The sequence below is a fragment of the Dasypus novemcinctus genome, chromosome 15, assembly GCF_030445035.2.
Source record: "Dasypus novemcinctus isolate mDasNov1 chromosome 15, mDasNov1.1.hap2, whole genome shotgun sequence".
NCBI lineage: Eukaryota > Metazoa > Chordata > Mammalia > Cingulata > Dasypodidae > Dasypus > Dasypus novemcinctus.
In genome coordinates, this window is record NC_080687.1 from 100,181,661 (window position 1) to 100,325,839 (window position 144,179).

Consider the following 144,179-nt stretch of genomic DNA (forward strand, 5'->3'; position numbering starts at 1 on the left):
ATCATGTGTCAATATCACAGTGGAGGTTTGGGTTTTTTTGATGGGGCAGGTTGAGTGAGGAAGGCTGGTGTTGACTTTTGAGGAGATGGAGTGTAACATTTTGGTTGAGGTATAACAAACATACAGAAAAGTGCCCAAATCATAAGCATAAAGTTTGGTGAACATTTACAGTGTGAACATACCATATTACTGTACTCAGATCAAGAAGCAAAGCATTTCCAGAATCCTTCCAGTCACTACCCTACTGAGGGTAACTGAATCCTAGCTTAATCCTGACTTGGAGCACGATAATTAGCTGGACCAGTTTTTTAAATTTATTAGCTGAATTACACAGTATCTACTCTTGAGTCTGGTTCTTTCACTCAACATTATGTTAGTGATATTCAACCACGTTGTAGTTGTAATTCATGCGATCTAATTGCTACAGAGTATTCCATTGCATAATATAGTACAATCATCCCTTCCACTGTCAGTGGGCATTTGGGGAACTTCCTGGTTTTTGCAATTACACATAGTGCTCATATGAACATTCTTTTGTACGTCATCTGATGAGCATATGTTCGTATTTCTGTTTAATATGTAGCTAGGGTTGGAATTACTGGGTCACAGGTTATGCATATGTTCATCCTAAGTAGCCAAATGGTTTTCCAAAGTGATTGTCCCAGTGCATGAAATATTCATTGCTCTGCTTCGCTGCCTACCCTTGGTATTTGTAGCAGGAGCTGTTGATGCCCAGCCATTTCCCCTCAAGCCTTTCCATATCATTGCACACCAGCATTTTTAACGCTTAACCTGAGGGCCCCCAGGGAATCCCATGCTCCCACTCCTAAGAGGGAAGAAGTGTAGGGGATTAACAAGCCCTGAGCAGAGTCCAGTCGGTGACGGGTGAGAAGTGGTTTATCCATACCCTGAGTCTCTTGCCCTCCAGATAGGCTAATTAGGCACATGTTCTACCCTTGCTCTTGGAGATGCAGTGGAATGAAGCTTCAGTTGGATGACAGTGACAAACGGCTTGATCATTCATCCTGTGTCTGCTGCCTTTCTTGTCTCCCTTGTCCACTCCCCTACTGGTGTTTTAAATTCTTGTCTCAAGATATGCTTTCTATGGAAATCCAAAGTAAGAGAGTCTGTTCTTTTTCATTTTGGTAATGGTGGGGAGTGATTCGGGGAGAAATATGTCTAAAAACACCCCTAAGAGGAGTCACAATGAAAACAGGGTTTCAGAAACATTGACTTAGATATAGGAACCATCTCAAATTTATTTTTGTGTATGTTATAAGGCAGGGTTCCAGTTTCACCTTTTGTGTATGTTTATCTAGTTGTAGCAACACCGCCTGTGGAAGGCTTTTCTTTCCTGCTTGAGTTTCCTTTATTGTACAGACAGTATAGACCGGGCTCTTTTCTGTTCCATTGGCTCCTTTGTCTAGTTTTAAGCAAATACCACACTATCTTGGTTATTCTTACTCCATAGTTAAGCTTTAAGTCCATAGCATAATCTCCCAACCTTTTTCTTCTTTTTTGAGATTGGCTTGGCTATTCTTGGTCATCTGCATTTCCATGTTAATGCTAGAGTAAGGCTTTTGATTTCTGCCAGGACCTTTACTGATGTTATGGGTTGAATTGTGCCTCCCCCACCCCCCAAAAAAAGACATGTTTATGCCCTAAACCCTGATCATATGAATGTGACCTTATTTGGAGATGGGTCTCTGAACAAAGATGTTATTAGTTATGATGAGGAGAAACTGGATTAGGATGGGCCCGAATCCAAGATGGCAGTTGTCCATGAGCCTGTGAGCACCATGTGGGGAGAGGGGAAACAGACAAGGGCAAAGGGGACTGTCATGTGAAGATGGAGACAAGAAAGAAGGCTGCATCAACAGACAGGTCTCCAAGCAAGGAACAGCGGGGATGGCCAGCAAACTCTAGAACCAGGAAGAGGCCAGAAAGGACTCCAGGGGGCATGGCCCCACCAGCGCCTTGACTTCAGGCTTCTGGCCCCTGGGCTGTGAGGCAATACATTTCTCTTGTTCTAAGCCACCAAATAGTGGTGATTTGCTCTAGCAGCCCTGGGAAACTCAGGCAGACAGGAGGGAAAGAGATCAGAACAAGGGCCTGTCATTTTAAATGTTTAAGACAAAGTAAGGAATGTTAAATGTATCCTAGGGAAGCGGACTTGGCCCAATGGATAGGGCATTGGGAGGTCCACAGTTCAAACCCTGGGCCTCCTTGACCCATGTGGAGCTGGCCCACATGCAGTGCTGATGCACACAAGGAGTACCGTGCCATGCAGGGGTGTCCCCTGCATAGGGGAGCCCCATGAGCAAGGAGTGCACCCTGTAAGGAGAGCTGCCCAGTGCGAAAGAAAGTGCAGCCTGCCCAGGAATGGTGCCTCACACATGGAGAGCTGAAACAACAAGATAACACAACAAAAACGAGACACAGATTCCGGGTGCCACTGATGAGAATGCAAGCAGACACAGAAGAACACACAGTGAATGGACACAGAGAGCAGACAACTGAGGTGGGTAGAGGAAGGGGAGAGAAATAAAAAAATAAATCTAAAAATAAAATAAAAATAAATAAATGTATCCTAAGTGCAGTGGGTATCACAAGGAAATATTATTTACCTTAAAGCATAACTCAAAAATTGAGAGCCACTCAATAATATTAAATTGAATTGCTGGGATTGTTTGCAGAGTTTATGAAAATGTTATTCCATAAAATACCTAAATAATATTTGGTGTTAATGAAGATCATTGGCCCTTTGATTAAGAAATGGTGAAAAGCAAGCTAATTGTAAATGTTTTTCTTACATCCATATTGTTTTTCAGTGGCAAGACACTATCCAGAAGTTCAGAAATACATCATTTTGGCAGGGAAAAACTTGCTGAACTCTGGAAAGTAGGAGTACTATAAGTAGATACAATCAAAAAGAGTTTGGAACCTAGAGAAGAGAAATTAATTTTCTATAAATATGTTTTCCCAACTGTGCTTCTTATATATTCATTCACAGGTCTCTTAATTACTGTACTATCAATTTGCTTCACTAGATGGAGTTATGAAACATAATAATTACAAATGCCTTCCAAAAGGAAAAATAATCTTTGATATTTTAAGAAAATGATTTATTTGTACAAAAACAAAAACAAAAAAAACCACAAAAAACAAAAATGACTAAGCTTGTAAAATGTCATCCTAAAAGAGATGATATTCCAGGTAAGCAATTGTAATCTCCTGGGAGAAATTTTTCTAGCAATTGATTATGAGTAATTTACTAGTTAATATTTCCATCAATGAACAGCATGAGTGGGTTCTTTCACTTACTCTCTCTTTTGTTCATTTCTCATTCATTTACATGTGCCCAACACTGTTAGGCATTAGGGATATAAAAATAAGGAAGATAATGTCGCTTTAATTTGTTCCTGGATATTTTACTCTTCTGATGGCATTGTGATTGTATATTTTCTTAAATTCCTCTTAAGGTTGTCCATTATACTCTGTAGAAACACAGGCACAAACAAAAAATAAGGAAGACAGGGAAACGGACTTTGGCCCAGTGGTTAGGGCGTCCGTCTACCACATGGGAGGTCCGCGGTTCAAACCCCGGGCCTCCTTGACCCGTGTGGAGCTGGCCATGCACAGTGCTGATGCGCACAAGGAGTGCCGTGCCACACAAGGGTGTCCCCCGTGTGGGGGAGCCCCCATGCGCAAGGAGTGCGCCAGTGAGGAGAGCCGCCCAGCGTGAAAAGAAAGAGCAGCCTGCCCAGGAATGGCGCCGCCCACACTTCCCCTGCTGCTGACGACAACAGAAGCGGACAAAGAAACAAGACGCAGCAAATAGACACCAAGAACAGACAACCGGGGGAGGGGGGGAATTAAATAAATAAATAAATCTTTAAAAAAAAAAATAAGGAAGACACACTCCCAGTCACCGAGGAGCTCACAGCCTCAGTCAAGTAGGGAGAAAAATATATAAACTAACAATATGAATACATTTTGGCAGAACTGCGGAATGCTAAATGTAAGGTTCAGTGGTGGCACCAAGAAAGAAATGACTAGCTTTTATTGCATAGGAGGGATGGTTGGGATGAGTTTTAGAGATAAGTTCTTCAGAGACAATGAAGAATGGGGAGAAGAGGGTAGCAATAGTCCAGACAAAACCTGGTGATGGCCTGAATCAAATTAGTACCTGCAGGGATAGACAGGAGGAGATACGATGCATACGATGTGGAGGAGGTAGAATAGGCTGACTGAATGGCTAAAGACATGGGGGGACAAGGAGGAGGGAGACATTTCTTAGGTAGTTTGAAACATGTCCAGTTGAGATCAGGGTAAACATCCCACATGAATCTACTCATATATTAAATTGTGAACTGCTTCCCCACCCTTGCCCTTCTCTTGGGATCTCACCCCATTCTCTGTTTTCTCTGGCAGGTGAACTTGTTCTCTCTGCCAAATGAGTCAGTCTCAGTCTAGATTTGTGCTGACATGTATTAAATTTCCTGTGAAAGTAAGGAACTATTACATCATCTCTCCTTCTTGCTCTCACTCTTGCTCACTTACACACACACATACATGCCATGGACAAGTACATAGAGACAAATATAGTGTCATTTGTAAAAAATAACAAAACAAAAATATATGGAATGGATATTAATGCTGCAGAAAAACAATCTTGCACTCTTAATTCAATGCAGAGAACTATGCAGTGATTACCATTAAGTGTTCTTAAATCCTGGAATGGGGTGTGGGTCTTACTGCAGGTATTTAAATCATTTTACATAGTCCCCTACTTGTAGAAGTTTTCATAAATTCCTGCCAGCAAATAGTAGTAGAGCTGACTAGATAATTTTCTAAGTTGCTTTTTAATTCTATTATTTTATGCCAAAGCTTAGAAATCTAGAATTTTTAAGTTTTGTTTTCAGACTTCCCTTTTTTATTGTTCTTTTTTATTTTATTTTTTCTCTCTTTATTTTTTTTAAATGTTACATTCAAAAAATATAAGAGGTCCCCATATACCCATCACCCCCTTCACGCCACTCCTCCCACATCAACAACCTCTTTCATCATCATGAGACATTCATTGCATTTGGCGAATACATTTTGGAGCACAGCTGCATCACATGGATAATGGTTTACATTGTAGTTTACACTCTCCCCCAGTCCACCCAGTGGGCCATGGCAGGACATACAGTGTCCAGCATCTGTCCCTGCAGTACCACCCAGGGCAACTCCAAGTCCTGAAAATGCCCCCACATCATATCTCTTCTTCCCTCTCCCTGCCCTCAGCAGCTACTGTGGCCACTTTCTCCACATCTATCCTACTATTTCTTCCATTACTAATCACAGTAGTTCTATAGTAGAATATCAGTAAGTGCACTCTAGTCCATACTCTATTCCTCCATTCTGTGGACCCTGGGATGGTGATGTCCACTCCACCTCTATATCAAGAGGGGGCTTAGATTCCACATGGATGATGGATGCTATTCTCCTACTTGCAGTTGTAGGCACTCTTGCTGGATGACCTTCTTCACTTCCCTGTTAGCTGGCCAGGGTAAGTCCAATAAACCAGAGGGTAGGAGTTGCAAGTCTGCTGAGGCTCAGAGCCTGGCTGTCACATGGACAGTCCAGAATTTCAGATCTCCTGAGTATACACCAACCACAGGTCCAGTAAAAGTGACAGAAGAGGTATGTGTAGATAGGTCATTTCTGAGTCCAACTCCATCACACTCAGGAACACAAACTCCAAAGTAGGGCCAACTGAGATGACACTGAACTCCAGAGCCATCTGCCAAGACCATAGAACCTGTGGGTCTCTGTAGCCCTCAGGAGAACCAGTACCTGGGGTTGTATCTATGTCGACTGTCTCTGGGACCCTGCTTAGGCGTGCGTAAGTGCAACCCCTCTGATGACCTCCCTACTCTTTTTTAAGAGACTCATAAACATATAAGCTCATTTGTCCTTTCCATTTCCCCCTTTTATTCAAGGTCAAAAAGCAGTTTTTAACACCTGATATTACATGTAGGCTGAGGTATTCTATTGGTCTGAGTTTTGAACCTTGTACTCAAGGTCTCTTTCTAGTTACATCATCAGCTGCTGTTTGGTAGGAATTCCTTGGCACCAGGGAGGCTTATCCCTGGGAGTCATGCCTCACACTGGGGGGAAGGTAATGCATCTACATGACTTAGAGAGTGGCCACATTTGAGCAACATGGAGGCTTTTAGGAGATAAAAGGCACCCTGCAGCTCTAGGCTTAGTTCATATTTCAGACTCACAGGCTCATAAGCATAGTCATCAGTATCAAGGGCTCATAATGTGTAACAGAAGATAACTAAAATTTAGAAAATTGTAGTCTAAAATATAAACCATAATGTAAACCCAAATGGAACCATGTTTGAAAGCTATGTTTCAATATCTGTACATCAGCTGCAGCAAATATAATATGAACATGCAAAAAGATCATTGCTGGGGAAGGGACAAAGTGTTTGATGTTGGATATGTAGGAGTACCCTATATTGTATATGTGAATGACTGTGATCTAAAACTTTTGTGAAAGCAAACTTAATAATTAGAAAAAAAAGAAAGGATGTAGACACTGAGGAAGAAATGAAAGAAATTGTCTTGCCACTGTACATACAGGGCAACACCAATTGCAGTGATGAAACACAAAATGTCAAAAACAAACCTTTTTCATTTTTTCATTTTTGATACCCCAATTAATTTTTTCTTTATTTAATTTTTCTAAATTAGTATGTATTCTATATCTAACCTTTAAACCCATCACTATATCCCATTTTACTATTAATGGAACTTGGTAATATATTAGGCTTCATTTTTGAAGAAGTTTTGGACCACAGAGAAGTTCAACTATGGTGGGGGGGGACACTGGTGTGCGGTGTTATTGATGGGGGGGCACATGGTTGGGAGGGAGTTTTCCAGGGCACATATACAGGGTAATAAAAATGTTTGGATATTTTCATAGTAGTTACAGTTAAAAACAACTGAGGGAGTGCTGAGTTCCTAGCCAGGGGAGCTCTGTCACAGTCCCCAATGGAACAGCAACAATCCCCCAAGTGCAACGGCAAAGACCAATAAAGAAGGATGTTCCAGATTTCCTTTTGATTTCTATTGTGAACTCAGTTCTGTTTTTATTTAACATTCACATGTTTCTTTTTATCCATCCCTAATACAAGGAGTGTAATAAAACATACTCAGTAGGTGTTTGAGACCACATATATCAGCCTAGAGAGCTGCCGGAGGCAGGACGAGAGGGAGATATAAAGGGAGGAGAAGCTAAAATCACAAAGCATTATCTTCACCAGAGGCAGAACTGATCAAGTGCTGGATAAAACTAAACTTCAAAAGTCCTGACTCAGAGCAGATGTGGCTCAAGCAGTTGAGTGCCCACGTCCCACATGGAAGGCCCCGGGTTCAGTTCCCGGAACCTCCTGCAGACAATGAGCAAAAAAGAACAAATGAGCAAACAGACGAGGGAGCCAACTCAGGGGAGCTGAAGTGGCTCAATGGCTGAGTGCCAGCCTTCCACATATGAGGTTCCAGGTTCCAGGTTCAATCCCTGGTCCTGCTACCTCAAGGGAGAAAAAAAACAAAAAAGAAGTCCTGACTTACCTCTGAAATCTCTGTGCTCTTTGATTTCCATAGTGGCGAAGCAAAATGTTGGGTCTGTATATTTGAATCTCATGCAGGAATTCTTCCAACCTCCTTATCCATATCTTCATCTATATCCACATAATTTCTGTCTGTGTCAATACCCTATCAATACTCAAATCCACTTCTATATCTTCTCACTTTCCTGTTCTCTCATGCCCAGACCTGTTTCAAACCAGCAGGACAAATCAAGTGGACAGAGGAGAAATGGGGGTGACTGCAAGGAAATTTTTGATGACTACAACAAAGTCAATAAGTGTAAACTCTATTTATTCTTACAGCACATTTCTGAGAAAATTTTAAAGAGTTCAAGTCCAAATTCTTTAAAATGCAACAGGAGCAGGTGGAAGGAGCAAAAGAGTTTTCTATCTAAGGGTCCTTAGTTCATAGGATTCCTCAGAGAAGTGGTTGATTATAGGGCTGGGGCAAGGAAAATCTAAATGAAACATCTTGTGGTGCCAGAAAATAAGGATGTCCTCAAAAAAAAAAAAAAAAACAAACAACAACAGCAAAAAGTCCCACCATAATGATGGGAGTATGTCAAAAAGATACAGAAGCCAAGTTGAAGGAGTTCACAGTGGTGAAAGTTGGAACAACTTTAGCCACAAAATAAATAATCAGAGATTGGATTGTCACCCATAAAACAAAATAAATACTCATGAGTCCATACTTATCAATATAAATAGATAATGATAAATAAATAAATAAACAAAGTGGGTGAGAAGGGACAACTCTCTCTTAGAGTAAAATCCCATTCAATAAATATAGAAAGGAATGAGGGAAATACAAAATCACTATTAGGCAAACACCACTGTTGCAAGCAAGATTCACAGATAAATGCATCTCTTACAGCCCTGGAGCAGTTCATGTCTGCTGCTAAAAGGTTTCCACTACAGATGCAAGAAAAAGAAGGTCCTCATGCTTTCTGTCTGTCTGGTTGTGGCAGCCAAGATTGAATGGGGGAATACAGGAAATTCTGAAAAATGGGGAAGGGAAAATAATCTTTGCAACTCAGAAATAAACGTAAAAACAGAAAAAAAAATCCACGGATAGATACTAAAATCCATGGGTGTGAGTTTAAGTGAAAACATGACGTTAACATAGAATAAACGTATCTCCTCCAAAAAATGTCATCAATTACAAAGGGAAAAATAGTACGTTTACAGTGGAGAAACCTGACAGATGCCATGTTAACCAAATGATCAAGGTCAACATACCAAAAATAAGACATTCAACATCATGTACTCTTAACATGCTGCACTGAGACGAGCACTCACCTCTGTGATGTGCTTGCCAAAAACGTACAATCTCAATCAAATCGTGAGAAAACATGATGCAAACCTAAACTGAGGGCCATTCTACAAAATATCGCACTAGTACTCCTTCCAAAATGATAAGGTCATGAAAGACAAACACTGAAGAACTCTACCAGATTGGAGGAGACCAAGAGAACACAATAACTAAATGGCAATGGGATTCCAGATTGGATACTGGAACAGAAAAAGGACACTGTGGGGGGGAGGGAGAGGGGAGGGAGGGGGAGGGGGGACTAATGAACTTCAAACAAGGTCTGTAGTTTAATAGTATTGATAGTACCAATGTTAATTTTCTGGATTTGATCCTCAAGTTATGGTTATGGAATTGTTAATAGTAGAGGAAGTTGGGTGAAGGGTATACATATACTCTCAGAACAATTTGTACAACTTTCCTATAAGTCTAAAATTATTTAAAATAACAAATTTACTTTTTAAGACCTTGGATCAAGTCTCAGCTCTGGCATTTATTAGCTCTGTCACTTTCTGGGCCTCAGTTTCCTTACTAAACATCCTTTCTAGGTGGAATAATCCCTCAGCCTATCCTGAAGAACTATGGGTTTGCTTTCTTGCCCATAGTGTGTGGCTTCCTTTACTTCAGCCAGTCAAATGACCATAGATCAACAGTCATTGAAAGGAAGAATCTCAGAAAATAACCATGGAATGATATTTGCAGGTAATTCACCTGCAGTTCTACTTTCCAATTTAAGGCAGAAGACAGAGGATTGGAGAATTATTCCTAGCTTGTTGGGAGTCAGAAACTGTTTTACAGATATTAGGCCAAGAGGAAACTTATTGTCCCAAAGGCTTTTCTAAAGAAAGAGCATTTTTAGACCAGAAGAAAACATATAAAAATGCAGTACTATCTGTTAAAGAGTAGTGAAAATATGAGGGGTCATTTTTTCTCAAAGTTTCCTCAATGTTAACATTGTATTTTTAGAATTAAAACTACATGTACCAAAAAAATTGTATTTGTAATGGATAAACATGTTATTGTGGAACTCACCCCCTCTCTAATCCTAGTAACTAAGGAGAATGTCTACAGAATGCTTTGGCGGTGAAAAGCGAATCAGTCTGGCAGGGTTCATTTCCCTTGATCATCTCCCACACACCCACATATGCATTTCTCTTGACCCCTAAGGACATCCCATGCTCTCTCCTCCCATCAGTATCTGCCTCCCTGCTCTCTTTCTTCTATGGGCCCTTCATCCCTGCAGCAACTGGGCAAATAGGTCAAACTTTAATCTGAGCTCAAGAATATCTGAGCAAAGAGGGATCTCCTTTCAAATTCAGCAATGTTTTCTGTAGTTGTTGACAATCAGAGGGCCTCATCCTCCTCACCATTCCACCTTCTTCTCTCATAGGAAGTTATAGGAAGTTGAGGTCTCTTTTTTCATCAAGTTTACTGGCAATTTTCTGTAATCAGACCTCTTTAGAGGGAGCAGATGTGGCTCAAGGTTTGAGCTTCCCACATGGAAGGGCCACGTTCAGTTCCAATGCCCCATGAAAAAACAAAACAAAAAAACCAACCCAGTGAAGCTGATGTGGCTCAGTGGCCAAGCACTGGCTTCCCACACACAAGGTCCCAGTTTCAATCCCTGGTCTCCAGTGCCTGAAAAAAGAAGAAAGAAATCTCTGTAGGATACAAATCACCCAGAAAACTTTCTAGGATCCCATCTTCAAATGGTTCACTTTCAGAAGAACTAGCAAGATCTTTTCATAGTCCTTATCCTTATGGAGTGTTCACAAACATGTTTTCCAAGGACAGCACATGCTTTCAACATGCTCAGCGTCATTCCACCAGTAGGCAAATTACCTGTTGGTAGTAGTGATGTCAGGTTACATGGTCCCCTTCAGTTGCCTGGAGCTCGTCTCAGTTGTTTAATGGTAGCCATCTACTCAAAAGTAGTTCCTTTACCACAAGTCCTAGGTTCTACCAGAAATGCCTTTAACCTCTGCATGGAATTAGTTCCAGATATCTGAAGTTTATCCCTTTCAGCACCAAAACCAAAAGTCATTTGAACTATTCTCTATGAACTTTTTATGTAAGATATTCTTCTGCACATTTAAAATAGGTTAGTTGCATAAAATTTAACAGTTCTAGGTGAACTCTATTATAAGAAATGTCTCTAAGACAAGGAAATATCATTATTTGATTTTGTCTAAATTATTCTAGCCCATAGTTCTTTGAATTCTTAGGTCAAATGTTTAGTTGTGTTTTTTTTTTTTTCTACTTTTTAAAAATTGAAGCATATACATGAATGTACATAAACAATAGTGTAAAGCAAAAGTTGTGAACTTACAAAATAAACATGCTTAACATCATACAGAGGTTCCATACATCACCCCACCACCACCACCTCGCATGGTTGTGAAACATTTAAAAATTATGCAAGAGCATCATCAAAATTTTACTACTAAGTATAGTCCTTATCTTGCATTTGGTGTATTTTTCCCCAAACCCACCATATTATTATTTTAAAATATTTTTATTGCAGAGATTATGAACTTAAAAAACAATCATGCACATGTGTTGAATTTCCAAACAACACCCCTTTAGCAACACACCATGCTGTGGTGGAATATTTGTTACAGATTATAAGACTATTACCACTCACCAGGGTTCATAGAATACATTTGGCACACTTTTTTCTCCATACCCCCTATTATCAACACAGTACATCTTTGGCATTGATGCAAGAATATTGTGATATTGCTGTTAACCACAGTCCATAGGTCACCCCAGTTATATTCTCCCCATGTTTCTCCACATTGCCACCACCCTGCAATAGTGATGTACATCTGCTTTAGCTCCCAGAAGGACACTCTTGCATCTGTACCATCAACCACAATTCTTATCCACCTCTGGTTTCACTATATTATTCAGTCCCTAGATTTTTCTGTAGTGTTCTTTCAAATGACATTTACATCCCTAGACTACCCACTTCAGCCACAATCCCATTTAAAAATCAACTACTACTCACTATATTGTGTTACCATCAACTCTATCCATTTCCACCCTTTTACAATCAAGTTAATTAAAACTTATATAAACATTAAGCACTAGTAGTCTTTCTTAGCCCTCCTCTTATCTCCTAATAACCTATACTCTATGTTTTAACTCCATGAGTTTATTCTTCATACTTAATTCATATTAATGAGACTATGTAATATTTGTTCTTTTGTGTCTGGCTTATTTCACTTAGCATAGTACCTTCAAGATCCATCCATGTTATCATGTGTCCCAATTTCATTTCTTCTTACTGCAGCATAGTATTCCATTGTATGTGTTTACCCCATTTTGTTTATTCATTCATTGGCTGATGGCACTTGGGTTGTTTCCATCTTTTGGCAATTGTGAATAATGCTGCTGTGAACATTGGTGTGTAGATGTCTGTTTGTGTCACAGTTTTCAGTTCTTCTGGATACATTCCTAGTAGAGGAATTGCTGGATCATATGGCAGTCTATATTTAGCTTCCTAAGAAACTGCCAAACTATCTTCCCCAGAGCTACATTATTTTAAAATCCTACCAACAGTGAAGAAGCTTTATGGTTTTTGCTTCTATATTTAGGCCTTTGATCCATTTTAAGTTAATTTTTGTATAAGGTGTGAGATAGGGGTCCTCTTTCTCTCTTTTGGCTATGCATATCCAGTTCTTCCAGCACCATTTGTTGAATAGACTATTCTGCCCCAGCTGGGTGGATTTAATAGGCTTGTCAAAAATGACTTGATCATAGATGTGAGAGTCTGTTTCTGAACCATTAATTCAGTTCCATTGGTCTATGTGTCTACCTTTATGCCAATACCATGCTGTTTTTCAACCACTGTACCTAGGTAATACGATTTAAGGTCTGGAAGTGAGAGTCTTCCAACATCACTTTTCCTTTTTAAGATGTTTCTAGCTATTTGGGGCCCTTTTTTCCTCCAAATAAATTTGATAATTGTGTTTTCCATTTGCTTAAGAAATGGTGGAATTTTTATTAGGATTGCACTGAATCTGTATATCAGTTTGAGTAGAATTGACATCTTAATGATATTTAGTCTTCCAATCCATGAGCATGGAATGTTCTTCCAATTATTTAGGTCTTTTAAAATTTCTTTTAACAATACACTGTAACTTTCTGAATACAAGTGCTTTACATCCTTGGTTAAGTTTAGGCCTAAATATTTTATTCTTTTAGTTGCTATTGAAAATGGAATTTTTTCCCTGGCTTCCCCCTCAGGTTGCATTTGTATTGAAACACCACTGATTTTTGTGTATTGATCTTGTATCCTGACACTCTTCTGAAATCCTTTATTAGCTCTAGCAGCTTTGTTGTAGATTTTTCAGGACTTTCTAGATGTCGGACCATATCGTCTGTGAATAGCAAAAGTTTTTCTTCTTCCTTTCCAATTTGTATGCCTTTTATTTCTTTTTCTTGCCTGATTGCTCTAACTAGAACCTCAAGCACTATATTGATCAACAGTGGTAACAGTGAGCATTTTTGTCTTGTTCCTGATCTCAGTGGGAAAGCTTTCAGTCTTTCACCACTGAGAACAATGTTAGTTGGAGGGTTTTCATATATGGCATTTATCATGTTGAGAAAGTTTCCTTCAATTCCTATGTTCTGTAGTATTTTCATCAAGAAATGATGCTGTATTTTGTCAAATTCCTTGTCTGCATCAATCAATAGGATCATATGATTTTTCTTTGATTTATATATGTGGTAGAGTATACTGATTGATTTTCTTGTGTTAAACCACACTTGCATACCTGGTATAAAACCCACTTGATCATGATTAATAATTCTTTTAATGTTTTGTTGGATTAGATAAGCAAGTATTTTGTTGAGGATTTTTGCATCCATATTCATTAAATAAATAGATCCATAATTTTCTTTTTTCATAATACCTTTAGCTGGCTTTGGTATTAGAATGATACTGGCTTCATAGAATGAGTTTGGTAGTGTTCCTTTTTGTTCAGTTTTTTGGGAGAGCTTGAGTAGGATTGGTATTAAATCTTCTTTGAATGCTTGGTGGAATTCACATGTGAAACGATCCAGTCCTGGGCTTTTCATTTAGGGGAGTTGTTTGATTTGTTGTGATTGGTTTGTTGAGGTCTTCTATTCTTCTAGTGTCAGTATAGGTTGTTTGTAAGTTCCTAGGAGTTTTTCTATTTCATCTACATTGTCTAGTTTTGGCATACAGTTTTTCATTGTATCCTCTTATGCTCTCTTTTATTTCAGTAGGGTCCATAGTAATGTCCCCATCTTCATTTTTTTTATTTCATTTATTTGCATTTCTCTCTTTTTTCTTTGTCAGTCTTGCTAAGGGTTTGTTGATTTTGTTAATCTTCTGAAGGAACCAACTTTTGGTTTTGTTAATTCTTTCTGTTGTTTTTTTTTTGTTTGTTTGTTTTTAAATTTCATTTATTTCTGCTCTGATCTTTGTTATTTCATTCCTTCTACTTGCTTTGGGGTTAGTTTGCTGTTCTTTTTCTAGTTCCTCCAACTGTGTAGTTAAGTCATTGGTTTTAGCACTTTCTTCTTTTTTAATATAAGCATTAAGGGCTATAAATTTCCTTCTCAGCACTGCCTTCACTGCATCCCTTAGGGTTTCATATGTTGTGTTCTCATTTTATTTGTCTCAAGATATTTGTTGATTTCTCAAAATTTCTTCTTTTACCCACTGATTATTTAAGAGTATGTTGTTTAATTTCCATATATTTGTGAATTTTTCCTATTACTGCCTCTTGTTGATTTCCAACTTTATTCCATTAGGATCACAGAAAGTGCTTTGTATAATTTTGAAGTTGTTGAATTTATTAAGACCAGCTTTGGGCCCCAACATATAGTCTATCCTGGAGAAAGATTCATCAGCACTTGAAAATAATGTATATCCTGCTGTTTTGAGGTGCAATGTTCTGTATATGTCTATTAGGTTTAGTCCTTTTATCATATTATTCAAGCCATCTGTTTCTTTATTGATCTTCTACCAAGATGATCTATCCAATGATCAGAGTTGTGTACAAAGCCTCCAACTGTTATTGTAGAGCTATCTATTTCTCTGTTCAGATTTGCCAGAGTTTGCCTCATGTATCTTGGGGCATTCTGGTTAGGTGCATATACATTTATGAATGTTATTTCTTTCTGATGAATTGCCCCTTTTATTAATATGTAATGTCTTTCCTTATCTCTGATAGCAGTTTTTCTTTTAAAGTCTACTTCCTCTGATATAAGTATAGCTACTCAGCTTTTTTGTTGTTGATGTTGTTACTGTATATGTGGAATATATTTTTCCAACCTTTTACTTTCAATCTATTGGTATCCTTGGGTCTAAGGTTAATCTCTTGCAGACAGCATACAGATGGCTCATGTTTTCTTATCCATTCTGCCAGTCTGTGTCTTCTGAATGGGGAGTTTAACCCATTAACATTCAATGTTATTACTTTAAAGGAAGTTCTTATTTCACACATTTTGACCTTGGGTTTTATTTGTCATATTTTATTTTCACCACTCTTTTGACACTTTTAGTTGCTTTTATGGATATAATCTTCATTTCTAGACTCTCTTCCAAGCCTCTCTCTCCTGTCTTTTCTTCTCAGGCTGTAGCACTTCCTTTATTATTTCATGCAAAGCCAGTCTCTTTGTTATAAACCCTCTCAGTTTCTGTTTATCTGTGAATGTTCAGATAAACTCACCCTCTTTTTTGAAAGATATTCCTGCCAGATATAAGTCTGGCAGTTTTTCTCTTGCAGTATCTTAAATACATCATACTTCTGCCTTTTTGCCTCCCTGGTTTCTGATGAGAAATTAGCACTTAATCTTATTCAGTATCCCTTATATGTTATGCATTGCTTTTTCTTGCTGCTTTCAAAATTCTCTGTCTCTGGCATTTGACATTCTGATTATTATGTGTCTCAGAGTTAGTCTATTCAGATTTATTCAGATGGGAGTAAATTGTGCTTCTTGGACATGGATATCAATGTCATTTAATAGGGTTGTGAAGTTCTCTACCATTATTTCAAATTCCTTCTGCCCCTTTTCCTTTCTCTTCTCCTTCTGGGACACCCATGACATGTATGTTTTACGTCACTTACTGTGATTTAGTTCCCTGAGACCCTGTTCAATTTTTTCCAATCTTTTCTTCATTTGTTCTTTTGAATGTTCACTTTTGGAGACCATGTCTTCAAGCTTTCTTCTGCCTCCTCAAATCCACTGTTATATGCTATGACAGTTTGAAATTATTTTGTGAACCCCCAAAAAGAGAGATTCTGTTTGTAAACTGATGGTTGTCTGAGTGTTATATCCTCTGATTGAATTAGATTCAGATGAGATTTTTTTGATTAAATTAAGATTAGGGCATGACTCAGGGTTGAGTACCCACCTCCTTGGTGGACTATATGAATGGGCATTCACTCAAGAAAACATAGGTAAAAGGCACAGGAAGAAAGAGAGCTGCATAGATACAGCAGAGGAGACAACTTTGAACCTGCATCCCCAGGAAGAGAGATGAATCATTTGCCTGATAGTTTGCAGCTAAGGAGAACAGAGCAGTTCAGCGCAGGAAGCCCAGAAAGAAACAAACCCTCTGCTAGCCTGTGCTGAGCTTAGAAGAAGCTAGGCCCAGAAGCCTTGAAAGGAAGCAGGAAGGAGAAACTAGGCCTGCCATCTTACTTCAACACATGGCAACTGACTTCAGTACCTGGCAACTGACTTCAACACAGGACCTCCTATAGTACTGTGAATTGTACTCTTTAAGGCTGGGTAACTCTAAGCTTTTACCCCAAATAAATAACCTTTATAAAACCCAACAGGGGAACGGACTTGGCCCAGTGGTTAGGGCATCCACCTACCACATGGGAGGTCCACGGTTCAAACCCCGGGCCTCCTTGACCTGTGTGGAGCTGGGCCATGTGCAGTGCTGATGTGCGCAAGGAGTGCCGTGCCATGCAGGGGTGTCCCCCGCATAGGGGAGCCCCACGCACAAGGAGTGCGCCCCATAAGGAGAGCTGCCCAGCGTGAAAAGAAAGTGCAGCCTGCCCAGGAATGGCACCGCCCACACTTCCCGTGCAGCTGATGACAACAGAAGCCAACAAAGGAATAAGACACAGCAAACAGACACAGAGAACAGACAACCGGGGGAGGGGAGGGAAATTAAATAAATAAATCTTTTTTAAAAATAAATAAATAAATAAAAAATAAAACCCAACAGATTTCTGGTACTTTGTATCAGCACCTCTTTGGCTGACACATACATATGCCTCCAGGGTATTTTAAAATTTCATTTATTGCACCTTTCATTCCCATAAGAGCTGCTGTTTTTCTATGTATGCTTTCAAATTTTTCTTTGTGTTCATCCACTGTCTTCTTAAAATCCTTAATCTCTTTAGCCATCTCATTGAATTTATTAAGGAGATTTGTTCAAACATCTGTGATTAGTTGTCTCAACTCCTTTATGTCATCTGGAGACTTATCTTGCTCCTTTAACTGGGCCATTTCTTCCTATTTCTTGGTATGGATTGTAATTTTTGTTGGTGTCTTGGCATCTGGCTTATTAGATGTACTTATTCTGGGTGTAGTTTCTCACTTCAGTTTAGGGCTTTCTTGCCTTTTCTCCCTTGCTGGTTGTATAGCAGGAGCCAAGGATGTAGAAGGTGCTGTAAGCTGTGGAGGCTCCAGCTGCCCACATTGCCCCAGAAATGGATGCAACTTCTCCCACCTTTCTCCTCTGCCAGGGGTACAACAGAGCCACAGGCTTGTGTAATAATCCAAGTAATGCAGGCCTAAACTGACTGTAGTTGCCCAGAAAGATTGATGAAGCTTCACTCCCCTTCATACCCTGCCTGGGTTGGGAATGGAGCTGCAGGTGTGGGCAGTTATCTATGCTGTGTGGGTCCAAAATGGCCACAGTTGCCTAGGTAGATTGACATAGCACCACCTCCCCCTCCTGGCAAGGAGTGGAGATGGACCATCTGGAGTGCCCAACAATCTAATCTGTGTGGGCTGAATGCACCTGCAGTGGCCTTGGTGGGTGAGGACATACTGTCCCTTCTGCCCTTAAGGGGGTGGGAATGGAACCACCATAGCCCAACAGTTTAGTCCACGTAGGGAGAAAGTGCCTGCCATTGCCCAGAGAGGCTGAGGAAATACCAGTCCCTTCATCCTATGGTGAAGGGGGCAGAGGTTGAGATGGACTCAAAAGTGCTCAACAAACCAGTTCGTGTGAGCTGAAAGATCTGCAGTTGCCCAGAGAGGCTGAGGAAACACAGCTCTTCTAGCCTATTCAGGTGCAGGATGGATCCCCATTTGTCTAACTATTCAGTCTGTGCCAGCCAAAAATGCCTGCAGTTACCCAGAAAAACTGGTACAGTCCCCCCAGCTTCCTCCCTGACAGAGGTAAGGCTGGAGCCTAGGCTGGGCTGCAATCTGATCTGGGTGGTAAGAAGCCAGTCCCTAACTTTACTGTAATTGTTAGCCCTTCTTCCTCTCATGCCTGGGACACAGTTAAAATGGCATCTACCTGCCTCTTTCCAACTTGGACAGGTTCAAACTTTAGCTGTTCTTAGGATTATACTTTAGCCAGTCAAGTTTACTAGTCAATAACTGAAGTCAGTGCCCAACTGTCTCTTTCTTTCCCATTTATGGGAAATGGAGCTTCTAACTCCAGCCATGGTGTGGGTGCTCTACTTATGAATCTTCTCTGCAGATGGGCAGTCTCCTTCTTCTATACTTTCAAGGATATTGCAGGATGCTCTTCTGGTCTCATGGGGCCCCAAAACAGGTGCTTCAGCTAGCTCTGGGTGATTACTGTCTACCATGTAGGATGAGCTGACTCTAGGAGCTCCTTACTCTGCTGCCATCTTGCCCCTCCTCCAGCTTTTTCTTTTCTTCCTCACTGTCAAAGTGTCAGCATACTCACTATCACCAATGTGCCTGACTACATACTTTTCAGCTGCTTTTAATATGATGTAGGTTCAGGAAAACTATGTAGGATCATAAAATGATGTAAAATAAGAGTATACAGGATGGGAGCAAGGCCTGATAACCTCTCACATTATTTAATATACATGAGCTTTGAGCATGATCCAGAAGACGTGAAAAAAGTTAGAAAGAAAATTGAATGAATCAATGGACTTGATTCTTGAAAGAGTTTCCTTTGAACAGCCAAGTTACAAAAAGAGGATTATATTGTTCTTTAATTGAGGTATTTAATTGCACAGATCTTCGGCATACAACTTAGTAAGTTTTGACAAATGTATACACCTGTGTAATCATTATCAAGACACAGAGCATCTTCATGACCTCTGAAAGTTCCACCGTGCCCCTGTCCAGCCAGTGCCTCTCCCTGTACACACCCTATAGCAGCCATTTCCTGGTTTCTGTTGCTATGGATTGTATGCCTGCCCTTGAGCTTCACAAAAATGGAATCATACAGTATGGATTCTTCTGTGTCCGGCTTCTTTTGTTTGATAAAATGTTTTTGAGATCCAAGTTATTGCATATAGTAATGATTAGTACTTTCTTCCCATTTTCCTTCCTTCTTTCCTCATGTTCCCCCCCACACACCTCCTTCCTTTCTTACTCTTTCTTTCTTTTGGAAAATTTCTTCCTAGAGCTCTCTCTGGCACTGTTCCAACCCAATCAAGACCTTATGCACAGTTATCCCAGTACTTGCCTTCTCCCTCTTTTGGGAATTCCTTTTGTTTCTCAATTTTGGCTTTTCTGATTCCTGACTTTTTTGTCATCTTCTATTTTGGTTTACTCCCTCATTTTCATTTTTAAAAATATATCCATTAGCTTCTTAACAAAGTAATATAGAAAGCAAAGTTTTTGAGACCTTTGTGTCTGAAAATATCTTGATTAATAGTTTAATTTGGTATTGAATACTTCATTGAAAAACATTTGCTCCTATACTTTAAAAGGGCTGTTTTCTTATCTTACTGACTTTAGAGCTGCAGTGGGGACTCTGACTCTGAGTCTAAATCTACTCCAACACATATTTTTAGCCAACTTCCTTGTTTTGAGTCCTTACCCCTCATCCTCACTCTTCATGGTGGAATTGCTCAGCCTTCCTGGTATTCTCTGAAACAAGTCAGTTTCTTCTAATTGGCATTCATTTCTCAGGCCCTTAGGTTCAGCCTTCTTTACTTTGCTAAATCAATTCCCATTCCTCCCCCCAGGGCATGAGATCTGAATGGCACTGCCTGTAAACAGCAATATGATACTGATGTGATATAGTACCATATCAGTGTGGGCTGATGAGTACCAATTGAATATCTGCCCTGCCTCCATCCAACTTCTACAATCCAAAACTTTGATGACATCTCTTATTTATTCTTGTCTCTCCCATTTTCTTTGTTTTTAGGTGTGAACATTTTTCTTCAATGCTATTTTGGAGGGTTTTCAAGCCTGAGTAGAAATAAACACATTTGTTCAAAAGCTATGCTTAGCACTGACATAAAGATAGACATATAATCCAATGGAATAGAACTGAGAATTCAGAAATAAATCCATTCATTTGTGGTCAGCTGATTTTGACAGAAATGCCAATTAGAGTAATTGGGAGAAAGAATGGTCTTTTCAACAAATGGTGCTGGGAAAACTGAATATCCACTTGCAAAATAATGAAATTAAACCCCTCCTCATACCATACAAAAATTAATTCTAAATGGTTGAAGGACCTAAACATAAGAGCTAAAGCCATAATACTCCTAGAAGAAAATATAGGGGAAAACTTCTTAACCTTGGATTTGATAGTGATTTCTTGGATATGACACCAAAGCACAAGCAAAAAAGATAATTTTTTTTAATGGACTTCATCAAAATTCAAAAATTTTCTACATCAAGGGACATCAAGAAAGTGAAGACATGGGAAACGGACTTTGGCCCAGTGGTTAGGGCATCCATCTACTACATGGGAGGTCCGCGGTTCAAGCCCCGGGCCTCCTTGACCCGTGTGGAGCTGGCCCATGCTGCAGTGCTGATGTGCGCAAGGAGTGCTGAGCCACAAAGGGGTGTCCCCCGCGTAGGGGAGCCCCACGTGCAAGGAGTGCACCCATAAGGAGAGCCGCCCAGCACCAAGGAGGGAGCAGCCTGCCCAGGAATGGCGCCGCCCACACTTCCCGTGCCGCTGACGACAACAGAAGCGGACAAAGAAACAAGACGCAGCAAAAAGACACAGAAAACAGACAACCGGGGGAGGGGAGGGGAATGAAATAAATAAATAAATAAATCTTTAAAAAAAAAAAAAAAGAAAGTGAAGACAGTCTGCAGGATGGAAGAAAAAAATTGCTAACCATACATCTGAGAGGGGTTTAATATCCAGAATATATATATAGAACTGCTACAATTCAACAAAAAAAAGACAACCCAATTTATAATTGGGCAAAGGACTTGAATAGATATTTATACAAAGAAAATATGCAAATGCCAATAGATATGTGAAAAGATATTCAGTATCACTAGTCATCAGGGAAATACAAATTACAAGCACACTGAGATACCGCCTCATACCCTCTAGTATGGCTATTACTTAAAAACAGAAAATAATAAGCATTGGCAAGGATGTAGAGAAACAGGAATCCTTATACATTGTTAGTGGCACTGTAAAATGATGCAGCCACTGTGGAAATCATTCTGGGGGTTCCTCACAAATTTGAAAATAGAATTATCATATGGCCCAGCAATTCTACTTCTTGGTATATAGTCAAAAGAACTAAGGGCAGAGACTCAAATGGACATTTGTATACCAATGTCTATAGCAGCATTATTTACAATAGCCAAAAGATGGAAATGTCCATCCTCAGATGAATGGATAGAATGTGGTATATACATACAATGGAATATTATAGAGCCATAAAAAGGAATGAAGTTTTGATGCATGCTAAACATGGATGAATCTCGGACACAACATGTTTGACTGGCCCGCAGGTCAAACGAACCAGCACCTGAAAGAGGGAGTGGGAATTGGGGGACAAGAGGTGAGAGAAATGGAGACAAGACAGGATTCTGATCAAGTCTCCATTTATTGAGGGTAGAGCATCAGAATATATACTAAGGGGAGGGTATTAGCAGGGGGTGATAGGCCGATGAAGCGGCTCTTCCATATAAGGCAATAAAATGCCATTACACCACTTGCTATAGGTTGTGAGTCTTCAATGCTGGTCATTGCTTCAACATCTTGTTGCGCAGGCATGACACTTTTTGCCCAGGAAACTGGGGAAAGGGGAAGAAGGCGGAAGCACAGGGGTGGAGTAGGCATAGTTATGAAAACCGCCATGTTGCTGGAGACCGCAAATGCACGTAGCTCCGGGCGGCTCCCCGCAGGTCCCCCTTCTTTATTATATTTTATGAAGCACCCTGAGTTCGGGGGGAACTGTGCCTGTCTTAGGTCGGGCGTGCAAACGGATAGGCGGATTGCCTTACCCATCATGGAGAATGCAACAGCGGCGAAAGGCTGTGTCTCTGTCTTAGGTGGCTCTGCCACAGAACCGATCACGCCCAGTTGCCCGTCATTGGCTATCCAGTTCATCACCTCAGAACCTGACAGGGTTCGTATGTATTTGAGAACCGCTGCCAGCAGTCAGGGTGCTCCCATTTTGGTTATAATGTGTGGAGGCCAGAGGGAGGTGCGGTATGCACCACGTTCTCTTACTGCAGTTTCATAATGGAGGTTTGGGGAGGTGAAAGCAAGAGGGGGAGAGAGAAACATGAGGGAGCTGTAGCAAGGATGGGCTCTTCAGTCGCAAGCAGCTGGCACTGGCGGACGTGGTGTGCGGTGTTGGCCGATACACTCTTAGGTTGTACTAAAGACTCAGAGTGCCAGCGTCACAGGATTCCAGGGGCCTGTACAGCTGCATGGGTTTTAGTGTTGGCTGCTCTCCTGCAAGAAAGCAGAGTTCATCTCAGGGAGAGTCTCTACCCTGGATAGGTTGTTATTATCTATTTGTTTTACCAATCATTCCGGCAGCCATGTGGCTGCATCTAGTTCTTTGGAATAGATGCAAACTGATCCTCTGCCCCATATTAGGACGGGATCAGGTCCATGCCAGGTATTATCCATTGGGTCTTTCCATAGGACTGTGGCATGTTTTGTGCTGGTATTAGGGTGCCAGAAGCGGTCAGCCACAGAATGTCCTTTTTGATCTAAGCTTAAAAAATTTAGAATAAAGAGAGAGTGGGATAATAGATTTTTGGGGGATCCTTTGATGGGGTACCACTCCCCCTTTTTCATTTTTTCTATTATGTTTTTTAGAGACAGATGCGCTCTTTTGACTATACCCTGGCCTTGGGGGTGATATGGAATGCCTGTGATGTGTTTTATGCCCAGATGTTGGCAGAAGGTGGCAAACATGTGACTGGTATAACCGGGGCCATTATCTGTTTTTATTTGTTGTGGGATTCCTAATACTGACATGGCAGTTAACACATGTGCAATAACGTTTTTTCTTGCTTCCCCTGTTTGTGGGGTGGCAAAAATAAAGCCGCTAAAGGTATCAACAGTAACATACACATATTTTAGATTACCAAATTCAGGAATATGAGTTACGTCCATTTGCCAGAGGGCATTGGGTATGAGACCTCGAGGATTCACTCCTAAATGAGGTGTAGGTAAAAGGGTTACACAGGAAGGGCATCCTTTAACAATCTGACGAGCCTGTTCTCTGGTAAATTTGAACATGAGCCTTAAAGTATGTGCATTAATATGATGTAATTGGTGAGCTTTAACAGCCTTGTTAAGGTTATCTGAGTTGTTATGCATGCCCTGGTTAACATAGCACAGTAGCCGAGTGGCTTGATCGGCTAAATGGTTTCCTAGGGTAAGGGGACTGGGAAGATTGGAATGAGCTCTAAGGTGACCAATAAAAAAGGGGTGATTTCTTTTTTGAATAAGAGACTGTAGTTGAGTAAATAAGGTTGTTGCTTCTGAGACATTCTTTATCTGAGTGGCAGTTTCAAGCAAAGGGACTGACTGAGCTATAGAAGTGCTATCTGTGAAGAGATTGAAAGAGGCATCTCAGAATGCAGAGAATACAGCTATGACAGCTTGTAGCTCTGTAAGCTGTGCAGATTTGGAGTGGGTTTGAAACCGGACAGTTTTGTTATTAAAGACATAAGCAGCCATTCCCGAGGACCAATCGGTGAATACTGATAGGGCTCCAGTGATGGGTTGGAGAGAAGTGGTGAAGGGGAAAATGAAGTCATGCGTACTCAAAAATTGTAGTAGCTTATCATTGGGGTAATGGTTATCTACTTGTCCGGCATAAGATGCACAAGCAATAGGCCAGCTGTCAGTTGTCTGCAACAGCCAGCTGATTTGTTCCTTAGTATAGGGCTGAATAATGGTATCGGGTTCTTTACCAAAATAACGCTTGCCTTGTTCTCTCCCTAGGCGGACAATATCTGCGACAGCTTGGTAGTAAGGATAAATTACTTTAGCGGGTGACGCGGGTAAGTGCACCCACATTATGGGGGCTGTTTGCCAGAATACTGCTGTGGGAGTGAGAGAAGTTTTACATATGACAAAAAACAAGGGTTGGCTATAGTCCATGGTAGTGACAAATTGTGATTGTATAGCTTGCTCGACTAATTTAAGGACTTGGCCTCCTTCCGGAGTAAGACTTCTAGGGGAGTTAGGGTTAGAGTCTCCTTGTAATATGTTAAATAGGGGTTTTAAGTCTCCTGTGGTTAATTTTAAGTAGGGACGGAGCCAATTTATGTTGCCTAAGAGCTTTTGGAAGTCGTTTAGGGTTTTTAGTCTGTCTAGTCTGAGGTTAGCCTTCTGGGTGGTTATTTCATTTCCTGCCATATGAAACCCCAGGTAGGTATAAGGGTCTTGTAATTGTACTTTACCAGGGGCAATTTGAAGCCCGTGTGCCTTTAAGGCTGTTTTCATATCATGGTAACATGTTAGGACATCTTGTTCCTTTTTACCAGCCATTAAAATGTCATCCATGTAGTGAATAACATAAAGGTCTTTCCACATTGCCCTTATTTCTCTTATGGCGGCAGCCACAAATCTTTGACATAAGGTAGGGCTGTTTGTCATGCCTTGGGGTAAAACCTTCCAGTGATATCTCCTCATAGGTTCTTTGAAATTCACAGAGGGGAGGCTAAATGCAAAGCGTTTTTGATCGCCGGGTGTAATGGGACAGTAAAGAAACAATCTTTTAGATCTATGATAATTTTATAATATCCAAAGGGGATGGCTACAGGGGTTGGAAGACCAGGCTGCAAGGCTCCCATAGGTATCATTGTTTTGTTTACTGCTCTTAAGTCTTGCAATAATCACCATTTTCCAGATTTCTTTTTAATGACAAAAATAGGAGTATTCCAGGGAGAGTCACTTTCTGTAATATGTCCGGCCGCTAGCTGTTCCTGCACTAAGCGCTGGGCGGCCTGTAGCTTGTCTGAGGATAAAGGCCACTGATCGACCCATACAGGTTCATCTGAAAGCCAGGTGATTTGGTCTGCATGGGGTACAGGAAGATCAATGACCCCTAGGCTAAATTTCCCAGACCTTTTTTGTGGGTGTGTCCTGTGGCCGGTATGGGTTGAGTAATGCCTGTCTCAAGTTTCCTAAGGCTTTTCCTGGCTTAAATCCCTGGGAAAGCATTTGAGCTGTGACTATATCATTGGGGCTACCCATACAGAGTCCCATTTGGGCAAGTAAGTCTCGTCCCCACAGATTGACAGGGAGCCCTTGGAGGACATAGGGCTGTATAGTTCCTTGATTTCCCTCCCATCTTTCCAAGTCAAGAGCTTGGAACTTCTTTCGGGGTTTCAGGTTTGCCCAATGCCCTGTAAGTTGGTTAAGGAGGGAGAAAGGGGCCAGGTGGATGGCCAATCAGCCTTTTTTAAGATGGTAACGTCTGCCCCTGTATCTATTAGGCCTTCGAATTGTTTACCAGCAAGCCAAAGAGACATAGTAGGTTTGTGGGTGATGATGGGGTGTACCCAGTATGCATCAGAGGAGCCGAATGCTCTATCCCTGTGGTCACTATCAATGGCAGTGTTGCTGGTGGGTATTAGGGGGAGCATTAGTAGTTGAGCCACCCGCTGTCTGGCAGGGAAGGAAATAATGCTTTTTGGAGCAGAAGCCATAATTTTTATTTCTCCGGTGAAATCACTATCCACAACTCCAGGGGAAATGTGGAGGCCACTAATAAGGGAGCTGCCTCGCCCAATGATGAGGCCAAAAGTGCCTTTTGGTAGTGGGCCAAACACGCCTGTAGGCAGGGCTAGAACTCCCATAGGTGGTGTTAGTACTGTGTGGGAGGAGGTACGGAGGTCCAATCCTGTGCTCCCTGAGGTGGCTCTACAGAGGTCGGAAATAGATTGCCGCTGTTGGGAACAAAGCTGATTGCCCCATAAGTCTGATTGTTTCTTGGGGCCTGGGGCTGGCCCCTCCTCCTGTTTCCCTGAAAGGAGGGACCTGAAGAATCGGTTCTTGATTTGCATTCATCAGCCCAGTGTCTGCCCCTGTGGCAATGGGGGCAGGACTTGGGAAGGGGGGGTGGCTTTTGGCTAGCAGGGGGGCAGCGACGACAATCTCTGGCTAAATGGCCAGGGTTGCTGCAAGAGAAACAGGCCCTAGGTGCACGGGGCACCAGGGATGGAAGCACTTCTCTCAAGGCCACGGCGAAGGCTTGGGCCTGTTCAGAGGTGGCCTCCCTTATGGCGGCAGCTATAGCCAGGCCCTGCTGCTTTGTGGGGCTGATGTCTGAGCAAAGCTTAATGTAGCCAGAGAGATTTTCCCTTTTTCTATAGGGCCAGATAGCTGCTTGGCAGGCTGCATTAGCATTTCCAAAGGCAAGTTGTTTTACATAGTCAGCATCAGTATTTGCATTACCAAACATTCTCTCAGCTGTGGTAGAAAGTCTACCTACGAAGTCAGAGAATAGTTCCTCGGGAACCCGACGGATAGAAGTTAAGGAGGTAAGGGATTGTCCCTTGGTAGGCAGTCTTTTCCAGGCCTTAAGGGCTGAGGCACAGACTTGTTCGAAAAGTCCGGCATCATAATGCAACTGATTTGAGTTCTGCTTAAAATTTCCTGCGCGGAGAAGCGTGTCCTCGGTCCACCCATGCTCAGTTCTGAGATTCCGCTGTGCGGTTTCCTTGCAAAACTCACAATATTCTGACTTCCAGAGGAGATAATCTCCTGCACTGAGAGCGGAGCAGGCAAGGGTGTGCCAGTCATGGGGGGTGAGCCCCCCATCAGCAATGTGTTCTAACAGAGAGGGTGTATGGAGCAGTAGGGCCATAGGTGGTGACCACGGACTTAAGCTCCTTCAAGGTTTTGAAAGGGAAAGGGCTATAGATGCACTCAGGCTCAGGTTCAACAGCAACCTCACTCCCCTCACCAGCCTCGTTAGGGCTCCCAGGCCTCTCGATAACAGGGGATGAAAAAAGGGGTGGTTTGCGGAAGTTGGCAGTTAGGGGATTTTTTAGAGGAGGGGTTAAGTTGAGCTGACGCTGCAGAGTTGCGCATTGAGATTGTAGATCCTTTCTCTCTTTTAAAAGAGAGAGCCATAACTTTAGATCTGCATTGGGGTCTAGGCTAGCGGGGGCGGAAGCGGGGGTGCATATGGGGGTGGGCGGAAGCCAACAGAGCGTTCTTCAGCCTCAGGGTTGGAGTTATCGGAATCCGTACACGGGCGTTAGGGTTTGGATTACTAATAACTCTCCTCCTCTGATTAGGGCCAGCTCTTCCCTTAGAGCAAGGGGAAGGGGCACTCTCATCATCACTATCTATTTTAATAGACACCGAGTCTGAATGGGGGGGTATTTAGCAGGACTTTTTGCCGGGGGGGTTTTAGACCTGTCCTGTGCTAGGAGTTCCTCGCCTTTAGCAGCTACTTGTGCAGCCAATACGTTGGTGTGGCGGATCACGAAGAGGTCATTGATAAGGGAACTCTCTCAGGGCCAAAGGTTTTATAAAAGTCTTGTAGAGCGTCCCCAACTCTACTCCACCACTTTCATTTATGGTCCCTTCCTGAGGAAGCCACGGACAGACTTCTCTCAAAAATCTAAAGAATTCTATTAGCTCCTTAAATTTAACCTTTATTCCTCTTGCCTTTAACGCCTCTCCAAGGCTCTTAATAAAAAGTGCGTGCTCACTCATTGCTTGTCCCATATTCGCCGATCACTTACGGAGGCTTCGCAACCGGGAGGCAGGTTCCCTCGCGGCATCCTCTTATTACTCTCTGATTCTCCCTTTTGATTTCTGGACGTTACACTTGGTCCGGCCGGACTGTCTGTCGGCATTCCTCACTGGATGCCTCGTTTTCAGGTCCCTGTTCGGGCACCAATTGACCCAGCCCGCAGGTCAAATGAACTGGCACCTGAAAGAGGGAGTGGGAATTGGGGGACAAGAGGCGAGAGAAACGAGACAAGACAGGATTCTGATCAAGTCCCGTTTATTGAGGGTAGAGCATCAGAATATATACTAAGGGGAGGGCATTAGCAGGGGGTGATAGGCTGATGAGGCGGCTCTTCCATATAAGGCAATAAAATGCTGTTACACCACTTGCTATAGGTTGTGAGTCTTCAATGCTGGTCATGGCCTCAACATCTTGTTGCACAGGTGCGACACTTTTTCCCCAGGAAACTGGGGAAAGGGGAAGAAGAAGGCGGAAGCACAGGGGTGGAGTAGGCGTACTGATGAAATCCGCCATGTTGCTGGAGAGCGCAAATGCACGTAGCTCCGGGCGGCTCCCCACACATGTTGAGTGAAATAAGCCAGACACAAAAGGACAATATTGTATGATCTAGCTTATGTGCAATACCCAGAAGAAGCAAATTTCGTAGAGAGAGAGTAGATTATAGGTTACCATGCATTGAGGATGGGGGGAAGGGGAAGAGGAGGGGGAATTATTGACTAATGGGTACAGAGTCTCTGTTTGAGGTGATGAAAATTTTGGTGATGGTAGCACAATATTGTAAATGTAATTATTGTTACTGAATTGTGCTCTTGAAAGCTGTTAAAATGGGAAATTTTGAGTTGTATGTGTGTTACTACAAGAAAAAGTTTTTTTAAAGCTGTGCATAACAAAACATCTACAAGATGCTCTTTATCTGACATCACATTTAATCCTTACACTGACTTCATATGAAAGTATTATTGGCCCCATTTAACATAAGGAAACTGAGACTGTTGAGATACTTGCTCAGATACTATGAAGCAAAGTTCAAATTAGTTGATCTGGTTCCAAATTCCATGTTTTTACCTCCCAAAGAGCAAGCAACCTTCAAAGTCCAGGAGTGTAATTTCTGTAACCCTGTCTCCTTGATAATTTGTTTCCCAAACCTGTCAGGAAGTAAGTGCTCTTTAAAATGGCCCAGCTGTCCACGTGTATCAGAATCTCTTGGCAGCGATTGTTTAAAACGTGGTTTCTTGGGCGCCACGCTAGCTCTAACTGAACGGCCATCTCAAGGGGGCTGGGGATGGGGCTCTGCGTTTTAAACCAATTCCCCGACGATTATGGTTCCAGACATTCTGAGAAGCACTGCTCTAGCTAACGTACGCCTCTTCAGAGCAGTAACAACCAGCTTACTAACCTGCGTCGTTTCTGCTGTTTGCAGGTAAGTGGGCCCCGATGAGTTCCAGTTCTTATATATTAATGTTAGAAAAGAGCATCTCAGGTCATTGTGGGGAAATACTGAGAACTAAACATTCAGACTAACCTTCCCAGCAGAGAATATCTAAAAATGCTGGGTAAACTACCAAAAGCACATTTTTTCATGGCTAGACTAACTGAGCAGCATAAAGTAAGGTGATTAATGAGAAGAAGGACTAGAAAACAAATCAGTGTTTGCTGTGAACACCCCAGCCGGAGCCGGTGAAGTCACACTAGACCCCGCATTTAGGCAGGTTATCGTGGTGACCGTGGGAAGGCGGCTGGCCTGGCAGAACACATGGCTGGCAGACCTTGGCCGTGAGACCCTGCTGGAACCCTCCCGAGAAGAAGGCTGCCGAGAGACACTGGGACAGATCCTGGGCCTGAGAACCTCATTTGGAAAGAGAGGGAAAGCCCCGGATAACCTCAGCAGGCCTCACCATTGGTCCCCTGAGAAAGGGCAGGTGGGTCAACCAATCAGAGCAGCAGACAGACTTCGAGGTGCCCTGGCCTGGGGCCGTGCCCACACCAGCCTCCCCGCAGGATGCCCGCCAGTCGTCCACGCTTCAGACTGTCGGCGTTTCTCATTTTCTTATTTCTTAATAAGCTCTTTACTCCCTTGCCTACCCTATGGCATGTCCTTAAATTCTTTAACGTGACATAAGCCAAGAGCCTAGAAGCCCAGGACCCAGAGCCATCTGGTGACATTGTCAGGCCTGAAAACGTTCGTTCACCCACCACACTATTAATGTCACTTGTGCGCTTGTCACGAAGGGAATATTGTGAGTAAATGTGCTGTGAGCCCCTTGGACAGGTGGCATCCCTTCGGCCACTGTTCTGTGGAAGATATTCTGGGAACCCCCTTGCAGTGCCACACCTCAGAGGGGCCATTAATACACAGTGGTTATGAGCGGGAGCCCTGGAGAAATTGCCTGGGCTACAGAAATCTTTTTTTTTTCCAGGCACATTTATCTCATTTCATCCTAAAACAAACTCAGTTGTTTCTCCACTGTTCAGAAAGATACAAAAATGAACACAGATTGGTTAAATGACAGGGAGTCCAAGTTCTCCTTGTTAATGAAGAAAATGAAGAAAAAGTGGTTAATCATATCCATAAGTCATAAAACTAAATCTGCGGAGTGGATGTAGCTGAAGTGGTTGGGCACCTGCTTCCCATGTATGAGGTCCTGGGTTAGATCCCTGGCACCTCCTAAAAACAAACAAAAATCCAACTCTCATTGGGCAGTGGAAGTAGCCCATTGGTTGAGCACCTGCTTCCCATTGAGACAGGCTAGTAAGAGAGGGAATCAGCAGATGGATCGGAGCCTGACAGGAAGGCCACGTGGACATCAGGACCTCCAAGAGGGCTGCTGGAAGAACTTGCGAGAACCCCCATTCAGAACGAGATTTCCTCCAGAAGCCAGATATTCTCCAGGGTCCTTATCATTGGACCCTCCCTGGGATTGAGGGGTGGGGTAATCAATCAAAACAGCAAACACCTGGGACTCCTCCCCTGCCATTAGCAAAGGGGTGGAATAATTAATGGTTTAAAAAGTGACTGCAAAGACCGAACCGGCCCATTCTTGGTTTCTACCCCCTGCTCTTGCCTTCTTCCCCCCTGCCTGAAACACCATGCAAGTAAAACCTGGGCACTTGTAATCTGTAATGGGGAATTGTAGTCTGTAAATCAGCCATCTTTATCTCTTTTCAACCCTTTCCTCTCTACCTGGGACCCCTGATCTGTTATTTTCTCCCATTTGTCTTCTCTTCATTCCTTAATAAATGACTGGCTTAACTAACCTGGCTTGCTCATGAAATTCATTTCTTGTGGCTTAGCCAAGAATCTAGAGAAAATCCAGCAACACCACATACAAGGTCCTGGGTTTATTCCCCAGTACCTCCTAAAATGAAACTAAATCCCATATTCTTTTGGGTTTTTTTTTGCCTTTCGTATTGATATAGTGCCTTCATTGCCTTTGTGGGCTATAATTTGGACTCAGCCATTCACTCACTGTGACATTGGACAAACAATTTAACCTCTCTGGGTCTCGGTGTCCTCATCTGAAGACAGCTACCTACAGAGTTGGTGTAAAGAGTAAATGATTTAATACACATAAAGTACATGTAATAGTGCCTCACCCCAGCAAGCTCTCCATAAATGTTAGCTGTGATTCCTCAGACTGGAACTCGGATGCCAACCAGACCCATCTCACTTGGGATAGCCTTTTTTTCTGAGGTACCAGGCCCGGGGATTGAAACGGGGACCTGGTATATGGGAAGCTGGCACTCATCCACTGAGCCACATTGGCTCCCCGGGTTGGTTTTGTCATATGTTTACTCGTTGTTTGCTTTTTTGTTTTTAGGAGGCACCAGGGATTGAGCCCAGGCCCTCCCACATTGAGCAGGTGCTCAACAGCTTGAGCCACGTCCACTCCCCAGGGATAGTCTTTCAATGCCCACATCACATCCCTGGAGCTCTAAGGAGGAAAAACACAAGCAGTGGCCCTGGTTTCTGGTACAAATGTTGGCAACGCATTACTTTAATATCATAATATACTTTACATATAAATAATACATGGCCTTGCATCTGCTTTGGCATAGATGTTCAATCCACACGTTGATGGCAGGACCAGCTAGATCGAGTCCCCACTTGCTATCCTCTGAGCAGGGTCTGGTCTCCTGTGTTGACCCTTTGCCTCCACCTCCACACATCCAAGTCCATCCCAAACTCACAATCATTCCTTAGGCATGTCGTGACTATTTCTTGCCAACTTTACTTTTCAAAAAATACTTTCATACTGCTTTGCCAAGCCTGTAGAACTTCTTCATAAAATCAAAAAGCAGCTGTTGGTTTTTATAGCCACTCCACCCTCTCGAACCCTAGAAAATACTCAAATTCCCTGAAAGTGAATTGTACTTAAAACTTGTTTTTAAATGGGAGAAGAGTCCTCCTTTTTCACTTCAATTGGTTTTAATGGGATGGATCATGAAATTTAAAGCAGGAGAGAGGACTTTGGATAGGTTGTCCTAGTACCCTAAACGTGTCCTACATAGTACTCATGAATTACTCATGATGTCACAACTAGAAAGGAGCACCTCAAAGTGAAAAGTGGTAGTGCAAATATGGGGCATCTTTTTTTCCTTCTTCTAAAGCTTCCTTTAGTCTTAAACCACATTTTAAATGTGTGGAAAGTAAGTTAAAATTACTCATTAATGATTATCCTCTTTTTATTCAAATGATTTTCAGCAATCCTTATTTATGAATATCACCTGATGAATATTCTGAATCAATTTGCTTTTAAAAAGTTGGTCAAGCAAAAACATTCTTGTCCTAATGCTGTTTTTACAATTGCGAGCAAGGCACATTTCTGCTTCCTTTTATATATATTAGGAAGGGCTTTTTCCTGTAATATCCTAGATTTGACATTGAAATCGTTTTTATGGAATACCAAAATCAAAAGTTTAATTTCAGGTATGATGTTGCCTGTTGCTGGTTGAGAATCCAGTACAAAAGCATCAGCAAAGTGCCTTGTGTGTCCTTGCAGATGGCTGGCAACAGCCAAAGTCCAGCCTCCAGAAAACATTGCTTGGCTTTGATTTGCTTGAACAAGAAGTTCCGACTGGAAAACATACGCTGTGGGATTTGTGCTGGGAGGAGGAGAACATCTGGACCTAGAAGTGGTGGAGTAGAAACAGATGGCCAGCTCCCTTGGAGCAGAGCTGTGGCTCCTCCATGGCTGAGAGATGTGCACCCTACGGTTTTGTACCTCATTTTCCTAATAAACAAAGACTGTCTCCATCTGATTATCTTGAAAAGATATTTTATACTCCTACAACTTTCCAAAGGAATTATACACACTTATCACAGAATGCCAAATAATGTTTACTGTTAATAAAAATTTCCATAAGCAGGATACAATTGTCTCTTTTTATCACCTTTATTTTCTTTAGAGTAGTTTTATTTATTTTTTGACTATTTTAACCAGTTCTACATATCTTTCAGGGGCACTGGTTACATTTACAGTATTGCACTACCTTCACCACCTTCCATTACCAAAATGTTTCATCACTACGAAGACAAACTCTGTACCCATTAAGCAGTAACTCCCCATTCTCCTTCCCCCAGCCCCTAATCTACTTTTTTTGTCTCTATTTGTCTATTCTAGGTACTTCCTATAAGTGGACTCATGCAATATTTGTCCTTTTGTCTGCTTTATTTAATGAAAACATTAAAGCATAATGCTGTCAATGTCCATCCACATTGTGGCATGTATCAACACTTGGTTCATTTTCAAGGCTGAGTAGTATTCCATCGTGTGTATGTACCACATTCCGTTTATCCGTTCACCTCTTGATGGACCCTTGGTTGTTCCCCCCTTGTGGCTACTGTGAATAACGCTGCTGTGAACACTGGCCTACAGGCATCTGTTGGAGTCCCTCTTTCCAAATTCTTTTGGGTGTGTAGATAAGAGAGGAATTGCTGGTACAACTGTTTTTTCAACAGAAATATTATTGGATTTTGAATTCAGATTACTGTTTAATTTACTGTCTACCATCCTGAAATAAAAGAGAAAAAGCTACAAAATGCTTTATTGTTTGTCCTATGTGAACTGTGGAGCTGGACTGCTGGGTTAAAATCCTAGCTTCCATGCCCTGAGTGACTGCTCTTGGGTGAGAAAGTTATTTAACTTCTTTGTGCCTCACTGTCTTCATCTGTAAAATGAGACTATTTTTGGGACCCACCTTATTGAGTTGATGTGAGAATTAAATGAATTGGGTGAGTAAACCCTAAAACCAATGTCTGGCACATAGTAGGCAATCAATAAACATTAGCTACTATTATTTTAATATAAACTTGCAATGGGCTTTTTCATGTTGATTATCACACAGATCATGAAATTATTCTCCTTCCTTTCAGTAGCCAAAGTGAAAGGAAATCACATGTTGCCTTGTAGTCCAGTGGAAGTGACATGGTTTTGGAATCTAAAGGTGTGTGAGTCCTCCTTCTGCTGCCACAGCTTGTGTGTAACCTCAGACCCGCCTTCCCCTCTGAGCCTCCTGAGGCCATGCAAATCAAAAGAGGTGTCCATCTACTAGCACTTAGGCTGGCCATTTGAAGGCACACAATAAAGGCACTGGGGGAAAGTGCCTTTCATACATCACAGCAGGAAACAAAGTTCTTAAGATAACAAAATACAGGAACAATACCCATCAGTTCTGAACTCTGGATTAAACCAATTTTGGAGACTATTTTGTCTAATTTGAGAACAGTGTGACACCCAATAGCCTCTGGTTTCTGCTCTCTCTAAACCAGTTTGAGGCACTTCAGGAGGCACTCAGGCTACAGAAATGCGTGAGACAAGAGGGAGTATTAGAACCTGTGAAAACTGGACTGTACAGGTTCCATCAAAAAAGGATTCAAGCTGGAAAATGTTTCAGTCATTGGCCTGCCCAAAGCTCACCTGCAGGCCAAAGTGAGCCCTCAGGCAAGCGGCCCACACTGGTTTTTGAACTGGTGCCCCCAGTGAGGTTCCTATCACCTGGCATGGGGTCTCCTCTGCTGTGTTCTGCAGCTCTCCGCTCATCTGCCCTTGCTAAATCCCCAGTGTTTACTCCGGTTTGGCCTTTTCTCTCCTCTACCATCTACAAAGACGCTAGGCCGCTAACAGTAAGGCACTACTAAGGAACACGGCCAGCTGCTCCGAGGACCTCAGGAAGCCACAGCCCACAGAACACCGGGAGGCACTCAACAGGTATTTGCAGAGAGTCTATTCTGAGCACAAGGAAGCATCTCAGGGCAGGCATTTCCACTTTTCATCCCTATGTAACCCGAGGGACTTGGCTTTAACAAATCAGGTCATCAGCTTCCTTCCTATTCCCTTGGATAAACTAGTGCCTTCCATTTACAACAAATGTTTTTTCCTTGCTCCTTCTAAGTAAGATCACAGCAAATCTGCTTTGAATGGTGCCTTTTCTAAACTTGCCATGAAGTGGCCCTGAGCTGTGTCGAGTCAGCCCAGCCAGGCTATAGGAATTGCCAGGTTCTCTGCACAGCCACTCGCTGGGGTTTGAAAGGATGTCTGCCCACGCTAAGGGTCGACAATGGGGGGTACAAGGGCTATGGATTTTCCCTTTTGGAGTCATGAAAACGTTCTAAAATTGACTGAGGTGATGACAGCACAACTCTGTGGTGAAACCGAGAGCCTCTGAGTGAACACGATGCATGGATTATACAAAGCATGGGACTGCAAATACAGAGGACCCTGTGGTGGCTGATGGTCTGTAGTTAACAGGACAAATACGAGAACGTTCTCTCATGAACTATAACAAATGCATGGTGTTCATAATAGGGTGCTTTATGGAAAAATACACCAAATATAAGCTATGGACTACAGTTAGCAGTAATATCTGATTATATTCATTGATCACTTGTAACAAAGGTTCCACAACAATGCAAGGTGTTGGTAGTGGAGTGATGTATGGGAATCCTGTATGTCATGCATGATTGTTTTGTAAGCTCACAATTTTCTTAAAAGAAAAACAAAAAGGCTATCTGCCCTCCTCAAGTTTACTTTCTAAAACGATCACCTGTGACTCTGGTGGACATAAAATGGGTGCAGAGAATTTTACTGCACTGCAAAAACAAACTATAGAGTACTGATTTGTTTATGGTAAAACTAAACTAATTGTAACTTTAGTTCCACTTCCAGTTTTGTTGTTGTTCCATCTTAGAACGCCGGTTGCTCCTCTTGTCATCTTACAGTTGAGGAAACTGGAGCCTGGGGTCCACCCCCTGGACAAGTCCACTCAGAGGCCAGCCCAGGCCTGCCCCAGCCTCCTCCACGCAGTGAACAGGGATCCCCAAATGCTGGGCCACCCAGAAAGTGCTTTAGGAGCTCCTAAAATACAGTCACCTTGTTAAATATGAGATGTTCGTGAAGAACAATACTTTTCTTAGTAAAGTTCATAAATCTGAGTGAGTGAGAACTCTGTGCCCAGCACTCCTCTAACCTCCCAGGGCACAGAAGTGATTTGAAGGTGGTTCGTTCCCTCCTGGGGTTCAGGATCTCCCGAGAGAGACAAAAGTGAAAACAATTACTGCAAAGCAATAGGTGCCATAAGGGACGTCACTAATCATGGGAGGGGACACAGAAGAGCCTCCTCTTCTCTGCTGCCCTATCAGGGAGCCTGAGGAGCTCACCAGATGGACAACGCATGGAAGGGCAAGGGGCATGGGAACAGCATATGTGAACTCAAAGAGGTGGGAAAGTGCGTGGCTTGTTTAAGGAACTGAAAGCAGTGCACACAGCATGGGGGATATCTTTGTAAGGGTGGAAAATAGGCTGGATCTTGAAGGGCCTGTGTACCATGCTAGGAAGTCTGATAATTTCTGTGGACAGGGAGAATCAAAAAAGAGTCTCACGGTCAGATAGGCATTTTTGCAAAAATGCTCTGGCCGATTAGGGAAGAGTAAGAGAGAAGCAGAGGACTATTAGGAAGCTAAGGAAACCATTTGGGCCATTAATGATCAGGCAGTACCACAGGGATAGAGCTAGTGATAGAAACTGGTGACTTAGTGGGTGCAAAGATAATGGGAAAAGAATTTCAAAGTGCCTCCTATGTTCCTGACCTGGGGGACTGGTTGTGTGGAGTGGCTTCACACCTCAATGTAGAGCAGTTTGGAGAGAGAAGAGGATCCAGATTAGAAGACCCATTTTTGAAATACCTATTTGAGAATTTTCATCTGAGCTTGGATAAACTTGCCTGGAAATGTATGTGGCATGACTAGGGAAATGTAATGACAAGACCGACATGGCCAATACTTGAGAGGCAAGATGAAGTAATGCAGCCAAAGGGAAGCAGAAGCAGACTACAAACAGGAGAGGACGGCAGGAGAGAGCTTGTCACAGAAGCCCGGGAAACAAGTGCCAAATGCCACTGAGAGGCCAAGTGGACCATGATCTGAAAAGGAATCATTTAGACTCAAGTAGGTGAGTGTATATTAAGCACCTGCTAGGTGCATAGAGTGTTCAAGGCAGTGAGGATAAACTAGTGAACAAATAGAAAAAAAGAAATCCCTACCCTCTAGGCTTACAATCTGGTGGGGGACACAAATAAATAGTAAAATTACAAAATATTGGATAAGCATTACAGAGAAAAATATAACAGGAAAGGACAACACCAAGTTGGGATTGCGAAAGATGTGGATTCGACTGAAAATAGAGTTATCCAAAAAGACTTTAAGTGAGCAAATGCAAAGGCCTCGAAATGAGAGCAAATTTTACTGGAATCAGTTTCAGTCTAGCAAGGGTGAAAGCTAGATTGTAATGAATTGAAGAGTAAGTGGGGAGGGGATAGAAGAAGAATGAAAGAGTGATGAAAGTGAAGGGAATGGAACACAGAGAGCAAATAACTCTCCCAAGCAACATGATTCGAAAGGGCAGGGATGAGATCCTTAGCCCCGGTTGAAGAGACAGGGAGAAAGTAACAAAAGAGGTATGGAGCAGGCAGGCTTGTAGGTTGAAGGCCAGGAAGTGAGGCTGCCACGCTGACGACTCCGGGGGCACCTTCAGTTGCGGGCCTGCTCCTCCCTGGAGTCGTGAAATGAGGTGTCCAAACCCACTCCCTCCATTAACTCCAGTCTTGTTATGAAATAGGAAGAAAGAATATCTATCAAAGTACAAGGATATCTGTTCAACATTCAGTTGCAATGAATGTATCACACTGATTAAAGAAGTTGTGGATGTGGGAGGAGTAGGGGGTGTGGGGAGTGGGGCATATGGGAACCTCCTATATATTTTTTTAAGATTTATTTTTTAATTTATTTCTCTCCCCTTCCTTCCCCCTCCCCCCCCCAGTTGTCTGCTCTCTGTGTCCATTCACTGTGTGTTCTTCTGTGACTGCTTCTATCCTTGTCAGTGGCACCAGGAATCTGTGTTTCTTTTTGTTGCATCATCTTGCTGTGTCAGCTCTCTGTGTGTGTGGTGCCATTCCTGGGCAGGCTGCACTTTCTTTCATGCTGGGAGGCTCTCCTTATTTTTTTTTTTTTTTTTTTTTTTTTTAAAGATTTATTTATTTAATTCCCCCCCCTCCCCCTGGTTGTCTGTTCTTGGTGTCTATTTGCTGCGTCTTGTTTCTTTGTCCGCTTCTGTTGTCGTCAGCGGCACGGGAAGTGTGGGCGGCGCCATTCCTGGGCAGGCTGCTCTTTCTTTTCACGCTGGGCGGCTCTCCTCACGGGCGCACTCCTTGCACGTGGGGCTCCCCCACGCGGGGGACACCCTTGCGTGGCACGGCACTCCTTGCGCGCATCAGCACTGCGCATGGCCAGCTCCACACGGGTCAAGGGGGCCCGGGGCTTGAACCGCGGGCCTCCCATGTGGTAGACGGACGCCCTAACCACTGGGCCAAAGTCCGTTTCCCAAGGGAGGCTCTCCTTATGGGGCGCGCTCCTTGTGTACATCAGCACTGCACAGGGGCCAGCTCCACACGGGTCAAGGAGGCCCGAGGCTTGAACTGCAGACCTCCCATGTGGTAGGCAGACGCTCTAACTGTTAAGCCAAGTCCACTTCCCTCCTATATTTTTTTAATGTAACATTTTGTGTGATTGATGTATCTTTTAAAAATAAATAAAAAACATATTTTTTAAAAAGTACAAGAATGTCATCAGGCGGGGGTAAGGGTTGGGGTCGACTGGTTGGGACAAAAACAATAAACAAGGGAGTTCTGGGAAGATGGCATAGGAATAGGCAGGCACAGCTAAAATCTCTCACAAAAACAATGGAGAAAGAGCCAAAAGTTGCCTGAGCAACCTGCTTTGGGAATCATCAGAACTCCCAGGAGGGCGAAGGACAGAGAGACAAAGAACTCAAACAACAAACGTGAGTTATGAAACCCTGGCAGCAGCTGGGAAGGCTCCCCTCCTCCACCACAAAGATATTAAGTTTGGTAAAACCCAAGGCTCACTGCAGCTGAGAGGGGAAGAGCCATATTCCTTCCTGCCAGCTGTTACAAGGGAAAAGGGAGGGGAAGGCAGGGGGCTTCTCTTCCATGAATTTGGCCAACAGAACCCACTTTGAATCACTTTGAATCAAAGCAGAAAATACAAGAAAACAGAGATACACCTCTGTGGAAAGGTGCATTGAGGAGCGCCATCTGCTGACTGGTCTGGAAATTTCATGGACAAAAATTGACACTGGGTTTCTCTGTACCCTAAACCCTGTTAGAAAATCTGTGCCCCATTCATCAGCCCCTGGCCCAGTTTTGATAACTTAAGCTGGGAAGTACTAAAGACTTAGAATACCAAATATCAAATAAGAGCTGTGAAAAAAAAAAAAAAAAAAGGCAAGTGAAATTGGCCATCAGAGTAAAATCACCAACAATATTCACATGCTTAGACATCAGCAAACAATTACAAGCCATACTAGGAAACAGGAAGAGATCACCCAGCCCAAGGAACAAACCAAATATTCCGAAGAGATATACGATTTAAGACAATGAATCAATGATTATCACACAACTCTTCTAAACATGTGCAAAGAGTTGAAAGAAATACAACTGAAGAGATAAAGGATATTAAGAAGACACTGGGGGAAAAAGAAGTGGCTCAAACAGTTGGGCACCTATCTACCACAAGGGAAGTCTTGGATTCAGTTCCTGATGCCTCCAAAAGAAGATGAACAAGACAGCAAACTGGCATGGTGATTTGCCACAAGACGCAGCGAGATGATGCCACTAAGAGACACAGCTAGGAAACACAATGAGAGACACAACAAGCAGGGAGCAGAGGTGGCTTAAGTGATTGGGTGTCTCCCTCCCACATGGGAGGTCCCAGGTTCAATTCCCAATGCCTCCTAAAAAGATGAACAGAGAGCAGATAGCAAGCATAAACAACGGGGGGGGGGGTGAATAATAAATCTTAATGTAAAAAAGAAGACACTGGGTGAGCATAAAGAACACTCTGAAAGCCTGCAAAGAAAAGTAACAGACCTTACGAAAATGAAAGACACAAAGAATGATATTAAAAATACAATAGAGACACGTAAGAGCAGATTTGAGGGAAGTGGCTGTGGCTCAAGCAATTGAGCCCCCTTTTACCATATGTAGGACCCAGGTTCGATCCCGGGACCTCCTAGTGAAAAAAGAAAAAAAAAAGCTTCCCAGACCTGCATGGAGAGGTGCAGGTGCCCGCATAGCATTCCCTGATGCAGCAAAGCAATACACCAAAAGACAATAACACAACCAGATGGAAGGAAAAAAAGAGCAGATTTGAATTACATAAAGACAGAATTAATGGTTTCAAAGACAATATCTGAACTAGAATAGACAAGAAAACAGAAAAAGAAGAGACTGGAAAAAATGGAACATGGTCTCTGGGAACTGAGTGACAACACAAAATGTACAAACATACACATTATCAGTGTCCCAGCAGGAGAAGAGAATGGGAAAGGAGTAGAAAGAATATCTGAGGAAATATTGACTGAAAACATCCCAACCCCTATGAAAGACATAAATAGCAATATCCAAGAAGGACAATGTACCCCAGACAGAATAAACCCAAAGAGACCTACCTCGAGACACCTACTTTACACAATAACAAATGTCAGAGATAAAGAGAGGATTCAGGAACCAGCAAGAACAAAGCAAAGCATCACATACAAGGAAACTGCAGTAAGTTTAAGTACTCGGAAGCAGACTTGGCCCAGTGGTTAGGGTGTCTGTCTACCACATGGGAGGTCCGCGGTTCAAACCCCGGGCCTCCTTGACCCGTGTGGAGCTGGCCCATGCGCAGTGCTGATGCGCGCAAGGAGTGCCGTGCCACGCAGGGGTGTCCCCCGTGAAGGGGAGCCCCACACGCAAGGAGTGTACCCCATAAAGAGAGCTGCCCAGTGCAAAAGAAAGTGCAGCCTGCCCAGGAATGGTGCCGCACACACGGAGAGCTGACACAACAAGATGATGCAACAAAAAGAAACACAGATTTCCGATGCTGCTGATAAGGATAGAAGTGGTCACAGAAGAACACACAACGAATGGACACAGAGAGCAGACAACTGGGCGGGGGGGAGGGAGAGAAATAATTTTTTTTTTTAATCTTAAAAAAAAAAAAAAAAAAAGTACTGACCTCCCAGCAGAAACCATGGAGAAGAAAGTTATATGACGTATTTAAGGTACTGAAAGAGAAAAACTGCCAACCAAGAAGACACTATCCAGCAAAACTGTCCTTCAAAAATGACAGTGAGTTCAAAGTCTTCACAGACAAACAAAAACTGATAGAACATATTACCAAAACCAGAATTACAAAGAACTTAAAGGAAAAAACAAGGGGGAGTGACTTGAGAAGAGTATAGAAATGAAATGAAGATTATTAGGAATGGTAAATTAAGGGGTAAAAAGAAAGACAGCAGTATGATGTAACAACAGAAAGTCATAGGACAAAGTGGATGAAGTAAGTAAGGCCATTACATTCATAACATTGAAGGGTAAGGGCTTGAATTTCCCAATCAAAAGACAGAGACTGATAGAATGGACTAAAAAATACGAGCCATTTTTAAGTTGTCCACAAGAAACCCACCTCAGATGTAAAGACAAAACCAGGTTAAAAGTGAAAGGTAGGAAAAAGAAAGTAAAAATACTAACCAAAAAAGAGCTGGAGTAGTGATACTAATATCAGACAAAACAGATTTTAAGTGCAAATCTGTTATAAGGGATGGATAAGGTCACTATATACTAATAAAAGGGACTATTCACCAAGAAAAAATAACTATAATAAATATTTATGCACCTAATCTAAGTGCCACAAGGTACATGAGGCACACACTGGCAAAAGTGAAGTGAGAAATAGATGTCTCTACAATAATAGTTAGACACTTCAATACACCTTATCTCAGTATTGGAAAAAACATCTGGACAGAGATAAGTAAAAAAACAGAGAGGTTGAATAATATGGTAAATGAACTAGACCTAACAGACATCTATAGAACATCGCACCCTGTAGCAGCTTGATATTATTGATGAATTAAAAAATACATATATCGGATTATATTTGTAAATTGATCTTTTCCTCTGGGCATATCAGATTATATTGGATTTAGTAATTAAGTAATCATGTAAACCTCTTCTGCCAGTAGGGCACTGAGTCCTCACCCCTTGGTGGGTGGGAGACTCACAGATAAAGAGCATGGCAAAGGACAGAGTTAGGGGTTTTTGATGTTGGAGTTTTGATGTTGGAGTTTGGTGCTGAAGCCTTAAGTTGGAGCCCTGGGAAGAGAGGAACCCTAAGCCTGGGAAGAAGCAAGCCCTGGGAAGAGAGGAACCCAGGAAGCCTGAACCCCCACAGACATCGGCAGCCATCTTGCTCCAACACATGAAAACAGACTTTGGTGAAGGAATTAACTTATACTGTATGACCTGGTATCTGTAAGCTCCTAACCCAAATAAATACCCTTTATAAAAACCAACCAATTTCTGGTGTTTTTTTATCAGCTCTGCTTTGACTAACTAATACACACCCCAAAGCAGCAGGATATACAATCTTCCCAAGTGCTCATGCATCCTTCTCCAAGATAGACCATATGTTGGGTCACAAGACAAGTCTCAATAAATTTAAAAAGACTGAAATTAAACAAACACTTTCTCTGATCATAATGGAATGAGGGAAGCAGACTTGGCCCAGTGGTTACGGCGTCCGTCTACCAAGTGGGAGGTCCGCGGTTCAAACCCAGGGCTTCCGTGACTCGTGTGCAGCTGGCCCATGTGCAGTGCTGATGCGCGCAAGGAGTGCCCTGCCATGAAGGGGTGTCCCCCGTGTTGGGGAGCCCCACGTGCAAGGAGTGCGCCCGTGAGGAAAGCCGCCCAGCGTGAAAAGAAAGAGCAGCCTGCCCAGGAATGGTGCCGCCCACACTTCCCGTGCCGCTGACGACAACAGAAGCGGACAAAGAAACAAGACACAGCAAATAGACACCAAGAACAAACAACCAGGGGAGGGGGGGGGAAATTAAATAAATAAATAAATCTTTAAAAAAATAATAATAATGAAATGAAGCTGAAATCAATAATGGACATAAAAAGGGAAAATTCATAAATATATGGAGATTAAACAACACACTCTTAATAATGAATGGATCAAAGAAGAAATTGTAAGAGAATTCAGCAAATATCTAGAGATGAATGAAAATGAGAACACAGCACACAAAATTATGGGACTCCACAAAGGCAGTGCTGAGAGGGAAATTTATAGCTCTCGGTGCTTACTTACATTAAAAAAGAAGAGCTAAAATCAAAGTTCTAAGTGCACATCTGGTGGAACTAGAAAAAGAACAGCAAACGAATTCCAAACCAGCTGAAGGGAAGTAATAGTAAAGATCAGAGCAAAAATAAATGAAATCGAGAACAAAAAACACAAAACAAACAAAAACAATAGATTCAACAAAATTAAAAGCTCATTCTTTAAGAAGATCAACGAAATCGAGAAACCCTTAGCTAGACTGAGAAAGAAAAAATGAGAAGATGCAAACGAACAAAATCACAGATGAAAGGTGGGACATTACCACTGACCACTCAGAAAAAAAGAGATCACAGAGAATACTATGGACAACTGTATGCAAAAAAAAAAAAACAAAACACAGACAATGTAGACAAGATGGACAAATTCCCAGAAACACAGACTACCTACATTGACCCTGGAAGAAAGAGAAGCCTACAACAAAAAAATCACAAGTGAAAAGATTGAAACGGTCATCAAAAACCTCCCAAAGATGAAAAACCCAGGACCAGATGGCTTCAAAGGTGAATTCTACCAACAATTCAAAGATGATACAATGCCAATCTTACTCAAGCAACTCCAAAAAATTGAACAGGAAAGAAGACCACCAAACTAAATAAAGATAGTATGAGAAAAGAAAATTACAGGCCAATAACTCTAATGAATATAGATGCAAAAATTGTCAATACAGTACTTGCAAACCAAATCCAAAAACACATTAAAAGAATTATACACCATGATTAAGTCGGTTTTATCCCAGGTATGCAAGGGTGGTTCAACACAAGAAAATCAATTAGTGTAATAAACCACATTGATAAACTGAAGAAGAGAAATCACATGATCCTCTCAATTGATGCAGAAAATTTGACAAAATGCAGCACCCTATCTTGATAAATATACTCCTAAAGATAGGAAAAGAAGGAAGATATCTCAACATGGTAAAGTGAAAAATAAAAAACCTATAGCTAGCATTGTACTCACTGGTGAAAGACTGAAAGCTTTCCTGCTGAGAGCAAGTAAAGGACAAGGATGCCCACTGTCACCACTGTTGTTCAATATTGTGCTAGAGGTTCTAGGTAGAGCAATTAGGATAGATAAAGAAATAAAAGGCACAAATAGGAAAGGAAGAAGTAAAACTTGCACGATTTGCTGATGATATGCTCCTATATCTAGAAAATCCTGAAAAAATCCACAACAAAGCTACTAGAACGAATAAAGGAGTTCACCAAAGTGGTGGGATACAAGATTAATATGCAAAAATCACAGCATTTCTATACAATACTGATGATGTGCAATATGAGGAGGAAATCAGAAAAAAAAATTCCACTTATATTAGTGACTGCAACAATCAAATATTTAGGAAAAAAACTTAACCAAGGACATGAAGGACCTGTATTCAGAAAACTACAAAACATTGCTAAAAGAAGCCAAAGAAGACCTAAATAAATGGAAGGACATTCCATGTGCATGGAATGGAAGACTAAATACCGTTAAGATGTCAATTCTACCCAAACTGATTTACAGATTTAACGCAATCCCAACAGCCTTTTTGCAGAAATGGAAATGCCAATTATCAATTTTATTTGGAAGTATAATGGGTTCCAAACAGCAAAAAAACATCTTTAAAAAGAAGTTGGAGGACTCTCACGTTCTGACTTTAAAGCATACTACTTAGCTATAGTGGTTAAAAACAAAGCAAAGCAAAAACAGCATAGTGCTGGCATAAAGACAGAAAGATTGACCAATGAAACCTAATTGAGAAATCAGAAATAGACCCTCACATCTACAGTCAAATAATTTTTGACAAGGCTGTCAAGCGCCCCCCGCCCCCCCAGCTGGGCCAGAACAGTCTATTCAAGAAATGGTGCTGGGTGAAATGCACAGCCATCTCCAAAAGAAAGAAAGAGGACCCCTATCTCACACCTTATACAAAAATGAATTAAAAATGGATCAAGGACTTAAATATAAAAGAAACAACCATAAAATTCCTAGATGAAAATATAGGAAAACATCTTCAAGATCTTATGGTAGGCAGTACTTTCTTAAACCTTATACCCAAAGCACGAGCAAGAAAAGAAAAAATAGATAATGAGACCTCTTTAAAATTAAGACACTTTTGCACCTCAAAGGACTTTATGAAAAGGTTGACAAGGCAGCCAACTTAATGAGAGAAAATATTTGGCAATCACATATTCGATAAGGGTATATAAATATATATATCCAGTATATATAAAGAGATCATACAACTCAAAAATAAAAAGACAATCTACCTGATTGAAAAAAAATGGGCAAAAGACTTGAAAAGACAATTGTCCAAAAAAGAAATATAAATGGTGAAGAAACACATGAAAAAATGTTCAACATCACTTGCAATTAGGGAAATGCAAATCAAAACTACACTGAGATATCATTTCACACCTGTTAGACTGGCCACTATACATAGCAGCTGTTTTTTCAGGAGGCACTGGGAACCAAGCCCAGGACCTGAACCCAGGACCTCTCATGTGGGAGGTGTGTGCTCAACCACTTGAGCCATATCCACTCCCCTGTTTGTTAGTTTGTTTTTTTTTTTATTATTCCTGGAATAATGAAAATGCTCTAAAAATGACTGAAGTGATGAATGCACAACAGCATTTGAATGATTATACCAAATACCATTAATTGTATACTTTGGGTGGATTTATGATTTATGAATATGTATCAATAAAATAGACTTGTTAAAAAAATAAACAAATACATAAATTCATCAAAAGAGCCAAAGTCACAAATGGAAATGGAAGCTGACTAGGGGACAAGCAAAATGGTGGCCAAGTGGCACTGAGAACTCAGGATGGTCAGGCCACATGCTGGTCTGCTCACTGACATGATCTCACCTAAGCTAATCAGCAGTCTGGCAAGAAGGGATATTTTTATTTTATAAATGAGAAAACTGAAATCCACAGGGGTAAAGTAAGAAGTACAAACTCATGCAGTGGGAAGTGGTAGAGCCAGGATACCAAAGACAATGAATTTCTTTCTACAGTGCAATCCTTGAAATACAGAGAGAGGATCTCTCTCAAATCTCACACGCTATTGGAAAAACAGGCCCATACATTACTGTAAAATAGTAAGATGAATGCTAAAGAGGTTTATGAACAAAGTCCTGTGGGAATACAGGCTCGTAAACTCTCCCAGGCAGAGAGGGAGAACAGGAACGCCAAAGGCAAAGTATTAATAGATCCTCATGATGATACCATGAGCATCCTTCACTGTCCCCTTATTTTTAAATACATATCCAATATTTATCATTTAGAATCACCAATTTGTGAAGTCTGTATTAAGTGGGCTCTTATGAGCCTTTGTTGGCAGATTTTAAAACAGAATAAAAGAGTTTGAGTTATACATTTAAGTGAAGTCCTTCAAGATACCAGTTCTTTTACATTTTGTGTAAGGAATGGGGGAATAAGACTATAAATTAGATATAGATATGACATTTTTACATAAACACTGGAAAGATAAATCAGAAATCTCTGGGATAAAGGTGTGAGGAATGGAATAGAGAAGGTAGGGATGGAAGCGAGACTTGAGTATATCTTCCTATGAAGTTTTTATTTTTTTTGACCCAAGCCACACTAAAATGAAAGCAGATTGAAATACATTATAAAAGTCAAGAAAAAAGTTGTAATGTTAAATCTGAATTAAAATATCACTATGCACGCATGGTTTTAAAATATATATATTTCTTAGTGCTGTCCTTTGAAAAGGCCAGAAGCAAGGGCATCCCATAGCATTTCTAAATACTATTTCCCACCAAAAAAAAAAAAAAACAGGACTCCTTAGAGAAATGGTTGAGTTCAGCTCTGGGCAAGGAAACACAATAAAAGCTAGGACATCTTAATGTGTCCAGAAGCAAGAAAGCTCTGAAAGACTTAACTGGGACGTGTCAAAAGGACACAGAAGCCATTTCAAAGATGCTTCCACTGGCCAAATTCAAACAATGTGGACATCTAAAGAAATAACATGATTGAAAAATATTAATTAAAAAAAAAACCCATGAGTGCATGGAGAGAAATTATAGCACTGCCTCCTTCCTCTGAAATTTAATAATTAAAGGGGAAGAAATAAGTATTTACTCTATCTTGTGAGAAGACTCTATAGTCCATTCCCAGTTAATGAGGGGAAGTTGTACTTTACAGAAGAATGCAGTTAATAACAGAATAATAGAAACTAAATCCCTGGATGCTGAGACCATTCAGGAAAATGTGGGGGAACAAGACAGTCACACACCTGAAATGCATTACCTGAGGATTACTTATAAATTGCAAAGGAAAACGTATTGTCAAGTACTGTGAAGGGTCTGAGATTTCACTCTAGCAAGTTGACAGGTTAGGCTGTGAAAACCTTCATGAATGGCAGTAAAAAAAGCCTAAGACCCCTGGCTTGGTGACTGTTTCACTTACAGCAATGGTGATGCCCAGAAAAGCATCAGTTTTGTACTGGACCCCAAACCCCACGGGGCAATGCAAAGAAGGCCAGTTAACACCTGCACACAGTGGGTTGGAAAACAGGAGAGGAACCCTGAGATTAGGGGACCCTAATCTTTTATAATTGGCAGAAAGCATGCCTGCCCTTTGCACAGGGGAAGGTGTTATCTTTATTATTCTGGGCAGCAAGCCTGCCTGCCCTTTGCTCCAGGAGAGTCACCACTCTGCCTTCCAGGGCTGTGTGCTATCCAAGCATCCTTGAGAAGACAGTCCAGAAAACAAAGGAGTCAGTGCCTTGCTCACAAAAGCAAGAGACCCGTGGAGAATTCTCTCAACACACATACCCTTACAGTACAGAGCTCTGGCAACTGCTACCCCCATCAAGGGTTCAACCCTGGGATCCTTACCAATGGGACACCTATACTTCCTGATGTGATGCAATGACACAGGGAAGCATTTAAAGAGAATCCAATCAAGTCTTTAGACTTGACTTCCAAGTTACAAGAAATAGGGGAATAGGGGACTAACCCAGATAAATCCACATCCTACAAGAAAACTGGCACAGTCAACTTAAAAAATCAATGCCTTGGGGGAAGCTGCTGTGGCTCAATCAGCTGAGCTCCCATCTACCATATGGGAGGCCCTGGGTACACGTCCCGGGGCCTCCTTGTGAAGGCAGCCTCGCCCGCACACCACGGAGAGCCACCTGCCCACAAGCACCACAGAGCACCGCCCAGCCCACAAGCACTGCAGAGAGCCAACTCAGCAAGGTGACACAACAAAAAAAGGGAGACAAGCAAAAAAACACAGAAGAGCATGCAGGAAATGGAGAGAGAGAGCAGAGAGCAAGCAACCCAAGGGGGGAGGGGAAATAAATAAATACAGACACAGAAGAACACACAGCGAATGGACACAGAGAACAGGCAGCAAGCAAGCTGCAAGAGGGGAGGGGAAATTAAATAAATACAGACACAGAAGTATGCACAGCGAATGGACAGAGCAACAACATGCAAAAAGCCACAAGGGGGCGATATAAAACAAAAATTTTTAAGTCAATGCCTTGGGAGATGATGTAGAAAGGAAGACATAATCAAATGCAAAGCATGAATCTTGATTGGATTCTGGGGTTATCAAACTCATTTGCGGAACAATTGGGGAAATGTGAACATGGACTGGATATTAGATTATTTTAGGGAATTGTTTTCTTAGGTGTGGCAATAATATGGTTTTGTAGAAGAACGTCCTTATTCTTAGAAGACACACTCTGAAGTGCCATGTATGTCTGCAACATAATTTCAAATTGTTCAGCAACAGAACTACATGAAATGGCTTCTATTGAGCCATTTTTAATTTCAATGTCACATGGTTAAACCTAATAGGTAAATAAAACAAGCATAACATGTTAACAGTTGTTGAATCTGGTAGTAGATATGAGTGTTATATTATTTTTCCAATTTTTCTGATCCTTTGAAAATTTTCTTAGTAAAAACTTCAAAAAAATTAAGAGAAACAATTGTAGTTTGACATCAAAATTCACTGGAGTAAATCCTATTACCTTTTTTTTTTTTTTTTTACAATAAATGGATCACACAAATTGTTAAAGAAACATAAGGAGTTCCCATATACCCCACTCCCCACACCCGCCACTCCTCCACATGGACAACTTCTTTCATTAGTGTGGCCCACTCACTGCCCCTTTGTAGCTAAATGATGGCAAGGATGCCAGAGGATAGAAGGTTGTTTTTTTTTTTTTTTTTATTGACTTTGTAATAATATTACATTAAAAATATATATGTGAGGTCCCATTCAACCCCACCCCCCCCACCCCCCCTCTCCCCCCCCCCCCCAACAACACTTGTTCCCATCATCATGACACATCCATTGGATTTGGTAAGTACATCTTTGGGCACCTCTGCACCTCATAGACAATGGTCCACATCATGGCCCATACTCTCCTCCATTCCATCCAGTGGGCCCTGTGAGGATCCACGATGTCCGGTGATCACCCCCGAGGCGCCATCCAGGGCAGCTCCACGTCCCAAATACGCCCCCACCTCTCATCTCTTCCTGCCCTTCCCCATACCCATCGTCCACCATGTCCACTTTTCCCAATCCAATGCCACCTCTTCTATGTGGACATTGGATTGGTTGTGTCCATTGCACCTCTATGTCAAGAGGAGGCTCAGATTCCACATGGATGCTGGCTGCCATCCTCCCATTTTCAGTTGTAATCACTCTAGGCTCCATGGTGTGGTGATTGTCCTTCTTCAACTCCATCTTAGCTGAGTGTGGTAAGTCCAATAAATCAGATTGTAGGTGCTGGAGTCTGTTGAGGCTCAGGACCTGGCTATCACATTATCAGTCCAGAGATTCAAATCCCCTAACTATATCTTAAACCCCAACGTTAACTGCACCTCCAGCAGATTAGTATGAAAGTCTTATGAAGGGAGATCACATCTGTGTCCAGATTCATCACACATAAACACCATTTCCAGAGAGGGGCCATCTGCCCTGGTAGTAAACCCCATCGGCCATGACCATAACTCTCATGGGTCTCTTTAGCCTTCATAGGAACCAATATCTGGGGGTTGTATCTGCTTTATCTGTCTCTCTGACTCTGCTCAGTTGTGCATGAGGGCAATCCTTCTGCCAGCCTCCAGACTCTTTTTTAGAAACTCGTAGCCATATAAACTCATTTCTCCTTTCCATTTCCCCCTTACTTTAGGTCAAACAGCATTTTAAAGTCATGTTGTTTTATGTAGACATGGATATTCTGCTGATCCGCATTGAACCTTCCATATAAGGTCCTTTTCCAGTTGCATCATCAGTTGGTATTTGATAGTGGTCCCTCGTTGCCAGTGAGGCTCATCCCCGGGTGTCATGTCCCACGCTGGAGGGAAGGCATTGCATTTACATGCTGAGTTTGGCTTCGAGACTGGCCACATTTGAGTAACATGAAGGCTGACAGGAGGAAATAGATAGGTTTTGAGAGGGCCGGCTGTGCCGGGAGGCTCCGACCTCTCCATAGCTCCCCTGCCACCCCAGCAGCCATAAAACCCTGCCTGAAGGAGTGTGCAAACCTGTTAGCACGAGCTTGCTCAGCAACACCTCCAAAGCACTAGATTTGGGCTCCTAAGCCCCTCCCTTGGGTGCTGTGTGGCCCGGGCAAGGTGCCCAATTTCTCCACGCATTTTGTTTTGGGTAGATCTGAGGGCTAAATGGGAAAGAGGAGTGTGGGATGACTGACAGATTTCTGGCCAGAGCAACACCCCAGGAAGAGGTGCAAGGCTCCCTGGGACCTCTGGAGTGACTCAGGCCGAAGGTCTCAGGGAGGAAAGACCTGCTTACCAGAAGTGATATGGGCACTCAGGTCATCTAATTTTGATATTGACAAAAGGGGACTTCTTTTGTACCCCCAAGCTGATGAAGAGAAAAAGAGCAATGACATCTGTTTTTCAAATGTTCTACAATAACATATCTCACTTTTAAATTTTTTTTTTATTTTTAAAGAAGCTTTAGATTACATAAATGTCGCATTAAAAATATGGGGGATTCCCATATGCCCTGCTCCCTTCCCATCCCCTCACTTCTTTTTTAAAGAAAAATTATTTTTTTAAAAGTGGTTCTAAAACGTAGAAATTTAGAAACAACAACAGGGTAAGCAGAGCAATTATGAGCTGAATACTGAGTTTTCATACATTTGAACTAATAAATTTATTACAATCAATTTATAAAAATGAAATGCTGCCTGGATGTGTTTTGGCAGCAGTGGAGGGAGAATAAAAAACGCAGTGAGAATCCGTGGTGACACAGCAGCAAGGGGGCACCGGCCTGGCAGCGGAGGGGCACTCAGAGGAGGTGGGCAGGGAGGCAACTGCAGCTGGAATGCCAGCTGCAGCAGGCACGGTGGGACAGCTGGGGGGGTACGAGCCATCCAGGATCCCCAAGGGAGGGGGAGAAAAAAGAGTGGGTGAGTTCAGGGTCCAGGAACAACTCCGGGAGCAAATTCTGCTAAGAGCGTCAAGATGGCTCGTCCAGTATATTTGCAGGCATGAAAAGTAGATCATCTCTGATCCTCCCCACAACCCTGCAAAGCAGGGCTGCTCTGTTTGGTGTTTTGTTTTACCCAGGAAAATAAAAAAGGCATAGGCAAATAGTACAGGAGGAAAAGCAATTGTTCCTTCACTGCTACTTCCCAGGCTCAGTCCAACCATTTTAACCTTCATGGTTTTTAATTCTGCTGATGGCCTCCAACTGTGTAAATATGATTAGGCTGCTCTTCCATGGTAATACTTACTGATTCTTGCTCTGACAGATAAGAATTCAGCTCACTTAATATCCCCTCCACCCACCACCCACACAAGGCTATTTTTAGGTCTATTGTTCACTCTTACAACTTCACTAACCTTCAACTTTTGTTTTTAGTTCTATCAAATACACACAGCCTAACTTGGCTCTCCATTTCCTGAGAGGCAGATGTTTGGGCTCCTGCTTCTTGACTCCCACCTCCACTTCTACCACCCAACTTTATTTTATTCTTGCTATGTAACTGTAAAATGATATTGCACACTTTTTAGTTTGGATTGCTGGATCATTTTTGTACACGAAGGGCAGAGCATTTAAAACTTATAGTATTATGTAAGGCCTTGTGACTCAAGGGCAAACTAGTTGAATCATGGTTTGAACAACAAAACGTCTGACATAGTTAAAAGAATACAAATTTAATCCAGGCCCTTCCCTTTCTAGCTGTGGGATTATAGGCAAGTCACTTAATCATCCTGAGCTATTCACAAAATGCAAAATGGGAAAAGCAATAACTATGCAACCTAAACAGTCTCAGGTGGTACATAGCAAGAATAAAATGAGAAATCATCAAAGTCATAAACCAGCAGTTAGATATTTTGTGGGTCAGGTTGGGGTGGCGTAGAACTTGAAGAGAGAAAATGGCTAGGAACAGCTGGATTACCATTTGGGTGAAGGGGCAGGAGCTTGACACACTGAGAGGTGTCAGCTCTGTAACACCCACTTAAGTAGAAGTCCGACTGGGGACCACTAGGCCCCAAAAGTGGTGCAAACTCTGGAGCACCAAGTGGTAGAGACCACTAAGACGGCAGGGCTCCGCATCCACTTGGGGCCACTCTCCATATACACTCAGTACTTATTGACGACTGTATACCTGACACTTCAAGAAGCTCCAGAGGCCCCTTCACCTCCAGCCAGGCTAAGGTCCCCAAAAGTGAGGATCCCATCACTGGTAGAGAGCTCCAGAAACTAAAACCCCACATCTGTTAACAGTGGTTTAAGATTTGAAGTGGTAGAGGGACTTATCCCTGTTCCACCTGACCTACAGTTTGAGGGCTTTTTAAGAGCCGCCCAGCAAAATTCCCTGAGCTCCTCTCTATACCAGGCATTGGGGCTAGGACCCAGGGACATAATGGTGAAGAATGGGAGATGATCTCTAAGGAAGTCTGACGTTTATCCACCAAGGACCATGCTGAAAGCATCTACTTTTCTCTTTCTCAGAGGCCAAGGCCAAATTAATTTGACTTTGAAATGTAGAGACTGACTCTTGGTTAGACCCTCAGAAAACCACAGATAAGTAGAAGGTGAATGTTTTATATGCAGGTATTAGTTCACTGAGTTCTTAATTTAGATGCATGATGTACTAGGGAAGAACATAACAGAAAATCTTCCTGTTCTTAATGATTTTATCTATTCCTCACCTTCCCCATAGCAGTTTTGGCCTCAATCTGAAGCCATAGGGGGAATTCACTGTGAAATGTGGAATGAGTGAGCATGTACCCTCTGCTCCCAAAGGCTGGCACACAAGCCTGTGAACTTGAAAAGAGAACAAAGCTTTCTAGGATGATAAACAGAGAAAATGGAAGTTGAAAAGCCTGGTTTCCTCTTCTTTGCATCAGCACATACCCTTTGCCAGAAAGCTCTGAATAATCTACCCCTCCTGTTCCTGAAAGTTAGATTGGTATTATTAAAGCATTTCCAAAAGGAGATGTATTTTTCTTTCCATAAAGATGGTACAAATGAGGTGGCAATGCAGCAAATAGGAGAGAAACTTGTAACATTACAATATTTTCATTGTGATTATTTTCCCATCTAATTCCACGCTCTTAAGAGAGCGTGGAATTAGATGGGGAAAAAAACTAGATAAACTAGAAAAGGAAGATGGAAAACACAGTCTAAAAGGCAAGATGGGTGCGGCAGTTACAGAGGTCACTGTGAAAAGAAAGTGCAGTACCCAGCCAGTGCAGATAAGCAATTAGTTTGGTTCAAGGGCTGGAAGGAAGTAAGACACAGACAGCAGAGAGCAACCCACCAGACGGCTGATGAAAGATTTCCAAGGAAGGAGCCCAGCCTTTAGGTTCTTTTGTTAGCCCTTATTTCCAACCAAAGCAAGTTGCAAGACCAGTCCTAACATCTCAGCAAGCAGCAGAAAGCTTTCTTCCTTTGGGAAAACCTCTTAGGGGCTTCTCTCTATCCCCTCTTATGCAAAAGAGCAGCTTTCTCCTGAAACACCTGGAGTTTCTGCTGCTAGAGGCGACCTGTAAAGGCTGGGATGGCAGAGTACGGCATTTAGAATGCAAATAAGTCCAGGACTATCCAACCCTGGAAGAGTGAACACCTCCCTGACCTATGGTAGGAGACAATATGAAAACAAGCATCATTCTAAATTTCCTCCTCCACCTCTTTCTTCCAATTGAAAATGCTTGAACTGTAAAATCATAATCTAGTCTCCCTGCTTTCCATATACCTGAGATTAATTCATGCATTTTCTGAATGAAATGATACTTATTTTTTAAAACATACATGTACTAGTTGCCAAATGACACCATCTCAGGGTCTCCACGGCAGGCTGGTCCAGGGGCATCATGATGTCAGGCAGTTTCCCAGCCAGCATCCACTGCCCATTTTCCAGCTGAAGCATTCTCTGCAGACAATACTTTCCTTTCCAAAATACTATTTGCTCAGAATAGTGATGGATGTGTGAACAGGTCTTTATTTGGCCCACTACCTCAATAACCAGTTTCTTGTACTACCTCCCCAAAGCAGAATTAACTCACATAATTTAATGTCAAGTCACCTGGGCTCTTGGTTGCATCCTAAAGTTCTTCTGGAATATCTTGTGGTTTCACCATGTCTAGGTAGCTTAGCACCTAGGCAGTGATAATTAACATAATAGCCAACTACGAAACCTATTCATTCTTCCTATGAGTCAAATTCTCGTGTGTTTGTAATTTAATAAATTAAAATTCAGAGTGAACTTTGCTCCAGCACATATTTAGAGCTGAAATGGATTTCTCTATCAAGTTGGAAACTGCTAAAGTAAGTGTTCAAGTATTTCTTAGTCACGTGTCACCTTGTCATCTTGTCATCCACATGAGAGACCAAGCCCTATGTTACTCTGGTTTAAATTTTGTTGTAGTTATTAGTAATAAACCAATAGAAAGAGGCCGGCAGAGGGAACCGTTGGGGATAAATAGCGTCTTCCTTGTGAAGCGAAACGGACACGGGCACACTCCTTCCTTTGTGTGAGTTACCTCCTCCCCACGGTGTGTCCTGCTGCACAGAGTTAGGCAAAAATGATCCACGGAGCCCTGTGAGCCACCCACCTCCCACCTGGGCAGAGGGCCTGCTGTGCAACGCTCCAGGCTGATTCCTGGCCTAGATCACCAGCTTCTCCACACTGAGCGTACTTGTGGTTTCATCCTCTTCGTTTGACCCGAAGTAGCCAGGGAGGTCGAGCATTCTCTGCTCTGCCTCTGTGAGGCCGAATGAGCTATTGTCGTAGAAGGCGAACTCGGGGTGTGCCGGGAAGCTCTGGCACTTGTCTCTTCTGCCCTGTGAAGGGCTCAGAGGACTGACCCTCTGGTACTTCTCTTTGGGGGAGACGGGGGAAGGGTGTTTCCTTGAAACGCTCCTGTGACTGGGGGATGGTCCCCTCCGCCCTCTCTGAGGCTCTGTTCTCTCAGCTCCGGCCACAAGTCCTGCCTGGCGGTCTCTGGAGCCTGCTTTGCTCCCCGGCTGCCCCAAGGTGTGAGGCTTGGCGGGGGGCCTGAGAGGAGCGCTGGCGTCCCCCACCCCTTGGAAACGCTCCAGCTCCTCAGGAAGCAGGCAGGCCCCCCGACTCTGAGGTCTGGGGCAGTCTTCGGCCTGGTCACAAGCCCGCGGCCGGGAGCTGTACGCGGGCACCTGCCGGGGCGTCAGGGTGGACATGCTCCTCTCCCTGAAGGGCCGGGCCTGCTTGGCCTCGTGGAAACTAGCCGTCCTTCTGAAATGGGAAGGCCTGGGGTGGCCCCGCTCTGGCTGTCCCCCTCTGCTGCCCCCGGGCCTCGTCTGCGACTTGCGGAGTAGGGCCTGGCTGGGGCTGAGGGCGCAGCTGACCGGGGAGGCGCTGACCGCCAGCCTGGAGGGGGGCCTCTCGCCAGTGCTGCCCGCGGGCAGGTCGGGAAAGGGGGATTTGATCCGGAACTTGTTGGCTGGAGCGTCCTCCGGGCTCTCCAGGTCCAGGGGCGGACGGGAGGCAGCGTCCACCGCGGTGTCCGTCAGGGGACTCTGAGACACGTGGTACACTTTGGTGGTCTCCGTCAGGCCTTTCTTCTTCATCTCCTTCAGCTGCTGCTGGGCCAGGCGGTAGCTGAACAGAGGCGGGAGGATCTTCTGGGCGCTGGCCTGGAAGGTCTCGCTGCCGGATGCGTCCTCCTCCGGCGCTGCCATGCCGTTCCGCCGGCAGGTCAGCGGGATGCCCGGGGTCCCGGTGCCCACCGAGGGCCCATCGCCCGCCTCCGAGGGGCTCGCGCACGGCTCGCCCAGGTCGCAGATGTTCTCCTCGTCCGAGTTCTTGCGGCAGCCTGGCGTGTGCAGGGAGCCGCCGCGGCTGGGGGCGCCGCAGCGGGGCGCGCGGCCCAGCTTCCGCCACAGCGTGACGAGCAGGGTGGCCGTGATGATGGACAGGCACAGGGAGATGCCAGTGACCGTCACCACGTTGTTGGAGGCGGTGGGCCCCTGGGGCTGAGGCGGAGTCGGGCTGGCTGGCCGGAAAGCTACAAAAAACAAACAGAAAGGACAAGTGAGCCCTCAGGGGTGTGTGTTCTTTGAGCGGTTTAGGGTTTGCGAGGGGCTTGTCTAGCACCTGGAGAGAGAAGTACAATAAACAAGGACTAGAGCTTCTAGTTCTTACGTGGGGACCTGGCTGGGCCGCGGTGCCCAGTTAGAGAACTGCACGCTAATCCCGGGGCTGGGCGGCCTGTGCGGCGTGGCGGACGCCTACAAGGGATGACGCTGGGGAGAGCGCCTGAGAAACGCTGGCGGGGCCGCGTGCCCGAAGCTGAAGGCCTCAGTAGCAAAGGAGAGATGACATTCTGCCTCCCAGAGGACAGCGTAAAGTCCTGCCTGAGTTTCCCGGTCGCAGGCGACCCTACGGAGTTCCCGCTCGACTCTGCAGCATCAACTCCTGCCTGTGTGTCCAGTCTTCCCACCTGCCTGACGGATTTTGGGGTTGCCCATCCCCACGATGCAATTCCTTTGACTGACTGACCAAATAAATTACTGTATATGGATATGTATATAACCTATTGGTCTGTAGAAAATTTCAAGATAAAATCAAGACTTTTTGTTAATATAAACACAAGATAGCTGTAGTTGAATTTGAGATGCACAATGGAAAATTCTCACAAGGATAAAACTTAATATGTACAATAATTTAGGTAGTCTTTGCACCTTTCAAGAGAAATTAAAGGTGAAACTAAGACATTTGGCAATGTGAGGTAAGGCCTCTGCTCTCCACTCTTTCTCGATGCAGTCGACTCCCCTTCCTACATTTATTGTCCTACCATGTGGTGCTGACTTTTCTTCTTCCCTGCTCTCTCAGACTGGTTTGTCCCACAGTCATCGAAATGTTTCAAAACATTGCAGACACCACTGGGCCTCTCAGCCTGTCCTGTTGCCCAAACCCCGTGTTTTTGTTTCCGAGGCTGCCTAAAGCAAACGCCATGGAAAGGTTTGGCTTGAATGACGGGAACTGATTAGCTTACAGTTTTGAGGCTGAGAAAATGGGCAATGTGAGGCTGATTTTATCAAGATGATGCTTTCTCCCCAAAGACCAGTACCGGATGAACCTGGCCTTCTCTACCTTTGACTTCCATGGCTTTAACCTTGAAGTGATCTTTTTTCAATCTGTCCATTTAGTCCAGGCTGGTGGTGGTTCCGTTCACAGAGCTCTCACAAAAAACATGTAGGTTTTGCATGTAGTACACAGAGGTCCAAACCATCAGACAGTAGGACCTTCCTCAGTTCCTTCCTGGAAAACAGCATCTCCAGTCCTGACTTGCATGGAAATGGCTGGCTGCTTCCTTTTTCAATTAAATGCTCCTGTGGAGTGCTATTCTCTGGGGACTCACTTTCCAGAAACTCAGAATTTTCCCAGCTATCAATCTGTGGTTCCTTTGTGCCCGGGAGTTCAGGTCTCAGCTTATCCCTTTCCTCTCGCATTTTACTATAAGCTGCTCGGAGAAGCCAGGTTTCACTTTCCACACTTGGCTTGGAAATCTCAGATAAATATCCAAGCGCATCACTCTCAAATTCAGCCTTCCATCCAACATCAGAACACAATTCTGCCAAGGTCTGTGCCCCTTTAAAACAAGGATCATCTTTCATCCAGTTTCCAGTAACACATTCATCCCTTTCTTCCAAGACCTCATCAGAAGTACCTTTAGCATCCATATTTCTACAGTTTCTTCAAAGCAACCTAGGCCTTTTCTATCAAGCACCACGCAATCCTTCCCACCTCTAGTCAATACCCAATTACAGGAAAGCGGACATGGCTGAACTGATAGAGTGTCCGTCTAGGATATGGAGGGTCCAGGGTTTGATCTCTAGGGCCTCCTGACCCATGTGGTAAGCTGGCCCATGTGCAGTGCTGCCATGTACAAGGAATGCCATGCCATACAGGGGTGCCCCCGTGTAGGGGTGCCCCAGGCACACGGAGAGCTGCCCCGCATTAAAAAAAAAAAGCACAGCCTACCCAGGAGTGACGCTGCACACGTGAGAGCTGACACAGCAAGATGATGCAAGAGAAAAAAAAGACAGTTTCCCAGTGCTGCCAGATAATGCAAGCAGACACAGAAGAACACACAGCAAATGGACACAGAGAGCAGACAACTGGGGGACTAGTGTGAGGAAGAGGAGAGAAATAAATCTTAAAAAAAAAAACCCAACTACAACAAAGCTTTCCCCACTTTCTGGTATTTGCAATAGCAGCACGCCACTACTCTCCTCGAACCAAAATCTGTTTCAGTTTCCTAGGCTCCTTAAAGCAAATCCCATGAAATGGTTTGGCCTGAGCAGTGGAATTTATTAGCTTACAGTTTTGAGACTGAGAAAATGTCCTAATCAAGGCACCGTCAAGGCGATGCTTTCTTCCCAAAGACCAGCTAATGGTGACCTTGTCTCCCCTGCTCACGGCAGGGCACATGGTGGCAGCTGCAGGTCTCCCTTCTCTTCTGGGTTTGTTGATTTTAGCTTTTTGCCTCCGTGTCTTTCTCTCTAAATATATTCAATCCATTTACAAAAGACTGCAGTAGTAGGACTAAGTCCCATCCTGACCGAGGTGGGTCACTGCTTCACTGATGTAGCCCCATCAAAAGGTCCTACTTACAGTGGGTCCACACACACAGGAAGGGGTGAAATTTAAGAGTGTTTTTCTGGGGGTTATACAGCATCACACACCACAGCCCTGGAAGCCTCACCTCTTTCCTCCCTGGTCCCTGTCCTCACCCAGAGTTCCCTGTGCTCTCATCTGACCCCTCGTCCTATCAACAACCAGCTGTCGTTCATCTCCTGGGCCCATGCTCCCCACTCTCCTCTCCACATACCAATGGGACATGTGACAGATTCCTCAACACCTGTTCCCTTCCCTCAAAGATGCCTTGACCCTTGCCTTAACCGAGGCCCGGGCATTGTGCGGGACACAGCTCCTCTCCCACCCGGTCGGGGGAACTGGGGGAATCTGTTAAACGTATTTCACGAGGGCCAGCAGAAGGGTGCCTTCCTCGATTTTCATGTTCAGTCCTGACATCTGGCCACCACTCTAGCACCTGCACTCCCAGTCTTCCTCACCATCCCCTAGCTGGTACCACCCTGGGTGACATCAGCGTCCATCGGAGTGGTCCACCCAACATGTCATACCCTGTCATTGTCTGCAGCTGCTCCTCTGAAACCTTAAACTTCACAGCCCTTCCCTGGCTGTACCCTCCCGTCTCACTCACTAGTTGATCAACCTCAATGAGATGTCTGATTCTACAGCTTCTCTTTTCTCTCCCCATCTGCCAGCAACCTCCCAGCCTCACTTTCTCCCCTAACCAGTCTAGACCCCCGATCCATCACTTAATCCAGTCTTCCCAATGTCCTCAGCTTTCTTGACCTTGAATGCTGAGCTCCAGCTCTCTGTCTCCTCTGCAGCCAAAGTCCAAGCCTAGATAAACGCAGACCCCTGAACCCTCAGCGGCTGCCCCCACCTTGAGAACTAGCAGTGAAAAAACCACAGCTATGGAGACCAGTCCCCTCCACACCCGCAGCTTCTAGCCTCACCCCGAGCCTGAGGGATGCTCCGTGAGTCCCTCAGCAGCGCTATCTCCTGTTCCCTACACCACCTGCTTCAGCATTTCGCCACAATCCTCAGTCCCCCTAACTCAAGGCCCTCCCTCAGTAGTCTCCTGGAGTCACCAAAGAACAAACAAAAAATAGAAGTCCTCGGGCAAGCACACCCCAGGCTGCTTCTGCCGTCCTTCCCTCCCCATGAATTTACCAGCAGGCAGAGTTCTAGTTACCTGGTTCTCTACAGAGTCAGCGGGAAGGGGAGCTCAGCAACAGAGGCTCTTCCAGCCATCCTTCAGGGGATCTTCCCTGTGTGCCAGCTACCTTTAGGCTCTTCCTCTCCTTTCCCTCAGCCCAGAAAGATGCTCAAGCCTTTATCGTTTCCACAAGGCCCTTCGACGCGCCTCTCGTGCCCACCAACTCATGCTCCTTCTCTTCCCAGCCAAGCCTGGAGAGCCAGGCAGCTACATTTGCTGACCTGCTGCTTCCACACCCTCAACTCTGAATCCGGCAGCTGCTCCCAGGATCCCAGGGAAGTGGCTCCTGCTCTACTCCAAGGATTTCAGTCTTTATATTCCTGGAACTCTGTAGACTGGCTACTCTTCAGCACTTCTTGCAATTCTCTTTATCCTGGTTTCAATTGTAAAGATCCTTTCCGTTGTTCAGTGTCGTGATGATGGTTTACTCCCTGCGTGCAATCTGTCTCCTCCTCTGACTTCTACAGACGAGCCCTCACCTTCTTTGCTTATAAGGACTCCAGTCACACCAGAATAAGGTCCGCCTGGTTTAATCTGGCTCAGTTGAGCCCCAACTTGATAGGACCTTTGCAGATCCCATTTACAATGAGTCCACATGCAAAGGACCGGGCGTAGGACCTGAACACGTCTCGTGGAGTGTGGCAGTTTGCCAGTGTTTACGAATTCCAAGAGAAACTGGATTATGTTTGTAAAGTGGTCTGTCCTGCAGGGCAGATGAGAGTATACTGGATTCAGAGGTTTTGGTTTTACTTGATTAAATAATGATTAAGGGGAAGCGGACTTAGCCCAATGGATAGGGCATCCATCTACCACATGGGAGTTCCGTGGTTCAAACTCCAGGCCTCCTTGACCCGTGTGCTGCTGGCCCATGCACAGTGCTGATGCACGCAAGGAGTGCCATGCCATGCATAGGGGAGCCCCACATGCAAGGAGTGCACCCCATAAGGAGAGCCACCCAGCGTGAAAGAAAGTGCAGCCTGCCCAGGAATGGTGCCGCATACACAGAGAGCTGACACAACAAGATGACGCAACAAAAAGAAACCCAGATTCCCATGCTACTGACAACAACAGAAGTAAAGAAGAACACCAACAGGAAATGGACACAGAGAACAGACAACGGGGGGGGGGGGAGATGGGGAAAGAAATAAATTTTTTTAAAAAATCTTAAAAAAAAAATGATTAAGGCTTTGATTGGGCCACATCAGTAGGATATCGAGTCCCTTGGTGGATGGAGACTCACAGAGAAACCGCAGCACAGAGAAGGGAGGTGGGAGTTTTGATCCTGGAGCCTGGGAAGAGACACAAGCCATTCGCCTGACAGTCTATAGCTGGCCTTGTGGAGGGAACAGAGCAGCTGAGCCCAGAGAGGAATGAGTCCCAGGAGAGAGAAGACACTTGTCCCAGCCTTCAGCTGATATTGGAAGAAGCTGGGACCATGGAGCCAAGAGAGGAAGAGGAAAGCTAAACCTTGGCAGACATCGCAGCCATCTTGCTCCAATATGTGGCAAGAGACGTTGGTGAGGGAGGTAACTTATACTTTATGGCCTAGTAACTGTAAGCTTCTACCCCAACTAATACCCTGTATAAAAGCCAACAGATGCCTGGTATTTTGCATCAGCACCCCTTTGGCTAATACATGGAAGATGTGCTCCAATCCCAAAACCTCCATCCAACTGCACACTCTGCTCCCTTTGCAACATCCCCTTCTTCACCAAGTTCTCCAGGATGACATGTACTCAGCTCTCAAACTTCAGCTCCAATGCCTCCTCCAAGGATGCTGATGCTTCCAGCATGGATTCTCACCCTGCACATTTCCAGGCTGAGATTCCCTTATCATTCCAGGCCCTGTACTCTACGGTGTCCTAGACCTGGGTATGTGTCTGTCTAGATACTACACTGTAAACTCCTTTGAGACAGACGTGTCTTATCTAGATATTCTTAACCCCAGTCACAGTAACTTGCGCATAGCTGGTGTTCGAGAAAGAGGTTTAATGAATTGATTCATTGATTATTAAAAAGGTGACAGCAAAATGAGCAATATTCCACCAGATGTAAGTGTAACAGCAATTAAATCTTCCTACTCATTTGTCAAACAAGTGAAACCAAATTAATATAGAACAACATTCAGACCTTGGCATAAAAACATTCGTTCAAAGCCAAACCCAAAATTCCCGAGTGAAGAGGGGCATTCGAAAGCCTTGCTCCCTGGTTTATCTCCTCGTCCTTCTGCAGCAACTGCGGGTGGCCTTTGGCAGCACACTTTGCACAAACTACGCCCCTTCCTCTCTGGCCTCTGTTCGCTCTGGCCTCTGGCTCCCTTCAAAGCCACGCTCGAGAGAAGCCCCTGAGCCGCTGGCCTGCACCTGTGTCTCACAGAGCCTCCCCTCCTTTCCCTGCAGTGAGGGGACTTCCCAGTGCCCAGCAGCCCACAGACAGAATTTACAGTCCCAAGGAGTGGAAAAAGAGGTTGAAGAGGAAAGAGAGAGCACTAGAAGAAATGACAGTTTTTATCCATATAAACATTCACCTGAGGCCACTTACACTCCAAGTAGGGGTGTCTGTGGCACTTTCCTTGCTTCTAATTCATAACATATGCATTTCTAGTTCCCATACAGTATTAAAGAACTAAAGGCCAGAACATGGAACAGTACATTTCCTCAAAAATGGGTGCTAATTCCAGGTTGCTGATCCTGGCAGGAAGTCAGATTGGCCCGTACATGAAGCAAAGTACTAACGACAGGGAGCTTCCTGTGAGTCAGATCGAGCTCCTGCTACTCGCTTCACTACCTGGGGCGTGTCCCTTACCCTCTCAATGACCCAGAGTCCCCATCGGTCATGTGGAGATAATGGTGTAATACTTTACATATGTGTAAATTCTCAAGTTCTGAACCCAGCAGACAATCACTACCTTGAGCACTCATTGTAAGAGTTAAATGAGATCACGTAATTAAAGTGCTGGCACACAGCAAGTGGTCAATAAAGACTGATATTATTGGCACCAAATGCAATGAATGTCCCACGATGATGAAAGAGGTTGTTAGTGTGGGAGGAGTGGGGTGGGGGGGTGGGGGGTATAAGGGGACCTCGTATTTTTTTAATGTAACATTTTTTTAAAAAAAAGAAAAAAAATTGAAAAAAAAAAGAATAGAAGACAGTGGCAGGTGATTGTTAAATTTGTTTTGGAGTTACAAAACTAAGGCTGGAATAAATTTTTTTAAAACTTTATTTCAACTTCAAAAAATAAAATAACAGACCAAAAGTAACTTAACAAATTATGGAAGCATTACATTAAAAAATCCTGTCCAGGCACATTGATCTTATTTAATCCTAAAAACAAGCTCAATTGTTTCTCCAGGGTTCAGAAAGATAAAGAAATGAGCACAGACTGGTTAAAGGAATGGCCAAGGTCTCCTTGTTAATGAAGGAAATGAAAATAAAATGCTAGATCATATTCACATCTCATAAAACTAAATTGCATATTCTTTTCTTGGGGGAGGGGGGCAACGAAATATCTTAACATAATATGCCATCCCAGGAATTAAAGGCAAGGTATATCTGAAGGAAGCGATACCCGAGGGAGGATGATAGAAAGTGAAGGGGACTGATAGAGGAAATGATAGAGAAGAGAGCCTCAGGAAACAGACGAGCTGTCACTGAGAAAAAGTGGATTCACGGTAAAGTACGCAAGGGGAGCGGGCAGCCTTAGGCTGGCAGGCGCGGCCTGGGGGTGAGGCCGCAACAGGAAAAGGAGGCCAGAACCTTTCTGGGGTGTTGGGAGGAAGGGGACAAGGCCGGTGGCACTGCTGGAAAGAGGAAAACGGGAGAAGACTTTCGACGGCCCCAGGCGGAAGCCAGCCAAGATGGTGCCAGGCGCCTGTGGTTTTAGCTCAAAGGTGCTGTGACAGCCAAACCCGGAGACGCGCCTAACTCGTCCCCAAGGGACGAGGAACTAGGGTGGTCGTTCCGTCTGGAATTGGAGAGGGGCCGAAAGCAGGACTCGGCGGAAGCCCTTCGCCTAGAGGCCGAGGCCTGCACCGCCGTGCTGAGGTGGGGCCCGTGTGGGGCACGGGAGAGCAGGGGCTGGTCAGGACCCTGGCCGTGGGGGAGGGAAGGGCGCCACCCGTGGCCATGGGGGAAGGAAGAGCATGGCCTGCTGACGAGGGAGGGGAAGGACGCCTGGCAGTCTGCCCCCACATCCGCTCGACACATTCCCACCTCTAGGAAGGGCCTTGAGGCACCTGGGGGAGGCAAGGCCAGCCTGGGGGGGGGGGGCGGGGAGAAGAAACCTCCCCTCCTTCCTCCCAGGCCTGGCTGAGAACCCACCGGGCCCATCCACAGGATAGGTGGCCTGCTGGCCCCTGTGGCAAAGCACTGTCTGCATAGTACCTCAGGCTTCTCTGGATGACAGGGAGAAAAATGAAAGGAAACTGTTTCCCACAGCTTGGCTTGGGGGTGGGGAAACCGGAGGGAGAAACAACCAAAAAAGGGGAGAAATGATCGTCTGCCCCATTTTTGTATTTTTAAAATAATTTAATATAGCTGGCTCTTTAATGTATGTAGCTCTACTTCCCTGTCATTTCCCTATATTCTTCGTTTTGTGAGGCCCCGTCACCACATTAACGTGTTCTCCAAGTTACTGCTGGCCTTAGATGCAGGGGGAGCCGGAGCCTGCAATGGCTTCTCTGAGGAGAAAGTCGCGCAGCGAGGAAGACCTACCGGCGCACTCCTCCAGGGAACACGGGGAGGTCTCCGAGGACACGCCCGGGCAGCCGGGTCTGGACGGGAAGGACGTGAGGCACACTCGGCCACGCTCTCTGACACCATCGCCACACGTGGCGCTACACTGGCTCCAAGGCTGCCACGGTCCCCACGTTTCTGCAAGGACACAAGTCATGCTTTCAGGGCTCGTTCACTGGAGAACCAATGTTTAACTGTACCCAAATGATGAGGGGAAACGCCAGTCTCAGGCCTTGGAAAGTCAATAAGCAAAAATACCCCCCACGATGGTCAAGCTAGAAAAGGAGTCACTCCTACAACAAGAAAAAGCTGGATAAACCACAAGCCATAACCTTTCCAGACCTTCAGTCTCAAGGCCACCAACTAGTCTGAAATCTAAGGTAAGACAGGCTCCTCCGAGGAAAGACGGGACATAAGCACTGGTTCACCTGGGGCAGATACAAGGAACCTCCATGCTGGTGAGAAGACTTTAGTTGAAATTTTTAATGATTGCTAACAGCCTGGTGTGGGCTAGCATGGAATACAGAACCCCAGGAGCCACAGACACAAGGAGAACTGCACCCACTTCAGGGTCCTCTCCAGAGATCTCGCCCTAAGCTCCCAGGAAGGGCTGAGGACTGGTTAGACAGGAGATGCCTTCCTCGTGGTGAAGGCAGGAGGAGGGATGGAGCAGCCCTGCTGGAAAGACACACGCTTCACCCAGATTCTTCTCCCCAGGTTCCCCTGAAAAACAAAAGCCTTAAACCACTGGGAGAAGGGCAGGAAACTCTGTCACCCTAGGAGCCTCAGTGGAGACCCACTGCTGCTAGGAATAGGAAAAGAAAAGGCCCTCCTTTGGGAAGGGCAGAAAAATATCCTAGGTTCAGGGCATTAGAGATCTTCTACCACCAGGGAGGGGCAGGATCCATCAAGAAGCCACAGCTGAGACCCAGGGACACAGCACTGGTGAGAACAAGGCTGAATCGGAACTCAGAGAAGCCTCTTCCACTTCCTACCCCACGGCCAGCAAGCACCAAGGACCAAAGAGCAACTATGTACTGCTGGGGAGGGGGGGGGAGAGAGAGAGAGAGAGAAAGAGAGAGAGGGAGAAAGAGAGAGATGGGAAGCTCTCTGTTGTGCAAAAGGAAGCCTGAAGATTACAGAAACACTGGGAAACCCTCTGGTAGTCCATCCCCTACTCTAAAATCAAAGAAGGGTAGAAAAATGTAAAGTCTGTGGTACCTGGAGGGTAGCCAGGACAGAAGCAACACCGAAACCCAGCTCGACACCAGACTAGCCCGACTTAATCCCCATACTCAAAGCCTAGCAGAAGTAAGGTGTGCCCCACGGAAACACCACTAACTCAGCATCTGTAGGCCTAGCCAAGAGGTTCCCTTTTCAACCAAACATTACCAACACACAAAGCACCATCCCACTAAGCGACAAGGCCATCAAGAAACTACACTAAGATATGACTCAATCCTGGAACCCTCAGAGAGTGAATGTATAATAACTATGATCATTTATGTTAATCATATGCTAAAGATTTAAGTGGAAATTGTGAACAATGAGCATGAACAGATGGGAAATTTGAGCAGTTGGAAACTAAAGAGTCAGATGGAAATGCTAGAAATTAAAAAAAACCATAACAGAGATGAAGAATATCTTCTACAGGCTCATGTGTAGATTTGAGACAGCTGAGAACAGAAACAAATTTGAATATAGGTCAACAGAAATCACCAAAACCGAAACACAAAGAAGAAAAAATGGGCAGGTAAAACGTAATACTCAAGAGCTGTGGGACAACATGAAAAGATGTAATTGGAACCCCAAAGGAAAAAGAGAAAGACAAAATAAATATCTGAGGAGATAACGTTAAAGAATTTTCCAAAATAATGAAAGACATCAAATCACAGAAAACACCAACCAGGAAAAATACAACAAAAAGAAAACCTTAGGCACATCATAGTTAAACTGCTGCAAAACAAAAACAAACAAAATCTTTAAGGCTGGCAGGGGAAGGAATGTGTGTGGAAACAAATCACATGGAAAAGAATAAAGATAAGAATTACAGCAGACTTGCCGGTTTCAAAACTGAAGACAGGGAGTGGATGTGACTTGAGCAACTGGGCACCTGCTTCCCACATGGGAGGTACCAGGTTCAATTTCTGGTGTCTCCTAAAGATGACAAGCAGATGTCACAATGAGCAGACACCACAACCAGCAAGATACCACAACTGGTAGACTCCACAACCAGCAGATATCTCAACCAGCAGACCCACAGATACCTTAACCAGCAGCCACTGCAATGGCCACAATGCGTAGGAACCACAACAATCAGACACCACAACCAGCAGATGCTGCAACCAGCAGGGAGTGGAAGTGGCTCAAATGGTCGGGCACTCACCTCCCACATGGGAGGGCACAGGCTCAGTTCCTGGTGCCTCCTAAAGAAGAGGAGCAGATAGACTGAGAAGGCATCTCAGGGGAAGGTGGGGGGCTTAAAAAAAACAATAAACAAAAAACCAATGCAATTGTTAAAAAAAAAAAAACTGAAGGAGAAATAAACACTTTGAGACAAAAAAAAAAAAAGCTGACAGAATTCGTTAACAGAAGTCATTCACCTTAAGAAATGTTAAAGAGAAACCCTTCAGGCAGTGGCAACATACTGGACAAAAAAACTTGGATATATACAAAGAAATGAAGAGTGCTGGAAATGGCAACTTTTCTTACTTTAAAATGCTCTAAAATATAATTGGTAGTCTAACCAAACAGTACCAGTGTACTATGGGTTTATGGCTTATATAAAGGTAAAACAGATGACTACAATCGCATAAAGAATGGAACTGGAATGAATTCAGAATGTGCTGTTAAAAGGTCATTACAGGGAGTGGATGTGGCTCAGTGGTTGAGCACTGGCTTCCCACATATGAGGTCCAGGGTTCAATCCCCATCCCTGGTCCCTCGAAAAAAAATTAAAATTAAAATTAAAAAAAAGGTCATTACATATAAAGAGATACTACAACTCAACAATGAAAAGACAAACTACCTGGTTAAAAAATGGGCAAAAGACTTGCAAAGACATTTGTCCAAAGAAGAAATATAAATGGCAAAAAAACCATGAAAAGATGTTCAACATCACTAATGATTAGGGAAATGCAAATTAAAACTACAATGAGATATTATTTCACATCTATTAGATATGGCCATTATTAAAAAGACATAAAACTCAAAGTGTTGGAGAGGATGTGGAGAGATAGGAACACTTACCCACTGCTGGTGGAATGTAGAATGGTACAGCCACTGTGGAGGACTTTTGGCAATTTCCTAAGGAAATTGAATATCAACTTGCCCTGGGACCCAGCCATACCATTACTAGGTATATACTCAGAAAAACTGAGGTCAGTGACGCAAACAGGTATCTGCACAATGGCATTCACAACAGCGTTATTCATGATTGCCAAAAGATAGAAATGACCCAACCCAGGTGTCCATTCACCAATGAATGGATAAACAAATAGTGGTGTACACACAGGATGGACTACTATGCAGCAATAAGAAGAAATGAAGTCGTGAGGCAGCATATGACAACAAGGATGACCTGGGAGGACATTATGTCAAGTGAAGCAAGCCAGACACAAAAGAACAAATACTGTATGATTGCCCTATTATGAAGTAAATACATTGTATAAATTCATGAAGTTAATAATCAGAATATAGGTCACCAAAAAGAATGAAGGTAGAGAATGGAAAGCTGTGGGCAATCTGTGCATAATTGTTTAAAAACGTTGTAAATCTTTGGAAGTTAATAGAAATGGTGAAAGCACATCATAGCGTTTGTAACTAGTAGAGCTATTATATGGGTATGATATTTTTGAAAGGGAAAGTTATGTATACTACTAGAAGGAAAGCTAAAAAATGTAACATGGGACTGTATAATACAGTAAAAACTCATGTGAAATACAAATATGGGTGTTATTGTACATACAATATTGTTTTTACAAAATATAAATACAAATTTTTAAAATGCTAAAAAAGAGAGAGAGAATGACAATTAAAGGTAATACGTGATCCTGGACTGGATCTAATAATGGAGCAGAAAATGCCCAAAAGAACATTACTAGAATAACTGAAAAAAATTGGAAAATAGACTTTATGTTTTTTATTAATATTAAATTTCTTGAACTGGATAACTGTACTTAATGTGGTTATATAGTCAGTGTTATTGTTCTGAGGAAATATACATGGAAGTATTAAGTGTTCAGTGAACAGGATGTATTCAACTACTCACAAATGCTTAGAAAATAGATACACAGATGATAGAAAGATGATAGACAGATGATAGATGGATAGAAAGAGAGACAATATAACAAATATGTCAAAATGTTAAAGGTTAGTCAATTTTGTTATCAGAGTAGCAGCTCTATTGGAATTCTATGTATTGGTTTTGTATCATTTTTGCAACTCTCCTGTATGTTTGAAATTGTTTGAAAATTTAAATTTAAAGAAAAAAAGATCATTACATTACATGTGAAGAAATATATCATTTGAAAGTAGACTGAGAGTAATTAAAGATGTATATTATAAACTTTAGGATGATCACTAAAAGTTGTTTAAATTATAAATAAAAAACCAAGAGTGGAGATGAAGTAGACCACAAAAAAAAAACCAGCCACTTAATCTAAAAGAAGGCAGGAAAAGGAGGAGGAAGAAACAAAGCACAGATGGAATAAATATATAATTAACAGGATGGCAGATTTTAATCCAACCATATAATGATTACATTACATATAAATAAAAATAATCTAAACACATCACTTAAAAGGCAGAGATTGTCAGATTAGATTAAAAAAAAAACAAAGACCCAACTATATGCTGTTTAAATAAAGCCAACTTTAAATATAAAGACATAAATAGATTAAAAGTAAAAAGACGAAAGAAAATATACCTTGCAAACATAATCAAAAGAAAACTGAAGTGGCTATATAAATATCAGGCAAAATGGGTTGCAGAACAAGAAATATTATGAGGGATAAAGAGGCGCATTTCATAATGATAAAGGGGCCAATTCAACAAGAAGCCTTAACCCTAAATGGGGCCACACTGAACACCAGAGCTTCAAAATACGTAACTTTCCTAAAACAGTCATTCTTGACTTACAAATGCAAACCTCTCTTCCAGGTAGATATGGAATCACTGCCTGATGAGAGTAACTGAATAGTCCCCTATAAAGACCGACTCTAATCCCTTCTCTATCAGCACGCATCGAACCTGGAGACCCATCAGGTAATGCCAACACTAGTCACCAGAATACCCACTGCATAAAAGTCTCTTCACATCCCACCTCCTCTAGGGCAGCCCAGGGTATATGAAGCACTGCACAAACCTAAGGGGGACGTGTTGGGTTGATGTGTTCTCAGGTCAGCCAAGTGGTGCAATATTTGGGGTGAGTCATGGAATATAGGTTCTTTGCATCAATCAAGTCTCCAGAGATTTCACAAGAGTGGGAGCATTACAAACCAGTATCCTGGACCAACATCAGCTGAGGTGTGGTCATGATGCTCCAGCCAGAGGTCCAACGGAACACAATGTTGGTTCTGTGCCTCCCAACTCACACTGCAGCTCCTCACGCTGCAGAACCAAGAGCTGGCTTTGTCCTCGAGGTTTCTGGGCTGCTCAGATACTAAGCCCCCGGTGCTTACAAAGCTTCAGGAATCTCCTAATTCAAGTCCTCTGAGTGAAAGTAGTGATTTACTTTTGAAAAATCTACTTGGAATCCCACTACTCTGAAACCTAAATTGAAAATTAAGTCCACAAACAGTTTATCTTCCCCTTGTGCTCATATTTAAGACCACAAAATACAGAATTATGACTACTATGAAACTTTTTGTTATGCTTTCTTAATTCTTCTTTTATTTTATGAAAATATAATTTATTTAATACATAAAGTCATTTGTTATAGACTAAAAACAAAAATTCCATTAGTTGGGAATCAGAAAAATATCAGGTTTATAAAAGCATGAATATTAATGTCAAAAATCTCGCTTTAAGGGAAGCAGCTATGGCTGAATCAGTTGGGCTCCTGTCTATCATACAGGAGGCCCTGAGTTTGCATCTGGGGCCTCCTTGTGCAGGCAGGCTCACCTGCACACTGCGGAAAGCTGCCAACCTGAGCACAGCAGAGTGCTGCCGGGTCTGCAAAGTGCCACGGAGAGCCGACTCAGCAAGGTGATGCAACAAAAAGAGAGACAAGGAAAAAACAACACAGAAGAGTGCACAGCAAATGGACATAGAGAGCAGACAGCAAGCCACAAGGAGGGGAGGGGAAATAAATAAAAATGCATACAAGGGAAGTGGACTTGGCTTAATGGATAGAGCATCCACCTACCACATGGGAGGTCCACAGTTCAAACCCTGGGCCCCCTTGACCTGTGTAGAGCTGGCCCATGTGCAGTGCTGATGTGCATAAGGAGTGCCCTGCCACACAGGGGTGTCCCCCGTGTAGGGGAGCCCCACGTGCAAGGAGTGTGCCCCATAAAGAGAGCTGCCCAGTGCAAAAGAAAGTTCAGCCTGCCCAGGAATGGCGCTGCACACACAGAGAGCTGACACAACAAGATGACACAACAAAAGAGATACAGATTCCAAGGCCACTGACAAGAATAGAAGCAGACACAGAAGAACACACAGTGAATGAACACAGAGAGCAGACAACTGGGGCAAGGCAGGGCAGGGAGCAGCAGGGTGGAGGGGAGAGAAATAAAAAATAAATCTTAAAAAAAAACGCATACAGACACAGAAGAACACACAGCAGATGGACACAGAGAACAGATAGCATGCAAAAAGCTGTGAGGGGAGGGCTAAGAAATAAAAAATTAAAATTAAAAATCTCATTTTAAAATGTTAGATACTGGGGAATGGATGTAGCTCTAATGGTTGAACGTCTGCTTCCTATATACAAGATCCTGGTTCAATCCCTGGTACCTGCTAAAAACAAACATACATACATACATATAGTGCCTTTTCCCTAGGAAATAAAGTCACGAGTCATGGCTAGTCCAATAATCAATAAAAATTTTTAACTACATTTTTATACCTCTCTATCTCTAAATCAAATCACTTTAATTCGACAGGAACTCACTCAGATAAAGCAATGAACAAAGTCAATCAGGCAAATAAAAAATGCCTTAAGGAACTCTATTTGCTCTCTAAAGAGCTCTGCCAGTAACTTGGAGGAAAATAGTTGGCTAAATGGGAACTCATTAACTATAGCTCACATGCTAGAAACAAGATACAGATGACCAATATGCCAAACAGTCTTACTTCATGAATAAAAGAGGCTTTTTGCTCTGTTTTGTCCTGTTCACATGTCCAAGCATGGACTCACATCACACAACAAACCGGTGTGGCCAGGCTGAATGTCTTTCAGGCCACTATGGAGGGTATTAATTCCGGATGAACAAAACTGGTCTGGAATGTGAAAGGGGATATTTTTCTCACCCCTAAGACTATATGAAGGGATAACAGCCTACACAATATTCGAGTCTGCAAGACACTTAAGAGACCAAGATAACTAAACAAAACACGCTAATAAGAAAACTCTATAGATGTGATGCTAAAAGTAGCAGTAGGAACTAAGGCATCTGAGAGAAACAGCTCCAACTTCTTTTTCAGAAAACAAGTCTCACTTATTTTGAACCAATCATGCTTCTGCCTTGGCCAGTGGTCTCCAAAGTGGGCTTTGTGTCTTTCAAGAGGGGCGAGGTCACTCAGATGAAACACTGAGATGGGGAATGAGAATATTAAAAAATTTTTAATCTAAAAGCTTTGTATTAAGATTGATCCTTGGTTGTAAGGGAAGCAGTCTAGAAGAGCATAAAAGCAGCCTCGGGAGCCAGGCTACCTGGGTCTGTGTTCTGGCTGTACCCCTTAAACACCCTGACCTTATTTCCACACGCCTGTATTACCTCGACTTCATAGGGTTCTCAGGAACAAATGGGCTAATGGTCATAAAGCAATTCGGCCAGTGCCTGGTGCCCCGTAATCCCTGTGTACACACTCCCTGTCCTCAGGATGTCAGATGCCCACATGCCACAGTCATGCCCTAACGGAATCCAAAGGCCGAGTGGGAGCTCCGCTATGTGGAAGGGTTTGCCGGTTCATTCACTTTCAGAGAACCGTGGAGGGTGTCACAGTGTCCAAGGGTCTGATTATACTAATTTTTAGACTATATATTCTTCCTTGAAGTAAACTGACTCACAAAATGAGTTAACTTTTTAAGTGGCTTAAAAAGATTTGGGCAAAACAAAACACAGATTGCAAAATCTTGCAGCAAGAGGATAACAGGGTGGCCGTATACCTTGTATACCACCCTTGGTAAAAGTTCTGTTCTGTCACATTGTGAAGTAAAGACAAGCCTGTCTAATCCAGGGGTCCTTAACTAGAGGGTCTGTGGAAAGACTGTAGGGGGTCCATGAGCTTGAACTGAAAAAAATCAATTTATTGTCTTTATTTTCTCTGACCTCTGATTTTGAGTGTCATGAAACAACCTGCTGCTCCATTCTGAGAAGGGGCCCCTGGTTTTCACCCGACTGGGACAGGGGTCCACGGAACAGAAAAGGTGAAGAATCCCCGGCCTAATTAGACAAAAAGAAAACAGCCAAAATTTTTAAATTGTTAAGACAACTAAGGAATATGCATTTATACCTACTCTCATTAATTCTCAGCTTCACCTCAAGTGCATATTTTGCTTTGAGATACAGCATCCATAACCCCTTATCTGAAACCCTTGAGGCAGAAGTGTTCAGAATTTAAAAATTTTCAGACTTTTAAAAGTTATTACAGTGCCTGTGCTATATACTACCATTCCCCCAGTGAAATCTCAGGCATATGCCCATAATCAAACAAATTAACCTTACCACAGAGAAAAATATGAATATTCACACTAAGGAGGATAAACACCATAAAGTCATTTTTGTAACATTTATTATATATTTGATATAAATTATTATTTACCTATCTTAAGGTCCTAAGACATATTTAGAATAAGAAAAAATACATAAACCAAGTCATTCCATTAAAAAAAAAAGGAATTGAGCGAGTGAGTGACACACAAGTGAACTCACAATCATGGTGAGCTCAGGGAGGTGCCTGAACGGTGCCATTTGGCAAGAGCCTTTACTGCTCAGAGCTGTCTATTTCAATGGCAGGTGAAAAGAAGGGAAGGCAGCTGGGTCATAAATTTATATACTGAAAACACGGGAGGGCACCGAGGTTCCTGTCTCTAGTGTAAGTTTCATTCATTGGCCAAACAGAGGCAAAGCCAATGTGTGTCTGTGAAAGCCAGGGTGAGCTTTGGGCACCTGCAGGTTCCTACTTACTCTTTCAGTCCTGCCGTCTGGCTTGTGTCCCGCTGCTGCTGCATGGGTAGCCCCTGACCACCTGGGCAAAATGCAGAGTAACCCCCACTCTGTCCCTTTCTGGAGTCTAACCCCTGCTGTGGCCATGGAAGCTGCTCTGAAAAAAATCCAGCCATCAGACATGCATGGGAAGAGTCTGTGGGAAGTCCAGCAGCTTTGGGTGGACTCCTGCCCCCAAATGCCTTGAATCTAATGGCCTAAATGTCTGTACTTCCCTTGGTTTTTTTCCATTAAATTCAGCCTATTAAAATTTTTCCCCCTTAACAAGGATCTACTTTTAAAAAGATGAGCCTATCTTGGATGATCAGATTAGTGCAAACACTTTTTCTACTAATACCTAGCTGAGACCAACTGCACCCCAGTTCAACTTTTCAATTCAATAGGCAAGTTTTGAGCACCTGCAAATGTGCCAGGCATACTATGTCAGACAAATAAAGGCCATTAATGGCTTCACAGCAACACGAGTCAGGGTTGCCACCAAATGCGCTCCCCCAATCTGCAGGAGAGAGGTGCTCGGGGAGAAGATGGTAAGCAGTTACGCAAGTGAGAAGTGCCTTGAAAAAGGAAATGAAGGATGCTCTGCCGGCTGAGGGCAAGGAAATTCAACCCATCAGAGGCCGAGGAAAGTTACCCACATGGAGACGAGTTAATGCTGAGTGAGGGAGGGAGGACAGCGTCCCAGCCTAGGCCGCGAGGACGCCTGGGAGGTGGGCAGTTAACCACGGAGGCCCTGGCTCAGGGACAGGCTGTGGACTCACATCCTCACATCACATGAGTTGGCTGCGAGCATTGTAAACAGTCCCTCTGGCTGCAGTGAGAGAACCAAGTGGACAGAGGGGACCAGTTAGGGATCCGCTGCCAGAGTCCAGGCAAGGGATGACGGAGGCTTAAACCAAGGGGTGCCAGCAAAAGAGAAAAATGTAGAGACCCTGACACCAGGAGACATAATCTACAGGAAGCAGTGGTTTATTTCTACAGGAGGGGAAGGAGAGAGGAGGAGGAGATTCCGGTTTGAGCAAATGGGATGAGTGGTGGGGTCATAAACTGAGGAGCAGGATTAGGGGACACGGTGAGGAGGCTCAGGCCAGGCATGTTGCTTGTGAGGTGCCTGGGAGACATCTGAGGGGCGCAGCTGCGTAAGAGCTCGTGGGTGCAGGTAAGGGCTATGGACGGACGTCGACCTGGGGTCAGCAGCATCAAGAGAGTAACTGGGGCCAGGAGTGTAGACGGGATGACGACTGTGACAGACTGAGGGAGGGAGGGCCCCGTGCCCTCAAAGCTAAGCCATCCTGTAGCTGGAAACCCATCGTGGGTGGGGCCTTTTGAGTAGCTCACCCCGCTGAGGGCCTCTGATTAGACTGCATGGCCACGGTGGGTCTTAATCCTCTCACTGGAGTCTTTTATAAACAAGGAATAAAAAAGTCACAGACAGAAGAACAGCAGCAGACACAGGTGCCTCCAGAAGTTAAAACCAGTTAGCCCTGGAGAAAGAAAAGCCACGGGCAGAGCAGGCCCCAGGTGGGGCAGAGAGGCTGGGATGAGAGGAGGCCACACCGACTTGTCACCCACAGTGGCAGCTCAGAAGAAAGCATCCTGGTGGCACCTTGAGGTGGACACCCTCATGGCCTCAGAACTGTGAGCTTTTAACCAAATGCATTCCCCGTCCTAAAAGCCAACCCAATTCGGGCATACTGCTCCCAGCAGCGTTTAGCAAACAGAACAGCTGCCAAGCATGGGAAGTGTGGTACAGGACACAGGAGAGCCCAACACTTCCGGGATGGGACCAGGGACCACAGAGAGAAGGTCAGGGGTGGAGGCAAACAAGGCAGGTGCGGTTCTGCAGAAGCAAGAGGTGGCTGTGTCTGGAGACCACGGCCAGGGAAGACCAGGACTGCAGAGTGTGGCTGTGGGGACCTGGAAGGCACCGGCAGATGCCTTGGTGGGAATCTGTTCAGGGGAGGGATAGGAGGCAGAGTGGGTTTGGAATGGGTCGAGAGGGGAATGTGAGATGAGGTGAAACTCCAAGTGTAAGAAACTTTCAAAACACTGGAAAGACAGAGTGATTTGTGGGGGAGAACGTGGAGGGGGGGAAGGAGAGCTGCTGTTTTGTTTTTAGATAAGAGAAATAAAAACACTTCCATGCTACTTGGGAATTGCACTGAAGGTGGTTACCTAAGTGAAAATCCTTGTTCTTAGGAAATATACATGGAACTATTAAGTGTTCAATGAGCATGATGTATACAAACTATTCTTAAATGTGTATAAAATTAAGAGATACACAGAAGGATAGAGTGATCCAGCAAAATGTGGCAAGGCATTAAGAACTGGTGGATCTGAGACCTGGACGGGAATCTGGTAGAGTTCTTTGTATGGAGTTGTGTTATTTTTGCAAATGTACTGTAAATTTGAAATTATTTCCAAATAAAAAGTTGGGGGAAACAAACCACTTCAATGCTGATAGGAACAATCCAAAGTAGGAGGGAGAGAGAAGGCAGAGGGGGCTAACGATTAAGAGAAGAGCCCAAAAATGAGAGGGGCCAGCCCTAAATAGGAGGAACAACACCTCCTCCTCATGACAGGGGAGGAGGAGGAAAGTCCCATGCCTGTGGAGCTGCAATATTTTGGCAGGAGGGTGAGTGAGGGAATGCGCACCAGATGGCTTCCAGGAGGTGAGGCCAACTCAAGAGTTTAACAGGAGGCTGCTGGAAGTGGACTTGGCCCAGTGGTTAGGGCGTCCGCCTACCACATGGGAGGTCTGTGGTTCAAACCCCGGCCTCCTTGACCCGTGTGGAGCTGGCCCATGTGCAGTGCTGATGCACGCAAGGAGTGCCCTGCCACGCAGGGGTGTCTCCTGCCTAGGGGAGCCCCACGTGCAAGGAGTGCGCCCCGTAAGGAGAGCCGCCCAGCGCGAAAGAAAGCGCAGCCTGCCCAGGAATGGTGCTGCACACACGGAGAGCTCACACAACAAGATGATGCAGCAACAACAGAAAAGAGACAAAGATTCCTGGTGCCACTGACAAGGATAGAAGCAGACACAGAAGAACACATAGTGAATGGACACAGACAGCAGACAACTGGGGCGGGGGTGGGGGGGAAGGGGAGAGAAATAAGTGGAAATAAAAAAAAACAGGAGGCCTGGAGTGAAGTCTGCAGGAGCCGTTGTGCAGAGGGGGAGCACAGGCCGGCCGGGACCCCGCGTTAGGCTGAGCTGAGCGTGGAGGCATGAGGCAGCCAGACTGCACCCCCTGCCTGGGGGGACCTTCTCCAGCAACCTCAGCGGCCTGGGTGGAACAGGCAGGGGATGGATGGCTGGACTCATGCAGAGCTGGGGGCATCAGCAGCACGACAGGGTGACGCAGTTTAGGATCTTGGTAGGAGAGTGAGTAGAGGGCCTGGGTGGAATGGGCAGGGGATGGATGGCTGGACTCATGCAGAGCTGGGGGCATCAGCAGCATGACAGGGTGACGCAGTTTAGGATCTTGGTAGGAGAGTGGGTAGAGGGACAGGCTGAGGGATCTAAGCCAAATAGAGAGGAAAGTGCAGGTTGTCAGATGACGGATGGACAGAGGGTTGAGGGGGTACGTTTGGAGCAGATATCACATGGAGTTACAGACAAAGATAGCCAGAGGCTCGGGGCAGTAAGGGGGCACTGGGCTCGGGGAGGCTGAGGAAAGCAGCATGTCTGGGAACCAGAAAATCTCAGCTAAATTAGACCACTTGCCAAGACCAGGCTTGCACCCAGGAAATGGAAAAGAAAGGCACTTCTTTGTGATTCAGTAGGGCATGCACACACAGAATCTGGAGAAGTTTTAGTTAAATTGCTTTGAAGTCTCACTAAAGAGGCTCAATTCCTGTAATGAATGACTGAGGAGGGAAGAGACGTGCTTGGCCAGAGGAAGCCAGAAGTTACAAAATCCAAGGAGGCGAAGCTTCCCTGTGGGATTTAGCTTCGACATCCAATCATTCCTGCCACAGACTTGCCATATGATGTAATATATATGTTTTTAATCTAATGTAACAATAGTTAACTTTTACCAGGTACTTCCAATATACCAGGCACTGTGCTAAGAACTTTACAGTCTATCTGACTCAATCCCTACAATTCTCTGTACTTTTATTATCTCCATTTTACTGATGGGTAAACTGAGAACCAGAGACATTAAGTGGCAAGTACAGTCTCTGCCAGGACTCTGAATTTTTACATCAAGATGATAACCAAGACATTACGAAGAGTGAACCACACAAAAAATAATACAGTTCAAGAGAAAATTACGTTCATCTAAATTCTGAATCTTTTTGATATGACACCAATTTGATATTAAAAAAACACAGCAACTCTCAATACCAACCTATATTTCTCTGAATGAGCATGCACTCTTTCTCCTTTGCAGAAAAATGGCTTCGGCTTGAAATGCTGAAGTCAAAGCAATATTTATTCTTCCCCACGTCAAAGAGCGTGCAGTTAAAGATGGCAGTCCTCTCTCCCGGCCTCAGGCTGCTCTCCGCCAGCCACATGGGCTTCTCCCCAGGACGCCGCGGCGCCTCCTTGAAGACAGCCACCGCTCCCTGCACAGCGACGCACGGGGGTGGCACCACCTCCACCTCCACCGCAGACTCACACCAGAGCTCCCGCGCCGTCACCAGCCGGTACCCGAACTTCTGGGACAGGTCGATGGGGCCCGCAGCGGTAATGACCGAGCCGCGGCCCAGGAGCCGGAGCACCACGGTGACCGAGGCTGCCGGGCCCACCGGGGCACAGGCGACCTCCACCCACTGGCTCTGAGCGAGCGCTGTCCTCTGGCTGCGCCTCGTCTCCAGCGGCCGGCCCTGCTGAGCGCTCGCCCCAGGAAGGCTGCCGCGGACGGTGACGTCCACCTCGACGCTGGGACTGTCCCCGGGGAACGGGCACAGCGGCTGCGGCGTAAAAAGCCCCACCCGCAAGGCGCCTCCCGCGGCCTGGGATGTCCGGTTCAGGTCCACGTGAAAGACGGGCCACTCCACCTGGAGAAAGGCGCTTTTCTCCCCCCAGGGTGCAGGGGGGCGGCTGGCCATGGCGTCTGGGGACATGGTGAACCAGTAGTCCCCGGCCTCCTTGAAGTGGAAGCACTCAAACTCGAGTGTCCCCTGCGCCTGGCTGGTCAGGAGGTGCTTGGTGGCGACAGTCCGGTTGGTGCTGGCCTCCACCAGCAGGACGGAGACGTTCCGCAGTGTCCCGTTCACCCCGTCGACGTACTGGAAGGCCACGGACACCGAGCTGTTGCTGAGCGCGACATGGCCTGGCTCTCCCAGGAGGAGGTACTCGGCGTCTCCGAGAACTGAAACGAGATGGTCAGACCTGGTGTTGAGAAACGAGGAGTCGAACAGTGCCATCGGATAACACCGACGAAGACAGCGTTTCAGACACGAGAGAAGGTGGAGCTGAGCTCAGGCTCATGTAAGATGGTGGTGAGGGCGGACCTGGGAGCTGGGCCCTGCACTGTCCCCATTTAAAGGGAAGGGTTCCTCCATCTTCACCTCTAGAGCTCATGTTTAAAATAATTCATTGTAAACACTCGGGGTTCAAAAGAATCAGAATAACAGCTGACACTTCTCAAGACAAAAATCCCACCCCTCACATTTCTCATTTGAATCAGGTTCTAGTCCTTAGGTCTTTGAGGAAAATGGACATACAGGGAAATGAGAGAAAGCTTGATTCAAGCAACACAATGCACACTTCTCTAGATCACTTAAAAGGTGAGGTGCGACATTTACTTCAAAGCTTTTATTGTCTGATACTCAAGACAAATACTTGGGAATTTTTACATGCAAAGGAACCAGTGCCCCTTGGTTCGTACAGGGCGGCAATTTGTAGACAGGTAAGCAATGTTGGCACTTCATTCTAACAGGCCAGCCGAGGGCTGGAGTGGGCTCTCAGAGACTGACCGGCTCTAAAATAACTAGTTTTGTTCTTGGAAGTTTTAGCCTCGCAAGTATCAGTCCACTGGGATAAATCATATCTTTTTAAAAAGATACCCACCAGAACAGCTGAAGTGAAAAGTGGAAAGAACACAACACACACAAGAATGCTTGTTTCTGCTTTGAACCCTATCCAAAGACACAGCCAAAGAGACAGAATTTGGCACTGTAGTCATCGGCCAGCCCACGGCTGATGTAAGAAACAGCTCTGGATTTAAAGCACTGCAGTGGGAGTGAGGCATTTTATCTTACTTTTTAAAAAGAGCTACAACATTTAAAATGACACCTCAATCACTCATGCTGAACCCCCGAAGCTCCTTAAGAGCGCCCGCGGTCGCCAGGAGCATGGCTCTATTTTGATGTTGTTCTTAAGCAGGCACCAGGGATTGAAGCTGGAACCTCAGACACAGGCAGGCGCTCCACACTGAGCTGCACCTGCTCCCAGGCCGCAGGTGAAACGGCACTGCCCACAGACCCGCCCCTGCCGCCTTCATGAAGGGTCGTCAGCATGGGTACATGTAGAAGGCTCACACTTACGTTCCTTCCGTACCTGCATTAGGTGCGCCACACTCACCGTACTCACAGAGGACCACCAAGAGGAAGTTTGAAAAGTCTTTCAACGTCTGTTTCATTCTGATCAGCGAAATCCCAGGTCTTTGGTCTCCTCATGTCCTTTCTCACATCCAAATCACGAATGTTTTTCAGGAACACCTGAAATTAGGAACCTCAGGTAAGGACGGCTCTGTCCCATGGGAGTCACAGACTAGGAATCATGACAGGACAAAACCGTTTGAAGGAGGTCAGCTTCCTAGGGTATACCGACAGGAAAATGGGAAAGAAACAAACTCTCCCCGGGGAAATAACCTGCAGCCACGGACGACCCCGCACTGCATTACAGCTCACCTGGTAAGGTCACCCGGTGTACTCAGCACCCAAAGACGACCTGTGCACAACACCACGTCTCTTACCTTTCATGCACATCCTTAAGTGTAGAGTTTGCTATTTGTGTCACGTCTGGATAATGTATTTTCACATTGTTTATCTGATGAATTTACAAAATTCGGCCAAACTTCCGGGTGGCGCTGTGCTGGGTAGGCCCTGCTTCTACAACTGAGTTTTCCAAACGTTCTCTTGCAAAACCGATGTGCTGCCCAGACTGCGCCATCGCGCGTGTCTAGGCGCCGCCTCCAACGCACCCAGCCATTTAAAGGAAAGGCCAGCTTAGCACTGCACCGCGGGGTGAACCAGGGGCCCTGCTGCCCCTTCTCTCCAGGGCCAGCTGAAGAGAAAACACATCAGTCACAACCGTCCCCCAGTACCTGCTGCTGCTGACGGCTGAGGAGATGGGCTCCAGGCAGCAGTCTTCCCGAGCCCCTTGGCGGGCAGGAGAGGCTGGGGCGGGCGGTTCAGTTACTGTGAGCAGAGGCTCCTGCTCTGTATTACACACACGCAGACTAGACAAGACGCAAGGACATTTAAGGGGCAGTTTCCTCACACTCAAGTCGTGTAGACTTGGGGCTACCAAACAGTTTACTTAATGTTTACATTCCCCGACTGTCCCCCACTGTCCAGAAGTTATATAGTTTAATACGCAAGTAGAGTGTTTTCCAAATAAATGTATGCCACATCCTCTCAGATAACAGAAAGGAGGAAAGGAGGGCTGACTGAAATAATCCAAAATTCAATGAAAAGGAAACTGGTGTGTTCCCATCAGCTTTCTTTCAGTACGAGTTGATTGAACAAAGGAAATACTGCGCTTCCTCAAAGGGAAGCAGAGATTTGAAGTGGAATTACGCTGATCATTAGCGCAGCTTTCACCCCACCCCCAACAACAACAAAAATTCCATTTGCTGGAAGGGGCTGTGAAGCTGAGGGAACCCTTCAAGGGGCCACAGAGAGGGAAAGCTCTTCAAAGGCGTCTGGTGAGACCCTGGCACAAGGGGCTCTTACCTCTCGGGCACGGGTGGGGCTTTAGGGCTGTTAAAATGCTTCTTTACAGCCACTGATACTCGGCCACCGAAATAGGGAGACAAGAGGCCCCCTAGATCCCAAAGGGTGGGCTTGCTTCTCCCGACTTCCTTGCTCCCTCATGATAGCCACTTTTCAAAGAAGTCCCTAATCACAACTGATTGCGTGATCATCACACATTTTTCTTCCTCATGAAAATGAACGCAGAATTGTGTGATGATCTATATTTAGGATATTTTATAAGCTAAATGGAAATGTAATTATGAAACAAACCAGGATGCCACCTATAAATTATAATATGGATTTTTTTAACGTTTTCAGGCTTTCAAAGTTAAATGCAGACGTTTTACTAGTTTAACCCTGAATTTTAAGAAGTTAGAGCACCCCTCAGAACGGGATGGAATGCTGGGTAAATAACATTAGTTCGTTGCTTTTTTTTTTTAAGAAGAGGTCATACCTCTTCGATTTTTTTTTAAACCTTGCTTACTTATTTGCTTCCCAAACGTTGGGCCCAATACCACAACAGGCCGTTTATGTTTGGCTTGAGAATCATTTTAAGAAAACAAGAGCTTAGGTATACTTTGTGCACATTTTAAAATACTCATATATAGCATTCATATACATAAAAACATTTATAGAAAAATTCTAAACGCATCAGTTGGGGGGCGGAGAGTTGGGAAAATTCTTGACGGCCAAGGGCATCGCGCCAAGCTCATAACCCTAATTTTGACGGAAACCAGCTAAAATAGATGCTTCTACAACCCCCGGAGTGTCTTCACAGAAGCAGAAAAAGAAGAACGTGTTGCGGTCATGTCCGTGGGATCAACAGCTAGTCAGGAATAAAGGGGAAATCCTAACCCACGCACCGCTGCTCGTGGGCGCACACGCCGGCATTTGGAGGCGGCCGCTGGCGCGCAGGCGAGGCCGGGAGAGCGCGGCGCCCGCGCCCGGCACCCGGGCAGGCCGCAGTCAAGTTCAGGCTCGGAGCGGGCCCGCCCGCGTCGTCAGCGAGAGCAACGCAAACAGGGGCCGTTCCCAAATGCCTACACGCTGCTCGCACACACCCCCCAAAAAGGAGGTTAGTCTTAGAAAGAAGCAAACCCCCGAAACGCAGAGCAACCCCAGACGCGACTTGTCCAGGGTCCCAGGATCCTGCCCGCGCCCGGCTCGGGACGGCCGGGTCCCCCCAGCCCCGCGCGCGGGAGGCGGCGCCGAGCAGGTCGGCCCTCGGCGGAGGAGAGCCCCGCGACTCGTCCAGGGCGCCCGGGGCGCCGCCGGGGCGCGCTCCCGGCTCGGTGCCTCGGGCTGCGGGGCCCACAGCGCCGCCGAGCCCCGCCCGCGCCCGCCGCGGGCTTCTCCTTACCTCGGTGTGCCGGGCGCCGGCGCCGCGCGCGGAGGGCGAGTCTGGGGGGCGGGCAGGCCCAGCATCCCGCGGCGCCCGACGGCGCCCCGAGCCCCGCCTCGCACCCCGCCCCCCAGCTGGCCCGGCCCGCCCCGACGGCGCGGGGAGGGCGGCACGGAGGACGGGGGCGCCCGGGGCGAGGTCCGCCGCCTGCCCCCCACCCCGGGAGCGCATCCTCTGCTCCCGCCCGCAGCGCGCCCGGCGCTGGACAGGAAGCCCGGCGGGGAGCCGGAGCGGCCGTCCAGGGCCCAGCTGGGAGGGGGCGCAGCCCCGGCAAGCGCGTGCTGCCCCCACCCCAACACACCCCCCTGCCAGGCTGGTGCCGGGCTTTCCCGAGGCCTCGTATGCAAGCACTTGTCTCCATGTCATTCTTCTTAGAGGGCGATCACAAAAATAAGTCTTTGAAATGGCATAATGTGTAGGCTTTCCCCAAAAAACTTGGTTTCCCAAATGTCATTTAAGAGTTTCAAACGAAAACAGGTAAAGTTCACCCTCATTTTTCTTCCCCTGGAACCGGAATAGATATTTAATTTAAATTAAAAATAACTAGACATTTTAAGAACTCTAGTCTGCATGTTTTAAGGTTGACTTTTAAAAGAATACAAGAGGATAGAGGTCCATCTTGTTTAACAGCTGCACGCACTTGTTTTTGGGTACACTAATGTGTGATAAAATTTGTTTTCTTTTCCACAAAATATAACATTAAACAGACAAAACTATTTTGCTGTGCTGGAAATCAAAGCGCAGTGGGGCGCCTGGGGAGATGTGATTGGAAGAAGCCCAGTGGAACTTTCTGGAGTGACAGATAGGTTGTATTGGCTGGAGTGTGAGTTACATGGGTTTACACAGTAGTCAAAATTCATCCTGTGATGATCTGCGCATCTTACTGTATATTTTGCCTCAGTTTTTAAAACTTAAAACATGTCTCCCCCTCATTTTGCATTTGCTGTGCTGGTCTTCCTTCAGAAGGCAGGGAGGACCAAGCCCCGAACCTCCCACGTGGTAGGTAGGAACCCACTCACTCGAGCCACTTCCACTTCCTGTCACTTCATCTTTTTAAACACCAGCACCAGTATTCACTTATATGATAGCAGAGATGCCAGGTTTTCTAAGTACCTGTCTTGTCAAATAACTCACACTAGTAGTACGAATTCCATCCAAAGTTTCAAAAAAAGCTTTAAGATTATCGTCCAATTTTCCAGAACTTAATTAGGAAAACTGTGTTTTTAGTTTCATAATCTTGAAATTATCTAGTCCAATATGCCATTCATCGAGGGAATTCCTCTTCAAACCCTTGCCCAAGTCCTGGGCATTTTCAGTTTTGCCAGCAAAAACTCAGTGCAAAGAGCAGGCTGCAGAGTTAGGGAAATCTGACTTTAAACTCCAGCGTTGCCTCTGTAATCTTGTGCAAATTATTTAAATCCCTCCCTCCCTTCACTGAAAAAGGCAAAGAATAATTACATTGAAGTCTGTGGTAAATAAGTGACAACCTATGGAAAGCAGCTTGCTTGCCATGAACCATGTACACGCTCTTCCTAGAGAGCCACTCTGGGAAGAAGGACCTATGTCTAGTACAAGGGGCTGCTGCATCGATACGCTTGGTCATTTTTTAAATAGCTGCTTTGAGATGCTTGATTGTTCTTGTCTAAATTAGAATCCTTGCCAAACCGTATTATTGTCTTTTCTGAGCAGTTACGACATAGTTTAACCTTCTCTAAAAGAAGGCAAATGAACGGTGAAGGGGAAAAAGCTTTTTAAAGAACAGTGGTGTGGTCGTGTCAGCACTGAACTAGCACTAAGATGGCTGTGAAGACACCTTCACTCTTTCCAGGCGTCTGGTCCAGTGACCTTGTGTGAACGGAGTAAACTTTACACACTCTCTCTCTCAAGAACTCTCTTCACACCAATGGGGAAACCTATTTCCCCAGGTAATATTGTGAGATAAAAGCTGTAACTGATGCATGATGATTAGGACACAAGGAAGAACACAAATGACCCAGTTTTCACACTGCAACACAACAGCTGGTAATAACACTATCTGCAGGTGCATAACCTGATTTTTCTGGTACTTCCCACATCATGGATATGTTCCAAACCATGGAATTTGAATAAGACAGAGTAGATCTGAGAGTAGACCTCTGACAAGTCTAGGTGAGAAGCATTTTGGGAAGAGGGGAAAGCACACAAACACAGGTTTACCTGGTCAACACAGTATCACAATCACAAAATCACACAATTCAGTTAATACTTAATAGGAATCTACCATGTACAGTCAATGACCTAGGCCAGTGAGAATTCAAAAGACGTGCTGTAGGACAGTCCTTGAACTTACGGGAATCCAATTTTTCTATTTTCAAGACAATTAGAGAACAAGACAAAATGTAATCAAGTTTATGGGAAAGAAGTTTAGAAATAGAGATGTGGGCTCAAAACAGAGGTTTTCCCAGAGCAGGTAAGATTGAGCAAAATCTTCCTTGGATTAGTGTGGGAGCATGACATGAGTGAGGAGGAACGATGAACGGAAGTTTGCACTGACAAGGGAGGCGTGGACCAGAGCGGGAGGGTGCACCCCTCATGCTGTTCCCTTGCCCAACATGGGCTTCTAACGCCCTCTAGATTACCAGGCCCCTCTCCCTCAAAGCCTGCCCAGGTGCTTCCATCAGAACCGAAGGTTCCTTCCCCTGCTCTCCCCAGCATGCCACTTGTGCCCCCGCGGCGGCACGCACTTCCTTACCTTCCCATAAGTTGCTCGTGTGTCTCTCCCCAGCTGGGCCACCCTCTTCTTAAAGGCGGTGCCCCACAAAGTTCCTGGGACAAAGGTGACGTATATTCACAAAGATGCTTAACCAAGTAATGGGTGTTAAGGTAGGATAAGGCGGAGCCAAATTATAAGAGTCTATACGTTAGAATTCATTCACCGACTACCTATTTGCTGGCTGCTTGCCGTGTGCCAGGCTCTCCTTCAGGCGCTGAGGATATATCCATGAGCAAACCAGATAAAAGCCGCTCCCTTCTGCAGCTTACACTCTATTTTCATTGGGAGGGTTGAGAATAGCAATACTTTTACATAAATTGAACCAAACCTACTTGCAAAAAAAAAGACATTTAAATAGTGTCAACAGTGTAATTATTAAAACTATGAAAGTCTATTGCTGCTGGTAGACTTGATTATATATTGTACTTACTATATTTGTAATATATCCATACCCACATACCCTTCTACAGCAATATAACAGCAAGGCTCTATATATTGAATTTATTGGCAATTGAAGAGATTTTCAATGTGTTCTCAATTTTGTCTCTCTGCACAGTCTTTATAACCTAACAACCTTGTTAAGTTATGACTCGACTGTACCCAAATGAAGATTCTGCAACTGCTGGGCTAGGAGCCCCAATTTAAGTATTTGAGAACAATGCTCAATGATGACTCCATGCTCCAGTCAGATTAGTCTGCTAATAGGAAACGAGAGAGCACACTCACATGAATACACGTGGTCGACCAACGGTGGACTTCACGTTGAGGTTTTTAAAAAGTTCCGGAGCCATCCCCGTTCTTTAAAAATAACTGAAATAGCAAGGGTTTGACGTTATAAATATTTATTATCAGTTCTGGGTTAAAAAGTCTAAAAAAAGAAATCTTAACATAGTTATTCTGACTTTAAGGCTAATTATTTTTATTTTTAAAAGAGTATTTAAAAAGAACACCAAGTTAGGAAAAATCATATTTTAATTTTGCAATAAGTTTACTAATATATACATTAATACCAATCATTTAACCCTGAAAACAATCTTCACTTATACAATGTAAAAAAATTTTTTCTTGACAATAAGTGACTAGAAATATTCCATTATCATAAAGCTAGACACAGATTTTTTGCTCCTTGGAGCCAAGTTAGGAAAGTAAATTCATAATTATGCCAATGGAAAGCACCAAGACAGAACTTTCTTGCACTTAGGGCCTGATTGGGTTGTAGTTAAATATAATCCCTACCAATATACATATAGAAGTCTAGAAACAATGAAGAATGCCCACTTTAAACATAAAACAATAAAGCAAATCATACTTGTTTTTAAATTAATGTAACAATTTTGCAAAATATACTCATGTCACTTTTCTTCATTAGTTCACTTTATACAATTATGATTGTGCCACTTCTGTTAATTTGTTGTCACACTGAAGTAAATACATTAAATTATGTGGATTTGCTGTAACTAACTCATCAGAGCTAGATTTACTAGCTCAAACCATCTTAACTGCAATTCATTCCAACCAATGAAACAGATTATTATTTATCTTTGTAATTTTTAAAAACCTGAGCCGGATGAGATAGTGTTTGTTGAAAGTATGTGTTTGTGTGTAGGGGGGGAGAGAAAGTGATTGCAACCCAGGGGGAAGAGTGACATACACAACGAGCTTACACAGTGGCCCAGCTAGTCCCTGAAAGGACTGGGTGGCCAGACATGGAAATACCCACAAACAAACCTAAGACTGAGCAATGGGGATCTAGGGACTCTGTCACCACAAGGAAGAGCCAGTGACAGGTTTGGAAAATAAAGCCCACACCAAGCAGTGAAGGTGGCTTTTCAGGTGGGGCTCAGGATTGACTTTGGCTGCCCCTGGAGCAATTCCCTGGGGTGGGAGCTAAGGATCCCTGGACCTTTCCCAAGGGGTCTTTCTAGCAGCCTCGGACAGTGGCCCTCTGCCTCCCTCTGAGAACATGAGCAGGACCCCGAGCAGGAGCCTGGGGGTCTCACCTCCCAGGCCCACTGTTTCTCTCCGGGCAGGGACCCTCCACGCTCTGCGTGCTTCCCTTCTGGAGGCAGGGCCAGAGCGAGGAGCCATCACCACCCGTCCTCTTCCCCTCAGTCTCCTGTGCCATGGGGTCCCTGAGTTTGAGGTAGCGCCAGCATACTGGATGCTGTACAGCAGTAACATGTGGAGTCAGGCGGGCCACTTTACAACTCAAGCAATCAAAATTCAGCATCGGCCAGTTCTTGTTATCTCAGTAATATTTCTTACCAAGATAGTTTCTCCACACAACTTATAATGTGCAGAGCCAAAAACAGAAGGAAAACATTGCTGAAATATGACAGATTTCCTTTTTAAGGCTCAGCATTGATATTCCTTAAAGGATGAAAAAAGAAACGTATTTCTTTTCCACTACCTACTTTCTTGCCCTTGGCTTTGAGGTAAAAGAGCACTAAGGCTCTGAGGCTCCTGTTAGGCCAATCAAAGGCCTCTCCTGCCCCTCCACCCCCACCCCCACGGCAATCCCAGAACGCCTTGGGCCGCCTGCCTCCCCAATCTGCAGTCCCATCTCTGGGCAGGTCCATACAGCTCTTCACTTCAGTTCCCAAACCCAAAGCATTTTTGAACCAGAATGGCAAAGTTGCATTCTTTAAATGCCAGCCATGAAATCATCACTAAAAAAAAGAAATTAGTCATATTATACGTACACAAATGGAATAACGTTCTCTCCTTATTAAAAGGTACTTTATTTGGTCTGCTGAAGACATGCCTACAACTGCTTCCAAAAGCCCTGAGGAGGAGCCTGCTACCACATTTTGCAGTTTGTTATTTGTTCCAATGTTGTCAGGTTCTTATAGGCAGGACATCTTTCGTGAAGATACCCAAAATGGGCATGTTAGGCGGAGAGAAAACTTCGTGTATGATTCAGAGAATTTCAGTCACAGGAAAATAGTTATCTAACCTGCCTATACATGTGCCTTCTCCTTATCTGACCCCATGAATTACATTTCCTTCTATACAAACAGTCAGATCTGAGGATCAAGTTCATATCCACCGTTTCAAGTTCCACTCTGAAGGTTCGACATAACATGATTCTAAAATCATACTAGCATTCAATTTCTTTTTTTGTGTGTGTTTTTCCTATATTTGTCCTAAGTAAGTTTTGTGGACCATAATATTTAGGAAGAATTAAACTGTGAAGTTCCAATAAATTCTCAGTTTATCAAGATTCATAATCTCTTAGCTCAATGCCATACAACTTCTACATTTTACAAGAAAATGGACAATAAGTGTTTCAAATAAAAAGTCCTTAGCTCTGTGTCATAAATAGATTTGGGTAAAACCGCAAGCCTTCCACTGAGTCATCTCGGCATAGATGGCCCATCTTTTCTGCAAGAAGCAACCTAAAATAAAAGAGAAAAATAAAAACTAATCAGGTGTCCATTCAGAATCACGAACACAAGTTGTTAGAAAATATAAGGACCATATTTACCGTTCTTTGGCCAGGAGAACAGACATTCCCACAAGTTTGGCAAACTCTTCTGATGTTAGGGATCCCTTTTCTGAAACCTAAAAGAACGGCACAGCAGAAAAAAATATGGTAATTTAGGACATCTGAGTACTAAACTAGGGAGAATGTCCACCATATTCTTAGGAAATAAAAATTTGCTGAATTTTCTACTAAAATCAAAGAATATTCATGATTGAACTAAATCTTCACTACTGTTTAATTCTACAGGAGTTGGAAGACACAAAACAAATATAGTAGAAGCTAAAATATCAAGATGAAGCCCTCTATAAATGTAACAAAGACACTCTACTAAAACCTAAAAAAAATTCTCTATTTGGAAAAGGAACATACAACAAATTCTAAGTAAACGCATTAGAGACCTTATATATAGGTTTAGCTCAAAATATGTGATAGAAATATCTGTGGTCTTGGAGTTTTCATCTGGTTAAAATAAGATGTATAATAAACGGAATTATTCAAAATATATAGGCTCATCACAGAGATTGTGAAGGCAGTAATATTTCAAGTATCTTTATGAATAATAACAGCAGTTTGGCCCATAAAATCTGTCTAAACTTTAATTGCTTTTCATATTTCATGAAACGTGTGATGTTTTAGAATGCTGTTTATGTAGTCAATACTAGAGAAAAAGTTCAATTAAGTATAACATTCAGATTAACAAAATTAAAAACTTGTTCTCAACACTAAGTCTCAACTAAGGCTTATTATTCCCCACTAATTCTAATTCTCCTTATTTATAAGATTTTATGAGTGTCAATAAACATGAGTTTCAAAGAGCTTTTTAAAGTATAATATTGATAAATATTTATAGTTAATGATTAACTGTTTGAAGCATTACTTTTTACCAAAGTCAAATTCAAAAGAAAATCCTGTTTCTAAAATTTCTAACATTTGAATCTTCATAGCAAAGCTCTAATAACTAGAGGAAATCAGGTTCACATACTGTCTCTAGGGCCGAGGCCACCATTTCCTCTTCTTTGTGGGACTGAAGCTCAAGTACCATGACGCCACTGTCAAAAACTCGGAGCCTGAAAATCGCAAATGGGAAAACAAAGAATTATCGCCAATTACCCACGCTTTTTATTCTCTTTAATGCCCAGGTATGAGGGCAATTATTAACACCAAAACAACATTTAAAACATTACAGTTCAACATTCACATTTCTAAGTCTCCAGAGATTGAACACAAAATATACCAGGGAAGAAGAGGTGGTTATTTGAACCTCCCGGAAGGAGCCCACGATCTTGCTAACGCCCCAAATTGGCAGTCTGACTCCTGGCTCCCCTAGGACACACGCAGCCCTGATGAAGGTGGCAGCGGGTGACAGAGTGCGTTTCTGACGCCAGGTGCATTCTGGGCACAGGATGTAACTTCACAAGGGCAATATTCTGGCCCTCCCCACAGGATGGCTGTCCTGTCTACCCTATGCACACATCCTGCGGTGGTTCCTTTACCTGAGAGGTAATTTCAGTGGTTCCAGCATCTTGCACGCATTCACTAAATCTTCTGGTGAGAGCAACTAGTAGGGAAAAAATCCAGTTTACATTACAAATTAATAGACTGATGCTATCTAGTTGAAATGATCACAAGAACAAGAGAGGAAATTTAAAAATTTTAACTTATCAAGGATTTTAGATGACTTAATCATTATAAGGCAAAAGACGTCCATACATTAAAGCTATACTATCCAAGAAAAATGTAAAGCAAGCTGCATATGTAATTTTAAATTTTCTAGTAGTCACATTAAAAAGTGAAAAGAAATGAACTTAATTTTAATATATTTTAATCCAATAGATACAAAATAGTATCAATTCAACATATAATCAATATAAAAAAATGACTGAGCTAAATAAATTTACATCTTCTTTTGTTTTGTTTTATTAACTCTAGACTCTTGAGCAAATTACTTAACCTTTCTGTTGTTGATTTCCTTATCCTTAAAAAGGGAGTAATAGTACCCATCTCCTAGTATTATTGGGAGAATTAAGCGAGACAAAGTACTAACGACTTTCACACGGTGCCTGGCATAAAGTACCCAATAGTAACAACTTGCATTTGTTTCTGCTTTCCTGATTGCCAGGCATTTTTGCAAAAGCACTTTAACTCTGTAAGGAAGGTTTTGCTGTCTTCATTTTAGACAAGAGGAAATGGCTCACAGAAAAAGAACTTGCCCATGTTCACTCAGAAATAGACAAAATAAGGCAGAAACCCAGGTCTTTTTACCCAAAGCTGGAGCTATTTGCAACCCTGGCTATCTTCAGAGAATGCCTCACCTCCACATTAACCATCTCAGTTCCTCAAGCCCTGGGGCTGGCTTGGGACTAGACTGGCTGTTGGAGAGGGAACCTGACGGGGGCTGAGGCAGCCTTCTGCCCTGTGTGCTGCTGCAGCAAGAGGAGGATCTGGGGCTGCAACAACAGAAGACAGGATAAATCTGATCTCCTAACTTCTCAGAACTAAATTAGCTGAACAGAAGTCTGAATCTAGTAAGAGAAAATGCACACCTAATAATCTTTGATGCCGTCTTACACTTACACATGTGTATGTATGTGTGTTGTTTTTTATCGTTTGGATGACAGCTAAATAAGTCAATCAATCATTCAACAACTAATTAGCAATAATTTTTAGGTAAAACTAGTATTCTAGATACATTATACAAGAATCCTTCCTTTAAGAAGCTAACAGCTTCTTACTGGAAATAAGACAACACACACATTAATAACTCTACTTCCTGGTAAAAAGGCAGAAGAAACCAAGAGAAAGGCCGGCACAGCGTGGTGGGCATTCAAAGGACAGAGAGAACATTTCTAGCTAGACAGGCTTTGTGAAAGAGGTGGCACTTCAGCCATACTTGAAGGGCCTTAAGATTTGGACACTTGATTGGGGAAAGGACATTCCAGGCAAAAAGAATTATACAAATAAAGGCACAGATGTAGTAAAGTGTGGGATCATTACAGGATAAAACAGGAATAATTTGACTGTGTTGGTGCAAACACAGGAAGACACAAGAAAATTTAGACACATCACCTGCAGGACAATCAGTGGGCAAGGAGGGCTAGATTAGGCTCAGGAGGGAATTTCCTGGGTGGCGTGCAGACCTGCTGAGTGTGTGAGAAGAGTACCAGCAGCAGTATACAACCCACTGGAGAAGGGAGACGATGCCAGGAGACCAAAGCCATGGCCGCTTTTCCCATTATCCAGGGAAGGAGAATGAATTGTGTAGGACCTGAATCCACACGGTGAGCAGAGAGGGCAAGGCCCGAGCATGTCACTGATGGAGGACCTGCAACCTACCGCTGACACCAGCTGCCTCCTTTTGAGCTCGGGGATGGGGAGGCTCAGAAGAGCAGAGCAGGCTTGGTGGAGAGAACGAGCAGCGGGCTGAGCGCGGCAGGGTGCGCAGGCCTCAGCTGCGGCATTCTGGTCTGAGGGCTAAGAAACAGGCTCCAGAGTCGGCCCGGCCTGGCCCAAACCCCACGCAACTGGGGGCTCCTGGTGTAGCCCTGGTGTGGCCCTGTAAGTGAGTTAATCTTCCTGAGCCTCAACTTCCTCATCCCTAAACTAACCTCATACAGGGATAACCAAAGTAGCCACCTCCAGAAGCTCCTGGGGGAAGTGAGGCAGCACAAGCCGTCCCTGGCAGTATGCCTGGTGGGTAGTGAGTGCTCTGCAACGGCAGTTACTACTCCTGTTCAAACAGGAATCCAGGGCAGCGACTCGGCTTGAGGGACAGGGCTGAGGCGGGAAAGGCATGCATGTGAGTAACCTGTATGCAGGTGGCTGCTGATGCCACAGAGCCGCCCCTGATGGCAAGGGCACAGAGTACCTGACAGAACGCTGGAGGCCAGCGGGCAATGGGAGCTGAAGGGGCAGGGCACACTGTCTGTATTACTACAAGCCAAGCTGGAGCCAGGTGAGTAGGCAGCTATTACAGAGAAAGCGCCTCATGCACAACCTTATCCATCACAATACACACCGGCCATTTGAGCTGAAAGGTATCACTCAGTACAAACTCAGAAAACTGAGTCCCAGAGAGGTTAAGTACGCTGCTCAAAATCGTTCCGCAAATCCCTGGCAAAACCAGGAACAGAATCCACCTCTGGATCCCAATGCCATATTCTTTTCACTGTACCACAAGGATTCTTAAAACAGCTTTGATATTCACCACTCTTCCTCAAATCATGTTCACTGCAGGAGAATTTGTATTATATTGAGAAAGTCTATATTTAGTTAACAGAACATCTAAACGTTCTATTCTTACTTCCATTCCTCGAGCACGGTTTACTAAACAGTACACCTCCGTAAGTGACATTATCCCCCCTCGCTCCTGTTAAAATATAAAATTAGTATTATATCACAATAGCACCAGTTAGCAATTCTTAACAGAAATCAGAAAATTATTTAAACTTTAAAACTATATTTACACTATATTTTATATATTTACACACAGAGAAACCTAGTCAGGTATGATGGGGCATTTCAAATTCAATACTTAAATTTTAATGTCATTATTTCTGTTTTAACATTTACTTAAATGATCAAAATGAAAAAGGGCTCAATGCCATGTTTCAAAATGTGTATTTAAAGATTTTTAAATTATTCCAACTAGTGAATAAAGATGAAATTACTGAATTAAATAAGAATATCATCATTTTGCTACCCCTAATAAAACAACAGGTCTAAGTAATGATGGTTCATGGCTGCTAAAATCACAAAACAAGACAGGCATTATGTAACTCCTGATGGAAGCACATACCACCTTCTATGAAATATTCTTGCCAGAACCTTTAGATATAGCCACCAGTTCATAGAGAACAATAGGACGGAGAGCAGTTAAACACCACTACAGAGATACAATCAGAAAAATTCAGACAAGAGATTCTGTAAGATAAACTAGTTTTTTAAAAATAAATTGTAGGGGACCAAAAGAGAGGTGGTGAAAGGAGAAATCTAGGGATTAGAAAAAGAAAACTCAAGACAAATCAATCAGCTGCAATATATTCTGATTTGAATCCAACTGTAAGAAAAAATTTAAACACTACCTGGATATTTGATATTAAATTATTTTTATTTTTTTGTAGTGAAATGAGATTATAGTTATGTTTAAAAGAGTTTTATCTTTTATAATTACATACTGAAATATTTACAGATAGAGGATTTACTTTTAAATGAGTGGAGGGTTAGTTTACAGATGAAGCTGGATGATGGGTACATGTGGAACCATTATACTACTATATTTTGGTAAATCTTTTATTTTTTCATAATAAAACTGCTTTAATAAAGTTCTGATTGCAATACAAATTTACAATATGAAATTACTAATTACTAAATAGTATACTACATATTAGAGAATACATGGGAATATAGCTATATAGAGAGATCACATATTTCCTTCTGAAAATAAGGAATAAAAAACTCCCTGGGGCACGGATGTGGCTCAAGCACTTGGGTGCCCACTTCACACGTGGGAGGTCCCAGGTTTGGTTCCCAGTGCCTCCTAAAAAAAAAAACAAAAAACAAAACCAAAACAAACAACAAGCAAATAAATAAAGAAACCAACTCAGGGAAGCCAATGTGGCTCAATGTTTTGAAAGCCGGCTTCCCATATATGAGGTCGCAGGTTCTATTCCCAGCCCTAGCACCTAAAAAAAAAAATTAAAAAAAAAAAACAAAACAACTTCCTATCAAATAGATCTAGAAAGCTGTAGCTATCTGAAATAGAAGGTGAAAACAATTTAGAAGGTTGCTGACAATTACTACTAAGCACACTGATTTAATTTAACATTTATGAAAGAAAAAATAACAGAAATGTTTACTAGTAAACACATTATAAAAAGAGTTATGCTCTTAAGATTTTTGACGACACTGAAATAGTTTCACACAGTTTTTAAGGAACAGTTTCCAGGTTTGGTTTTTACCTCTAAAGGCCCCTGCAGTATTCCAACCAGCTGTTTGGCCAGTTGCATGTGGTACTGTGTGCCTGAGCCGTAGGTTTCCCTGGTAACTGGGTTAGCTATTCCCATGCTGAGCAAGTAGGATTTAAACCTGATAGTCTATAATGAGAGGAGGAAATATATAAAGATACTATCCAGAATTAGCACCCCTCCCCAACATTTCAAATTCTTCAATTATAAATGCAATAATATACAATATTTCTGTATTTACCTATTTCTTCTACTATATCTCTGTACCATGAACTATAAGGTAGCAGAGTTCCTTGAGTAAATCTAGATATTCTTCTTCCTTCTCCTATCTTGGTAACTCACACTCTCTCACAAGGTTGGGGCCAGAAAAGACTAGGATAACAACTATACCATATTTAAAGCCAACCAAATAATGCAATCTAAAACTTAGAAAATGGCCATGGCCAGACTGTAGACAAGTTTAATGAAACAGATAACAGATAAGTATAAAGCAATCACCCTATATACATTTTAATACCTCTCTTTTCTATACATTAAGAGAAGGTATTGTGATAACCTTCATTTTTACTAGAATGAACCAAGTTTTTATGGTCAACACTGTCTTTTAGTGTTCTCATTTATCCCCAAGTCCTAAAAGAAATAAAGCACTACATTAAGAAAGAAAACTGGTAAACCAGCAAAACTTCATTATGTGATTTGTGTAATCTGGTTTCTAATGCCTTAAAATGGCAACCAGTTTACCTCATCTTCTGTGATGTCACCTTGTTTGTCTTTAATTTTATTAGCAATTGATTTCGATAACTCCACCATTTCCTTAGCCTGTCAAGAGAAAAGCAGAAGACCAAAAAGAAATAATGTCCCCAAAATGTCTGATAAAGTGTATTTCAAAACCATATCATAGTTGGTATGAATTAAATAGGCATAAATGATATATACCTTGACCATGAGCTTGCTGAGGTCCTCAAAGGCCTGAAGTGAGAAACACATGTTCGTTAGAATCTGCCTAAAGGGTTAAAATGCTTTAAAGCAATGAAGCACTCTTTCACTATGTCATTCCCTGTGATAAAAATTTATGAAATTTTCTTACAAGTATCAATTTATTTAAGTATTTATGCAAAAAATAAATCTACCCTACTCTAAGAATTCAGCTTAAAGAAATCATAAATTTTCTAAAACAAACTGTAAAAAAAAAAAGCTTTTCAAATGTTCAATGAGAAAGAGCTATTATTGATTAAACAAGCAAAAGATGACATTAGTTATAGGTCAGAAAATATTATTTACTGTACTTTGACAAAAGAAAATTTTTCACTGGTTTTTCCCAAAATCATCTACTGGCAGAAGTCAGGAATCAAAGGCATTGAAAAGCCTTGGTGTTGAAAAAGGCAATAAGCAGCTGGTAAGAATACTTTTTTAAGCATAATAACTTCAGCTTTAATAGCAGGTGTGTTACAGCTGAAGCAGAAAACCTCAGCCTTTGAATATGAAAAGATGATACTTGTAGCTTTGGGTATGGTGGATATCACAGAAGAAAAGCATTCAAATGCTACCAAAAAGTACCTATATAAATTTCATCAATTGTTTAAGTCACTACAGTGAATAGCCACTTCAAAGGCTTCTTCACACAACATCAGACATATTTTATAATAAATTCTTTCAAGTGATCAAAAAATATACTCCAGAATTATTCCTAAACGATGTGTATAACTGTTATTTTCTAAAGTCAATTAAGAAATGTGTCATTAATTGCAAAGTCTTTCCATCTACATAGAATAGTGGTCAACAGGCTTTGATCAGCTTATGCCCATCTTAATAACATGCAGGAAAGTATCCCCCATCTGCAAAAGGATTTTTCTAAAAGAATAAAGTGTGGTGTAAGGCTCTTATGGCCAACTCACTAAGGCTAATACAGAAAACAAAAGGGAATGTGCACACACCTAACAGGAATTTCCTCAGATAAACAAAAGGCTTAAACACTGAATTCTTATCAGCAACAAACAGCAGATGCAGGAAACGTTTTGTGGGAAACTTGGGGCACCAGCTCTCAAATTAAATCATTTCTAACATTTAAATTGAGGGCAAATCACACACCAACCTAGTTTTCAAAAATAAAACACACAAACCTTTTACACACTTAGATTTTTACAACGAATACAGAAAGTATTAATATATTTTTATTTGAATAAAGAAATTTATATAGTAAATCACTTTATTATATTTTCATTAAAAATATGCTAACAGTAGGAGTAAATTAACATATAATACATAAATTAACCCTTATTTCTTATTTGGTCAATAAAAAATAAAAGTAAATATTTTAATGCCTTTGAAAAATTATCTACAAAGTATTTTAATTATAATAAAATACAAAGTTTCTCACTTTTATCTCTATTATTATACAAACAAAAGCTTTCTTACTTTTATCTCTATTATTTTAGTAAAATTTGGAATTAGCCAATTGTCTAAAAACTACCTACAATAAAAATTAAAAGCAATATAGACGCATATGCAAAACAGATGCACACACCCATTCTACTATTTTATCTACCGGTTTACAGAACCTTCCATCCCTCCACAATATCCACGGTCAAATTTCCACTCCAATTCTGAGAAAAACGGCATCTGCTTTAAAACCACAGGGTATCCTGATCTACCGCATTATTCTGACTTTCAGTCATTATTTTGGTTACCAGCTTCAGTAACTATTAATATATTCTTTTTTTTTAAGATTTATTCTTTTATTTCTCTCCCCTTTCCCCCTACTGTCTGCTCTCTCTGTCCATTCGCTGTGTGTTCTTCTGTGTCCACTTGCATTCTCAGTGGCACCAGTAATCTGTGCCTCTTTTTTGTTGCATCATCTTACTGCATCAGCTCTGTGTGTGAGGCACCATTCCTAGGACAGCTGCTCTTTTTCATGTGGGGTAGTTCTCCTTGCGGGGCGCACTCCTTGTGTGTGGGGCTCCCCTATGTGGGGGGCACCCCTGCGTGGCATGGCGCTCCTTGTGCATGGCAGCACTGCGCGTGGGCCAGCTCACCACACAGACCAGGAGGCCCTGGGTTCAAACCCTGGACCTCCTATATGGTAGGCGGATGCTCTATCAGTTGAGCCATGTCCACTTCCCTTAATATAGTCTTGAATTTTCTGTTTCAGTACTCTTGATTCTATACCTTTGCATATGCCATTCCCTCTGCCTGCTCATCTTTCAGGCCTCCATTTGGATGTTACTTCTGCTAACAACCATTCCCTGACCCCAGTGGAAGTCAGGGCCGTATTATGTGTTCCTGTTGCACCCTGTATTTTCCCTAACACTGCTTTTCCTGTACTGAAGATAGCTCCTGTTTGCCAGCATCCATAGCATCTGGGGCAGGGCCTGGCACAGGGTCCGGAGCAAGGACTATCTGCTTGCTGAATATATCAGTGACCCACATGATAGAGCATACTGCTTGTGTAGAATCCTTTGAGCTGTGCGATTCCATGAAAATTAGATGGAAATAGAATGTATTTCATAAATTAATGAAAACATCAGTTTGAATATAATAGCAGGTTACTATGGCAACATTCAGAAAAAGGAATATAAATAATGCAAAATAAGCTCATCATTTCACATCATCTCCAGAAGTATCAACACAGAAAGGATGACAGTGAAAGTCACTGAAAGAGGACGGTGATAGCACCTTCCCCCAGTCTGGGTGGTGAAGAGGGTGCCAATGGGGCACAGGCCTTCAAATCAGGATCCCTGAGTTCTCACCCCACTGGCTACAAATCTAATCCCTAGCTCTGAGATAATTACTTCTCTGGATAATAAGAACTCTTCTAAAGGCAAACTGTTGCAATTTTATGGCTTTCTGTTGCTCCTGGAGGAGAAATTTCCTAACTGGCATAGCACTCTGTTTGCCATGCTTTCTCGAGCATCAATATAATCCATAGTTCACTGATTGGAGGCATGCAATACTCTCAAAAATAACAAGCAGGCAGTTGGATATAGCTCCTTTGAGGGATTTTTGTCTGTTTTGTTGACTCTTGTACCCCAGTGCCTAGAGCTGTGCACTCAGTAAGTCTTCGATGAGTACCCACATGAGCCTGCAGCTGCATGGGCTGGGTTTACTCTTTAACCTCTCGAAAACTCAATTTCCTCAACTGCAAAATAAGGGTTACTTGACAGGTGAGCTGTCAAGATTTTTCACAGCCCTTAAATTCTTACCACAGACTAAGTCAGTGAGATAGCAACTAATTAACATTATTAATTTAATTAAAAGATCTTTCAGTTTTCTTTTAGAAATGGGGCAGCCAAGAATGCCAAATGCTGGATTGCTGAAGAGAAAATAAGTTCTTTACAATAATAATAGCTAATTTATTGGCATGTTATTAGATATTTTATAGAGAGTATGACTTTTTTTCACAACAACCAGGTATAATCATCTTTACTGAAGAGCAGACTGAGACTAAAAGAAGTTAAGCAATTCTTCAAAAGTCATACAGATGATATTAGAGGATTCTGGTAAGATGGTAGCTATGATGGCATAGTTTTTAAATCTCTACAAATACCAACATAAAAACAGACAAGGTAACTACATCGCAAAAAACAGGCAGGACAACTAGATCACAAAACCAAAACCCACAGACTACATAAAATACTTCAAAATTGAGTGACAAGATATTCACAAAACCCCATGATACAAGCAGGTAGGGAAATAACAACAAGAGCCACAAGCCCCAGATGATAGTGGCATCTATGCAGGGGAAGGAAAAGGGGAGCAACATGGCAACTGGCAGGTCTGAGATAAGAGGACCCCATGAGCCCAGGTATCCCCTGGAGGTAGAGCAAGCTAACTCAAGGACAGCACCTAAACCTGGGAGGGGTTTGCCAACTCCAGTAGTGGAAGGGCGCAAGCGGTCCTCAGAAGGCCTGAAGGGGCTAAGGCAGTCTGGACCCTGTGAACCCGATGAACTCTCAAAGCCAGGCTGCCCTTCCAGGACCACAGCACACAGCAGGGAGAAACTACTGCATCAGACACTGAGCAGGTAAGTTAGGAGCGAGGAAAACGAAGGTCCAGGTAAAACGAGATGGAACCAGAACCAGGAAACCACAGAAAGCAAGACACAATCTTTCTTTAATGCTTATATTAAAATAGCAGAGCAGGAAGTTCGGCAAAATATTTTACAATTTTTTTTAAAAAGCTGTGCCCTGAGTTCAGCTTTCCTCTAAAAATTCAGGAAAACTAATTCCCATAAATATCAGCAAAAGCAAAGTAATGAGATCCAATCCCAAAATTACTAGAAGAAATAGGAAAATAAGGAGCATAATAATATTCTATAGACAATGAAAGCCTGTCAGAAAGGAATGCCCATAGATTGGATGAAAACTTATGATTCTATTTCAAAATGATTTTTAAAATGTTAAGAAAACTATACAAGATACGAAAGAACAATATAAATCAGAAACAAGGTGACAATATTCAGGAAATAATTTAAAATAAAAGAATCATTTTAGAAATAAGAACACAAGAGTAAAGAGCCACAACAGTTAACACCTTAAAGAAAGAGGAGGTGAAAAAGAGGAAAAATTTCTAAATAAAAAAGAATTGGAGAAGGAAATGCAAAGGATTTGAAAGAAGTCCGGCGGTGAAGACAGGCAGTGAAGCCCAACATACAGCTAACAAGTGTGCCTGCAGAGGGAAGCGGATGTGCCTCAACTGATAGTGTCCACCAACCGTATAAGAGGTGCAGGGTTCAAACCCAGGGCCTCCTTGACCCGTGTGGAGCTGGCCCACGTGCAGTGCTGCCACACACAAGGAATACCCTGCCATGCAGGGGTGTCCCCCACGTAGGGGAGCCTCACGCACAAGGAGTGCGCCCTGCAAGAAGAGTCACCCCGCACGGAAAGCACAGCCCTCCCAGGAGTGGTGCCGCACACATGGAGAGCTGACACAGCAAGAAGACGCAACAAAAAGAGACACAGATTCCCAGTGCCACCTGACAAGAATGCAAGCGGACACAGAAGAACACACAGCAAATGGACACAGACAGCAAACAGCTGGGGGGTGGGGGAGAGAAATAAAATAAAAAATAAATCTTTAAAAAAAAAGAACATGATTGAACTTAAAAAAAAAAAAAAAAAAGAGTTCCTGAACTGAAGAAGAAAATCAAAACAACTATTGAAAAATATAATATAGAAATACTTCCCTGAAATTAAAAAAAATTAACTATATATTGAAAAATCAAACTGAGTACCTGTGTACCTGAGCATCATAACAGCCTAGAATGACTAACACAGAGATACATTCTAGTGAAATTACTGTGCTTTGAAAAAACAGAAAACAACAACAAACAACTCTGGACATCTAGGGAAAAATGGCAAGTGACTTACAAGGGTTCCACCTGCCAATATGCAGGAAATGCACAGGGCCGAGCACGTACAACTGTACCATAAAGATGCTCCCAGCAAAACCTCGACCATGGGCTCTTTGGTCAAATGCCTTACATTCCTCAGCAACAATCTATATTTGTAGTTAACGGGCCTACCATAGGCATTCGAAAGCTGTATGCAATCTAGACTTTGATTGAAATGTTTATTTTATTTTATTTTTATTAACACATTTTTTAAAGTTAATATATCACACAGAACATTACATTAAAATAAGAGGTTCCCGTATAGCCTACTCCCAATCCCTCTGCCCCCATCAATATAAATTATGTATTTTTTGAAGATACATACAACACAAAAAATGTTACATTAAAAAATGTAAGAGGTTCCTGTGTACTTCCCACCCCCACCCCTCTCCTCCCACACCAACCTCCCCCATCATTATGGCACATAATGTCATTTGGCAAACACATTTTGGAGCACTGCTGCATTACATGGTTAACAGTTTTCCCTGTAGTTCACACTCTCCCCTGGTACATTCAGTGAGTTATGGCAGGATATATAAAGTCCAGCATCTGATCCTACAATATCATTTAGGACAACTCCAAGTCCCGAAAATACCCCCGCATCGCATCTCTTCTTCCCTCTCCCTGCCCTCAGCAACTATTGTGGCCACTTTTTCCACATCAATGCTACAATTTCTTCCATTATTAGTCACAATAGTTTTATCATAGAATATCAGTAGGTCCACTCTAATGCATATTTTATTCCTCCATCTGTAGACCCTGGGAAGGTGATGTCCTCTCCACCTCTAGATCACGAGGGAACTTAGATTCCACATGGATGACGGATGCAATTCTATCACTTGCATTTGTAGACTTTGATTGACATATGTTTTTGAAATTCTATGACAGTCTATTTACAATTATAAAAACAGAGAATTACAGCACCTCTTTATAAAAATCAAGGACTTTTTATATAAACATGGAAAAATCAATGTTTTGATGTATTATAACTAACTAGAGACTCTGATGCATGACTGGTTTTCTTAACTAGAGTTCTTTTCCCTTGAATTTTCTCGTACATAACATACAAACTGTACAAAACAGTATAATTTGGGGGTTGCTCTCATCACTTAGAAGTGATGGGCTGGTTTGAGCCATTCTAGCTGTCTCTGTGTCAGGTTCCTGAGTGATCATCAGCATAAAATTGTGTGGTATCTTGGCAGAGTTCATGACCACAGAACAGCATTTTTCTCTCAAATAAGTTACCCCAACTTCCAAAATAATTATACAGGGAACCTTGAACTCAACTGGAATATCCTCCAATCAAGGACATCTAGACTTTAAAATTTACATGCAACAGTCTATGGATGTTTCCTAATATCACAGAAACAAATTTGCCTTTCTTTTTTATTCCTTTTTAGAAAAAGGTTTTTAAAACATGTTTTAAATTATGCCAGCCTGAGATGGACCTGCTGGCTGGAACAGGACACAGTGGTTTCAGGAAAACTAAATATATTCTAATTACAGAATGTAATTAGTCATAGCTGTATCCAAAAGAACACATACAAATGGCTGAAAAAGACGACTGACCAGACCTTGTAGAAGAATTACCTCAGAAATGTTTTTGTCCGTTTCTTTTCTTTTTTCCTCCAGTTTCCTTTCAATACCTACAATTCCTACAGCCCTTATTCTTCCTGGCTGAAAAACAAAAGCAGAAATAAGAAATACAAGCTAGGAAGGAAACAAAATCTTTTGTAATCTAACACATTGTGTTATCAATAGCGGGAAAGGACCCACAAAGAACCAAAGTAAAATAGCATACAATTATAGCTAGCTTCCTTTCAAACATTTGTCAGTTTCCTACTGGCTATAATGATCTTCAAATCATTAAAGAAAAACTTAACATACAATAAATGGCATACTTTGCCCTGTATTTTAGATATAAATTAAATATTCAACTCCCTTTTTGTTCCTTAGCAATCATGTATCCGATTTTTAATAGGGTATGAAATGTGCAAAAAATTATAGTTAAAATGTTGGCACTTGCCAGTTACTATATACATTCACACATTTGATTTCCTGTCCATAGTTGGTGATTAATTTAGATTAGCCCAGCAGTGTTGTCTCTCAAATGCTGCTCTGTTTATGAAGAACAGAAAGCAGTATGTGAACTTTAACTTCTACCACCCTTAGAATTACTTCACTGTCTACTGTCTAGAGTACTAGGTTAGAGGCTGTGAAAATAAATTTGTAATAAGAGTAACATTATTTAGTTTCTGGCAAGTTCTATAATCACAGAGTCTTTTCCTTAATGAAGATGAAAGAAAGTATACAGTTGAAAATACTATATTAGCAAACAGTTAAAGAAATACCTGGGATCCTCTATTTTTTTGTATTGACTGGGAAACTGGCAGATTCTCCCATCTTCTCTGTGTCATTTCCTCTGATAAACGCCTGTAAAACTGTTATATGCATACATACACTTTAAATGATTCAGGTTGTAGCATCCTTGTGCAAATTATTACTTAACATTTCTTCAGTTTAAAGGTCTGGTCAGTCATCTGCAACACGCTTTAAATTCTCAGAGACATCAAAGGAAAGCAAAGGAAGCTCTTTTCTTGGCTCAACTTCAGAAAGCGCAAAGAAGGAAAAAAAAGGAACTGACCTTCTATATAAAGTGGAGTACTCTCACCAAAGAGATGAGTGACAATGAAATAAAAAGACTTATCTTAAACAATCCTGCATATGAGGATTGTTTTCAATCTATAGCAAAACAAACACAGTGCCAGGAAAATATACAACCATTTTCCATGAAGGAAGCAGAGAATAATTTGTCTAGTTAAAATTTGAAGGCAGAAATTAGGGCTAAAACATGCTATGCTTACAAAAAACAAATATATTTTTCAAGTACAGTGTGAATGACTTCAGTCAGGTACTTGTATTTGTTTAGTGCCTTCTATGTGAGGAGCACTGGGGAAAGCACTATAGTATTAAAAAGAAGATGCAAATAATTTATGATACCATAAAGAAATAAATACATACTTGTAAATGTCTTTCAAATAAATTATTATTCTGTGGGCTAAGTACTTGATTAAATCTGGGTAGCGTTAATCAAGACAGACTGCCTGATTTACGTCTGCTGAGTTTACAGATACTCAAAGAATCTAATTTGACTGCATTATACTCGGTCCCTTTAGCCAAACTATACCACTAAACACTTTATGACAGCACTGTGGAAGACAGTTTGGCAGTCCCTCAAAAACTAGAACTACCATATGACCTGGCAATCCCACTTCTAGGTAAAAATCTAAAAGAATTGAAAGCATGGACTCAAATAGATACTTGCACACTGACATTCATAGTGGTATTATTCACAATTGCCAAAAGATGAAAGCAACCCAAGAGTTATCAACAGATGAATGGATAAAAAAACGTGGTATATACACACAATGGAATATTAATCAGCCCTAAAAAGGAAGTCCTGATACTTGCAACAACATGGACAAATCCTGAAGATATCATATTGAGTGAAATAAACCAGACACAAAACGACATATCTCCCTGATATGAAATAATTAGATTACGCAAACTCACATAGAGTCAGAATTGAGAATATAGTTAGAGGTGGGGAGTCAGGAATAGTGAGTTAAAGTACAAAATGTATGGAGTTTCTATTAGGGACAATATAAAAGTTTTGGTAATGGATGGCAGTAACAGTAGCACACCATTGTGACTGTAATTAACAGCACTGCCTTAAATACTTGAATGTGGTAAAAGGGAAAGTTTTAGGTGGTATATATGGTACTAGAATAAATATTATAAAAAAAGAAATTCCATGGAACTGTACCACACAATTAACCGTAAATTAAACCACAGACTACAGTTAATAGCACTATAAAAATGTGATTTTATCAATTGTAACAAACGTACCACATCAATGAAAGGTGTTAATAATAAGTCATATATGGGGACTTTGTATTTTATGCATGATTTTTCTGAAAACCCACAACTTCTCTAATTAAAAATAAACAAATTGTATACCTAGCTTGGCCTAGTGCCACAATTTAGCATATTTCCAGCCTCTGCTACTTTCTTGTGATCACACTGCTTCTCATCCCCACTGTAACCTAAGTTCATACTCTCCACTCTCAGATAAGGCTTAAGAGATCATGAAAACTTTATTGTAAAAATATGGCAAAACGTGTATATTGTACAATATTGCCTTCTATCATATTAACAAACAACAGAAAACACACACACACATTTCTAGTCCAATTTTATTCACAAAGAAACCTACCTCAATCTGGCCATGCTCTTTGAAGGAGAGCTTGATGTAGGAATTCTTACTACTTTGGAATGGACCAGGTTCTTTGTTAGGAGGTGCTGGGTGAAGATGAACCACTATTTTGGCACTAAAAAAGAAGAAACATATATTTTTACCTTTTAAAAATCATTAAATCTCTTTTTATAACCTTTAATATATTCCATAACATTTTTAAAGTTCTGGTAGAAACAAAGACCATCCTGAAAGGCATCCTTTTAAAAACTGAATTAATTGAAAAAGATCCCTACTTAATGCTTATAAGTTACAAACCAAAAAGTTTCAAGTTACTAGCTCTATAAATTAAATAAAAACATGGTTTTAGAAAATAAGTTCAAAGTAGATTTACTAAATATTGGGTGGTATATAATTAGGGTTTTCCATCTATGGAGTCCCCAGAGGTTGTAAAGGGGCCTGTAATTTCTGCCAAAGCACACTACCTTACTCATTTTGAAAACAAAATGTGAAAACTTATCTGTGTTTAACTAGCCAGCTGACACTTCATTAAAAACCCATCCAAAACTAACATCCTACAGTGTCATTTGCTGGCAAATGCCACTCAGTCAACAGCATGATTCAGAAAGACACCCAACAGCAAAAGCGATTCTCAAAATGCTGAAAACAAATTTACCATTATGTTTATGACTACTGCTATCTCCTGTTATTAAAGACGCCACCTATTTGTTCTGCTTTATAAATCTGCTTTCTTCACTTTTTTCCCATCTACTCAATAAACAATGCTCTGTAAAGGTTAGAGAAGCCATAAAACTCAGTCAAAATATTATGAATACCTAAAAGTTTAGAGCTTGTCCTTTATGATCAAATTATAAATACAGCTATTACTAAACTCTTCTTTATTCAAGCCCACAGAGTTGCCTAAATATCACTGTAAAATTGAAACACCATGTTTTGGATCTTTTCAATCTAACTAATGCTTTGATTAGTGAACTGGTGCCAGCCTTGTAAGGACTCTTCATCTATTACTTTGGGATAAACATCAGTAAGTAAGGTAAGCAAATTAACTCAATAAGCAAAATCACAGGATGATCTGAGATAAATCATCAAGTAAACAATCCTACAACAATTAGGATAGGTGATTAAGCAAAAGCATCACACAATCTATAAAACTAAAAAAAACTTAAGTCCTACTATCAGATTCTGCCAAAGAGAGTCCAATTGAAAATCTAAAAGATGATGATAAAAAATAATGTTTAAAAATTGCACATGGGAAGTGGATTTGGCTCAACAGATAGAACGACCGCCTACCACATGGGAGGTCCAGGGTTCAAACCCAAGTCCTCCTGACCTGTGTGGTGAGCTGGCCCACGCACAGTGCTGATGCACGCAAGGAGTGCCGTGCCAGGCAGGGATATCCCCCGCATAGGGGAGCCCCACGCGCAAGGAGTGCGCCCCGTAAGGAAAGCCACCCTGCACGAAAAAAGTGCAGCCTGCCCAGGAGTGGTGCTGCACACACAAAGAGCTGACGCAGCAGATGACGCAACAAAAAGAGACACACATTCCCAGTGCCGCTGACAAGAACGCAGGAGGACACAGAAGAACACACAGCAAATGGACACAGACAGCAGACAACTGGCGGGGTGGGAGGGGAGAGAACTAAATTAAAAATAAATCTTAAAAAAAAATTGCACAGTACGTAAATGTCAATTGAAAGCAAGCTAGACATTAATCTAGGTACTTTATTAAAACAGTGATTTTGGTGGTGGATGAAGATTGTAGTTAATAATACAAATATAAGAATGTTCTTTTATAAAGTGTTGAGAATGTGAGGATAAATTGGAAAAGTACAACTAATGTAACTTATGGACTATATTTAACAGTAATGTAATATTTTTGCAACAATGGCAAAAATGATGATATAACAATTCTAAGGGACAACAATAGGGGTGTATAAAGGAGTATGGGAATTTTCCTTTTAGAATAATGAAACGTTCTAAAATTGACTGAGATGATGCCAACACAACTCTAATGAAAATGAGAGCCACTGAGTGCACACTTTGAATGGACTGTACGGAGCATGGGACTGTGTAACACAGTGACTCCTGTGGTAGAAGAGCAACTGTGGTTAACAGAACATGAGAAAATTCTTTCATGAACTATAAGAAATATATAATAATAATACAGTGCATCAATTATTGGCTGGATTGGGGGACAATGCACCAAATATAAGATACAAGCTATAGTTAGTGGTAATACTGTTGTTTCACAACAATGCGGTACTGGTGATAGGGTGATGTGTGGAAGCCCTGTATGATGACATGCATGTTTGTTTTGTAAGTTCACAACTTTTACTATACAATGATTGTTTATAGAAGTGTATGAATGATATATTTTAATAAAATTTTTAATGAAAAAAAGAATTCCAAAATAAGCAGAAAAGATCCACATCAATTTTTTCTAATATTCTTCTATTGGATCATTCAATTACCATATTTAATCACATATAAATGAAAGAAGCATCTTGAGTTCAGAGATGTTAGTGAAAAAATATACACATCTTAGAATCAATGAGATATGGTAACTGTTTGGGGAGGCAGGGCTGGAAACTAAGAGAAGTTTAGAAAAGTTAACCTGGCATAGTATTAAATTCTTCCTCACTTGGAATTGTCTTGGGTGGTGCTGCAGGGACAGTTACCAGACATTGCATGTCCTCCCATGGCCCACTGGGTGGACTGTGGGAGAGTGTGGGCTATGGTGTGGACCACTGACCGTGAGGTGCAGCGGTGCTCAGAGATGTATTCACCAAATGCCATGAATGTCTCATGATGATGGAGGAGGTTGTTGTTATGGGGGGAGGAGTAGGGTGAGGGGGTTGGGGGGTATATGGGGACCTCATATTTTTTTAATGTAATATTAAAAAAATAAAGACAAAAAATAATAAAAAAATTCTTCCTCAATGGAGATATTTTAAAAAATAAGACATTACTGTGAAGATAAGTATTTAAAATATTTTTTAATTAGAGCTCAGATTTCCTTGGAACACAGCAGAGGAAAATTCAGATGATTTGGAACACCTTTAAATTTTACTTTCTATAACTTAATAAGATGGAGGAAAGTGGCAAGGGGGAAATATAAATTATAGGAACCATCTGCTCTTAAAGTCTGTGGCTTATTAATCATTTAAAAATGTTGGTTGGTTTCTTTTATGTCACACAAGCAATCTTTTACAGTAGTTATAGCATTAGAATTAAGGCATGCATTGTTTTCCCAATAAAGTCCATTTATTTTACTTCTATTAAAGTAAACAATTACACTAAACCTAAAGATGGGTCATAGGGAAAAAATTCCATACCAGCAATATTTGTTCATAAATCTCCCTCAGTCACATGCACTCAAAATATAAGCCAAAATTAGGGGTACACTTGAATCACCTGAAACATGTGCACCGATAGCTTTAGACCAGAGTGACATAGCACCTGGTTCGCAGGGGACGATCCCATCTTACTTCTGTTGCCCCAATCTTCATATTATTCTTATAAATGTTATAGCCTGGACAATAACTATTATGATCTCTATTTAACAATGATACCTGAAAAAGTCAATGTTGAGAAATAAACTTAATGATCAACTAGAAACTGGACCAAAGTAAGTTCTTTTTTTCAGATGGGTCATTTCTGATTTTAAATATTGAACAACAGGTATACAGATGTGAAAGCGAGGGTCTGTGGAAATAATAAAGTGATGGCTGGCCTGCATTTATTTATTATGATCCGAGAATTTTTTATTAGCAAACCTTGGTACTTTATTCATTGTTTAAGAATGACTTTATATACAAATGAATCCAAAGGTAGGAAAATACCTTTCTGAGGTAACTTAATTATAAGGTCCCAAAACATAAGCATTAGATTCATTCCCACATATGCAGTCATGGCATACCAATAAATCAGCTAAATTAAGCTTGACTGGAAATATTTTCTGAGTGTGAATAAAGACTGTTATATATAGACCTTACCTTTTCCCAATTCCAGCTGCCTGTTCTTCAATGAACACAATTTGGGAAAGAGGAATGGCCATGCAGCATTCCTAGGGTGATATCAACAGAAAACAAGATTTATAAGACTTGTTAGAAATCCCCGATTCATGACATTAAATACAGTGTCATATACCTATAAAGTGCTTAATAATAAAAATAATTTTAAAATGTTATTTTATTCCTTAAATAAACTTAAGAAAATTAAACAGAGCAATACTGAGATGGCATTTTGCTGGGTAAAAGATCATTAGAGGTTTAAAAGCTATATCTGGGAAGCAGATTTGGCTCAACTGATAGAGCGTCCGCCTACCACATGGGAGACTCAAGGTTCAAACCCAGTACCTCCTTGACCAGTGTGATGAGCTGGCCCACGCACAGTGCTGCCAGGTGCAAGGAGTGCCATGCCACGCAGGGGTGTCCCCCGCGTAGGGGAGCCCCACACGCAAGGAGTGTGCCCCGTAAGGAGAGCTGCTCAGGGCAAAAAAAGGGCAACGTGCCCAGGGTGGCGCCACACACACGGACAGCTGACGCAACAAGATGATGCAAAAAAAAAGGACAGATTCCGGGTGCCACTGACACAAGTGGACACAGAAGAACACACTGCAAAAGGACACAGACAGCAGACAACTGGGGGGGGGGGAAGGGAGAGAAATAAATAAAAAATAAATCTTAAAAGCTATATCTCCCTTTGTTTTCATACTGGATGTATTTTTTTTTAATAATATTTAAATGAAAACTTTTTACATGCAATATTAATTTATATGGAAAACAAAAAATAAAACAGATAAATCAAAACAATTTTAAGGGGATTTTTCTCCGTCTTTATGACTGTACTTCACCCATACACATAAACACAATTAATTCTTAAAAGAAAATATTGAAATATCTTCCCTTTATCAGTAAATCTAATTTTAAAAATTATTATACATGAGTAGCATGGAATAGGTCTAAGGATTTTACAAATCTTTACATGGTAATCAAAATATTATACTAAGATTAATTAATTTCTAAACATATGACTTAAGGATACCCAAAAAAAGATCTTTCCTGAATGTATGTTTCTTTTTTAAAGAATTAGACAACATTAACAGTCTAAGGCATGCATTCTCAACAGGGGTAATATCACCCCCAAAGGAGCAAAAATTGGCTCTTGGAGTGTAAAAAGGCCTTAAGATATTGCAATAGTTAGTGGTCTCCCATATTAAAATTTCATGGGAATGAGTAGCAATTAGGAAAATTAAAATGCAGAAGAGATAGCTTATTTTTATGGCAAGAAAGAAATTCATGTATATATACTTTCAAGTTAAAGCTCTTTGGAGTAAAGATATCAACTCAATACACCCATAATTTGCTCTCATTTCCTAGAAATTAAAAACAGGGTTTTCTCATCTTGTTGAGTTACTTAAAAGCAGTTCTTCTCAATATGCTACTTCATGGCAGACATGCCCACTTAACTCTCACCAACAACTTGCGAGAAAAGGTTGTTTTGAGGAGGTACAAGTCTTATTAATGCACCCCGCACAATTGATGGGGAATTATTCGCGTCACCTGCGGAGCATTCACATACAGAGTAGGATTTGATTAGTGTTTAAAAAACAGGAGTCAGCATGAGTCTCCAAAACAAGAGCCACAGACACTCTTCTGGAGCTGAATGAAGGCGACTCCCTAACTACTCTATCTGCACCCCATTAAAAGAGGCTATATGGGGCATAAAAAACATGCTGAAAATCAAAACTTATGACATCTATTTGTAGTTTGGTCAGAAAGGGAAAGAAAAGAAAAAAGGAAAACTTCAGTATTTAAAACTTAAAGCAGATGTCAAAAGTCTGTATCTTACATGATTTTTCTGATCTCTCCAAATCAGTCGGTGGGTACTAAGGAGGAGGGCCCCAGTGTCAAATTTTATCTAGAAAGATAAGATTATCACAAAATGTTAATAACATGTCACTCAATGTTGCCCAGATTTTCTTTCTCATAACTATACAATATTAAGTTGATCATACGAATAACATTTTTGAATTAAGTGTATCACAAATTAAAGAGAAGCAACACTACATACTTCATAAATACAAGCTATATATACAAGCTTGATAGAACTAAGAAAAAATTGCAAATAACCTAGATGTGCATTAACAGAGTAGTTAAATATAAGTATGATACTATGAAATCCACACAGAGGTTAAAAACAGTAATGAGGTAGAGCTGGATGAACTATCATGGAACTCTAAGAAAATAGTGGGGGGAAAGGAATTTGCAACATATTACATATAACGTAACCACATATATATCCCCTCAAACTACACATATGTGTATATATATACATCTACATATAGCTAATAGAGAAAAGGTCTAAAAGGAATGAACAATGAGCTGTTAACAATGTTTACCTCAGAAAGAGGTGAGGAAATGGGAGCAAGGGATGGCAAAGGGCCCTTTTTTCACTCCTTATACTGCAGTTTTGATTGAACTTTTTTACAATGTGATGGAATTTGTGTATAACACCTGTATAATTTTTTAAATAATTTTTAAATAATATGAATCCAGAAATAGATACAAATACCTGCAAGAATAAGTGTGGATGGAGGCTCAATAAATGGCACTGGGACAACTGCATTGCCAGATAGAAAAAAAATAAAGTTGGATTTATACCTAATACATTGCTCCAAAATAAATTCTAGATAGATCAATACTTAAGAATAAAAAGAAAAATAAAGAAATTATAAAAGCACTAGAAAAATTTACAAAAAAACTGTAAAATAATCTCAAAGTAAAGGAGATTTTTCTAAAAGAAGCATTAAATACATTAGCATCAGAAAAAAAGACTGATAAATTCAACTGCACACTTACACACCCAAATTCCTCCTGGAAAAAAATCCCCAAAGAAGACAAATATGAAGTGCAGACTGGGAAATATAATTATAACTCATATCAGAGACAAAGAATATTTTCTACATATATAAAGTATTCTTACAAATCAATAAGAAAATAGCCTACAATCTACTAGAGAAATGGGAAAAGACTATTAAGAGAAAGTTCACAATATGGGAACTACAAATGACTCAAACACATTACAGATGTCTAACCTTGCTGATAATAAGAGAAAGGCAAATCAAGAGAACAACAATTGGAGAGTGGATGCGGTTCAAGCATTGACTGCCTGCTTCTTACAAGAGAGACCCTGGTTCAGTTCCCAGTGCCTCTTAAAAAACAGAAGGAACAGAAAGCAAGCAAACAAATGAAGGAACCAACTCAGGGGAGCTGATGTGGCTCAGTGGTTCAGTGCCAACTTCCCACTTACAAGGTTGCAGGGTTCAATCTCTGGCCCTAGTACCTCAAAAAAAAAAAAAAAAAGGAGAACCACCAAGATACTCCATGATATTGAAAGACATTAGAAAGTTTGACGACACTGTGCTATGAGGTGTGGGAAAAGATATGGGGGCATTTTCGGTACTTGGAGTTGTCCTAAATGATACTGCAGGGACAGATGCTGGACATTATATATCTTGCTATAACCCACTGAATGTACTGGGAGACAATGTAAACAACAATGTAAACTATAATCCATGCAATACAGCAGTGTTCCAAAATGTATTCACCAAATACAATGAATATGCCACAATGATCAAAGAGCTTGTTGTGGGAGGGGTAGGGATGAGTGGGAAGAGGGGTATGTGGGAAACTCTTATATTTTTTAATGTAACATTTTTTGTGATTTATGTATCTTTTTAAAAAAATACAATTTATTATTTTAAATAAATACACAAAAAAGACGCATTCTCAAACATTCATGGAAGGACAACCTCTGTACAGGGCAATTTATTAGTACCTATCAAAATTACAAATACACATAGCCTTTGACCCAGTAACTACACTTTTAGGACTTATCCCACATATAAATTCACACATGTGCAAAATGATTTAATACTAGGTTATTGACTACAGCATGTAAAAGCAAAAGGTAGGATATTTGTTGGGTATTGTCATAGTAGGTAGAGTTACACACAACAACTGAGAGAGTGCTGGGTTCCCATCCTGGGGAGCTCTGTCACATTCCCCAATGGAACAGCAATAATCCCCCAAATGCGAGGGCAAAGACCAGTGAAGAAGGATGGTTCAATGATGGGCCCTTGATACTTATGCTTATGCTTATATTTATGAGCCTGTGTGCTTGAAATTTCAGCTAGACCTAGAGCTGCAGGGTGCCTAAGAGTTATCTCCTGAGAGCCTCCATGCTGCTCAAATGTGGCCATTCTCTAAGCCAAACTCAGCATGAAAATGGATTATCTTCCCCCCAGTAAGGGACATGACTCCCAGGGATAAGCCTCCTTGGCACCAAGGGATTACTACTAATCACCAGCTGGTGAAGCAACTAGAAAAAGACCTTGAATAAAAGGGGAAAATGATAAAGACAAATGAGTTTATAGGGCTAAGAGACTTCAAAATTAGTTGGGAGGTCATCAGAGGGGTCGCACTTATGCACGTCTCGGCAGGATCCCAGAGACAGCCAAAGTAGATATAACCCAAGGTACTGGTGCTCCCAAGGGCTACAGAGACACAGTTTCTACAATCATGGCAGATGGCTCTGAAGTTCAGTGCCTTGTCAGTGGGCCCTACTTTGGAATTTGTGCTCCTGAGTGTGATGGAGTTGGACTCAGATGTGACCTTTTTACACATGCCTGTTCTGTCACTTTTACTGAACCTGTGGTTGGTGCTGGGGTTGGTGTATACTCAGGAGACTTGAATCTCTGGACTAGCCATGTGCCAGCTGGGTCCCAAGCCTCAGCAGAGTTGCAACACCTACTCTCTGGTTCACGGGACTTACCCAGGTCAGCTAACAGGGAGGTGAAGATAGTCAACCACCACACCAGGGAACCGAGAGTGTCTACAACTGCAAGCAGGAGAATCACATTCATCAGCCATGTGGGATCTAAGCCCCCTCTTGATTTAGAGGTGGAGTGGACATCACCATCCCAGGGTCCACAGGATGGAGGAATAACATGGATTAGAGTGGACTTACTGGTATTCTATTATATAACTATTGTGACTCTAGCAATGGAAGAAATTGTATCATTGAAGTGGCCGTGGGAGTTGCCACGGGCAGGGAGAGGGAAGAAGAGGTATGATATGGGGACATTTTCAGGACTTGGAGTAGTACTGAATGATACTGCAGGGAAAGATGCATGACATTATGTATCCTGCCATAACCCACTGAATGGACTCAGGGAGAGTGTAAACTATAATGTGGACTGTGGTCCATGTGGTGTGGCAGTGCCCCAGGGTGCATTCACCAGGTGCAATGAATGTGCTACAATGTGGAAGGGGTTGTTGATGTGGGAGGAGTGGGGGCGTGGGGTGTGGGGTGTGTGGAAACCTCTTGTATTTTCTAATGTAACATTTTTTGTGATCTATGTATCTTTAAAAAAAAAAGATAATAAAAATTTTAAAAAGTTTTTAAAAAGAGTATAGGAGGCTCCCATGTGCCCCCATTCCTCCCATATCAACAGCCTCTTTGGTCAGTTTGGCACATTCATTGGCACATTCATTGGAGGGTGCATTGTGGAGTGCTGCTACACAGCATGGACTGTGGCTTGCATTGTAGCTTACACTCTTAACTATGACTAATCACTAATCCATCAATAATTCCATAACTCCATCAAGTCAGTTATCATTTATGTCAAGATTCTTCTCAGATCTGTGGTAGATCTAGGAGAAGGGTATCCTGAACATCTTAACAACTGAATTGGAGTGATAACATACATCTAGGGGAAACGGACTTTGGCCCAGTGGTTAGGGCGTCCGTCTACCATATGGGAGGTCCGCGGTTCAAACCCTGGGCCTCCTTGACCCGTGTGGAGCTGGCCCATGCGCAGTGCTGATGCGCGCAAGGAGTGCCGTGCCACGCAAGGGTGTCCCCCGCGTGGGGGAGCCCCACGCGCAAGGAGTGCGCCCGTGAGGAAAGCCGCCCAGCGTGAAAAGAGGGAGCAGCCTGCCCAGGAATGGCGCCGCCCACACTTCCCGTGCCGCTGACGACAACAGAAGCGGACAAAGAAACAAGACGCAGCAAATAGACACCAAGAACAGACAACCACGGGAGGGGGGGAAATTAAATAAATAAATAAATCTTTAAAAAAAAAAAAAAAAAAAAACATACATCTAGATAACAGCATTAACTATACAAGAATTAACATGCAACTGTAGATGATAATATCAAATGAATTATGACTGCAAAATAATGTTTCCTAGAGAATGAAATAACAGGTTAGTAAAGGTTGAAAACTGAGAAAAAGTGGAATTTTGGTTTTAAATGAGTGAAACTTATGATTCCAACTAGATTCTGTGGAACTCAGGTATTCAATATATTTATCAAAGTTTGATCAGATAAGAGTATTTCAAAATTAGTAAATGAAAATTTCCAAAAATTTTAATAAATTTATATAATCTAAATAAAACATGAATGTTACTGCAGTGTTAAAAAAAAAGGCAAAAGATAGGAAACAGTTTAAACATCCATCCATAGTGAAATGTAAATCCACACAATGTACTACATATTTGTGAAAAAGAATGAGACTTTATGTACTCACTGTGTTCGATAAAATCTAAGGTGCCATCTAAGATTTATCCTAATTTCAAGTAATTAAAATGTGCATTTAGAATCTCTGAAATATAGTACATTCTTCAAATAGACTAAGTGAAAAAAGCAGGTCCAAAACATTACATATTTTATATTACAAATGTATATTTTAAAAAGGAAAAAATGTATTTCACACAAATGCCTATTGCGTACATATGCACAGTCCTTTAGAATGATATACTCGTTGCTTCTAAAGGGGAAGTGGGTGACCAAGAGACAAGGGTAGGAAGGAAACTTTTATACTCTTTGGGCTCTTCTGAATTTTATATCACAGGACTATATCACCTAATAAAAATATAAACTTAAAAAATGTTTTTTAAAGCTACAATATAATCACCAAAAAATATGCCAGCAAGGTCGTTAGGGCCAAAACTTTAATCCTCACAATTTATCATGCACTGTAAATTATATAAATTATATAAACAGGCAAATTATAGTAGTTGGAACCCAAGAGATTAATAAGTCTGTCCAAAACAAGAAATACATTGGGGGAAGCAGACTTGGCCCAGTGGTTAGGGCATCCGTCTACCACATGGGAGGTCCGCGGTTCAAACCCCAGGCCTCCTTGACCCGTGTGGAGCTGGCCCATGCACAGTGCTAATGTGCGCAAGGAGTGCCCTGCCACGCAGGGGTGTCCCCCGTGTAGGGGAGCCCCGGAGAGCTGACGCAGCAAGATGATGCAACAAAAAGAAACACAGATTCCCGGTGCCTCTGATAAGGATAGAAGCAGTCAAAGAAGAACACGTGGCAAATGGACACAGAGAGCAGACAACTGGGAGGAGAAGGGCAGAGAAATAAATAAAAAATAAATCTTAAGAAAATAAAATACATTGGAAGCGTCTCTTACTTCTAATGACTATAAAGTGGAATTTGCCATAAGGAAGGACTTGCTTGCATCCTGCCCAGAGCATTTTGTTATTGCATTTTGTTATTCCAGCAGTTACCAGGCTGGCCTCCAGCCTCTCTGGGCCGGCAGCGCGACCATGGTTCCGCGTCCCACCAGCTGCTGCATGGGGCGGCCAAGGCTGCTGCGAGGCAGGGGAGCAGTAGCTGCTGTGCAGGGCGGGCAACTGAAAGTGATCAATGCCTTGTGTCCATGCCCGCCAGCGCCTGGTCATGCGCCACCCCTACGGACCTCTCTGTGCATCAAAGTAAGCTACACACGGAGGGCTTTCGAGCCTGAAGGAGGGCGACACAGCGGAGCTCACCTTCATTTTCTTCCCTTTTTTTATTCTTTTTCTTTATTTGTTTTTGGAGTTCCCCTTTAAGAATCTGCCAAGGGCACAGAGTCTGTCCCCAGACCTGGTGGGTGTCCTGTATTGGGAGTGAGAGGCTGCCAAAGGGGAAGAACGTGCAGCAGAGCAGATGAAAAGGAGATAGGTCTAGACCACTGAGGAATGCAAGCGGCCATCGCAGCCTAAGAAGGGCCACTTCTGCCAGAGCTTCAGCCAGATGGTGGCCTCGTGTCTAGTGAAAGTCAGCAAGCTCCCAGCTCCCAAGGCAGCCCTCCTACTTTCAGGAAGAAGAGATCTGCAGCCTGGCCCTGTACCGACAGGCCCAGAGTTGAGCCACAGAGGGTAGGGGCAATCCTTTTGCCATCCGGAAGTTCCAAGGAGCAGGCATCAATCAGCAGAGTAGAAAAAATAGGGCAGGATGGGTGGGGGCAGCTGGCACTGCTCTGGATCTCAGGCCGCAGTCCACAGCATCACTCCCTCTTCCATCCTGGTGGGGAGCAGGGGTGAGACAAAGGAACTCTAGCCATGCTCTATCCAAATTCAGGAGAAATACCTCGAAAGCCTGTGTGAGTACCCCTAGAATCTCCAGCTTTTTCCCAGTGGCCTGGAAAGGGAAATTGTTTTCCTTTGAAAGAAGGATTTATAAAAATATATCTCATGCCTGAGTGAAAAGATTAAGCAGGAGATCAGACTGATGGAAGCAAGCAGGAGGGAGCTCCTACACTCTGTGGGAGGAAATCTCAGGTCCAGGGCAGGGTTTTACCACGTTTGGTCTCCCCATCAACCACTCGTGGGACAGGGTGCTGGGAACTGTCCCAAGCAGTGGGTTGTGATGACGGACAAAAGGAGTGGCTGGGACAGCTGCAGACCTGCTGCTCCTTAAGCATACTCTTAGCTCGTTCTGGGTCAAAACAATTTTATTTATTTGCTCCCTTGGATAACTGCACCTTGGGTTCTACTTTCTCCAGGATGCCAAATGCAGTAGTTGTGTGCAAATGATGCATCTTGTGCATTTTAAACTTTTTTTTCTCTTAATATGAATATTCTGGTTTTGTATTTTTGTCTGTTATAATCTAAGGCCCTCATTCCCACACCGTGTTCTCTTGTATATTAACAATCTCAGGGATAAGTTGGCAGCAGCTCCAGGTCTACACAGCAGGAATACTTCCCTGTTGTTGGTATAGCACAACAAAAAACAACTATTTGAACTACCTCATTTTTGCCAATTAGAGCTAGCTTTTCTGTCATAGTAGTCCTCTTGAAATTCCTCCACCTGGAAAGTGTTTCAAGGGTAACTTGATCTCCTACTGGAAAACTGTAAATTAGTCTAAACGGGAAGATGGTACAGAGGGGTTAGGAAAGCCAAGGTTAGGGGAGCACTATCTATGTATGTCATAAGGATTCCTGTCCCCAACCTCTTCATCCCAGGGCATGGGACTTGCTGGCACACCAGATCCATCCCTCACTGGACTAGGCTAGGCTTGCCATGCACAATAGGGGTGTGTGTGTGTGTGTGTGTGGGTCCAAGAGTGCTTGGGAAAATGTACAGTGTGCAACAAAAGATTACAAGACAAATTAACAGGAAATGATGGCCCATCCAAAGGAACAAGATAAACCATCAATGAAAAGGACCAGACTGTGAACTTATTGAGTAGAGATTTTAAAATAATGATCCTCAATATGCTCAAGGAGATAAAGGAAAGCACAGATAAAGTACTAAATGAGACAAGGAAAACAATGAATGAGTATGAGAGTTTTTCCACAGAAATACTGTAATTGAAGAATAATTGAAATGAAAAATTCCCTAGACAAATGGTTTCAACAGCAGATTGGAGGTGGCAGAAGAAAGAATCAGTAAACTGGAAGACAAGACAACTGAAATGACTCAGGCTGAGGAGCAGAAAGTTAAAAGTATAAAAAAAAATTAAAAGAGCCTAAGAGACCTGTGGGGTACCATCAAGTATACCAATATATACATTATGGAGGTCCTAGAAGGAAAATAAAGGAAGAAAGCAAGAAAGGAAGGGAAGAAAGAGGGATGAAGAAGGGGACGGGAGGGGAGTGACAGAAGGAATATTCAAAGAAATAATAGCAGAAAACTTTCCAGCTTTAATGAAAAGTGTGACTCTGCACATCCAAGAATCCCAGCAAACCCCAAACAATAATTTGAAGAGAACCATGCCCAGACACATAGTAAGCAAACTGTCTAATGCCAAGGACATGGAGAGAGTTCTGAAAACTGCAAGAGAAAAACAACAAGTTATGTGAAAGGGAATCCCAACAGCATTAAATGCCAACTTCTCATCAGAAGTGGATGTAAGAAGGCAGTGATAGGAAATATTTTAAAAGCACTGAAAGAAAATAACCATCAACCAAGAATTTTATATCCAGCAAGACTTTCTATCAAAAAGGAAAGAGTGGGAAGCAGATGTGGCTCAACTAATAGAGCGTCTGTCTACCATATGGGGGGGTCCAGGGTTCAATATCCAGGGCCTCACGTGCAGTGCTAATACACGCAAGGAGTGCCCTGCCACCCAGGGGTGTCCCCTGCGTAGGGGAGCCCCATGTGCAAGGAGTGTGCCCCATAAGGAGAGCCACCCAGCACGAAAGAAAGTGCAGCCTGCCCAAGAGTGGGGCTGCACACACAAAGAGCTGACACAACAAGATGATGCAACAAAAAGAAACACAGATTCCCGTACCGCTAACAACAACAGAAGCGAACAAAGAAGACACAGCAAATAGACACAGAGAACAGACAACCAGGGTGGGGGAGAGAAATAAACAAACAAACAAACAAACAAACAAATAAATAAATAAATAAATAAATAAAAAGTCGGGAACCTATGTAAGGGAGTGGTTCTAAAAAAAAAAAAAAAAAATACCCAGGGCCTCCTGACCCGTGTTGTGAGCGGGCCCACGCACAGTGCTGCTGTGCAAGGAGTGCGGTGCCATGCAGGGGTGCCCCCATGTAGGGGGCCCCACATGAAAAAAGCTCAGTCCGCCCAGGAGTGGTGCCGCACACACAGAGAGCTGATGCAGCAAGATGACACAACAAAAAAGAGACCGAGTTTCCCCGTGCTGCCTGATAATGCAAGCAGATGCAAAAGAGTATGTAGCTAATGGACACAGGGAGCAGACAATGGGGGGGGAAGGGGAAAGAAATAAAATAAAATAAATCTTTAAAAAAAAATAAGGGAGGGATTAAAACAAATAAACAAAAGCTGAGGTAATTTGTCACTGCTAAACCTGTCCTACAAGCAATGCTAAAGAAAGTTCTTCAGACTGAAAGGAAAGGACACTAAGCAGTGATCAAAGCAGCATAAAGAAATAAAGACCCCTGATAAAGGGAACCATATGGGTAATTACAAATGCCCATACTACTGTATTATATTGTTTGCTATGTAACTTCCCTTCTTGTTTGATAACAAGTGCTAAAATGCAAATGCATAAAAAGTATAATAAATTTATGGTTTTGGACATACAATTACAAAAACATAATTTGTAACGAGTACAAAAAAAGGTGGGGGACAGAGGTGTACAGTAACAGTGGATGTGTATATTATTGAAGATAAGTTGGTGTAATGGCTTGGAGTTGTATGTACCCCAGGAAAACATGTACTTAAATTTAACCCACTCGGAGAGGCATGAACCCACTGCAAATAGGACCTTTCAATGTGACTGCTCAGTTAAAGTGTGTCCCCCTCAGTCAGGACGGTTTCATACTACTACCGGAGACCTTTGCAAGTGGAAGGAAATTCAGGCAGACGGAGAAAAAGCCAGAGGGAGCAGCCACAGCTGAACATCAACAAACCAGAAAAGGAGGAGGAGGCCAGAGACATTACCATGCGCCTTGCCATGTGACAACCTAAGCACCAAGGACCACTGGCAGCAGCCAAAGAACGCCATAGTCTTCAGGGAGAAAGCATCTGTCTTGATGATGTATTGATTTGGAGTTTTTCCTAACCTAAAAACTGCGCAAATATATTCCCATTGTTTAAGCAGAACCATCAAGTGGTATTTGCTTTGGCGGCTAAGAAAAATTAAAACAGATTTTAGTACTGGAAGAGTGGGGAGTTGCTATTGCAATTACCAAAAATGTGGAAAAAGCTTTGGAACTGGATAATGGGTAGAGGCTGGAAAAATTGTCAGGCTCTTGACAGAAAAGGCCTAGATTGCTTTGGAAAGACTGTTGGTAGAAATATGATGCTGAAGTTACTTTCAATGAGACCCTAGATGGAAATGATGAATGTGTTATTGGGTGAAAGGTGATCCTTATCCATCAGCCATGTGGGATCTAAGCCCCCTCTCAATTCAGAGGTGGAGTGGATATCACCATCCCAGGGTCCTCAGGATGGAGGAATAAAATATGGACTGGGACTTACTGATATTCTACTAAAGAATTATTGTGACTCTAGCAATGGAAGAAATTACATCACTGATGTGAAGACAGTGGCCACGGGAGTTGCTGAAGGCAGGGACAGGGAAAAAGAGGTGTGATGTGGGGGCATTTTCTGGACTTGGAGTTGTCCTGAATGATACTGCAGGGACAGATGCAGGACATTATATATCCTGCCATAACACACTGAATAGACTGGGGGAGAGTGTAAACTACAATGTAAACTATAATCCATGTAGGTCTCCAAAACGTATTCACCAAATGCAATGAATGTACGACAATGATGAAAAGGTTGTTATGTGGGAGGAGTGCGGTATGTGGGGAGTGGAAGATATGGGAACCTCCTATATATATATTTTTTTAATTTCTCAGCCCTTCCCACCACCCTCGCCCCAGTTGTCTGCTCTCTGGGTCCATTCGCTGTGTATCTTCTGTGACCACTTCTATCCTTATCAGCAGCACCGGGAATCTGTTTCTTTTTGTTGCGTCATCTTGTGTTAGCTCTCCGTGTGTGCAGCCCCACTCCTGGGCAGGTTGCACTTTCTTTTGCCCTGGGCGGCTCTCCTTATGGGGCGCACTCCTTGTACGTGGGGCTCCCCTGCCCGGGGGACACCCCTGCGTGGCTTACGCGCATCAGCACTGCACGTGGGCCAGCTCCACATGGGTCAAGGAGGGCTGGGGTTTGAACTACAGACCTCCCATGTGGTGTGCGGACGCCCTATCCATTGGGTCAAGTCCGCTTCCCCTCCTATATTTTCTAATTTAACATTTTGTGTGATCAATGTATCTCTAAAAAAAAAGATTAAAAAAACAGCTGAGGGAAACGGACTTGGCCCAGTGGTTAGGGCGTCCGTCTACCACATGGGAGGTCCGTGGTTCAAACCCCAGGCCTCCTTGACCCGTGTGGAGCTGGCCCATGCGCAGTGCTGATGCGCGCAAGGAGTGCCATGCCACGCAGGGGTGTCCCCCACGTAGGGGAGCTCCACACGCAAGGAGTGCGCCCCGTACGGAGAGTTGCCCAGCGCGAGAGAAAGTGCAGCCTGCCCAGGAAGGGCGCCACCCACACTTCCTGTGCCGCTGACGACAACAGAAGCGGACAAAGAAACAAGACACAGCAAACAGATACAGAGAACAGACAACCGGGGGAGGAGGGGGGAATTAAATAAATAAATAAATCTTTAAAAAAAAAAAAACAGCTGAAAATAAATAAATAAAAGCGGGGGAAAATGTGCCATTAATAGTAAATAAATAAATAAAGTGGCAGAGAACTTTGTGAAATTGAGTTCTGGTTTCAGATGGAAGTCAGAACCTGAAAGTAATGAACCAGGATATTTAGCTGAGTAGATTGCTAAGTTAACTGTGGAAGATGCAGTCTGGTTTTTCCTTGCAGCTTATAGTGAAATGAAATAGCAAGGGGAAAGTTCCAAGGGGAACTCATGGGCACAAAGAGACTAGAAATCAATAGTTTGAAAAATTCTGAGTCGATCCAGACAGTGTGCTCTAGACCCCATTTCAATGGAAATCAGGATTGGAAATGCAGTTACAAAGGACGGATCTGCGAAAAGTCCTTTTTTCTCATGGTTTGCACCCCTGTGAACTACATGAAAAGCCAACAAGTTTTTTGCAAAATTGTATGAATGGAATTAATTCCAGACTTGACTAAAAGGGACCAAAAAGGGAAAAAGCAAAGGAAGAATGACTTCAAGGGCAGAACCACAGTAGCCAAGGTCTGAACCAAAGAGGTCTCCTTAGGCCGAGAGAGTGCTTGGAGAAAGTGGGTCCACCTCTGCATCGCTCAACAAGAGTGCTGCCACCCCAGAGCTCAGGGATGGTGAGGCTATGCCTTGGCATTCCTGGGACGTCTGGCTGCCCCCCTAGTGCTTAGGGAGGGTGAAGCCTCTGCTCTGAGGTTGTGGAGAGCCTGGACACCACCCTGATGCTCAGAAAGGAGGGTGGGACCTTTACCTCAGTGTTCAGGAAGAGCATAGCTGCTGTACTAGCACTTAAGGGGAGGAGCTGCCCCTCAGTCAGGCTCAGAGGGCCAAACACCAATCGACAGGTGACTCTCAAACCTGGAAACAGACTGAAGTTTGCCCTGCTGGTTTCAGAATTGTTTGCCACCTGTGACCTGTTTTCCTTCCAATTTCTCCCTAGCCGAATGGAAAAGCTATCCTATGCTTGGTCATCCCTGGTATATTGGAAGTAGATAACTTGTTCTCTAGGTTTCACAGGTCCACAGATAGAGGGAAACTGTGCTCCACAACAGACAACACCCACGATCAATTTTGATGAGATTTTATATTTAGCATTTGTTTTAGTTTGCTTGGCTGCTGTAGCAGTTTAATATTATTGATGAATTCCAAAAAGAAATACTGGATTATGCTTGTAATCTGATCTGTACCTGGGCATGGTTGAGTTATGATTAGGGCATTGAGTCACCACCCCACCAAGGGGTGGGGACTCACAGATAAAAGGCATGGCAAAGAACAGAGTTCAGGGTTTCTGATGTTGGAGTTTTGATGTTAGAGTTTGATGCTGAAGCCTAAGCTGGAGCCCCAGGGAAAGAGACAGAGCTGTTCGCCTGATAGTCTACAGCTGACCTTGTGGAGAGAGGCAAAGCCTAGAGAGCCTCATAGTCTACAGCTGACCTTGAGGAGAAAACAGGAGCTGAGCCCAGAGGAACCCAGAAAGCCTGAACCCTCACAGACATCAGCAGCCATCTTGCTCCAACATGTGGAAATAGACTTTGGTAAGGGAAGTAACTTCTGCTTTCTGGCCTGGTATCTGTAAACTCCTACCCCAAATAAATATCCTTTATAAAAACCAACCAATTTCTGGTATTTTGCACCCCTTTGGGTGACTAATACAGCTGCCAAAGTACAATACACCAGAAGGGGGTTGACTTTTACAATGGGAATTTATTAGCTTAAAAGTTTACTTTCTGGGAAGGGAACATGGCTCAACTGATAGAGCATCTGCCTACCATATGGAGGGTCCAGGGTTCGACACCCAGGGCCTCCTTGACCCGTGTGGAGCTGGCCCACACACAGTGGTGCTGCACTCAAGGAGTGCCGTGCCACATGGGGCGCCCCCTGCATAGGGGTGCCCCATGCACAAGGAGTGCGCCCTGCAAGGAGAGCCGCCCCACGTGAAAAAAGCACAGCCCACCCAGGAGTGGTGCCGCACACATGGAGAGCTGACACAGCAAGATGATGCAGCAAAAGAAAAAGAGACAGTTTCCCAGTGCCACCTGACAATCCAAGCAGACACAGAAGAACACACAGCAGATGGACACAGAGCAGAGAACTGGGGGGGAGGGGCGGGGGGGGGAAATCAATAAAAATAAATAAATCTTTTAAAAAAAGGCATTCAAACTGTAATATGCCCCATCACATATTGATCAAATAGTCAAATGTGTAGGACAGGGAGAGAGTTCTGGAAGCTCCAAGGGAAAAGCAACTGTTACGTACAAGGGAGCACCAATTAGGTTAAGTGCTGATTTATAATCAGAAGCCAAGGAGGCAAGAAGGCAATGGACTGAAATACTTAAAGTGCAGAAAGAAAATAATCCCCAATGAAGAATCTTTTTTTTTTTTTTAAAGATTTATTTTTATTTATTTAATTCCCCTCCCCTCCCTCGGTTGTCTCTTTTCTGTGTCTTTTTGCTGCGTCTTGTTTCTTTGTCTGTTTCTTTGTCCGCTTCTGTTGTCGTCAGCGGCAAGGGAAGTGTGGGCGGCGCCATTCCTCGGCAGGCTGCTCCCTCTTTCGCGCTGGGCGGCTCTCCTTATGGGTGCACTCCTTGCGCGTAGGGGAACGCGGGGACACCCCTGTGTAGCACGGCACTCCTTGCGCGCATCAGCACTGCGCACGGGCCAGCTCCACACGGGTCAAGGAGGCCCGGGGTTTGAACCGCGGACCTCCCATATGGTAGACGGACGCCCTAACCACTGGGCCAAAGTCCGTTTCCCAGCAATGAAGAATCTTATATCCAACAGCCTTCTTTGCAGAAATAGAAAAGCCAATCATCAAGTTAATATGGGAAGTTAAGGGGCCCAAAATAGCTAAAGCCATCTTGCACATGAAGGACAAAGTTGGAGTACTCACACTTCCTGATCTTAAAACTTATTACAAAGACACAGTAATGAAAACAGCATTGTACTGTCACAAGGACAGACATACAGACCAAGGGAATCAAATCAGAGTTCAGAAATCAAACTCAAATTTATGGTCATCTGATTTTTGACAAGGGGACAAAGACCACACGATTGGGAAAGAATAGTTGCTTCAACAGATGGTGCTGGGAGAACTAGATATCTATATGCAAAAGAATTAAAGAGGACCCCTGTCTGACAAAATATACAAAAATTCAAAAGGAATCAAAGACCTAAGTAAAAGAACTAGGACTGTAAATCTCCTGGAAGAAAATATAGGGAAGTATCTTCAGGAACTTGTGTTAGGTAATGATTTCTTAGCCTTTATGCTCGTGGGACAACCAATAAAAAAGATAAAATAGATAAATGGGACCTCATCAAAATTAAAAACTTTTAAGCATCAAAGGAGTTTATCATGAAAGTAAAAAGACAGACTTTTCAGTTGAAATTTTAAGAAATTGTAGTAGACTTCTGGGAAAATGGCATGAACGTGGTAGGCAGAGTCTGACTCACAAAAGAGTAGAAAAAAGGCAGGGACCTATCTGAAGGAGCTGCTTTGGCTATATATAGGGGAAGGTACTCTGAATCATCTAGGAGAGTGCTGAAAAGATAAAAAAGTCAGAGGAAAACCAAGAGTTGCTGACCCCAGTAGCTGGAAATGGCACATATACCAGAAGTAGTCTCTGTGGAGCCCCTGGCTCGCTCCTGCCAAAAGAGTGGCAGGGAGCATTACCTGGGATGAAGAGGGGTCTGACAGAGGATGGACAGGTTTCTTTGTGGTGAGTTCGGCCAGCTGAGCCCCCTCTGAATCTCAGAAGGGACCCTGACCTTCTGAGGAGGGGAGGGGGAATCAGCTCCCGCAGGCTGTCACACCCAGCCTCCCTGGGAGAGAGGAATTAGAGAGGGAACTAATCAACACCGCAATGGCAAACTGCTGAAGTCTAACATGCCTGAGGGCAAGGGGCTGGATAGTGCCAGATAAGCTTTCTGCAGCCTAGTTAACCTGTGGAGCCACTTTAGCTCAGTGGAGGAATTCCCACCTTGCATATACAAGATCCAGAGAGTGATCCATCGAGTTATCAAGCACATAGCTGATACCCTATAGACATTTTCTTTTCTTTTAGGTTTTCTTGGATCTGTTATTTTTTATTTTTTAAAGGTCCCTTTTTGGTTTTTTCCCTTATTTTACTCACTAAAACCCAGGAGGACTAAAACCTGCAGAGGGCAGGCTGCATAAGGATCGACTGATGAAAAACAGCAGGCTGAGAATTTCCTTATGGGCCTAGGAGGGAACGCCTGTTTTTCCTTGAAAATAAGAAAGCACTAGAAAAAATAAAACCAAAAGCTGCTTCTTTGAAAAGACGAATAAAATTGACAAACCCTTAGCTAGAATAGTAAGGGGGGAAAAAAAGAAGATGCAAATACATATAATAAGAAAAAGGAACGGACATCAACACTGATCCCAAAGAAATAAAGAATATCATAAGAGGATACTTTGAAAAACAGTATGCCAACAAAATGGGTAATTTAGAGGAAATGGACAAATTCTTAGAAACACAGAAGCAGCCTACATTGAAGAAAAAGAAATTGATGAACTTAATAGACCAATTACAAGAAACAAGATTGAATTAGTCATCAAAGACCCCCCAACTAAGAAGAACCCTGGATCAGATGGCTTCACAGGTGAATTCTACCAAATATTCCAGAGGGAACTATCATCAATCCTGCTTACACTCTTCCCAAAAAAAAGTAGAGGGAACATTGCCTAACTCATTCTTTGATGCCAACATCACCCTAATACCAAAGCCAAACAAAGATGCCACAAGAAAGGAAAACTTTTTTTTTTTTAAAGATTTATTATTTTTATTTAATTTCCACCTCCCTCCCCTGGTTGTCTGTCCTTGGTGTCTATTTGCTGCGTCTTGTTTCTTTGTCCGCTTCTGTTGTCGTCAGCGGCACGGGAAGTGTGGGCGGCGCCATTCCTGGGCAGGCTGCTCTTTCTTTTCACGCTGGGCGGCTTTCCTCACGGGCGCACTCCTTGTGCGTGGGGCTCTCACGCGGGGGACACCCTTGCGTGGCACGGCACTCCTTGCGCGCATCAGCACTGCGCATGGAAGAAAGGAAAACTATACACCTATCTTTCTAATGAAACTACATGCTAAAATCCTCAACAAAGTACTTGCTAATTGTATTCAACACCACATCAAACAAATTATACACCATGATGAAGTGAGTTTCATCCCTGGTATGCAAGGACAGTTCAACATAAGAAAACCAATCAATGTAATATAACACATTAACAGATTGAAAGAAAAAAATCACATGGTCATCTCTATCGTTGCCAAAAAAGCATTCAACAAAACACAGCACCCTTTCCTGATAAAAACGCTTCAAAAGGTAGGAATAGAAGGAAACTTCCTCAACATGATAAAGGATATATAGGAAAAACCCACTGCTAACATCATATTCAATGGTGAAAAGCTTTCCCTCTAAGATCTGGAACAAGACTAGGATGCCCATGCTCACCACTCTTATTTAACACTGTGTTAGAAGTACTTGCTCAAGCACTTGGGCAAGAAAAGATACCAAAGGCATCTAAATTGGAAAGGAAGAAGTAAAAATTCACTATTTGTAGATGACATGATCCTATACATAGATGGCCCTGAGAAATCTACAATAAATCTTCTAGAGCTTATACATGAGTGCAGTAAAGTGGCAGGTTATAAGATTAATGTGCAAAAATCAGTAGCATTTCAGTACACCAATAATGAGCAATTTGAGGAGGAAATTAAGAAAAAAAATTCCATTTACAATAGCAACTAAGAGAATCATACACCTAGGAATAAATTCAACTAAAGATGTAAAGGACATGTATGCAGAAAACTACACAACACTGTTAAAGGGAATCAAAGAAGACCTAAATAAATGGAAGAATATTCCCTGTTCATGGATAGGAAGACTAAACATCTTTAAGATGACTATCCTTCCCAAACTGATTTATAGATTTAATGCAATTCTAATAAAAAGTGCCACAGCATTTTTACTCAATTGGAAAAGCTAATTATGAAATTTATTTAGAAGGGCAAGGTGCCCTGAATGGCCAAAGACATATTGAAAAAGAAAAATGAAATTGGAGAAATCACACTACCTAACTTTAAAACATATTACAAAGCTACAGTGATCAAAACTGCAATGGCATTGGCACAAGGATAGAAATACTGACCAATGGAACCAAATTGAGAGTTCTGATATAGACACTTGCATATACGGTCAACTGCTATTCGACAAGGCCACCAAGTCCACTCAACTGGGAAAGAATGGCCTCTTCAACAAATGGTGCTTGGAGAACTGGATATTTATAACCAAAAGAATGAAAGAGGACCCCTATCCCACTCCCTATACACCAATCAATTCAAAATGGATCAAAGACCTAAATATAAAAGCCAGGGCCATGAAACTACTATAAGGAAATTAGGGAAACATCTTCAAAACCTTAAACCCAAAGTACACACGACAAAAGAAAAAACAGATAAATGGAAGCTCCTCAAAATTAAACACTTTCGCACCTCACAGGAGTTTGTCAAAAGGGTGAAAAGGCAGCCCACTCAATGGGAGAAAATATTTGGAAATCACATATTGAGTAAGGGTTTAAGAACCAGGATATATAGAGACTTTACAACTCAACAATATAAAGATAAATGACCCAATTGTTAAATGGGCTAAAGATTTGAAAAGACATTTGTCCAAGGAAGAAATACAAGTAGCAAAAAAACACATGAAGAAATGCTCAACATTACTAATGATTAGGGAAATACAAATCAAAACTACAATGAGATATTATTTCACACCTATCAGAATGGCCACTACTAAAAAGACAGAGAACTACAAGTGCTGGAAAGGATGTGGAGTGATAGGAACATTTATTCACTGTTGGTGGGAATGCAAAATGGTACAGCCACTGTGGAGGACTGTACGGCAGTTCCTAAAGAAGCTGAATATAGAACTGCCATATGATACAACATTCCCACTGCTGGGTATATATCTAAAAGAACTGAAAGCAGGAACACAGACATATATATGAACAATGTTCACAGTGGCATTATTCACTATTGCCAATAGTTGGAAACAACCCAAATGTCCATCAAGAGATGAATGGATAAGCAAACTGTGGTATATACATGCAATGGAATATTATTCAGTTGTAAAAAGGAATGCAGTATTAACACACAAGATAACATGAATGAATCTTGAAGACCGTATGTTGAGTGAAGCAAGCCAGGCACTGAAGGAAAAATATTACATGACCTCACTGATACGAATTAAGCAAATTGAGCAGACTCACAGAGGTAGACAGGTTTACAGGAGACAGAGAGGGAGTAGAGAATAGTGAACCAATGCCCATATGAGGAAAATGTATGATAAGGTGAAAGGGTGTAGTTGTGCAGGGGATGGGCATGACAGTGGTGCAGGGATATTAGTAGGTTTAGTGGTGCTGGCCTGTGAAGAGGGTATGGTGGGGAGGGTTGGGTTGGACGATGCATGGAACTGGGGAGAGGGTCAGGGGAAGAAGGAGGTGAACTCTGGTGTTTTGCAGGTCTGTAGTTAAAACTACAATGCTAGGAATGTTCTTCTGGCAAATATGGCAGGGGAGTGTTATTGTATAGGGTATTAGATTGGGGGGGTATACAGGGCAGGACACACCTGGGGCAGGCTTCTACGGAATATGAAAGTGTTCATCTTGTCATAGTGTGTTATATCAGTGGGTGGAGACCCACACAATAAGTAAGAAAATATTAAACTCCCATCCTGGGGAGTCCTGATAAATTCTCAAATAGAGGGGCAAGAGTCTCTTGAGAACATAGGCAGTGCCTAATAAAAAAAAAAAAAAAAAAACTGACCTATATGTCAAACCCTCAATACTATTGCAATTAACTATGAACCTTATTCTTCAAAAAATGAAACTTAATAGTTACCATAGGTCCCAAAGGGAAGGGGAAGAAGAATAGAATATGTAAAACATGGGGCATTTTTAGGGCATTAGAATTGTTCTGCATGATCTTGCAATAATGGATACAAGCCCTTTTAAACTTAGTCAAAATTTATAAAAGTGTACAGTCCAAAATAATAAACCATAATGTACATCATTGACCATGGTTAGTAGCAATGCTTCAATATTTATACATCAACTCTAACAAAGGTACCATCCACATGTAAAATGTTATTAATAGGGGAAAAAGGGAAAGGTGGAGGATGTTGGGTATATGGGAATCCCCTATATTCTGTACATGACTTTTCTATATCCCAAAGCATCTCTGAAGCTAAAATGAAAAAAATAAGACAGTGGAGGAATATACAGAAGAAACTGTCACTGTACATACAAGACAGCAGATCTTAAGTGCTGAAAGACACAATGTCAAAAAATATATATGTTCTTATTATTTCAAATTTTTTCACTTTCTTGTATTTTACAGTTACTTTTAAAACTATCATTATTACTTCCTCTTATTAATTTTATTTGGTTATTTTGTTAGTTTCACTTTTGAAGAAGTTTTGGATCACAGAAGGGTTACAACTATGGCAGGGGGCAGATCATTGGTATGGGGTGTCAGTGATAGTGGATGCATGGGAGGAGGTTAACCTGGGGCATACCACTAAGTCATACAAATGTGTTTAAGGGTTCATGCGGCATTTTCACGGTGGGTGGAGAGCCACAGAATAACTAAAAGAATATCAAATTTCTATCCTGGGGAACTCTGCCACATTCTCTAATGGGACAGCAAGAATCCCCCAAATACAGGGTCAGTACCTAGTGAAGGAGGACAGACCATTGCAATGGGCCCTTGATATTGATGACTATATTTATAAACCTTTTCCTTTGAAATTGAAACTTAGCCTCATATTACATATTGCCTAAGAGTTACCTCCTGAGAGCCCCCTTGCTGTTCAAATGTGGCCTCTCTCTAAGCCAAACTCAGTATATAAATGCATTGCCTTCTCCCTGGCATGGGACATGACTCTAGGGGATGAGCCTCCCTGACACCGAGGGATTATTACCAAGCACCAACTAGTGATGCACCTGGAAAAAAGACCTTGACCAAAAGGGGGAAAGAGTAAAGACAAATGAGTTTTTATGGCTATGATATTTCAAAGTGAGTCAGGAGGTCATTCAGTGGTTATACTTATGCACATTTCATCAGGATCTCATTGACTGCCACAGTAGAGATTGTCTCAAATAGCAGGGCTCCTGAGGGCTCTAGAGACATCCAGATACTATAGGCAGGGCAGACAGCTCAGGAGTTTGGCACCCTGCCAGTGGGCCCTACTTTGGAATGTATGCTCCCCAGAGTTGGAGTCAGTTGTGGTTTCCCTACACATGGCTCTTCTGTCCCTTCTATTTGAATCTGTAGTTAATACTAGAGTTGATAGGTGTATGTCCAAGAGACTTAAATCTTTGGTGGGCCCCGAATCTCAAAAGAGTTGCAACATCTACTCTCCAGTTCATGGGACTCACCCAGGACAACTATCAAGGATATGGTAATGGATAACACCCAGCCCAAGGAACAGGGAAAGCCTGCAATTGCAAGCAAGATAGTCACATCAATCAGCCCCATGGGATCTAAACCCCCTTTCAATTAGAGGCAAAGCGGGCATCACCATCCCAGAATTCTCAGGATTGGGGAATAAATGATGGATTAAAGTATATTTACTATTATTCTACTATACACTTTTTGTTATTCCAGCAATGGAAGAACTTTTATCATGGATGTAGACGCAGTTCCCCTGGAGGTTTGAGGGGAAGGAAACGAAAAAACAGATGTAATATGGGGGCATTTACAGGATACTGGAATTGTACTGAATGACATTGCAATGACAGGTACAGGCCATTATATATTTCACCATAACTTACAAAATTGTTCAGGACAGAGTGTAAACTATAATGGAAACTATAATTCATGGTTAGTGGTAATGTTCCAATATGTGTTCCTCAATTGTAATAAAGGTACCACACTAATGAAGGATGCTGTTAATGTGGGAAAGTATGGGAGGGAGTGGGACATATGGGAATCCCATATATTTTTTATGTAGTACTTATGTAATCTAAACTATCTTTTTAATTTAAAAAAGCTTTTAAAAAAAGTAGTAGACAAAACCAAAAAAAAAAGTAAAAAGACAACTTACACAATGAGAGAAAATATTTGGAAACCACATATCTGATAAAGGATTACTATCCAGTAAATATTAAGAAATCATTCAACTTGGGAAACGGACATGGCCCAGTGGTTAGGGCGTCCGTCTACCACATGGGAGGTCCGCGGCTCAAACCCCGGGCCTCCTTGACCAGTGTGGAGCTGGTCCATGCGCAGTGCTGATGCGCGCAAGGGGTGTCCCCTGTGTAGGGGAGCCCCACGAGCAAGGAGTGCACCCGTAAGGAGAGCCGCCCAGCGCAAAAGAAAGTGCAGCCTGCCCAGGAATGGCGCCGCCCACACTTCCCATGCCGCTGACCACAACAGAAGCGGACAAAGAAACAAGACGCAGCAAATAGACACAGAGAACAGACAACCCGGGGTGGGGGGGGGGGGGGAATTAAATAAATAAATAAATCTTTAAAAAAAAAAAAAAAAAGAAATCATTCAACTTAACCACAAAAGACAACTCAATTTAAAAATGGGTATAAGTCTTGAACAGACATCCTTCCAAACAAGATATACAAATGGCTAAAAAGCATATGAAAAGATGCTCTACATCATTAGCCATATGGGAAATGCAACTCAAAACCACAATGAAATACCATGTTACACCCACTTGAATGGCTACTATTAAAAAATCAGAAAATTGTACATGCGGAGAGGATGCAGAGAAATAGGAACACTCATTCATTGCTGATGTAAATGTAAATGGTACAGCTCCTTTGGAAGACAGTTTGATGATTCCTCAGAAAGTTAAGTATAGAATTAGCATATAACTCAGCAATCCCACCTCTCCACATATACCCAAAAAGTTTGAAAGCAGGGACTCAGATACTTGCACACCTATGTTCATAGCAGCATTATTCACGAGTGCCAAAAGATGGATGCAATCCAAATATCCATCAATCAATGAATGGGTAAACAAAATGTGGTAAATACACACTACGGAATATTAATCAGCCCTAAAAAGGAATGAAGTTGTGATACATGTGACAACATAGATGAACCCTGAAGAACATCATGTTGAGTGAAATGAGCCAGACACAAAAGGTCAAATAATGTATGATCTAACAGATATGAAATAATCAGAAAAAGCAAACTCATAGAGTCAGTATGTAGAATATAGGCAACCAGGGGACAGGATGGGGGAAGGCAATGGGGAATTAAATTATTCAGAATTTCTATTTGGGTTGATCATAAAGTTTTGGTAATGGATGGTGATGACGTTGGCACAACATTCTGACTAACAGCCCTGAATTATATATTTGAATGTGGGTAACGGGAAATTTTAGGTTGTACATGTTACTAGAATAATTTTTTTAAAAAAAGACTGTACAATACAGTAACACTATTGTAATTAATGAACTATAGTTAATAGTATAATTATAAAAATGTTCTACATTGATGCAAGGTGATAATAGTAAGGTGTCATATGGGCATTGTGAATTTTATGCATGCTTTTTCTATAAACCTACAACTACAACCCTCCAACTAAAAAAAAAGTATACATAACATGATTATACACACACACATGCAATCACACACATGGAATATGCCAAAGTAACTGTTTATAGGTAGTAGGATTATTAATTACGTAAAGTTTCTTCTTTTGTCTTTTTCATATTTAACAGCTTTATTATTTGTCTAATAAAGGAAAAATTAAAAATTTTGTTTCAGGCATATATAAACTTCATGTAACTCTGAAACGTATACAAATAATTTTTTGTTAAGCTAAAAGGCAGAAACATCTGTAAAAAAAGGCCTTGTATAAAAAATAACCAACACAACTTTGTACATGATTTTTCAAAATGTTTCCTAAGAGTAAGGTATTACTAATTGTATTATTAAAACTAAAGGTATTACTAATGTTTTAATATTAGTGTGTATTAAACAATAATTTGGTTAATAAAATTCAATAACATGAGACCAATGGAACCATCGAGTTTAAATACACTTTGTGAGAGGTTATTCCACACCTCTTCAACACCTTTGAGAAAAGTCCCGTGTTTTCCTATGAGTCAGAAAGAATACATACATACACCCAGCAATTACTTCAAGCTAGCTTCAAATGTTTTAGTTAATCTTCTTCATGCGAAACAAAATAATTAACTTTAATATATACGTTAAGCATCTCTTTTTCTGCAAATAAATAAAACTTCCCTTTTCCAAAAGCAAATACTTTAGTAATATGAGAGTACATAATGCTACCTTAGAATGTAAGAGTTCTGATTAAGAAACTTTGCATTTTATCTTACTGAAATCCAAGAATAAAGATGTGAATTTAAAGCTGAAGCCAGGGTACATTCAATTGCTATGCCAATTAAAGCACAAATGTAAAATGTTGCTGCTGTTAGTAAAGAAATTGTGTAATGGTTCCCTTCAGGTATTGGAATGGATTATGATCAAACCTGATAGACAAGTTTAGGTTGATCTGCTTTTACCACTCAGAGGCTGAATAATTTTAACTACCTAAGAGCTAATCTTAGTTAACTAGCTCTTGTCCTATCTTTTTATTTTACAAATGTTTCTGGTTATAAAAATAATACATTAAAAAAAAGTAATACATTGTTCACTGTTGAAAATTTGGAAAACATTTAAAGAAAATAGGAAAAGGAAAATAAGCACATAAAAGATGCACAACATCATTAGTCATTGGGAAATGCAAATCAAAATCAAATGAGCTATCACTTTGCACTCACTACTATAAAGGCTATTATTGTTTTTAATGGAAAATTACATACAAGTGTTAGTGAGCATTCAGAGAAATAGGAACTCTTACACATTGATAGTGGCACTATAAAATGATGCAGCTGCTATGGAAAACAGTTCAGTGGCTCCTCAGGATGTTAATCACAGAACTACCAAATGACCCAGCAATGCCACTTCAAGGTATAGGCCCAGAAGAATTAAAAGCAGGGACTCAAATGGATATTTGTACATCAATGCTCATTACAGCATTATTCACAACAGCTAAAAGGTGAAAACAACCCAAGTGCCCATTAACAGATACATGGATAAACAAAATGTGGTATACACATACACTAGAATATTATTCAATCATAAAAAGGAATAAAGTTTGGATACATACATGTAAAGGCATCATGTTGAGTAAAGCAAGCCAGATACAAAAGGACAAATATTGTAAGATTTCACTTACATGAAATACTTGGAATAAGTAAATTCACGGAGACAGAATGCAGATTACAGGTTACCAGGTATGGGGTTGGAGGAGGGGATAGGGAGTTATTGCTTAACGGAAGCAGTTTCTGTTTGGGGTGATGAAAAAGTTTTAGTAATGTATGGTGGTGTTGGTAGCACAATAACGAGAATGTACACTGAATTGTACACAGAAAAGAGGTAAATTTTGGGTTGCATGGCTGTTACCAAACCAAATCTTTCAAAAAAAGGACAAAAATGAAATCACTCATAATCATACTAGTCAGAGTGTAAGTTTATACTCTAATCTTTTAAAGTATAACCCTCCAATTTATATGTTTCCAGACATACACACACATACACACGGGATGATGATATTTAGTTTAGTTTTGTTTTTTTTTCCTATAAATACTTCTTAATTTATTTTTAAAAAATTGTGCTGTTAACCATTTTACAGGGCAACAAGCTATATGAAAAGTACAAAACTTTTTGTCAAATGTAATATTGAGAGTGCTTTTGACATAGTTCACTGATATTTAGTTTTATAACCTCCTTTTCCTTCTGAGCCTACCATTAGCAATTCCTCATGCTAATGAGAGCATGCCATAATTTAATCTGCCAAACCCTATGGTGGACATTCAGACTGCTTCCAAATTTTCCCTTTTAGACATAATGCTGAGATGAGTGCCCCTGTATGTAATATTTTTATGCATCTCTGATTATTTCTCAAGGTAAATTCCAAAAAGTGAAATCACTAGCTGAAGGAGAAAAATCATTTTCTACATCTTTTGTTATATGCTGCCAACTTGCCACTTTACACCACTGCTAGCCTTCTGACATTTTTAAAATTAGCTGAGGCTATAGAAGCTTCTGTGATTTGCAGCAAAGGACCTGTCTATACTACTTCTGAAAACAACAGATTATACAGTCATAATGAGCACAAGGAAACTGCCTAAAAAAGCAAACAAACCATGCATTTATTCACAAGAGGTGGTAGAAAGGGCCCCATCCATGGGATCTGGTTTAAAATTGTAGCTCCATCAAATTTTAGCTGCGTGACCTTGGACGAATCACAATTTCTCAACTATCAACAGAGGGTCTCAACTTCCTCATCTTTGGGAAGATAAGCTATATTAAACATTACCTCACGAGTCTGACACTGGTAATGTCTATTTTGAAGCAATGCAGCACAGTGAACAAAGCACAGGCTTGGACAGTCTGATCAACAGAGACTTAATAACTTAATAACTCTTGATAACTGATTCTGTGGATCTTAGGCAAGTCACTTTAACGGACTGTAAAACAGACACCCCATAAACTGTTGAGAGGGTTAGATGAGATCTATGTAAAGCACGTGGCTTTACACAGATCTCATACATAGATCTGATACATAGAGTATCTGTAGCAGTGATCATACACACACACAGGTCACAGATAGAAGACACAGGGATGCGTCAAGTGCACTCTCCACCCACAGGACCCAGTGGTCTAGAAGAAAGCCTGGGCTGGGTTGGGCTGCAATGCCGTGGACACACACTACGCCATCTGGCCTGTAGTCCGCAGACCAAGGGAGCCAGGGAAGGATTTTGAACCAGGACTGACTTGCTCAGACCTGGAGGGTGACGTGCAGCCTCCCAGAGTTTCAGATCATATGAGGTCTGGCAGATGAAGGAGCCAGGACCCAGAGCTTTTCCCCAGAATCAGTCTGGCACTCAGACATACTCGGGACCAAGTAGCTACGGACAGCTCAGTGACCATTTCAGTAGGTTCAGCCCTGGGACCACTGTCTTTCAATCCTGTGAGAAAGTTATTCTTAGAACTCCACTCCAGGGAAGTGGACCTGGCTCAACTGATAGAATGTCCGCCTACCATATGGGAGGTCCAGGGTTCAAACCCAGGGCCTCCTGGCCCGTGTGGTGAGCTGGCTGCCATGCGCAAGGGGCAGAGATTCCCAGTGCCACTGAGAATGCAAGCGGACACAGAACACACAGCGAATGGACACAGAGAGCAGACAACGGGGGGGAAGGGGAGAGAAATAAATAATAAAATAAATCTTTTAAAAAAAACTCCACTCTGATTTCAAGGCACATCCCATCCAGCTTTAGAACACTTAAGAATTCCTAACTAGATCAAAGGGTGTTAAACTAAGTTTTTTCCGGGACACTTTTTCTTAAACCTTTGACACCTATATCCACTTCTCTGCTAAAATGAGTGGCAAGGGAAGCATACTTGGCCCAGTGGTTAGGGTGTCCCATCTACCCCATGGGAGGTCCGCGGTTCAAACCCCGGGCCTCCTTAACCTGTGTGGAGTTGGCCCATGCGCAGTGCTGATGCGCACAAGGAGTGCCCGGCCACGCAGGGGTGTCCCCGTGTAGGGGAGCCCCACGTGCAAGGAGTGCACCCCGTAGGGAGAGCCGCCCAGCGTCGAAGAAAGTGCAGCCTGCCCAGGAATGACACCGCACACACAGAGAGCTGACACAGCAAGATGACGCTACAAAAAGAAACACAGATTCCCATGCCGCTGACAACAGAAGCAGATTAAAAAAAAAAAAAAGAACACTGCAGCAAATGGACACAGAGAACAGACAACTTGGGGGGGGTGAGAAATAAATAAAATAAATCTTTAAAAAATAAATTAAAAAATAAGCGGCAAAATGTTTAAAGGAAAAATTGGAATCTGCCGCTTATTCAATATTTTTTAATATGCATGTATGATTTTTTTTATTGTTGTATGTATATCACAGTATTGTCTGCCAGTAAAGGTGTTCCTAACGTGTATATTGGAATTACAGCTGGAAGTGGCTTCAGAGGAGTTTCTGAAGACCAATCTCTCACTGTAGGAATTTGATTTTTCTTAGGAGGCACATAATCCAACCAATGGAGGGAGGGAAGGTGAGGTTTCCCATTTTCCAAAAAACCTACACATTTAGTGTGTGACTGCAACCAAAAGGTGCAAGATCCAATTGTGACCAAGTTAATAAAAGTGCTGCGGCAGTAAATGGAGAAAGGATCCAAGCAAATGCCTTAACAATACCTCAATAGTGGAGACAGCACAGCACACGAAAATGCTCTAAGGGAGCAGGGGTACCCGGTCCAGTTCCACCCGAGCCTCCTGATGGCTGTGCAGCCACAGCCCTCTGCTTCCTAGGAGGAAGTCTAAGTTGCCTAAGCACCGACTAGGAAAAGCTGTGGGTCAGTGTATTCAAAACAGGGGGGAGCTTCATCAGCAAAACTGCAGGGAAGGAGAGGGAGCGAGCGAAAACTTCTAGATGCTTGTGGGTAAATTAAATTTGGTTTTTCTAAACTGTTTTTCTAGCATGTCCCACAATAAAAAATAAAATGATTTAAATTGGTTTCTTCTAATTCCAGCTTGTACGTTTCCCCCAGAAAAGGATGCTATTTTGTGGGGTCACGGAAGCATGCACAAAATGCTACGGCCAAGATTTCTCCGCTCAATTTGCAAACGCATCGCCTCAAAGCTTACGTTTGTCTTAACCAGGAATGCGGCCTGCGGACACCACTTTACAAAACAAACGCTACAAAGTCCTGTCTGAAAACAAAAGCCTTTCAATGAGGAAGAAGTCGGCGCGGGCACCCCGAACCCATCCGAGTCCCCCCGCCGCGCCTCCGGGGCCGGGAACCGACAGCCGCGGCGCTCTCCCACTCGGGCCGCCGGCCTGCGCGGCCTCCGCGGGCGTGCGGGCCAGCGGGCCCCGGCCGCCCCCGGCCGCCCCCGTCCGCCTGGGCCCACGCCCGCCGCGGGCCGTCCCGGGGCGCGGGCCGGGGCCGAGCCAAGGGCCGGGCCGCGGGCGCGGCGGGCGAGGCGGGGCGGCCGCGCGGGCGGGGACGCCGACGCCAGGCCGGGCCGAGCCCGCCGCGGGCCGCCCGCCGCGCGCCGGGACACGCTCTACCTTCTCCTCGCCGTCGTAGACGCGCACCCCGCGCTGCTGGACCACCAGGGTCTCGTTGATCTCCAGGAGGCCGCTGGCCCACACGAAGCGGTCCATGGCCGCCGCCCGCCCGCGCCAGCGCTCGCGGCCGAGCCCCGAGCCGAGCGCCGAGCGGCCTGCGGCGCCCCCTGGCGGCGGGCGGGCGGGCGGAGGGAGCGCGGCGCGAGCGCGCGGGGAGCGCCCTCTGCGGGCCCGGCCGGCCCGGCCTTCGACGGTGTCCGCGCGGGGTCCTGCAGCCTCGCGTGCGTGGCCCCGCCTGGGTCACACGCCCAGAATTTACCAGGGACTTTGAGGGAGCCCAGAGCCCGGTTGGTCTTCCTTACTGAGCATTATTCCTAAATATTTGTGGCAGTTTTCTTGGCAGGGCCTGAGAAAAAAGTAAATAGTTACTTTTTAAAAATCGTTGTGTGTGGCGTGAATGATTTTGAGAAGGGGCAGTCGGTATGTGAATATGGCCTTGTCCTCCAACATTTGTATTTACTTAAACATTTCCGGATACTAACACAGACCTCATGAATTTACATCAAAGATTAATTCAATACACAGATCTCCCATAATTTACTTTTTGGTTGATCCACACAGCCACGGCTGTGGCTACCGCCGCCTGGGCTTCCTTCCTCCACTTGTGCTTTCGCTTTATTTTATACTTTGCCTTATAAATGGACAGCTATATTTATGTTCCTACAACTGATAGATATCTTTCCCTTTAGGGTTATTTCCTTACAGTCTCTCCAGACTAGAATTACTGCCTTAAAATATGTTTATTCCCAGGAGCTAAAATAAGTACCATGGGATGGTTTGGCTTAAACGACTGGAATTTACTGGCCCCGGGTTGAGGCTAGGGGATGCCCACATGAGGTGTCAGCGGTGCAATGCTTTCTCTCGGAAGATTGTGGTGTACCTGGCTTGTCTTCCAGAGACCCTGGGTCCTTGCCTTTTCTGACACAGAGCAATGCACGTGGTGCCTCTTCTTTCTCCTCTGGTTCTACTGACTAGCAGCTTCTGTCTGTGCCCAGTGTATTCTTTCTGTGCCCAATTTCCTTTGCTGCCAAGGGCTTCAGCCACACTGGACGAAGGCCCACCTCATTTAGTTTGGGCACACCTTACCTAACGACGCTCCCAAAAGGTTTATTCACAAATGGGTTCACACCCCTAGGACCTGGAGTTGGGACCAGAACATGCTTTTTGTGGGAGATATGATTCGATTCCCAACAAAGGGTATAAACAAATTATAGAAACCATGCTACATGCTGGCAACCAATGCAGTGCCACCAGCAGTTGACCTTTCCCAGGTCAGGTAGCACGAGCTACATGAAACATGATCATTCTTGTTAATTGTGGTTACTTTACAATTATTTCATTTTTGTTTGTTTTTTTCACTTGCTAATGAGGCATGTTCTCCATAACCTTTAATCAAAAGAAAGTTTTTATCCTAAACAACAGTTAAAAAGATGTGAATGTTGGGCTACCTCCACTCAAAAGCATAGAAATATTAATTTAGACCAGATTAACACAAAATACTTTGGTGGTATGATTAAATGTTATTTTCCTTTGTTTTAACAGGTATTGTTTTATTTTTTACCTTTTAATTTAGAACTAAGTTTGGGCTTACAGAAAAGTTCGAAAACAGTGTACAGAGCTCTGTATACCCCTCACCCAGCTTCTCTTACTTAATGTTAGCATTTTATATAACAAAAAAAAAAATGTATATATACTTACCAAAACCAGGAAATTAATCTTTGTTTGAATTTCACCACTTTTCTACTGATGTCCTCAGTCTGTCCTTGATGCTTAGTACCTTGACACTTTTGAAGGGTACAGTTAACTTTGTAGGATGTCTCTCAATTTGGGATTGTCTGATAATGCCATGAAAATTAAAGAATATTCTTTGGATAAAGGCTGGAGCTGCTATGCTCCATCTAATCCTATTCCCACAGTGGCATTACTAACCCAGACATCACCAA

General features: G+C 42.7%; 2 protein-coding genes and 1 pseudogene across 10 annotated transcripts; 1 reads left to right on the forward strand and 2 right to left on the reverse strand.

Moving 5' to 3' along the window:
* Window positions 1-8,505: 8,505 nt before the first annotated feature.
* On the forward strand, window positions 8,506-8,640 carry LOC111762229 (small nucleolar RNA SNORA31; annotated as a pseudogene).
* A 13,330-nt stretch (window positions 8,641-21,970) lies between these two features.
* On the reverse strand, window positions 21,971-84,681 carry THSD1 (thrombospondin type 1 domain containing 1). Of its 8 annotated transcripts, none has more exons than XR_009180732.1 (6): window positions 84,587-84,662; window positions 81,830-81,966; window positions 79,650-80,615; window positions 65,885-66,043; window positions 55,128-57,361; window positions 21,971-28,307 (listed from the first exon to the last, which is right to left on the reverse strand). XR_009180732.1 is itself a non-coding variant. In XM_058276743.1 (5 exons), exons 2-5 carry the CDS (start codon window positions 81,885-81,887, stop codon window positions 55,983-55,985), a joined length of 2,562 nt encoding a protein of 853 aa, XP_058132726.1. In that variant the 5' UTR covers window positions 81,888-81,966; window positions 84,587-84,681; the 3' UTR covers window positions 51,782-55,982. The 8 variants fall into 8 exon arrangements, 5 of the variants coding, with proteins under 5 accessions (XP_058132726.1, XP_058132721.1, XP_058132729.1 ...); XR_011645865.1 differs by having other exon boundaries at window positions 81,806-81,966; XR_011645866.1 differs by lacking the exon at window positions 65,885-66,043 and having other exon boundaries at window positions 81,806-81,966.
* A 3,524-nt stretch (window positions 84,682-88,205) lies between these two features.
* Window positions 88,206-142,353, reverse strand: VPS36 (vacuolar protein sorting 36 homolog). Of its 2 annotated transcripts, none has more exons than XM_058276747.2 (14): window positions 142,177-142,353; window positions 113,347-113,415; window positions 111,489-111,559; window positions 107,495-107,609; window positions 105,570-105,659; window positions 104,809-104,895; window positions 97,767-97,799; window positions 97,572-97,649; window positions 96,825-96,959; window positions 95,168-95,233; window positions 92,361-92,425; window positions 91,850-91,934; window positions 90,868-90,944; window positions 88,206-90,778 (listed from the first exon to the last, which is right to left on the reverse strand). In XM_058276747.2, exons 1-14 carry the CDS (start codon window positions 142,270-142,272, stop codon window positions 90,685-90,687), a joined length of 1,161 nt encoding a protein of 386 aa, XP_058132730.1. In that variant the 5' UTR covers window positions 142,273-142,353; the 3' UTR covers window positions 88,206-90,684. The 2 variants fall into 2 exon arrangements, with proteins under 2 accessions (XP_058132730.1, XP_023442196.1); XM_023586428.3 differs by having other exon boundaries at window positions 142,204-142,320.
* Window positions 142,354-144,179: the final 1,826 nt, after the last annotated feature.

Coding starts and splice junctions, on each gene's coding strand:
- THSD1 (XM_058276738.1), bottom strand. CDS start 81,887: ATGAAACAGACGTTGAAAGACTTTTCAAACTTCCTCTTGGTGGTCCTC. Junction 80,616..81,805: donor GTGTGGCGCACCTAATGCAG/GTACGGAAGGAA, acceptor ATCTCGTTTCAG/TTCTCGGAGACGCCGAGTAC. Junction 57,362..65,884: donor TTCCCTGGAGGAGTGCGCCG/GTAGGTCTTCCT, acceptor TGTTTTTTGTAG/CTTTCCGGCCAGCCAGCCCG.
- VPS36 (XM_058276747.2), bottom strand. CDS start 142,272: ATGGACCGCTTCGTGTGGGCCAGCGGCCTCCTGGAGATCAACGAGACC. Junction 104,896..105,569: donor AAAAAAATAGAGGATCCCAG/GTATTTCTTTAA, acceptor TTTGTTTTTCAG/CCAGGAAGAATAAGGGCTGT. Junction 92,426..95,167: donor ACCGTGCTCGAGGAATGGAA/GTAAGAATAGAA, acceptor TTTCCCTACTAG/TTGCTCTCACCAGAAGATTT.